Source organism: Eleutherodactylus coqui, chromosome 10, assembly GCF_035609145.1.
Source record: "Eleutherodactylus coqui strain aEleCoq1 chromosome 10, aEleCoq1.hap1, whole genome shotgun sequence".
In the NCBI taxonomy this organism is placed as follows: Eukaryota; Metazoa; Chordata; class Amphibia; order Anura; family Eleutherodactylidae; genus Eleutherodactylus; species Eleutherodactylus coqui.
In genome coordinates, this window is record NC_089846.1 from 6,807,134 (window position 1) to 6,951,312 (window position 144,179).

Sequence of the window (144,179 nt, forward strand, 5' to 3'; positions counted from 1 at the left end):
CAGTGTTGGGGTGAAGTCTGGGTTATCCAAGGCCCATTTTCCGATCCCCAGGTCTATGTCATCTTGCTCTCTCATGTTTCTTATTGCCCTATACAGCTTGGAGATAATGCCCCGCGGCCTGTTTTTTTAGTTATCCATGTGTCTCCTGTCTGTGTCCAATCGAATTATCGGAGTTTTGGTATAAGTTCCATGATCTAGTGTCTAACTTGTAGGTATGAGAACAGCGGAATTTGGAGTTCAGGGTATTTTTGTTTCATTTCATCGTATGTCATTATACGTCGTTCCCTTATGTGTAGTAGTTTTTCTAGTGAATCTATTCCCTGGGCCTCCCATTCGGCAAAGATGTTGTGAGGGTTACCATTAGAGATGAGCGAGCGTACTCGTCCGAGCTTGATACTCGTTCGAGTATTAGCGCGTTCGAGATGCTCGTTACTCGAGGCGAGCACCACGCGGTGTTCGGGTTACTTTCACTTTCATCTCTGAGACGTTATCGCGCTTTTCTGGCCAATTGAAAGACAGGGAAGGCATTACAACTTCCCCCTGCGACGTTCAAGCCCTATACCACCCCCCTGCAGTGAGTGGCTGGCGAGATCAGGTGTCACCCGAGTATAAAAATCGGCCCCTCCCGCGGCTCGCCACAGATGTGTTCTGACAGAGATCAGGGACAGTGCTATCTTGTTGGAGCTGCTATAGGGAGAGCGTTAGGAGTATTTTAGGCTTCAAGAACCCCAACGGTCCTTCTTAGGGCCACATCTAACCGTGTGCAGTAGTGTGGAGGCTGCTTTTTGCAGTGTTGCACTTTTTTTTTTTTTTTTGTATATCGGCCGTGCAGAGCATTGCGCTCTGCAGTAATACTCCAGGGCCAGAAGCGCTTAGGCAGGGACAGAAGACATATTGATTGAATATAGGCAGTGGGCCTTTGCAAAAAAATTTGGGGAAAAAAATATATTTGGGCTGCCTGTGAGTGTCCTCAGTGTTCTGGGTCTGTGCTGGGTGTAGTAGTTCTCCAAATTCATACGCAGCCAGCTAAGTGTTACAGCAGGCTTGCGCAAAATTATTTCCTGGCGTTCCGTAAGCGAAGTCAGCCTCCAACCACAGGCCAATAAGCGGCACATTTAATTACAGCGTTCTGTTTCTGCACTACTGGTAATACACCATGCTGAGGGGTAGGGGTAGGCCTAGAGGACGTGGACACGGGCGAGGACGCGGAGGCCCAAGTCAGGGTGTGGGCACAGGCCGAGCCAGTGCGGTGGCCAGGGGTAGAGGCAGGACCAGACCGAATAATCCACCAACTGTTTCCCAAAGTGGCCCCTCGCGCCATGCCACCCTGCAGAGGTCAAGGTGCTCTACGGTGTGGCAGTTTTTCACAGAGACGCCTGACGACCGACGAACAGTGGTGTGCAACCTTTGTCGCGCCAAGATCAGCTGGGGAGGCACCACCACCAGCATGCGCAGGCATATGATGACCAAGCACCCCACAAGGTGGGACGAAGGCCGTTCACCGCCTCCGGTTTGCACCACAGCCTCTCCCCCTGTGCCCCAACCTGCCACTGAGATCCAACCCCCCTCTGAGGACACAGGCACTACCGTCTCCCGGCCTGCACCCACACCCTCACCTCCGCTGTCCTCGGCCCCATCCAGCAATGTCTCTCAGCGCAGTGTCCAGACGTCGCTAGCGCCACTGTTTGAGCACGAGCGCAAGTACGCCGCCACGCACCCGCACGCTCAAGCGTTAAACGTGCAGATTGCCAAATTGATCAGCCTGGAGATGCTGCCGTATAGGCTTGTGGAAACGGAGGCTTTCAAAAGCATGATGGCGGCGGCGGCCCCGCGCTACTCGGTTCTCAGTCGCCACTATTTTTCCCGATGTGCCGTCCCAGGCCTGCACGACCACGTCTCCCGCAACATTGTACGCGCCCTCACCAACGCGGTTACTGCCAAGGTCCACTTAACAACAGACACGTGGACAAGCACAGGCGGGCAGGGCCACTATATCTCCCTGACGGCACATTGGGTGAATTTAGTGCAGGCTGGGACAGAGTCAGAGCCTGGGACCGCTCACGTCCTACCCACCCCCAGAATTGCAGGCCCCAGCTCGGTGGTGGTATCTTCGGCGGTGTATGCTTCCTCCACTAAACCACCCTCCTCCTCCTCCTCCTCCTCCTACGCAACCTCTGTCTCGCAATCAAGATGTGTCAGCAGCAGCACGTCGCCAGCAGTCGGTGTCGCGCGGCGTGGCAGCACAGCGGTGGGCAAGCGTCAGCAGGCCGTGCTGAAACTACTCGGCTTAGGAGAGAAGAGTCAGACGGCCCACGAACTGCTGCAGGGTCTGACAGAGCAGACCGACCGCTGGCTTGCGCCGCTGAGCCTCCAACCGGGCATGGTCGTGTGTGACAACGGCCGTAACCTGGTGGCGGCTCTGCAGCTCGGCAGCCTCACGCACGTGCCATGCCTGGCCCATGTCTTTAATTTGGTGGTTCAGCGCTTTCTGAAAAGCTACCCACACTTGTCATACCTGCTCGGAAAGGTGCGCCAGCTCTGCGCACATTTCTGCAACTCCAAGACGGACGCTGCCACCCTGCGGACCCTGCAACATCGGTTTCATCTGCCAGTGCACCGATTGCTGTGCGACGTGCCCACACAGTGGAACTCTACGCTCCACATGTTGGCCAGACTCTATGAGCAGCGTAGAGCTATAGTGGAATACCAACTCCAACATGGGCGGCGTAGTGGGAGTCAGCCTCCTCAATTATTTACAGAAGAGTGGGCCTGGTTGGCAGACATCTGCCAGGTCCTTGGAAACTTTGAGGAGTCTACCCAGATGCTGAGCGGGGATGCTGCAATCATTAGCGTCACCATTCCTCTGCTATGCCTCTTGAGAAGTTCCCTGCTAAGCATAAAGGCAGACGCTTTGCAATCGGAAACGGAGCGGGGGAAGACAGTATGTCGCTGGATAGTCAGAGCACCCTCATGTCTATATCTCAGCACGTTGAGGAGGAGGAGGGGGAGGAGCATGAGGAGGATAAGGAGGAGGGGAAGAGACAGCTTGGCCCACTGCTGAGGGTACAGATGCTGCTTGCCTGTCATCCTTTCAGCGTGTATGGCCAGAGGAGGAGGAGGGGGAGGAGCATGAGGAGGAGGGGGAAGAGACAGCTTGGCCCACTGCTGAGGGTACAGATGCTGCTTGCCTGTCATCCTTTCAGCGTGTATGGCCAGAGGAGGAGGAGGAGGATCCTGAAAGTGATCTTCCGAGTGAGGACAGCCATGTGTTGTGTACAGGTACCCTGGCACACATGGCTGACTTCATGTTAGGATGCCTTTCTCGTGACCCTCGCGTTACACGCATTCTGGCCACTACGGATTACTGGGTGTACACACTGCTCGACCCACGGTATAAGGAGAGCCTTTCCACTCTCATTCCTGAAGAGGAAAGGGGTTCGAGAATGATGCTATACCACAGGGCGCTGGTGGACAAACTGATGGTAAACTTCCCATCCGACAGCGCTAGTGGCCGAAGGCGCATTTCCGCGGCCCAGGTAGCAGGGGAGGCGCAGAGATCAGGCAGCATGTACAGCGCAGGGGAACATTATCCAAGGCCTTTGCCAGCTTTATGGCTCCCCAGCAAGACTGTGTCACCGGTCCCCAGTCAAGGCTGAGTCGGCGGGAGCACTGTAAAAGGATGGTGAGGGAGTACGTAGCCGATCGCACGAACGTCCTCGGTGACGCCTCTGCCCCCTACAACTACTGGGTGTCGAAGATGGACACGTGGCCTGAGCTAGCACTGTATGCCCTGGAGGTGCTTGCTTGTCCTGCGGCTAGCGTCTTGTCAGAGACTGTGTTTAGTGTGGCTGGGGGAATCATCACGGACAAGCGTACCCGCCTGTCAACCGACAGTGCCGACAGGCTTACACTCATCAAGATGAACAAAGCCTGGATTTCCCCAGACTTCTCTTCTCCACCAGCGGACAGCAGCGATACCTAAACAATACGTAGGCTGCACCCGCGGATGGAAGCATCGTTCTCTATCACCATCCAAAACGGGGACCTTTTTGCTTCATCAATCTGTGTCTAATATTCCTCCTCCTCCTCCTGCTCCTCCTCCTGAAACCTCACATAATCACGCCGAACGGGCAATTTTTCTTAGGCCCACAAGGCTCAGTCATATAATTTTTCTAAACAATTTTTAGACGTTTCAATGCTCATTAAAGCGTTGAAACTTTCACCTGAACCAATTTTTATTTTTACTGGGCTGCCTCCAGGCCTAGTTACCAATTAAGCCACATTAACCAAAGCGATTAATGGGTTTCACCTGCCCTCTTGGTTGGGCATGGGCAATTTTTCTCAGGTACATTAGTACTGTTGGTACACCAATTTTTGTGGGCCCTCGCCTACAGTGTAATCCAATTAATTTTTAGCCCACCTGCATTACAGCTGACGTTACATCAGCTGTGATGGGCAATGCAATGGGATATATTTATGTACCGCCGGTGGGTTCCAGGGAGCCACCCATGCTGTGGGTCCACAGGGAGTTGTAACTGCATGTGTCCACTTCTAAAGAACCCCAGTCTGACTGGGGCATGCAGTGTGGGCCGAAGCCCACCTGCATTAAACATGACATTATTACCTCAGCTGTGATGGGCAATGCAATGGGATATATTTATGTACCGCCGGTGGCTTCCTGGCACCCACCCATGCTGTGGGTCCACAGGGAGTTGTAACTGCATGTGTCCACTTCTAAAGAACCCCAGTCTGACTGGGGCATGCAGTGTGGGCCGAAGCCCACCTGCATTAAACATGACATTATTACCTCAGCTGTGATGGGCAATGCAATGGGATACATTTATGTACAGCCGGTGGGTTCCAGGGAGCCACCCATGCTGTGGGTGTACACGGAATTCCCATTGCGGAGTTGTACCTGCCTGTGACTATTTATAAAAAACCGCGGTCTGACTGGGGCATGCAGAAACCTTGACAGAATGAATCGTGTGTGGCACATAGGTTCCCCATTGCTATGCCCACGTGTGCAGCTCCAGATGGAGGTGGCACAGGATTGGGTTTCTCATTGCTTATGTACAGCATTGTGGACTATCGCCCCGCCCCTTTTAAAGAGGGTCGCTGCCTAGCCGTGCCAACCCTCTGCAGTGTGTGCCTGTGGTTCCTCCTCATGGCAGACGCACATATATATAGACATGAGGGTGGCGTGGCATAAGGGCAGCTGAAGGCTGGGCAGGGACAGTTTGGTGTGCGCTGTGGACACTGTCGTGCGGGGGGGGGGGAGCTTGGGCAGCATGTAACCCAGGAGAAGTGGCAGCGGAGTGTCATGCAGGCAGTGATTGTGCTTTGTTGGAGGTAGTGTGGTGCTTAGCTAAGGTATGCATTGCTAATGAGGGCTTTTCAGAAGTAAAAGTTGTTGGGAGGGGGGGGCACTCTTGCCGCTATTGTGGCTTAATAGTGGGACCTGGGAACTTGAGATGCAGCCCAACATATAGCCCCTCGCCTGCCCTATCCGTTGCTGTGTCGTTCCCATCACTTTCTTGAATTGCCCAGATTTTCACAAGCGAAAACCTTAGCGGGCATCGGCGAAATACAAAAATGCTCGGGTCGCCCATTGACTTCAATGGGGTTCGTTATTCGAACCCTGGAGCATCGTGAAAAGTTCGTCTCGAGTAACGAGCACCCGAGCATTTTGGTGCTCGCTCATCTCTAGTTACCATCTTGAAAGTTGGGGTTATTTATTAGTGACAGGTGTAATGATACTTGTGGTGAGGCTTGACTGTCTTTACGTAGCTTGTTCCATGACTTCCAGGCCGTTAATATCAGGGGGTTCTTTTTGATTTTTCCTGAGAGTTCTGTATATGGGCTATGGAGTATATTCTGGAGTCTTATTGGGCCGGCCATTTCCTGCTCGAGAGATTTGTTTGTGAAATATGACTTGGAGTGAATCCAGTCATGTATGATTCGAGCCTGTGCTGCTAGGTTATAGTCTCGGATGTTGGGTAGGTTGATTCCTCTGTTTTCTCTCTGTTTGTTCAGTGTTTAGAATGCGATACGCGGTCTTCCTCCCCCCCCCCCCCCTTCCCAGATGAATTTCCTATATAGATGGTTTATTCTTTTTACGTCTTTTAGCTTTAGCAGTATGGGTAGTGAGTGTAATATATATAATAGGCGTGGGAATTCTATCATTTTTATTAGGCTCGCCCTCCCCAGAAAAGAGATCGTGAAGTTTTTCCACGTATTCAGGGTTGTCTCTAGCTTTTTAATGTGGGGTTCTATGTTCGTGTTATATAGTTTGGAAGGGTTTCTTGTTATTGGTATTCCCAGGTATTGTATGGCATGTTTTTCCCATTTGAATGGATATTTGGTCGCCCATGAGGGTTTGGCCGGTCCTCTGAGGAGTAGGGCTTCTGTTTTGTCTAGGTTTATAGTGTATCCCAAGAGTTTGCCAATTCTCTCGATCCTTTGTATTAAAGGTGTTAGTGTTTCCCTGGGGTTGTTTACCACCAAGAGCAGATCGTCTGCAAGTGCTTCTGTCTTTATTTTTATGTCTCCGCAGTTTGCTCCTATGAAGAGTGATGTCTGTGCTAAGTATCTAAGTAATGGGTCTATCGATAAATTAAATAATAGCGGAGAGAGCGGGCAGCCCTGTCTGGCCCCTCTAAATAAATCTATTCTGGGGGTATTGAGTCCATTTATTGTGAGGGTCGTGGTAGCGTTTGTGTGTGTTGTGTCTATGTAGTTCATAAATGTCTGTCCGAAGACCTGTCTTTCTAGCAGTATATTTAAGAATGGCCAGGCCATTTTGTCAAAAGCTTTTTCTGCGTCCAGACTCGGCAACATCGTCGTTTGGCTTTCAGGGTTTTGTGCTGCGACCATCGCCGCTATGGCGGCTCTGATGTTTTTTATGGCGCTTCGCCCTTGTGTAAAGCCTTTCTGTGTTGGGTCTAGTATGGACGGAAGAATTTGCTGAAGTCTGTCTGCTAGTATCTAGGATAGGAATTTGTAGTCGCAGTTCAGTAGCGCTATTGGCCTGTAGGACTTTGGGTCTGTTGTGTCCTTGTTTGGTTTGGGGAGCAGGATCGTTCTGGAGTTTCCATAGTCTTCTGTTTGTGTATATTGTGTTGTAGAGTTGAGTCAGTATTGGCACGATGTCTGTCGTTAATATTTTGTAATATTCTGTCAAGAATCCGTCGGGCCCGGTGTTTTTCCCCCCGGTGCCTTCGCTATTGCCTCCCCTACTTCTTCTTCCTGTATGTCGGCGTCTAGTAAGGATTTTTGTTCTTCACTTTAATTTTGGTAAGTTTACGGAGTCTAGGAAGTTGTTTATGTCTTGTATGTCTGTTGGCTCTGCTCTATATAGGTCTTCGAAATACTCTTGTAATATTTGGGCTATCTCGTACTGTCTCGTTGTGAGGTTGTCTCCATTGTTGTGTCTTAAAGTCAGTATCGGTTTATGCGGTTGTCTTTCTTTTGTCAGGTTGGCTAGCAGGCGTCCTGTCTTGTTTCCCCATCTGTAAAATTTGTTTTTTGTTAATTGGGTTTGCCAGTGCACCTGGGTATGCACAAACGTGTTTAGTAAGTGTTTTGCTGTGATGAAAGTTTGATACGAGTTATCGTTTCGTGAGTTCATATGTTCTTTTTCTGCTGTCAGAAGGGAGTGGTGTAGTGTATCGAATTCGGTTTGGAATTTTTTCCTTCTGTGAGATAAGTAACTTATGATGTGTCCTCTCATTACTGCCTTTGAGGCTTGCCAAAATAGGTTTATATTGTCTGTGTGCCCTATTGTCATCTACATAGTTGTTCCAGTTAATTTTTATGTATGTTCTAAAATCTTCTGACTCCCGTAGATATGAGGGGAAGCGCCATATTTTGGTTAGTCTTCGCGGTGCGATCAGTTGCAGTCTCATTGCTATTGGCGCATGATCACTAAGGGATATTGGATGTATTACCGATTGGTGGTGATATTGAAAGATGTTGTTTGAGATTAAAAAGAAATCTATGCGTGAGAATGAGTGATAGGTGTTGGAGCAGCATGTGTATTCCTTTATCGGTGGGGTTCAGGAGACGTCATGGGTCACATACGCGGAGTTGTTCTTTTAGTGTTGATAATGCGTGTGTGGTTGATAGTGTTTGGGTGGATGGCCCTGTTCTGTCCAATGCTTCATCTTGTGTACTATTGAAATCTCCTCCCATGATTATTCTGTCATTTAGATATGGTTGCAGCTGCTCTATTAATGTGGTGTAGAATGTTGATTGATTTGTGTTGGGGGCGTAGATGTTCACCAAGGCATACATTTGCTCGTCCGGGTTTATTCTTGTTATCAGATATCTGCCCTGCGGATCGGCTATGTTTTGTAGTATTGTGTGTGGCATATTTTTCCTGATCAGGGTGGCTACTCCTCGTGACGCCGATGTGTGTGAGGCCGTGTAGCATGCTTCTATCCATGGTGCTCTTAGTTCGCCCCTCCCCTCCTTTTTCCAGGGTGTTTCTTGTATAAACACTATGTCGGGTTTGTATCGTTTCAGATGCGTAAGTACTATTTTTCATTTAATTGGCATGTTTAGTCCATCTACATTCCAATATAGTGTTTGTATCGTGGTGGGTGTTTGATAGTCGGTTGTTTCTGTGTCTATAGGCATGCTGGTGTGTTTGTGTTGGTTATAATTACCGTTACTTTTGCCTCTTTATCGTTGTCACATCCCTCGGTCCCAGCGAGCCGCGGATGTGACTGAGTGCTGGTCGTGCCGTGCCTGCGGGGTGCTCCGATTTTCCTATTGGTCCTTTTTCTAGAGGTCAAATGGGTCCAAAAAAAAAACATCATGGGAAACATGTGAAACTTGATAATAAACATATAAGCATTTAACATTAAATTCGCCAGCATGTAACCCAGGAGAAGAGGCAGTGGTGTAACCCGCAGGCAGTGATTGTCCTTGGCTGCAGGTAGTGTGGTGCTTAGCTAAGATGTGATGTGCCAGCGCGTGTGCCTTGCTAATGATGGTTTGTCCCAAGTAAATTGTTAGGGGGGTGACCGCCAGACTCTTGCCCCCATTTTGGCTTAATAGTGGGTCCTGGGAGCCTCAGATGCTGCCAGGCATGCTGCCCCTGCCCTTCCCTATCCATTTCTGTGGTGTTTCCACCACTGATGTTTTCTGGTGTTTTACAAGTCCTCACCTATGCTAAAGTCCCCCATTGACTTCAATGGGGTTCGTTACCCGAAACGAGCTTTCGAGCATTACGAAATGTTCGACTTGAGCAATAAGCACCCGAGCATTTTGGTGCCCGTTCATCTCTAGCTAGGACCTTCACACAACCAATAATCTTTATAAAAAGATTTTTTTCCCTAATTTAAATGTCTAGGGGCCCAGCTTCTAGGTAATGATTTTCCTTAGACTTCATCAGTAAGTAAATGGTCACACAATTGGGTTTCCTCATACTAATTCTACTCCTTCTGCTGGGGCAGCTGCTAGTTACCTGGTTCGGTCCAAAAGCCAGGCTGGTTGGTTAGCCCAGTGGGTCCACATTCCTAAATCCGTAACAGCCCAACAGTCTCTTAATCACGGGTGGGGGGTGCCAATTTTTTTGGGTGCCATCTAAGCTAAGGCTGGCCATGCTGATAAATAATCATATTAACTATATAGTCCTCTTCATTGTGAGTGCATGCTAGACCACTGTATATACACAATGGTTTTAAAGACAACGGGGAGACGGCGAGTATAAGAATGACAGCACCAGACTCAGCATTGCAGCTCCTATAAGAACCATAATTTGTCAGCTCTTATGAGCCACAGAAAATCAGTCTCTTTAAGAAAGCTGCATCCATCAGTAACAACTTGCTGACAGTTTCCACATTTGCCCTTTTTGTATGAATAAGCCACAAAATGCCCACTTACTTTTCTTTTTCCTAGGAGAACTGATGTCCTGCTGGTGACGCCTTGGCTCGCACCAATTGTGTGGGATGGCAGCTTCAATATCGACATATTGAATGCACAATTTCACCAGAGACACGTTCGCATCGGCCTCACTGTGTTTGCTATCAAAAAGTAAGTAAAAAAATTACATAGCACCAGGCTCAAACTGTCCCAGCGGGGAGCCGGTGAGTCTCCTGGTTGGCTCTGGGATGCTCTTGAATGTTGTAGTTTTGCAGGATTTTGTGCAGTAAAACTACAATTAGTAAAGTTGCTTCAGGACCTTTTGTGACATCATAGTCACATGACAGGAGGTCCTAGACAGCAGAACAGGGGAGGAGGAGAAAGAGACCAGGCTGCTGTGAACTGCACAGTGAAACTTCTCTGATAGATGCTAATGAGAGGGGTCTTGTTCTGGAGTTATAGATATGCAATGAACTTTGCTCAGGTACTATATATGTAACAAGCTTGGTTCTAGTGCCGTAGATATGTAATGAGATTGATTCTAGTACATAAAGTAGTTATACTCATCTTATACAATTCTGGTTGAGATGGGAATATACAACTGAATGCAGTGGCCAGCTTGGTTGTTTCCGTACCTCTGGCCACCACATATAGACAGGTATTCCCATCTTAGTTAGAATTGTCTGAGATGAGGATAACCCTACTGGTGGGCCCTAGGCACCCCAGTACACTATTGCATAGCACATTGTTACACAGCAAAAAGCTAAGTGAGACCCCACATCCTGGAGTTGACTCATGGCACTATATGCCACTCAGAGAAGCTCAATTGCCAGCTTTGCTGTATGACAGGGACATATTCTGCAGAGCTACCTCATTATTATTAGAGGGTGGAGGCAAAAATCGTAATAGTTGCCTCAGTAGCAATAGTGTCCCCCTCAGTGGTCCCATTATTATATAGTGACCCCCCATAGTGGCCCCAGTAGTAAGTGTCCCCGTTTGTGGTCAAAGGTATTAATAGTGCGCCTGTTAGTGACCCAATAGTAATAATGCCCCCCATAGGGTCCTCAGTAGTAATAGTTCCCCTCCATATTTTCTCCCTTAGTATTGTTGCCCTTAGTCAACCTCTAGCCGACAGCTACGTGATTCCATCTGCACGGTTTACAGGACAGGGTTTTCATGCAAGAACACAGATGCTGGGTGAAGAAGTCAAGGGTTACAGACTGATTACAGCAGCAGCCATTGGACTGTAGATACAAATGGAGTGAATGAACTGTTTCATGGTGTTGGATTGCTACCTGGTCAGTTGGCAGCTGACAATTGTTTTTACTAGTCATATTAATATGGCCGGTAAAAAATAAATACCAGCACCGAACGTTCGACTTAACTACTTGCTGGGTCAGTGACCTACAAGAGGAATGGTAACCCTAACTCTGCCCCTCTGAGGTCCTGCAGACGTCTGCCTTAGGTGACAGGCTCAGGTTGCCTCATGATATGGGCACCTCTGCATTAGATTAATGGTGGCTGGACCAGCTGCCCATCTAATGTATATGAGAGCCTTCCTGACTTATCCCTGATAGGTGACACTGGTTAATTGTGAAAAAAGTTTCTTCTCAAAAGTACTGACTGTCATCCTTCATTATTTCAGGTACACAGTCTTTATGAAGCCACTTCTCGAAACTGCTGAAAAGTTCTTTATGGTGGGACATAAGGTCAACTACTACGTGTTCACAGACCGCGTCAAGGAAATGCCGAATATCACCCTTGCAGATGGTAGACAACTGGTGGTCTTAGAGGTCCCCAGCTACAAAAGATGGCAGGATGTGTCTATGAGACGCATGGAGATGATCCGAGATCATTCCCGGAAAAGATTTATAAATGAAGTAGACTACTTGGTGTGCGTTGATGCGGACATGAAGTTCATGGATGAGGTCGGGGTGGAGATCCTTAGTGATGTTTTTGGTACTTTACATCGTGCTTTCTGGGGAGCTTCCCGTACACAATTCCCAAATGAGCGCAGGAAAGCGTCTGCCGCCTACATTCCACCTGATGAGGGAGACTTTTATTACTCGGGGTCAATTTTTGGTGGCACTGTAGAAGGGGTTTACAAGTTGACAAATTTTTGCCACCATGAGATGTTGACTGATAAGGAGAACAATATTGAGGCCATCTGGCATGACGAGAGCTACTTAAACAAATATTTCCTCTATCACAAGCCAACTAAAGTTTTGTCTGCTGAGTATCATTGGGAAGATTATCCGGGGGTTGGAACAATCATTAAGAAAAAAAGATTTGTTCTCATTCGAAAAAATGACACCGCCATTCGGAACAAATGAGCTTCGAACAACTATGCAAGTCTGAGAGAGAAGTGTCATAGCTGATGGGTATTTGGGATGTTCTCAGAAACTCTGAAACTAGAGCTTCTAAAAAATGCTGTTTCGGATGAAAAGGACGGTGATTTTTGGTTTTTCGTAATAATCTTTATTTATGTCCCCTGACTCCCATTTGTGTAACCCCTTAATGATCGCCCATACGTCTTTTGACAGCGGCCGTTAACGGCCTTTATTCTGCAGCACCGTCTTTTAATGGCGGCTGCAAGAAAAGTCTGGCCAGGTTTCCCAAACAAGGAAAGCTCAGCTTTCGGACTGAAGAAACCACAGATCCTCAATGTTTAACGTTTAGCGGCAACAAAGGAGAAAAGCCGGCTACTTGATAACACTTGTATTCTTCTTGTATTACAAAAGCTGAATAAAATGATAAATGGTCGATACGTTGTGACACTGTTTGCACGCTACGCGTTTAACCTTATACACTATGAGAGGAGCCATACTTTCTATCCTCCATTTTGTCTTGTAATCCGCTCTTCTCCATTTCTCTGTCTCTCCTTAGCACATATGCAAGTATTATGAGAGCAGTCTCAGTAGTGCAGGGCCGTTTTCCAAGACCATTTACAGAGGTCTCATGAGAAACCGTTTCAGTCGGCCTGAGAGAAGTCCTGTCTTCAGAGGGGCGTCACTGCACTTGCTGAGATTCTATTAACCAATGAATGAATTCTAATTAGAGATGAGCGAGTATACTCGCTAAAGGCAATTGCTCGAGCGAGCATTGCCTTTAGCGAGTATCTCCCCCGCTTGAGACAGAAGGTTCGGGTGCCGGCGCAGGGGAGCGGTGAGTAGCGGCAGTCAGCTGGAGGGAGTGGGGGAGAGAGAGGGAGAGAGAGATCTGTCCGCTGCCGGCACCCGAACCTTCAGTCTCGAGCGGGGGAGATACTCGCTAAAGGCAATGCTCACTTGAGCAATTGCCTTTAGCGAGTATACTCGCTCATCTTTAATTCTAATAAATTAGGCATTTTCACAAGTGAGGCGTCTTCTAGCCTCCTTTCAAATGTCTTTGTATAAATACTTCTGCTGATCAACTAACAAATCAGACAACTTCCTGTCACGTTCAATGCTGTGTGGGGTTTGTAAACTTCCTCGAGCATTAACTCTTTGAATTTGGCCGCTTGAAAACATATTACCTAGTGAATATTGTGCTAAGAACATGCTTAGGTATGTGCGACCATGGCATGTAAAAAGCTGACGGAAGAAGAGGGCTCCCTTTGTCACACATGGTTAATAATGTGTATATATAAAACGTGTAAAATTATGTTTACACTACTGTAAATGGTTAATAAGGGGTTAATGTTTAGTGCTGCTACCACCTAACACTGTATGAGTATGCAAAATTCACCCTAACCTGCTGCAATACTTGTCAGTCATCCCTGGCTACCCTGGGATTGGGAAGAGAGTTTTCCCTTAGTTCAGAATTGGTTAGTGGGGAGAGTATAAAAGACAGAGAGTGGGCGGAGTTAGCCAGTCTAGTCCTGGAGTTCATAGAGAGAAAACAGCCAGCGATAGAGACCGGGGAGTTACATGGAGAACATTGACAAAGTCTTCTAAAGCGGGTCTAGTACAGGCCTGGAGAGAGTCTAGTCCAGGAGAACCTGAGATAGAGACTGGGGAGAAACAAGGCGAACATCTAGCATAGCCAATGCGGTGAGAGGAAACATCTAAAGTGTGACTACAAAACCAAGTTTTTTCTGGAGAGACAGAGTTTATGGAGAAAAGAGAAAGAGAGCGTTAACAGAGAAGAGCGAGAGCAGAAGAGGAAAAGGAATAAGAGAGAGGAGCAATTCACCAGGTAACCCTTTCCAATTCCCGTCACTAAGTCCATAGTGAAAGTTATACATAAAGGTCCAATATTTACCCACGGGGATGTCACTATAGAGTTTGGTGACACATTCACAATGTTAAATTTACATGTTGTGCCGCTCTCGGTTGCATTACATTCTGATCTAACATATATCATTAGACGTTGATGTTATGCACACTGTTGGGAAGACAGAATAATTTGCACAAGGAATAAAGTGAACGACCAAAGTGTGTAAAACAAGCGTTTGTTGGTTAGACAAACTTTGTGTTGAAGGCTTCAGCCATGGGCTGCTATTTTGTTTTGCGGTTATGTGTGAAAATGGTAAGAGACCAGAAGAAAGGCTAGCTGACTGCCAGATTGATTTAACTGGAATCTGGGATTCCAAACTAACAGGTTAAGGTCTTATCCAGAATGTCTCTTAGTTGTTGTTCCGGGCATGACCATGCCGCCCATCTAGGATGAGCCATCAAGACAGTAACTGTTCTGGGAACATAGGAATGACTGCAATAGAGGTCATGGGTCTGGAAAAGAGGCACTCAGGGAGTTCCAAAAAGTATTTTAAAAAGTGGGTGTGCCTAAAACTGGTTGTCTCGATGTTAATATATAGAAAAAGTTTAAAAGTGAGTGTGGAGGCTGGATAAGTGATCATGGATTCACAAGGAAGGGCTTTGTATAGAATTTAATGACTGTACCTCTAAAGAAGCTCTAGTAATGAAAGATCTCATAGACCTAGAGAAGGAAGGCATGAGTGAATTAATTACTACGGGCAACATCAACAAGATCGATTTCCATGTCCCTAACCCGGGATTTTACCCTTTGAGTGCCAGAACGAAGTATATGGATGAATTCCAATGGGTTATGGAGAAAGAATTAATTAAAATAAAGGAGACTAACGAAATAAAAAGAAAAAAGTAAAAGAAAGAATAGGCTTAAAAAATCTTATGGAAAATAAAAATGTGGTTATACGCAAGTCAGATAAGGGAGGCAATGTGGTGTTATTAGATCCTGACCTGTATGCAGCACTTGTTAAAAAAATCCTTTATAATACAGAAAGCTATAGACTAATTTATGTAAATTCATTACAAGATTGCCTAAAGGAACTTGACAAATTGCTGCTTATCGGTATAGAATTGGGTGTATTGGATGGCAAGGAGATTTTATATTTGCTTCCTGCAAGTCCATCCATGGCTATATTTCATGGTCTCCCTAAAATTCACAAGGGGCTGTTTCCACCCCGTTGCGACCAATACCGTGTTTCCCCAAAAATAGGGCACCCCCTGAAAATAAGGCACCCCTGAAATTGGCAGAAGTCCCAAATATAAGGCACCCCCCCGAGAGTAAAGCATAGTAAAGTGTGCAGGCAAGACAAGAGGCCTGTCCCCTGCTGCCATCCCCGTTGTCTCCTACCTCCAGATGTATAGGTAGATCTGCAGACAGTCTGCTGTTATCCTGTCCCTGCTGTGCTGTACGATTGTGCTGTTGTGAGCTCCCCTTGCTGGCTGGAAAAGTCCATACTGTACGTTCTGTTCCTGCTGTACACGTCTGCTGTGATGAGCTCCCCCTGGTGGCCGGAAGCTGCAATACCATCCCTGCTTACAAGTGGTACAGGAACTTCTGTCTGCAGCCAGGTACGTTACTTTACGGCCCTTATTTTTTTATGGCTCTGTGTGTGAGTCAGGCAACCTGTGTGTGATTCTTAAGGCTGGGTTCTCGCAGAGCGTATTTCCAGCGGAAATCTCGCAGTTTGGCCACAGCGATAAACAGCGAGATTTCCGCCGGGAAAGCGCTGCTTCAAAACCCACGGCACTCAGCCGCTTGTTTTGAAGCGACCTGGCTGCACGCTTTTCCGTTTCTGTGGCCGGTGAATCCGCACCACAGCACCGGCTTCTCCCAGCTTTGCCGTGACAGATTTGCTGTCCCATGTGGACGAGATTTCTGAGAAATTTCATCCACAAAGCTGGCCAATTGAGGGATTAGCGGACGCAGACGGATTTGCCGCGGTGAAATAAGACACCCCCTGAAAATAAGACGTAGCGCATATTTGGGAGCAAAAGTTAATATAAGACGCGTCTTATTTTCGGGGAAACAGGGTAGTTGCAGGGATTGGCTCACCCTGTGAACGTTTAAGTTCGTGGGTGGACCGATCCCTGCACCCGCTAATGCACAGAACCCCAGGGTTTCTGAGGGACAGTAAGCATGCCATACAGAAACTCCAGCATATGGAATGGAAAAGTAGTTTCCATTGGATCTTGTGTGACGTTAAGGATCTTTATTCTAGCATACCCCACCATGCGGCCATAGAGGCAGTTCAGTTTCATTTACAAAACTTTAGCAATTCTAGTAGTGAATTCAAGGAATTTATCCTCTTATCTACAGAGTTTTTGTTAATTTTTTCTCATTTGATCAGGAACTTTTTTTACAGGTCTCTGGAGCCCCGATGGGCTCCAAATTTTCTCCGTCGATAGCCAATCTTTTTATGATTTGGTGGGAGGATTGCTTTATTTTCAATCATGGCAATCCTTTCGTTGGTCGCATGGTGTGGTATGCTAGGTATATTGATGATGTCATAATAATTTGGGGCGAAGGACCAGAACGAGAAAAATGTTATGAAGAAATTAATGAGTTTGGTAGATATATTAAAACCAATTCTGTCAATTTACAATTTACTGTCCCTCACAATAAGGCTGCATTCCCACGAACGTATATCGGCTCGGTTTTCACGCCGAGCCGATATACGTTGTCCTCATCTGCGGGGGGGGAGGAAGGAAGAGCCAGGAGCAGGAAGTGAGCTCCCACCTCCTCTCCACCCCTCTGCACTATTTGCAATGAAAGGAGGTGGGATGGGGGGGTGGGGATAAGTGGCCCGAATTAGCCCCGCCCCTGTCCCACCTCTCCCCATTGCAAATAGTTCAGAGGGGCGGAGAGGAGGCAGAGAGGGGGCGGGAGCTCAGTTCCTGCTCCTGGCTCTTCCATCCCCCCCCTGCAGATGAGGACGACATATATCGACTTGGCGTAAAAACCGAGCCGATATACGTTTGTGTGAATGCAGCCTCAGGAAGAGGTACCATTCTTAGATTTGACTTTGAAAGGCAATACTGTCACCGGTATTGAAACTATTCTTTATAGAAAAGAAACAGCTGGCAATACCGTGTTACACGCAAGTAGCGGCCACCCCAAACATACTATAAAGGCCGTCCCTATGGGAGAATCTATTTGTGCTCAGAGATCGTGCTCTGACTGCTCTGTGTTTGATACAACAAAAATGGATATTAAATATAGATTACATCAGAAAGGTTACAAAAAAACAATATTGGACGGGCCGAAAACGGAAGCATTGAATAGAGATGAACTACTCATGGACAGATTGAAAGAAAAAGAAAAAAGAGGAATAAAGGCCGAGTATTTTCAGCAGGAATTTTTATAGTATTAGGAAAACCTTTTTCACATTTTTGCCAATCCTTAGACCGGACGATATGGATGATGGAATATTAAATGAAGGAGTTAAATTTGTTCCTCACAGTTAGGATTAGTTTAAAACATGCAAAATTTATTAGGTAATTTAAAATTGAAGACCCTAATGGGCAACAAATATGAATTATTTTCCAATATTCCACTGGATAGGAAAAGTACGAGGAGTATTTTAACACAGGACACCAATGGGGGTGATATCATGATAATAGACTGGTCATGGTATACATCTTTGCGTAAACAATCCAGTCCTACTACCCAACGAACCAACCTGTCATAAACTTTATACTCCTGATGAACCGCTGCCATCTTGCGGAGAAACGCGTTGAGTTAAGAGTAGAGATGAGCGAGCGTACTCGGAAAAGCACTACTCGCTCAAGTAATGTGCTTTATCCGAGTATCGCTGTGCTCGTCCCTGAAGATTCGGGTGCCGCTGCGGCTGACAGGTGAGTCGCAGCGGGGAGCAGGGGAGAGCGGGCGGGAGAGAGGAAGAGAAAGATCTCCCCTCCGTTCCTCCCCGCTCTCCCCTGCAGCTCCCCGCTCCGTGCCGGCACCCGAATCTTCAGGGACGAGCACAGCGATACTCGGATAAAGCCAATTACTCGAGCGAGTAGTGCTTTTCCGAGTACGCTCGCTCATCTCTAGTTAAGAGTTAAAATAAATACACAAATAATTTTGTGAATCAAACACATCTAAGTGTCTCAAAATCGGATATAAACTTTATAAGAGTTTTCGCTCCGAGGAGGAAACTCAGTCCTGATAATTGATTTAACAGTATACCATATCAGACAAGCATATGCATCTCGGTCAAAAAGCTATCGTGCCGTTCTCTAGAGCTTGCATAAATAACTAGCTCTATAAGGAACTTGAGACATCAATGCATCTACACCAGCTATCCTACGTCTGATGGTGAACTGTTCATCTAGAAACATATTTCCTTTGGAACTATAGTGCTGAGTGACTACTAACACACACGACCATAAGCTGTTTAGCAACACGTGGTGCCCTGTGTTCAAATACTCCTCGTACTTTTCCTATCCAGTGGGATATTGGAAAATAATTCAGATTTGTTGCCCATTAGTGTCTTCAATTTTCAATTACCTAATAAATTTTGCATGTTTTAAACCTAACTGTGAAGGGCATTTTAGTAAAGAAAATTTGGGATTTTTCCTGTCTCCGTGAACAAAAAAAGGAGTTGAATTTGTTGCAAGAAAAAATAAAAACTCGGGGGATTTATTATCTTCAAGTAATTTTTCTTCTAACCTCGAAAAAACCTCATTGGTTAAAATGTCAGGGTCTTTATTGCTGTGGTAATTCACGTTGTGGTGGTTGTCATCTAGACATCAAGAAAGAGCGCTTTACTGACAGTAATGACAGGAGAGAATACAAAATACTAAGCTACATCAATTGTAACAGCACTAATGGAATTTACATGATCCGATGCAATGACTGTAATATGAGCTATATAGGGTGCGCTATACGCAAACCAGGGGCGTAACTAAAGGCTATGGGGCCCTGATGCAAAACATGAGCTGCCCCCCCCCCCCTCTATTTGTATCTGTACCCGTACCCATACCTAAACCATGCTACATAGAGAAGTAACTTGAAGCTTCTGGGTCCCAATACAAAACCTGTAACAGGGCCCCCAACTATAATGCTTTATTCATAGTACTGGGCTTCCTATATGGAGAAGAGAGACCTTATGGGCCCCCTAAGGCTCCTGGGCCCGGGTGCAACCGCATCCCCTGCACCCTCTATAGTTACGCCCCTGTTCTGAGCACGATCTCACATCTTTCCAAGCAGGGGCTTCTATACTGAGCCTTTAGTTACGCCCCTGGCTCAGAACATGTAGAAATTAGAAAAAAAAACCATTGAAATCTCTTACACAATTCCGTTACTTGCTTAACAGTTAATTCTTTTCCATTTTCTTCCAGAGAGAGGGTGCATCCTAGAGCGAGGGGTGCCCGCACATTGACAAATTGTGTGTTGTGAAATGTGGGAGTTGGTATTTGATGGGAAATCTCTCAGACAAGCAAGGATCAAAAAAGCAAAACCCTGCTAAAGATTAAAATCCCATGCATGTTGTACTGTTGCCATATTTTTGTCCACCTGCTGTATTTCAATACTATTGAATTTTGATGCTAAAACAGTAATGAAACAATTGTGTACTTTGCCAGCCTGATAAGTACATTATAACCAGAATCAAATGAACAACACGGGTTTATTTTAAGTATTTTACATTTTCCATCTGGGGAACAAACTTGAAAGTTTAAAAAGATTATATTGAATACATGTGCAGCGAGCAGGCCCTGGGCCGAGGAGACAGCAGGGCAGAGATGGTAACCTTGTCACGAGGCTCTACCGTCTCCTTCCCATAATGAAGCTAAGGAGTGCTACCTTGTTGCTGCTGGGGGTGCTTTGCAAATAGTAACCAGGGGTTACCTTAAGTTTAGTTGTCACCCGTGACGCCACCGTTCCTTCTCGTGGAATGGATCTTGTAGATGAATTAAATAGTCCAACACCAGAAGAGTACATTTTGAAACGAAACCGGGAACGGTTGATCTTGTCCATTTACTTAAACGTCTGAATAAAGTCAATAGCAGTTGCAGAAATCCCAGCATACCAGAATTACATCTCGGCGGAGCTCACAGGGTATTTGTACAATCCACAGGCCAAGGTATCTGCAGGTTCTTTCACTCCCAGCAATCACTTTCTCCAACGGCAAAATACTCAAACTTGCTATCTTCCCTTCTTGCTAATAAACGATTCTTTTCTCTGAGTACTCAGCAGTAACACCGAGGATTTCTGGGTTGATGGGCCGAGGCGGAGCAGTAGGCAATCGCTTGGCCTCCTCCATGCTCCAGACACAAGACTGAAAGACTGCCTTGCATTGCATTCTTGCACATACACACATCAAGCACATGGCCACAAACGATACACATAAAATGATACATTTTCCAGACAGGACTAGACATACCAGACATTAACCCTTTCACTCCTGCAAATAGTAATACACATAAATCTGATGCACTCTACAAACGAGACACTGACAAGACAATGACACGAGACAGCCATAGACCATTCTGGAGTGGCCCCCATTAACTCTGGGCCCCTACACATGCCAATAGGGATATTTATATGTACTGCAGTAACTAACACTGCATGCTTGGATTGAATCTCTGATAACAAATAAGGACTTATGTCATCTTTTCCAAGTATGATGTCTACACTCAAATGCATGACTATTTAGAGTTATTGGAAAACAAGACCAGATTTTCCATTTTTCATAGATGGCTCCAGATATACAATGAAAATGAACAAGCAAAAATAGGCTATGCATTGGTAACCAATGGGAAGTCTGCTCAGGGGGCTGAGCTAATGATACCAAGGGAATTGGTTAATAACTCCTATATGTAGGTAAACTCCAGTAAATTTAGAAGGGAAGAATATTTTCTCCTAGTAGCCACCCCAGAGGAGGACGCTTGGTTGGTCCTTAACTGATCGTTGTAGACCCTCACCTTTCAGCCTGCAGGGCATAACCTCAATAATGTGCTTTCCCTCTGGGATCAATAGTTCATGTGTTCAGATCAGGAGTGGTAATACAGGCAACCTGCTGTTTCCACATAATCCGAATAAGTCTTGATCAGGAGAAGCAACACCCGGCACTCAGTGTATAAGGGGGAGGACCATAAATAAAAGTGGTTACACCTCTGCTGTAAGCAGTGCAAGTGCTGGCCTCTGCCCCATCAACAGCGGAGAGGTTAGAGATCACAGTGATTGGGGGGGTCTGTTGCTTAAGTTAACAGGGTAATGTCGGCTTTAGCTGTTGGTTTCAAAATGCGGGGGTTACATGATGTCACTGAATCACCCCTGGTGAGACCGGCCCTAAAGGGTTTTAAAAAGGGAAGAAGACTAAATGAAAGCGAAGACGGATTTTTTTTCATTGTTGATTCAGTTGGGTAATGAATTGGTAAATGCGTGTACTTCGAGTTATGAGGTGAGGTTGTTTAGACTGGCATTCTCTTTGGCATTTTTTGGGGCATTCCGTGTTAGTGAGTTGGTATCCTCACATAAAAAATTGAGGGGTGGCTGATGGGGATTGGATGTGTTGATGGTTGACAATCATCTGGAAATCTGGGTGAGGCGGTCAAAAAACAGACCAGTCTGGAAGAGGGAAGCGCATCGTTTTAGGATTAGTAGAGGGGTCAACGATGTGTCCGGTGCATTGTTTTGAGGTATACAGGACCGGGATCATGATCAGTGATGGCCCATAATTACAGCATTTAGATGGATCTTTTTTTTTATCAAAATTCCTATTTTTGGCGGTCCTTGAGATAGTTTTGGAATTAGGGGCATTGCAGAATGCAGGCTACTCTTCGCATTCATTTAGAATTGGAGCAGTAACAGAGGCTGCTGCATGGGGTTTAAGCCTGGCTGTAGTTCAGAGGATAGGGAAATGGGAATCTAGCCGTTTCAGGTTATATATATATATATATATATATATAAATAGGCTGGAGGGGTGGTTCAGGGGTAGGAATTGAGTCAATAGAATTATATAAAGGGGGGGAGTTTAAGAATAGTGGAGTCGCTGGGGGGGATGATTAGTTTTAATTTTTGTTTGTTTCCTAAACAGGTAATGTTCCAGCGTTGATGTGGATCCTGGGAAATTATTTTGTTTTTTGGGCGGCGCAGTGTGCAAAGATCTGACTGGCGGGCCATCAGATTGGTATTTCCAGAAGTGAGGCAATGATACATTGGTTGGGTTTCAGAGGCATGGAATGGGGGAGGGTTATCCCTGAGGTGCTTCATTTTTTAGAGTTAGATAGGGCCCCTGACATATTAGTGCTACATGTGGGGGGCAATGACCTGGGTAGTCGGCCAGCTAGAGAATTATGCAGGGTCATCCAACATGATTTTCTGCGGTTGAGAAGGATGTTCCCCAGGATGATGATTGTATGGTCAGAGACGCTCCCCATAAAATCGTGAAGGATGGCCAGGTCAGTGGAAAAAATAAATAAAGAAAGGGTGAAGATAAACCGGCACATATCAGCAATTGTAGTGAGAAATGGGGGAATTCGTGTCAGACATCGTGATTTGGAGGGGGACGTTGGGGGTTATTGGTTAGTGGATGGGGTTCATTCAAATGTGGTTGGCTGATATTTGGACATTGACATTGCAGGAAGGCATATAAAGAGCTTTTGGTGTGGGGGGCTGTGCAGACTTAGGGAGCAAGTCGTGCTGGCTGTGGTGGGTGGGGGAGTCTTTGGAGGCGGTGGTATTGTAGTTGAGGGGAGGGAGTTTTGGTGAGTACAGCCTCACCTTTAAGACTTCCCTATGCCCCCCATTTTTATTTCCTGATTGTTGGGTCTGGTGCTGTGGGAAGGCCAGGGAAGGGTTCCCGGGTGGCCTGGATCAATTTTGACTTTCTAGCCTTCCAGCCAGGTTACGGTTGGAGACCAGGTTCGGTTTTTATGTTGCAAGCACCAGACCTTGTTTTTTGGTGGCCTCAAGGACCTCCTTTCCATATAGATAGAGAGAGATATATTGTGAGACACTAAAGGGGTTACTTCTGGACGGTCGCTATATTTCGCCTGGCTTCAGATATTATGCCCATTAGGTGAAGGGAGTTCGTGTCTCACTACGTGAGGGGAAAGCCAGGGATTGTAATGTGATCTCCAGCAAAGGTAGTAGTTGGAGATGTTTTGGTAAAACGTGTTCGGGGCCGCCTGCAGCTAAGTACGCCGGGGGCTGCGGCCTCAGGGGAGGTTTTATTCCGGACAAAAGGAAATAACTGGACTTTGTGCCAAGGTCCTCTGTTCGTTCGGCTGCAGCTAACAGTAGTCGTTCAGTCAGGGAGAGACTGTTTAGTCAGTGCGGGAGAAGCAGGATTGTGTTTGTGCCTAAAGCTAAGGCTGTGTTTTCTTTACTTTTGAACTTCTTATTAAACGCAGGCCAAGCCGGTGTTCGGGCTATACCTGGTGTCTGGGTCTCTGACTGCCGCTCACATAACAATCCTGTACTCTACCTGAGCTGACTCTCCCACAAATTATATATATATTACAGAGAGATACTGGCTGCTGTGGCCAAAATATCCAAAGATATAAAGGTCTCCGTGCGTTATTGGGAAGGTCTCCATAAGGGTTGGGAGGGGTGACTCGAATGTGACTCTAACATACCCCGGTCATGTTACTGAATATCACACAATGTCAGAACAGGTTAATTATAGGTTAAGCAGATCCATACAGTACAGGAGCAGAAAAGGCAGTTGTTAGGGCCGCATAATACAAGTACCATAACCGGAGAGGGAGAGTAAATAGAGAAAGAAGAAAAGAGTCACACTTTAGCGGCCAAGGCGGGAGTTAATTGGGATCCAGATAAATGGGATGGAGATATTTGGGACTCTTCCTCGGATGTATCTGAGCATTTCTTGGACTCCACTGAGGAAGATGGACAGTTTAATGAACATAGAGAAATGGATCCAGCAGATCCAGTCATGAGGAGCAAAACAGTGAGAAGTCCACAAGGGCCGGTGAGCAGGGATATAATAGAAGGTTTCCTTAACAAGAAATAACTGATCTTATCAGTAGATTGAAAGTTTAATGCTGTTGGATTATGGACGTACTGCGAGTATATATTTTCAACTGCTTTATTGGAAGGTTGGGCTCATAAAACAAAGAAGGACGCGTTTGGATTCAGTCGAATCTTGTTCACCTCTAACATAAACGTCATCTCATTAAAACTCATTAAAAACAGACGTTCATTAACCCCTTAAAATTTAACTTGATATATGCTAATCCCGTCCTCATAGGAAAAGCATCACAAACTCCTATAATCATATAAGTCGGACTCTATAAATATACATAATTCACCAATGAATCTATTACTCATATACAAATATCCCTAAACATAAAGTCAAGTTAATATATTAATTCCAAAAACAACAGATGTGGATATCTTATAGTAAATGCAAGAAATATAAAAAAGGAACAAAATTTATCAATACCCTTATTAGATACAAAGAAAGCAGCAAAATGCAATAAATACAAAGAAACCATCAGATCTTAAAAAATATAAATACTCTACAAATATGACATAAATAATTAATATAGATATCATGATATACTACACCATATAAATATCAAATACCATACAAATAACACGACCCGAATACCATCATATAATATAGCAATGAGCGATAAATAAATGAAAAAATAATCAAAACATAAAATAATCAAAATCCATAATTACCAGTTATTGCCAAATAATCTATAGAATTCATAAACAAAAAAAGAAAACCTATAAATATATAACAAATCATTTTTTACCTTCATACCCCTAGGAGATCGTGTATCCAGTGCCATAATCCAGTAACTGACCGATCCACATGTAACCTCCGTCTATTAGCAATTCTGTCTATACCATAATAACCCAGACTATCTATCCTACCTGCATGCTTCTCCAAGAAATGTCTTGTTACTCCTGAATGATTAACATTCTTGTTGCTAATATGTCTAAGATATATATGTGCCCATCCAAATCAGTTTCATTAAAGCCCCATTTAGACTGGACCAATGTAGGGCAAACGATCCCCGACACTCGTCCCCACAAATAATTCCTCTCATGCTGCTGCAAGGGAGCTAGTATTGCTAGCTCACAGCGGGGTGGCTGGAGATTTCTCTCCTTGGGCTCCCCCCCACCCCTCTCCACTGACATAACACAGCGGCTGTTCAGTACTGACCGACTGCTATTTACACTGAACGATCAGCGATCTGCTCTATGATGCATAAACAATCATGATGAGGAGCTGATTGCTTATCGTTCAGTGTAAACAGCAGACGTTCAGTATTGAACAGCCGCTATGTTAAGGCAATGGAGAGGGGTGGGGGAGCTCAAGAAGTGAAATCTCCTGCAGCCTTCCTGCCCCCCTGCGGGCTGCCCTGTGGGTAAGCCAATGCTACTAGCTCCTGTGCAACAGCACAGGAGCGAGTGTATGCGGGCACGAGTGTTTAGCATCGTTTGCCCAATATCCGTTCCGTCTAAATGGATCCTAACACTTTCCAATCCAATTTGTAGCTCGGTTTCCAAGGGGGCTTACTCTTTTTCTGCAATTATAAAATGGCGCTATCTGCTGGCTAAAGCCAGTATTGCATAAAGTGACACGTTGGATAGGCTCCGACAGCAGAGAGGCTGGCAATATACAGTAAGAGAACCCCGACGGACGTCTTCCAACATCGGAGCTGTACAGCCTTAAAACATAATGTCTTCAGAGGTCAGACAGTGGATTGGAAAGGGTTAATAAAGATGAAGGGTCCATAGAAGATCCAAAAACTCCCAATAACATCACGTATTTTTGTTAGCTATGAAAAGGTCTCATATCTACAAGGTTACTTGGTTTTGTCTTACTGAGAACAATCACACTTTGCTCTACTACCTAAAGCACTACCAAACTTTTTTTGATGTAAGTATATCCATGTGTCATGTGAATGTATTCATGTATATCCCTTGGTGATAGCCGTACCTAACCTTTGCCTAAGAAATATTGTGAAAGTGTATGCCATATCACCGATTTCATGTAACTTATAGAGATGAGCGAGCACACTCATCCGAGCATTAGGGTGTTCGAGATGCTCGTTACTGGAGACGAGCACCACGCGGTACTCAAGTCAATTCCATTTCCTTCCCTGCATGTTTAGCACCATTTTCTGGCCAATAGACATGCAGGGAAGGTATTACCACTTCCTCCTGTGATGTTCCAGCCCTATCCCACCCCCCTGCAGTGAGTGGCTGGTGAGATCAAGTGACCGCCGAGTACTTAAAGCAGTCCCGCCCGCGGCTCGCCTCAGACGCACACTGGCAGAGGTTAGGGAAAGTGCTGCTGCTATAGGGAGAGTGTTAGTGTAGGATCCTGTCTACAAGAACCCCAACGGTCCTTCTTAGGGCCACATCTGACCGTGTGCATTACTGTTGTGGCTGCTGGGAGCAGTTTTGCACCCCCAATTTTTTTTTTCATCTCGGGCTGTGCAGGCTATTACAGCTATAGCGTTTTAAGTCTGCAGTCTGTAATACAGAGTATAGGGAAAGTGGTGCTGAGACATGGACAGGGGTAGTGTAGGATCCTGTCTACAAGAACCCCAATGGTCCTTCTTAGGGCTACCTCTGACCGTGTGCAATTTACAGGGTGTCTGGTGGGAGTTGTAGTGCATCACTATTACACAGCTAGGCCTGTTTGCAGCCTTCCGTATTCTTTATTTCAGGCTGGAGTTTGCGTTACAATACCGCTGTCAGCCTCCAACTGTACACCAATAATTCCATAATTTCTTACACCGGTCTGTGTGTGCCGTGAACTTCACACACAGTGTACCGCGAACTTCACACACAGTGTACCGCCACAGCCACTGATAGAGGGAAAGTCATATACATGCTATATAGCCTGTATTCTTTTTCCAAAAATTTTTTAAAAAGCTCCTTCATTGCGCTACCTCTGACTGTCTGCATTTTACAAGTTGTCTGGTGGGAGTTGTAGTGCATCACTATTGCACAGCTAGGCATGTTTGCAGCCTTCCATATAATTTTTTTTCTGCATGCAGTTTGCGTTACATTACCACTCTCAGCCTCAAACTGTACGCCAATAATTCCATAATTTTTTACACCGCTCGGTGTCTGCAGTGAACTTAACGCAAAGCGTACGGCGACAGCCACTGATAGAAGGAAAGTCATATACACGCTATATAGCCTGTATTCTTTTAAAAAAAATTAAAATAAAAGCTCCTTCGTTGGGCTACCTCTGACCATCTGCAATTTACTGGGTGTCTGGTGGTCGTTGCAGTGCATCACTATTGCACAACTAGACAGTTGTCTGTCAGTGAGGTAGTAGTAGGGGCAGTAAGTCCGAAGGGAGGAGCGCACAGAGGATTCGGAGGAAGAGCCGCTGGACAATGAGGTGAATCACCCCACCTGGTTTGCTAAGCCAATTGAGGACAGGTCTTCAGAGGGGGAGGCAAGTGCAGCAGCAGGACAGGTTGGAAGAGGCAGTGGGGTGGCCAGGGGTAGGGGCAGGGCCAGAGCGAAGAACCCCCCAACTGTTTCCCAAAGCACCCACTCGCGCCAAGCCACCGTGCAGAGGCCTAGGTCTTCAAAGGTGTGGATGTTTTTCAGTGAGCGGGAACAACCGACGAACAGTGGTGTGCAACCTTTGTCACGCCAAGATCAGCCGGGGAGCCACCACCACCAGCATGCGCAGGCATATGATGGCCAAGCACCCCATAAGGTAGGACGAAGGCCGTTCACCGCCTCCGGGTCGCACCAGCACAGCGTCCAGCTGTCACTAGCGCAAGCGTTGGAGCAAAAGAGCAAATACACCGCCACGCACCCGCACGCTCAAGCTTTAAACGTGCACATTGCAAATTGATCAGCCTGGAGATGCTGCCGTACAGGCTTGTGGAAACGGAGGCTTTCAAAAACATGATGGCGGCGGCGGTCCCACGCTACTCGGTCCCAAGTCGCCACTATTTTTCCCGGTGTGCCGTCCCAGCCCTGCACGACCACGTCTCCCGCAACATCAATCGTGCCCTCACTAACGCGGTTACTGGGAAGGTCCACTTAACCACGGACACGTGGACAAGTACTGGTGGGCAGGGCCACTATATCTCCCTGACAGCACATTGGGTGAATTTGGTGGAGGCTGGGACTGAGTCAGAGCCTGGGACCGCTCACGTCCTACCCACACCCAGAATAGCGGGTCCTTCCTCGGTGCTGGTATCTGCGGCGGTTTATGCTACCTCCTCTAAACCCCCCCCCCTCCTCCTACGCAACCTTTACCTCTTAATTAAGAAGTGTGAGCAGCACGTCGCCAGCAGTTGGTGTGGCGCGGCGCGGCAGCACAGCGGTGGGCAAGCTTCAGCAGGCCGTGCTGAAACTACTCAGATTAGGTGAGAAGAGGCACATGGCCCCCGAAATGTTGCAGGGTCTGACAGAGCAGACCGACCTCTGGCTTTCGCCGCTGAGCCTCCAACCGGGCATGGTCGTGTGTGACAATGGCCGTAACCTGGTGGCGGCTCTGCAGCTCGGCAGCCTCACACACGTGCCATGCCTGGCCCACGTCTTCAATCTGGTGGTTCAGCGGTTTCTTAAAAACTACCCTCACTTGTCTGACCTGCTCGGTGCGCCGTGTCTGCGCAGATTTCCGCAAGTCCACCACGGATGCTGCCACCCTGAGGACCCTGCAACATCGGTTTAAGCTGCCAGAGCACCGACTGCTGTGCGACGTGCCCACACGGTGGAATTCTACGCTGCACATGTTGGCCAGGCTCTATGAGCAGTGTAGAGCAATAGTGGGATACCAACTCCAACATGGGCTGCGTAGTGGTAGTCAGCTGCCAGGTCCTCGGAAACTTTGAGGAGTCTACCCAGATGGTGAGCGGCGATGCTGCAATCATTAGCGTTACCATCCAGCTGCTATGCCTGCTGAGAAGTTCGCTGCAAAGCATAAAGGCCAACGCTTTGTGGTTGGAACAGGAGACGGGGGATGACAGTATGTCGCTCGATAGCCAGACCACCCTCATGTCTATATCTCAGCGCGTTTTGGAGGAGGAGAAGGAGGGGGAGGGGGAAGAGACAGCTGGGCACACTACAGAGGGTACCCATGCTGCTTGCCTCTCATCTGTTCAGCGTGTATGGCCTGTGGAGGAGGAGGATCTTGAAAGTCATCTTCCTAGTGAGGACTGCCATGTCTTGCATACTGGTACCCTGGCACGAATTACTGAGTGTACACCCTTCTCGACCCACGGTACAAGGAGAACCTTTCCACTCTCATTCCCGAAAAGAAAAGGGGTACGAGAGTGATGCAATACCACAGGGCCCTGGTGGAAAAAGTGATGCTAAACTTCCCATCTGACAGCGCTAGCGGCAGAAGGCGCAGTTCCAGGGGCCAAGTAGCAGGGGAGCTGCAGAGATAGACAGCATGTACAGCGCAGGCAGGGGAATACTCTCCAAGGCCAGCTTTATGGCTCCCCAGCAAGACTGTGTCACCACTCTTAGTCGGCTGAGTCGGAGGGAGCACTGTAAAAAAGATGGTGAGGGAGTACGTAGCCGATCGTACCACCATCCTACGTGATGCCTCTGCTCCATACAACTACTGGGTGTCAAAGCTGGACACATGGCACGAACTTGCACTGTACGCCCTAGAGGTGCTGGCTTGCCCTGCTGCTAGCGTCTTGTCAGAGAGGGTGTTTAGTGCAGCTGGGGGAATCATAACGGATAAGCGTACCCGCCTGTCAACTGCCAGTGCCGACATGCTTACACTCATAAAGATGAACAAAGCCTGGATTTCCCCAGACTTCTCTTTTCCACTGGCGGAAAGCAGCAGTACCTAAAGATTCTTTTCGCTGCAACTGGATAAATAAGCATTCTCTATCACCGGAAAAAAAAGGTGGAATTAGCTCTGCCAATCACTCTCGGATATTAGTCCTCCCCCTCCTACTCCGCCTCCTGAAACAACATGTCATCACGCTGAACTGCCAATTTTTCGGCGGCCCAAAAGGCTCTGCTTACAATTTTTCAAAAGCATTGATACTTTACCAGAAACCAATTTTTTTCACTGGGCTGCCTCCAGGCTCTGTTACAAATTAAGCAACAGCGAGCTGTATCTTTAAAAAATATTTCTGGGTTTCACCTGCCCTCTCAGTTGATAAAATTTTCAGAGGTACACTTGTACTCTTGGCACACTAATTTTTCTGGCCCTTGCCTATAATGTTATCTAACTAATTTTTCCAAACTTCGCCTACACTAATAGTACACCAATGTTTCAGGGGTTCGCCTATACTCTTGCTACAGAAATGTTACTGGGGTCTGCCTTACTGCTGCTACAAAAATGTTACAGGGGTCTGCCTATACTTCTGCTACAGAAATGTTACAGGGGTCTGCCTATATTTCTGCTACAGAAATGTTACAGGGGTCTGCCTATACTTCTGCTACAGAAATGTTACAGGGGTCTGCCTATATTTCTGCTACAGAAATGTTACAGGGGTCTGCCTATATTTCTGCTACAGAAATGTTACAGGGGTCTGCCAATACTGTTACTACAGAAATGTTACTGGGGTCTGCTTATACTTCTACTACAGAAATAGTACTGGGGTCTGCCTATACTGCTGCTACAGATATGTTACAGGGGTCTGCCTATACTTCTACTCCAGAAATGGTACTAGGGTCTGCCTATACTTCTGCTACAGAAATGTTACAGGGGTCTGCCAATACTGTTACTACAGAAATGTTACAGGGGTCTGCCAATACTGTTACTAGAGAAATGTTACAGGGGTCTGTCAATACTGTTACTACAGAAATGTTACTGGGGTCTGCCTATACTTCTACTACAGAAATCGTACTGGGGTCTGCCTATACTGCTGCTACAGAAATGTTACAGGGGTCTGCCTATACTTCTGCTACAGAAATGGTACTAGGGTCTGCCTATACTTCTGCTACAGAAATGATACTGGAGTCTGCCTATAATGCAGCTACAGAAATGTTATAGGGGGTCTGCCTATACTTCTACTACAGAAATAGTACTGGGGTCTGCCTATACTGCTGCTACAGAAATGTTACAGGGGTCTGCCTATACTTCTACTACAGAAATGGTACTGGGGTCTGCCTATAATTCTTCTACAGAAATGGTACTGAGGTCTGCCTATAATTCTTCTACAGAAATGGTACTGAGGTCTGCCTATAATGCAGCTACAGAAATGTTACTGGGGTCTGCCTATACTGCTACTACAGAAATGGTACTGGAATCTGCCTATACTTCTACTACAGAAATGGTACTGGGGTCTGCCTAAACTTCTACGTCAGAAATGGTACTGGGGTCTGCCTAAACTTCTACGTCAGAAATGGTACTGGGGTCTGCCTATACTTCTACTACAGAAATGGTACTGGGGTCTGCCTATACTGCTACTACAGCAATGGTACTGGTGTCTGCCTATACTTCTACTACAGAAATGTTACAGGGGTCTGCCTATACTTCTGCTACAGAAATGTTACAGGGGTCTGCCTATACTTCTGCTACAGAAATGGTACAGGGGTCTGCCTATACTTCTGCTACAGAAATGTTACAGGGGTCTGCCAATACTGTTACTACAGAAATGTTACAGGGGTCTGCCAATACTGTTACTAGAGAAATGTTACAGGGGTCTGTCAATACTGTTACTACAGAAATGTTACTGGGGTCTGCCTATACTTCTACTACAGAAATCGTACTGGGGTCTGCCTATACTGCTGCTACAGAAATGTTACAGGGGTCTGCCTATACTTCTACTACAGAAATGGTACTAGGGTCTGCCTATACTTCTGCTACAGAAATGATACTGGGGTCTGCCTATAATGCAGCTACAGAAATGTTATAGGGGGTCTGCCTATACTTCTACTACAGAAATAGTACTGGGGTCTGCCTATACTGCTGCTACAGAAATGTTACAGGGGTCTGCCTATATTTCTACTACAGAAATGGTACTGAGGTCTGCCTATAATGCAGCTACAGAAATGTTACTGGGGTCTGCCTATACTGCTACTACAGAAATGGTACTGGAGTCTGCCTATACTTCTACTACAGAAATGGTACTGGGGTCTGCCTAAACTTCTACGTCAGAAATGGTACTGGGGTCTGCCTAAACTTCTACGTCAGAAATGGTACTGGGGTCTGCCTATACTTCTACTACAGAAATGGTACTGGGGTCTGCCTATACTGCTACTACAGCAATGGTACTGGTGTCTGCCTATACTTCTACTACAGAAATGTTACAGGGGTCTGCCTATACTTCTGCTACAGAAATGGTACAGGGGTCTGCCTATACTTCTGCTACAGAAATGGTACAGGGGTCTGCCTATACTTCTGCTACAGAAATGGTACAGGGGTCTGCCTATACTTCTGCTACAGAAATGGTACAGGGGTCTGCCTATACTTCTGCTACAGAAATGGTACTGGGGTCTGCCTATACTTCTGCTACAGAAATGGTACTGGGGTCTGCCTATACTTCTGCTACAGAAATGGTACTGGGGTCTGCCTATACTTCTGCTACAGAAATGGTACTGGGGTCTGCCTATACTTCTGCTACAGAAATGGTACAGGGGTCTGCCTATACTTCTGCTACAGAAATGGTACTGGGGTCTGCCTATACTTCTGCTACAGAAATGGTACTGGGGTCTGCCTATACTTCTGCTACAGAAATGGTACTGGGGTCTGCCTATACTTCTGCTACAGAAATGGTACTGGGGTCTGCCTATACTTCTGCTACAGAAATGGTACTGGGGTCTGCCTATACTTCTGCTACAGAAATGTTACAGGGGTCTGCCTATACTTCTGCTACAGAAATGTTACAGGGGTCTGCCTATACTTCTGCTACAGAAATGGTACAGGGGTCTGCCTATACTTCTGCTACAGAAATGGTACTGGGGGCTGCCTATACTTCTGCTACAGAAATGGTACTGGGGGCTGCCTATACTTCTGCTACAGAAATGGTACTGGGGTCTGCCTATACTTCTGCTACAGAAATGGTACTGGGGTCTGCCTATACTTCTGCTACAGAAATGGTACTGGGGTCTGCCTATACTTCTGCTACAGAAATGGTACTGGGGTCTGCCTATACTTCTGCTACAGAAATGGTACTGGGGTCTGCCTATACTGCTGCTACAGAAATGTTACATGGGTCTGCCTATACTTCTACTACAGAAAGGGTACTGGGGTCTGCCTATACTGCTGCTACAGAAATGTTACAGGGGTCTGCCTATACTTCTGCTACAGAAAGGTTACTGGGGTCTGCCTATACTGTTACTACAGAAGTGTTACTGGGGTCTGCCTATACTTCTACTACAAATAGAGGTGAAGGCAGCAGTAGCGGTGCAAATAAGGAAATCCTTTTATTCCTCCAACACAAACAGACCACTTTTCGGCTCAGTGAGCCTTTGTCAAGTGTACAAAATACTTCAACAATAGACCTACATATAGTGTATTGTTGAAGTATTTTGTACACTTGACAAAGGCTCACTGAGCCGAAACGTCGTCTGTTTGTGTTGGGAGAAATAAAAGGATTTCCTTATTTGCACCGCTACTGCTGCCTTTACCTCTATTTGTTGGACTGTTTGTACTTTTGGTCTGCTTTGGATCCAAACTATATTGGGCGTTGCAGGATTCCTGTCCAGCCCTGTTTGGGCATAAGAAGTGCTGCTGACAACTCTATTGTATATGGTATACTTCTACTACAGAAATGGTACTGGGGTCTGCCTATACTGCCGCTACAAAAATGTTACAGGGGTCTGCCTATACTGCCGCTACAAAAATGTTACAGGGGTCTGCCTATACTTCTACTACAGTAATGTTACCGGGGTCTGCCTATATGTTTGCTACAGAAATGTTACAGGGTTCTGCCTCTACTTCTGCTACAGAAATGTTACTAGGGTCTGCCTATATGACTGACTTGGGTAGGGTGCAGAGTGCAGATGGCTTGCCCCTTGCTCTTGTATCGATCATGCATAATTTTGTATCATCTGCAAATATCAATATTTTACTATGCAGTCCCTCTATCAGGACATTGATAAATATATTGAATAGAATGGGGCCTAATACTGAACCCTGTGGCCCCCCACTAGCAACGGCGGCCCAATCAGAGTATGAACCATTTGTTACCACCCTCTGCTTTCTATCTCTGAGCCAGTTCTTTACCCAGATACACACGTTTTTGCCCAGTCAGAGCTGCCTCATTTTATAGGTCAACCTATTATACGGCACGGTGTCAAATTCTTTAGAGAAATCCAAATATACGAGATCAATAGACTCTCCCAGGTCCAGCTTAGAACTTACTTTATCGTAGAAGCTGATCAAATTGGTCTGACATGATTGACCCCTCACGAACCTATGCTGAGGAGGCGTTATACTGGTGTTTTCCTTGAGGTATTCCAGGATGGCATCTCTCAGAAGCCCCTCAAATAGGTTTCCAATGATTAAAGTGAGACTTACCAGCCTGTAGTTACCAGGCTCTCTTCTTGACCTCTCTTTGTATATTGGAACCACATTGGAAATGCGCCAATCCAGTGGTACAACCCCGGTTTCAATAGAGTCCCTAAATATAAGAAATAGCAGTCTATCACATCTCTTTGTTCCCTTAGAACCCTTGGGTGTATTTCATCTTGGCCCGGTGATTTGTCGATTTTAATCTTTTTTAGCAGACTTTACACCTCCTCCTAGATTAGGCAGGTGATATTTAGTGGGGCTTCATTTTATCCCCCTGCATCTCGTGTGACATTTCTATTTCTCTCGTGAATATACTTAAGAAAAAACGATTTAATAGATTTGCCTTTCCCCCATCGTCTTCTATGGTTTCTCCTTCGTTATTTGTTAAAAGGCCAGCGCTCTCAGTGCAAATCCTTTTACTGTTTATATAATTGAAAAATAGTTTAGGGTTATTTTTGCTCTCTTTGGCAATCAGTCTCTCTACCTTACATATTTTGTTTATTTCCCTGTATGTTTTCAGTGCTTTTTCACTGCCTTGTTTTAGTAATTTTCACTTATTGCCCCCCTTACAATCTTGTTGAGCCACATTGGTTTCCTTTTATTCATAGTTCTTTTATTTTGTAGGGTATGAACTTCTCACATGAGGTATTTAGGATGTTTTTGAACTTCTCCCATTTGTTGCCTGTACTGTTATTTTTGAGGACATTGTCCCATTTAACGTCACCAAGAGTAATTCTAAGCTGATCAAAGTTTGCTTTAATAAAGTTTTGTTTATTTGTCGCTCCCTGATCAGGCTTTCTATTGAATGACAACTGGAAATTAATTATATTGTGGTTGCTATTTCCCAAATGTCCCATGATTCTGTCTGGTTTGTTAGTTAATAATATGTCTAGAATGGTCCTCCCTCTAGTTGGCTCCCGCACAAATTAGGTAAGATCTTTAATTGTTCTCAAGAACTTATCGCCATATTCTTGTTATTTGTGTAAATGTAAGTTATGTGATTGTTTGAAGTATATAGGATTGTCACATGGTGGAGTGCAGAAAGCGGCCATATACTTACTGATAGCAGAGGGCAGGCATGAACCCCACATCCCTCAACATGGAGGCAGCCAGACTGCTAATTGGAGGAGCCACCGCACATATAAAGGCACTCATGAACAGCCACTCACACCTCTTCCTGATATGGAGGGGGTGGCTGCTTAGCACTACTCTTGCACTAAAAAAATCCTATCCAGGTTCCCAGGCCACATGATACGTGTCGTGCACCACGCAGGCTTACAACCTATTAACGGAACCATATGTCAAAGCGCTGTCCTTAAAGGATATCACATGTCCAATGTGGGTAGACTTATGTCAGTCAACATATTAGGGCAGACATGCTTACAGCAATACAAGTAGTAATTGAATATACCCCAAATGGCAGGAGGCCCTAAATGAATTTGCACAGTTGTTACAGTTGCACATTATAATGACAATTATTTCTCCTATTTGCAACAAGTTTTTGCACAGCTTCCAAAGTTGTGGTGGGCCCCCTTACTGTCACGGTCCCTCATGTGGTCATGAAAATATTGCATGGAGCACAAACTAAAAACCCTTCAGCCATCAGATTCAGCAAGTATCAGACCGCCCTGCTAGCACCCTCACATCACAATAGTTCTAAATCCAGCTTCTTGCTGAATTTGGAAAGGGAGGCGGTGGGGGAGAATGGGAGCTGTAGGGCAGCAGGGCAAATCATGACATTGAATTTCAAGCAAATAATTGTCTGGCAACAGGGCATCTTGAAAATGTTGTTGAACCCCCATTGCTAATGCAGATTTTGAGTTTTTCATTGATAGCTCAAGGTACCATGAAAATGGGCAAAATAAATAGTCAAGGTAATTCTAGAAAAACCACTTTCTCCCTGGGAAGCCTGCTCAAGAGGCAGAGTTGATGGTGCTTGCCTCAGTGTGTGGACTGGCTGAAAGTAAGACCTTCCATTTCTGCACTAATTAGATGTACACTTTTGGAATCGCACACGATTTTGCACCCTTGTTGTGCAGTAGAAATTTTGTTGGATCATCAAGTAAACCAATCTAGAAGGCAGAAGTAATGTCTCTGTTGTACAATGCTTTAGCTCTTCCTAAACAGGTAGCCGTCTTCAAGGTCCAGGCTCACACCAAGGAAGTCACTCCGGAGGTCCTAGGGAATCGAAGGGCGGATGCAGTAGCCCTACTCCCCCTGAATATATCAGACATGCCTATGGTTGCAACTGAATCAGGTTTGGATGTCTCTTTGTTGTCCCTTTTGCAGGAACTAGTCCCAAGGGGTGAAAAGGAGGAGTGGCACCTGAGAGGGGAGGAAGGGTACACACCTGTGCCTCCCCCAAACGCTCTACTCTATGATGTCACCTTTGAGCCATGGACCAACTCAGAAGTCAAAGAAGGTAGTGTGCGGTGTAGTGACTACTGCTTGGATGGCTCCAGGGTTCAAAAATGCTGTGACCAGGTTTGCGCAGGGATGCATGGCTTGTCCCCGACAAACCCAGGCAAAGCTGCCAAAGTGCCTCCGCGCTGTTCCCTGGGGGCTAGACTACTTAGACGGACTACATACAGTTACCAAAGGTAGCTGTTTTGTAGTTTGCGTTGGTTTGCATAGACCTAATCTCATGTTAGAGGCGTGGCTTATAGAGATGGGCGAGCACGCTCGGTAAGGCAGTTACTCGAGCAAGCATCGCTCTTCTCGAGTAACTGCATTCTTGTCCGCGCATGCTTGGGGGAAGGCAGGGGTGAGTGGAGAGCGGCGGAGGGTAGCAGGGGGGAGAGAGAGCTCTCTCCATCCCCCCCCCCCCCCCGAGCCTGCTCGGACGAGAATGCAGTTACTCAAGAAGAGCGTGCTCGCTCATCTCTAGTGGCTTGTAAAATAGGTTTCCGCAGTATTGGGGTCTGGTTAATCAAACTAACGCAGTTGAAGCCCTATTGATGGCAGTGATTGACTGAATGGAATCCGCTGCACAATACTGTTGTTTTCTGCGACCGAGCGCGCTGCAGATTTGAAAAGTGAAACATGACTTTGTTCACACAGCAGATTTTTGACACAGAATTCACTGCAGAACCCACATCGATTCCGCAGCCGACCCACATTTAGTGGAGATTCAAGCCGCAGTCCATACAATGTGGATTGTTTTTTCATGCAAGTATTTGAAATCCACATGCGGAGAAACAGGATGGTTACATGTAACGTCTTAGCGCGGGTTCACACAGGATCGGTCAGGAATTCCGTGCACAGATCTGCCCATTGAAAAGGGCTAAATCCACATGTGGAGCCGCCGGCGATTATTTACAGATATAAAGGCTGAATCCTGCGTTGGACTCCGTCATCTAAACGTACGCTGACTCTTTTCCGGATTTCTTCTACTGTGATTGAATGGGGTTCGTTTACAACTCATTCACACGGGCATGTTGGTCCCTAAAATACGCAGCGTCTATATGCGTTGCATCTGTATGTACAGCATCTTTTACGTGTCTTCTAGCACATAAATAATATGCGGGTAATACGGACCCCAAATCCGCCGGTGTGAACGAGCCCTAACATTGTTGTCCTGCTGCAGCCATAATCCCGCCGTGCCCCGCCTCGCTGTTAGGAAGCTGCTAACGTTTTCATTATACATAAATTCAGCGTACGGACTGGGAGGGGGCTTCACTACCGCAGCAGGTGGTCTCCTGACAAGGACCTCTGTTTGCTCTGGTCTGCTTGTCCCTGGTTCTAATGAAGTTCTAGCGCCACTTAGTGGTAGATACAGTTATTACACCTGCAAGGAAAAAAAAATAAAAATCACAGGACAGCGGGACCTCACATTGGCCTCATGAACCAGCTTTAATGGGCTACAGCCCCAACATCAGAAGAAAACAAGGTATGGACATAAAAGAGCAGGAAAAACAAAGATAATACACGGGTTAAATCCCTTAAAGCAAGTTGTCAACTATTGATGGCCTGTCCTTAGATAGGCCATCAATAGCAGATCGGCGGGGGTCCGCCGGACCCACGCTGATCAGCTGTTCTCTGATCCAGTACACCAAACTGATTTCTGCAGGAAGCAGACAGCTCCGTTCCCACTGCAGTGGCCAGGCTTAGTATAACACTCATGTACTCTAGTGGGAACTTAGCCTGCAATACCAAGCCTGGCCACTGCAGTGGGAACGGAGCTTTATACTTCCTCAGCTTAGTGAGAGCACCAACCTGCTAATTAGTAAACCAGTGGAGGTCTATGACCCGGGACCTGCACTAATCAGCTATTGATAACCTGTCCTTTGGTTCAATTGGACAACCCCTTTAATTCTGGTGTTAGACTCCCTCCAGGAATCCTGTCACCCAACACACTGTTCTGTGTGCGCCGTCATTAGGAGCCCAGCGTTCACGTTATTTTTTGCCAAAGTGTCTTCTATGCAAAGATATTGGCCAGTAAGTTTCTCGCATGCCGTATGCTAATGAGCCCCGGACCCTCCCGGGCCGCCTCTGCCAGCGGTGCGTCTCTCTCAGCCTTTTCTACTAAAAACCGTCACCTCTTCCTGCTGGAGACGTCATGTACTCCACCTCCAATGCACTTGCACCGCACCGACAGCGCATGCGCGTGACATCAGCCAGGCTTGAGAAGGAGTTACGCCCAGTGCTGCACAGGCGCACTGGAGGTGGAACACATGACGACTCCAGCGGGAGGAGCCAGAGACATCGCTCAACAAGAAAGTGGGCGGTGTTTAGTAGAGGAGTCTGGAAGAGAGTCGGACTGCAGGCAGAGGTGGACCGCCCATCGGACGGACCGGGCTCATTAGCATATGGAGCGGGAGAAACTTTTCGCACAATTTTCTCACATGGTGGATACTTTGGTGTAAGATAAAGGTGACGCTGCGCTCCTTATGACGGCGCGTACAGAACAGTAGGTTGGGTTACCGGGCCACATTCAGGTGGCAGACTTCCTTTCAGGATGCCTATAAAGGGCAGCAAAGGACATGGCACAATTATAAAATCCCCCCCCCCCCCCCATTCCTGATATGTTCTTACAAGATGGAATTAAGGCACTGATATAAGGTGGAACGTACCACAGAGGGGTATAGGGGGCAACACAAAGTAGCCACGTCCTCTTATAGTCAATGTGATGGCGGCAATAAGGGACTCTTACTGCCCTCCATTCCTACAAGGACTAGGAAAGTGCCAAGAAGGGTCAATATTGCCAGTGTGACAGTGGTGCAACCCAGCCCTGGGCGACCGCTGCTACCCGCCATCCGGGGTAATAATCGCCCCCCAACGTCACATTCAGAATTCATGCGAGTTATAAGACAGCATTTATTATTTATAGTTACTCCTCCTCCGACTCTGATGTCCGCCATCACCGGGTCATGTGACCGCGCAGCCGGGAATCTTCAACAAAGTTGTTTTTTCTTCCAACATACAAAACGGCTCAATAAATACATCTGTGGCGGAATTATTTATATCGTCCTGAAGTCCGACTGTACAATTATATACATCCCGCACGCGGGGTCCTCAGGAGTCCGGCAGGTCTGTCGGGGGCTCCAGCGATTCCGCCACGTCCTCCAGTTTATCCAGAATCTCGCAGAATGACGGTCGCTTAAACGCTTCCAGCTGGAAGAGAGAAAATCCTATAACATACAGGTGCGGGGGCGTCACAGTGTGTCAGGTGCGGGGGCGTCACAGTGTGTCAGGTGCGGGGGCGTCACAGTGTGTCAGGTGCGGGGGCGTCACAGTGTGTCAGGTGCGGGGGCGTCACAGTGTGTCAGGTGCGGGGGCGTCACAGTGTGTCAGGTGCGGGGGCGTCACAGTGTGTCAGGTGCGGGGGCGTCACAGTGTGTCAGGTGCGGGAGCGTCACAGTGTGTCAGGTGCGGGGGTGTCTCCAACTCACTGACAACAAGCAGAGATCCTACAGCCAACGAGCGCTGAAACAAAGTCAAATCCCAGCATAGAACCCAAAGAGGAAGCTGCAGACCACTCACCCCTGGAAACAGCCGTCTACCCACAGCTGCCTCAGCGCTTCTTTCCAGGGAAGCTTGGATTGGACCCTGAGGGACTGTGCCTGCGCAGCATTATATGTAGCACAGCAGCAGTGGGCAGAGCAAAAAGTCATCACTTAAAGGGGTCTTCACATTAACCCCTTAGCGACGTGGCCTACTTTGGTCCTATGGACACATCAATTTGCATATCCGTTGACACGGCCGGATGGGGGTTGTGTTTTGCGCAGTGAACTGTAGTTTTTATTGGTGCCATTTTGAATGCATAGAATGTGTGGCAGAACTTTTATTAAAGAAAAACCATCAATTCTGGGTTTTGTTTTATTTACATTTCAGCATAAATGACCAGCTGAAGTTTTTTTGGTACAATACCGTTATGAATATTTTTTAGGTTTTTCCACTTCAGCAAGAAGAAAAAAATTTAAGTTTAAAAAATATATAATTTTTTTTGCATCTCTGCATTCAAAGTCCCAGAACTTTATTGTTCCGTGGACAGAGCGCTGGAAGGGCTTGTGTTTTTACGAGACGATCTGTAGTTTTTATTGGTATTATCTTTGGGGTTCGTACGACGAAGCAAAACGACAAAAAAAAAAAAGCATTCTGGCTACGTTTTTACCTTATTTTTTTCATAGTGTTTGCTGTGCAGTTAATTGTACGAGTCATTACGGATGTGACAATCCCAAAACACGGGTAAAAGGTCTTATTTTTTTTAACCACTTCTTAGGTGTTTTTTTTTTACATCTTATGTCCCTGTAGGGGACTTAAAACTGTGATCATCCTCATAATACACTGCAGTACTTCTATACTGCAACGCATTATCTCTAAACATAGTGATCACACCATTGTGTGGCGTTCGGTTGTCATGGCAACCCATCGACCTTCTATGATTACATGGCAGAGGGCTGACGACGTCACAGAGGAAGCTCCCTCACCTCGGAGAACCCTTTACATGCTACAATCATGGATCGCGGCATATAACGGGTTAACAGAAGGGATTGGTGTTCTTGCTGTAACCTGTGGTTGCAGGAGGTGGTCAGCTGTCAGTCCCAGCTGGCTCCCCCTGCGGTTGGCACAGACTGCGCTTCTGAGCCTGCGCCATCCAGAGGGCGTAAGGGTACTTCCATTCACGGGAACTCCTTTCCAGCCAAGACGTACATTTACATCCTGGGGCAGGAAGGGGTTAAAGACATTTATCCGATATTCACAGGAAAGAGGATAGATGTCTGATCGCTGGGGGTCCGACCACTGCGATCCCAAGACAGGCCCCCCAGAACGTCCCACATGACTGGTGTGGGAGGGCACATCTGTGACCAACACGTCTATGGGACGGATGAAGATTATGGAGAGTGTGCACCAGGGGACCGTTCACATGGGACAGTCACAGGTGCCAGTTTTGGGATCACTGGTGGTCCTAGCAGCCGGATTCCCCCGTGATAAGACATCTATCCTGTAGCGGGAATGAACGCCTTCAACCCCATTTTTGTTTCCCCCCCCCCCACTATATGAAGTTTATGAACTTGTAATCATTTGATCGCTCATACAGTATGATGCAGTACCACAGTATTACGTTATACTGCGCTGTGACAGGCAGACACGCCACAGGCATAGCTGGATAGTCAATCCCCCATGGCAGCTCTGGGGGCCTTCAGAAGCCCCCAAGCTGCCATGACTACCGAACACCACTGTGATGTCATTGTGGGAGGCCGTTTGAGACCCCTGAACACCAATCAGGGCATTTAAATGCCGCTGTCAGCATTTATACGGCTGTTGTGGGTCGGTGTCAGCTGTCAAATATAGCAGTCACCTGCTGTACATCGAGCGGGATCAGTAAATTGTCCTGATCCATATAAACACGCACAACCCCGACTTAACTGTACACCCTGGGGTGTGAAGGGCTTAAATAGAATATCCCTTTAAGGCTTGTTTTTGCACCATGGAAAAAGGAGAAAAGTGGGGGTAGTAGTGCTATTACTCCAGGCAGTTTTTAACTCCGCATGTGATACATCTGGGGTTATACCTAGTGTAGGGCTGAGGGGGCGGAGCATGACACAGGGATTCCGAGACCACCCATGAAATGTGCCATGCTCCACCCCCTGTGCATCAGTCATTACAGCAGTGTTACTTTATGGCATTCCCTCTAGGCACCATGCACAGCCACCCCAGGCCAAGGCAAATGCGCCATCATGACCACGGGGTAACGTAAGCCACATGTACCACTACCAGCCCTCCCATGCAGAACAACGCAGAGAGAGGGGGGAGATACCTACCCGACAGCAACCGGCAGCAACATCCAGCACCGAAGGGGGGCAATCCCTCACCAACGCTTGAAACGCAACCACATCAAGACCAAAGTCCTAAAGATGGAGGAACAGTAAGAGGAGATGTTATACCGGGGAGGTGCAGTACGGCCTGCTAGCGTACTACAGCCCTGATCTCAGCGGATAATCCTACATACCCCTGTTCTGGGCAAAATTTCAGGGTCGGCAGGAATTCGACCAAGTATTTCACAGAGTACAATTCCAAAGGAGAAGACATCAACCTGAAAGTGAGGAGAAAATATCACAGCAGATCCATAAGAGGCAGTATTATAGTAGTTATATTCTTGTACATAGGAGGCAGTATTATAGTGGTTATATTCTTGTACATAGGGGCAGTATTATAGTAGTTATATTCTTGTACATAGGAGGCAGTATTATAGTAGTTATATTCTTGTACATAGGGGGCAGTATTATAGTAGTTATATTCTTGTACATAGGAGGCAGTATTATAGTAGTTATATTCTTGTACATAGGGAGCAGTATTATAGTAGTTATATTCTTGTACATAGGAGGCAGTATTATAGTAGTTATATTCTTGTACATAGGAGGCAGTATTATAGTAGTTATATTCTTGTACATAGGGAGCAGTATTATAGTAGTTATATTCTTGTACATAGGGGGCAGTATTATAGTAGTTATATTCTTGTACATAGGGGCAGTATTATAGTAGTTATATTCTTGTACATAGGGGCAGTATTAGAGTAGTTATATTCTTGTACATAGGGGGCAGTATTATAGTAGTTATATTCTTGTAATAGGGGGCAGTATTATAGTAGTTATATTCTTGTACATAGGGGGCAGTATTATAGTAGTTATATTCTTGTACATAGGAGGCAGTATTATAGTAGTTATATTCTTGTACATAGGAGGCAGTATTATAGTAGTTATATTCTTGTACATAGGAGCAGTATTATAGTAGTTATATTCTTGTACATAGGGGGCAGTATTATAGTAGTCATATTCTTGTACATAGGAGGCAGTATTATAGTAGTTATATTCTTGTACATAGGGGGCAGTATTATAGTAGTTATATTCTTGTACATAGGGGGCAGTATTATAGTAGTCATATTCTTGTACATAGGGGGCAGTATTATAGTAGTTATATTCTTGTAATAGGGAGCAGTATTATAGTAGTTATATTCTTGTACATAGGGGGCAGTATTATAGTAGTCATATTCTTGTACATAGGGGGCAGTATTATAGTAGTTATATTCTTGTACATAGGGGGCAGTATTATAGTAGTTATATTCTTGTACATAGGGAGCAGTATTATAGTAGTTATATTCTTGTACATAGGAGGCAGTATTATAGTAGTTATATTCTTGTACATAGGAGGCAGTATTATAGTAGTTATATTCTTGTACATAGGAGCAGTATTATAGTAGTTATATTCTTGTATATAGGGGGCAGTATTATAGTAGTTATATTCTTGTACATAGGGGGCAGTATTATAGTAGTTATATTCTTGTACATAGGGAGCAGTATTATAGTAGCCATATTCTTGTACATAGGGAGCATTATTATAGTAGTTATATTCTTGTACATAGGGGGCAGTATTATAGTAGTTATATTCTTGTACATAGGGAGCAGTATTATACCAGTTATATTCTTGAACATAGGAGGCAGTATTATAGTAGTTATATTCTTGTACATAGGCACAGTATTATAGTAGTTATATTCTTGTACATAGGGGGCAGTATTATAGTAGTTATATTCTTGTACATCGGGGGCAGTATTATACTAGTTATATTCTTGTACATAGGAGGCAGTATTATAGCAGTTATATTCTTGTACATGGGGAGCAGTATTATAGTAGTTATATTCTTGTACAGAGGGGGCTGTATTATAGTAGTTTTATTCTTGTACATAGGGGCAGTATTATAGTAGATGTATTCTTGTACATAGGGGGCAGTATTATAGTAGTTATATTCTTGTACATAGGGGGCAGTATTATAGTAGTTATATTCTTGTACATAGGAGGCAGTATTATAGTAGTTATATTCTTGTACATAGGGAGCAGTATTATAGTAGTTATATTCTTGTACATAGAGGGCAGTATTATAGTAGTTATATTCTTGTACATAGAGGGCAGTATTATAGTAGTTATATTCTTGTACATAGGGGGCAGTATTATAGTAGTTATATTCTTGTACATCGGAGCAGTATTATAGTAGTTATATTCTTGTACATCGGAGGCAGTATTATAGTAGTTATATTCTTGTACATAGGAGGCAGTATTATAGTAGTTATATTCTTGTACATAGGAGGCAGTATTATAGTAGTTATATTCCTGTACAGAGGGAGCAGTATTATAGTAGTTATATTCTTGTACATAGGGGGCAGTATTATAGTAGTTATATTCTTGTACATAGGGGGCAGTATTATAGTAGTTATATTCTTGTACATAGGGGCAGTATTATAGTAGTTATATTCTTGTACATAGGGGGCAGTATTATAGTAGTTATATCCTTGTACATAGGGGGCAGTATTATAGTAGTTATATCCTTGTACATAGGGGGCAGTATTATAGTAGTTATATCCTTGTACATAGGGGGCAGTATTATAGTAGTTATATCCTTGTACATAGGGGGCAGTATTATAGTAGTTATATCCTTGTACATAGGGGGCAGTATTATAGTAGTTATATTCTTGTACATAGGGACAATATTATAGTAGTTATATCCTTGTACATAGGGGGCAGTATTATAGTAGTTATATTCTTGTACATAGGGGGCAGTATTATAGTAGTTATATTCTTGTACATAGGGGGCAGTATTATAGTAGTTATATTCTTGTACATAGGGGGCAGTATTATAGTAGTTATATTCTTGTACATAGGGGGAAGTATTATAGTAGTTATATTCTTGTACATAGCGGGCAGTATTATAGTAGTTATATTCTTGTACATAGGGGGCAGTATTATAGTAGTTATATTCTTGTACATAGGGGGCAGTATTATAGTGGTTATATTCTTGTACATAGGGGGCAGTATTATACCAGTTATATTCTTGAACATAGGAGGCAGTATTATAGTAGTTATATTCTTGTACATAGGCGCAGTATTATAGTAGTTATATTCTTGTACATAGGGGGCAGTATTATAGTAGTTATATTCTTGTACATCGGGGGCAGTATTATACTAGTTATATTCTTGTACATAGGAGGCAGTATTATAGCAGTTATATTCTTGTACATGGGGAGCAGTATTATAGTAGTTATATTCTTGTACAGAGGGGGCAGTATTATAGTAGTTATATTCTTGTACATAGGGGAGCAGTATTATAGTAGTTTTATTCTTGTACATAGGGGCAGTATTATAGTAGATGTATTCTTGTACATAGGGGGCAGTATTATAGTAGTTATATTCTTGTACATAGGGGGCAGTATTATAGTAGTTATATTCTTGTACATAGGAGGCAGTATTATAGTAGTTATATTCTTGTACATAGGGAGCAGTATTATAGTAGTTATATTCTTGTACATAGAGGGCAGTATTATAGTAGTTATATTCTTGTACATAGAGGGCAGTATTATAGTAGTTATATTCTTGTACATAGGGGGCAGTATTATAGTAGTTATATTCTTGTACATCGGAGCAGTATTATAGTAGTTATATTCTTGTACATAGAGGGCAGTATTATAGTAGTTATATTCTTGTACATAGAGGGCAGTATTATAGTAGTTTTATTCTTGTACATAGGAGGCAGTATTATAGTAGTTATATTCTTGTACATAGGGGGCAGTATTATAGTAGTTATATTCTTGTACATAGAGGGCAGTATTATAGTAGTTATATTCTTGTTCATAGGGGGCAGTATTATAGTAGTTATATTCTTGTACATAGGGGGCAGTATTATAGTAGTTATATTCTTGTACATAGGGGGCAGTATTATAGTAGTTATATTCTTGTATATAGGGGGCAGTATTATAGTAGTTATATTCGTGTACATAGGGGGCAGTATTATAGTGGTTATATTCTTGTACATAGGGGGAAGTATTATAGTGGTTATATTCTTGTACATAGGGGGAAGTATTATAGTAGTTATATTCTTGTACATAGGAGCAGTATTATAGTAGTTATATTCTTGTACATAGGAGGCAGTATTATAGTAGTTATATTCTTGTACATAGGAGGCAGTATTATAGTAGTTATATTCTTGTACATAGGGGGCAGTATTATAGTAGTTATATTCTTGTACACAGGGGGGCAGTATTATAGTAGTTATATTCTTGTTCATAGGTGGCAGTATTATAGTAGTTATATTCTTGTTCATAGGGGGCAGTATTATAGTAGTTATATTCTTGTACATAGGGGGCAGTATTATAGTAGTTATATTCTTGTACATTGGAGCAGTATTATAGTAGTTATATTCTTGTACATAAGGGGCAGTATTATAGCAGTTGTATTCTTGTACATAGGGGACAGTATTATAGTAGTTATATTCTTGTACATTGGAGCAGTATTATAGTAGTTATATTCTTGTACATAGAGGGCAGAATTATAGTAGTTCTATACTTGGACATAATGTAGAGGGCAGTATTCACGAGCCTGAGACTGTGCAGATAGGATCTCTACAGTATTCGAGACCATTCAGCCCATCACCAACGATCTGATCGTTGATGAGTAACATACCTTGCGGTCGTATGGTTCTCCTCGTAACATTTCTGGTGCCATCCAGAAGGCAGAACCCACAAGAGACAATTTCCGTTCTCCATTCTTCAGTGGCAGCTCCACTACTTCCCGGGCCAGACCAAAGTCAGTCACAAGTGCCTCTCGGCCTCGTGGGGTGACTCTTATGAGACAGTTCTATTAAAAACAGAAAAGGCAATGAAGCGGCTACCTGTGTAAAGCAAAGCTAGCTCTGTGCATAGAACTCCAAAACAACAGTGAAGACTGACACACAGCTAGAACAGGTTATGGGGATTGAGTTATAATATGGCCTTTTAAATCTACATGTGTAACGTTACCTTAGAGTTCAGGTCACGATGATAGATATTTTTGGAGTGCAGATAGACCATTCCCCGACTGATGTCACATGACAGGTCAACCTTCTCTTTCCAACTCAGGTGGACTTCTTTACAGGCCAACAGCTCCTCCAGGCAGCCTCCATTCACATACTGGGGGGAGGAGAGAGACCGCTATAAATTATATCACACGGCTGAGGGGGTTACACATAGCCACCAATCGGATTGCAGCTTTTATCTTAGTGCTTGTAAGGGGTGGAGCTAAGGTCAGCAAACGTCTGCTGTGACTGGATTAATGTTCTGCCCTACTAGAGCCCACTCCAGTCACAACCAGAGCTGCATTCACAATTCTGCTACATTACATTATGACAACTTTTTTATTTTGCCTCATTCGGTTACTGTACAGCACCTGTTTTTTACACTACAACTTGGGGGGCTCCAAGCCTCCATGCTGCCATTGGAAACCATCAGCTTCACATACATGCGTTTTGTAGCGTTAATTTTGTGTGAGAGAGGCCTAATAGTGACCCCTTCTCCCCGTTAGTAGCCCCAGTAGTAACAGTAATCCCCCCCTTAGGAGCCCCAATAGTAATAGTGATCCTCCCCCCGCCTTTTAGGAGCTCCAATAGTTACAGTGAATTCCCCCCCCCCCCTCCCCGTTAGGAGCCCGCGCTAGTCCTAGTGATTCCCCCCACCGCCATTAGGAGCCCACGCTAGACCTAGTGATCGACCCCGTCGGGGGGGGGGGGGGGGGGGGGTCACCGCTTCATCAGGACAGTTTTAACTATCTCACACCAATACTAGATAAAGAGTTAGTGTTTATAACAGAGCTCAAAAGTATCGCACAACCTAAGGCCCGATAGAAACTGACAGACCCGTTAGTGGCCCCAGTAGTAACAGTGACCCCCATTAATAGCCCTAGTAGTAATTGTGACCCCTGTTAATAGCCTCAGTAGTAATCGTGACCCCCTTCCAGGCAGCAACCAGACAAGCTTTAAGGTACTTGCTGTGTAGTTGCAGTCTGTCGGCATTAACTGCTGTAATGATGTGACTCCCAAGCTCTCCACCCGGTATTTGCGTTCGAGGCCGGCTGACAGTGCAGGAACGCAGATGCCAGGGGGGACATCAGGGGCCACACGCTATTACAATGGCAGTGGTCTCAGCGGCCGCCGGTCAGGACTTACAGAGCAAGTGAGTTAAATGCTCGTCGAGTTGCGGCCGGCCGGCTTACAGGTAAGAAAATAACGGCCGGTCAGCAACTCGCTGCCCCTCTGAGGTTCTGCAGACTGCCGCCTCCTGGCAGGGACACCCCTGACCAAAACCCCCATGTATATTGGCAAGTCCAGAGTAATGCTGCGTTTAGACTTCATGATGATCTTCAAACACGAATCGGCTTGTGTATAAGTGGCCTTGGTCTTCCACTGCTTCAGCACCAATCAGGGAGTGATGAACTACATCTTTAACGATGCAGTACACCAGATGTCCTAACTTGCTTTGTTTTTACACTGAACCAGGAGATGGCAGCAGTGAGAGGTGACCTTCTGAAAGACCAGCTGAAATAGGAGTGCAGCTCTGGCTGTGACTACAGTATAATACATGATCAGTCCTGTACAATGCTTGGAAACCGTCCAGGGTGCAACCGTTACATAAATTAATCATTCTGGCGCCACCCCGAGGACAGGACGTCCGGGCCAGTGCTGCAGGTTACATGGAAACCATGGAGTGATTTAACACCGTACGTGCTGTCCCAGAATCCGTCTCCGGGAATTACAGTCAACAAAGGGTTAAGATAATAGCAGAGAAGGAAACAATGTCTGCTGAGGTCCGAGTGGCTGATTGCTACAGGAGCCCCGATATAGTGGCACCATTCAGAGAGCAATAACTTTTCTTTTTGTAACACTTTCCGTTGATGTAGCTTACGAGGACGCGGCGCCGCCATGGCGCATTTTATCATAATTGGTGCTTGGTGGGGACCAGCTGTCTATGACAGGCGACACTGGCCGCCGTCTGCAGCAATGAACCCTTTAGATAGCACTGAATGGCATCACCTGCGATGCCAGCCTGAGGCTTTGTGAAGACCCTGCGCTGCCATGGCTGTTGGCCTATTAAGCCGTGTCTGTGGCCTGTAGCAGGACTTAATAGGATGCCGGCAGAACATACTGCAATATAATGTATAAGTGAAAACTAGTCCCAAATTCAAGTCCCTTGGGCCTCCAACACACTCGGCGTGTACCCAAATTTTTAAGTTGAGTAAAGTGGAAAAAAAAAAAAACCACCGTTACACCAACGTTGGGTGTTTTTATGGCGCACACACTGCGGTAAAAGTGACAACTTTATTCTGTGGGTTGATGCGATTACTACGATAACAAAATTATATCGTTTTTTTCTGCTGCACTACTTTTAAAAAATAAAATCTTTGGAAAAAATATACCTTTTTTCCCTTTCCCAGTTGCGCGAGGCTCATTTTTTGCGCGAGGCTCATTTTTTGCGCGACGACCTGCATTTCCTATTGGTACCATTTTGAAGAACATGAGACTTTTTGATCCGTTTTTTATTGCGTTGGGACAGGGTGACCAATAAAAGCTTCATTCTGGGGTTGTGTTTTTATCGGACGCCGTTCTCCGCGCGGGATAGATAATGCGTTACTCTGACAGATCAGACTTATGGTGCAGCGACAGCAAATATACTTTGGGGTTTGTTTGGATTTTTTGATCATAAATATGGGAAAATGGAGGTTTTAAAACTTTTACTACCTTTTATTTTTCCCGATCATTAATCAACCTTCTTTTTACTCATTTTTACATGTTTTTTAGTTCCCCTAGGTGACCTGAACTTGCAATCGTTTGATCGCTCATACAATATAATGCAATGGCACAAGATTTCGTTATACCGCGTTCTGCCAGGCCACATTACAATCAAATCGCGATGGGGGATGGTGGGCTCCAAAGGCCGATTCATGCATTTACAGGGTTAAGAGCCACAATCCGCCTTCATGCTGACCACAGCTGTTGCAGACGGGTGTCAGCTGGAAAACCTTGTAGGGAGCAGGATTGGTTACTGATCGGACTCCATACGAACCCCACATGCCCAGGATGTAAACCGTGCGCCCCGGCGTGTGAAGGTGTGATTTACACACGAAAAAAAACACATCGCCATTATAGTAGATTCAGGGGGGGGGGGGACAAAAAACATTTGTGTTGGTTGGAAAAGCAGTTTTGTTTACCACTTTCTGTATAGAGATGGGCACTCATGTCCATAATATATAACTCATACGTGACACGCGCCGTTTACCTCCAGGATCGGGTACAGCTTCTCGTCTTTCACGCATATCCCAAGATACCTAAAAAGGAAGAAGATGGTTGCAAAAAGTTACATGAGCTCTATGGGTTCCTGGTGGCGATACAGTGCAATACAGGTGAGAAGGCGATGGGGCCGCGCTGACCCCGCATGGAATGGCGATGGGGCCGCGCTGACCCCGCATGGAATGGCGATGGGGCCGCGCTGACCCCGCATGGAATGGCGATGGGGCCGCGCTGACCCCGCATGGAATGGCGATGGGGCCGCGCTGACCCCGCATGGAATGGCGATGGGGCCGCGCTGACCCCGCATGGAATGGCGAAGGGGCCGCGCTGACCCCGCATGGAATGGCGATGGGGCCGCGCTGACCCCGCATGGAATGGCGATGGGGCCGCGCTGACCCCACATGGAATGGCGATGGGGCCGCGCTGACCCCGCATGGAATGGCGATGGGGCCGCGCTGACCAGTCACTCAGATGTTCCAGCCAACAGTAATAATTATATATATTTACGGGGTTGTCCATATGGAGGTTACAGGGGACAGTCCCTCCTCAGGACAATGCCCTATCAACTATAATGGCTTTTCCCCTGAAGGACTTGGAGCCTCCTACAATGGATGCGTTAAGTCTTCAGACCTTCGCACTTCTTTACACTTTATGTTGTGGCCTTGTGTCCCCATCATTCTGCACTCAGTACCCCATAATGACAAACTGAGAACAGAACGGGAGAAATCTTTACAAATTTTTTAAAAATGTACAACTCCCATTCCGCAGTGACATCAGTATTCCCACCCCGTACTCAGTACTTAGTTGAAGCCTCTTTGGCAGTGATTCTAGCCGCCAGTCTTCTTGGGGATGATGCCACAAGGTTCACACCCCTGGATTTGGGGTTTTTCTGCCCTCTGTCAGGTTGGATGGAGACCGTCTGTGGACAGTCATTGTCGGGTCTCTCCAGAGATGTCCCATTGGGTTCAGGGCTCTGGCCGGCCACTCAAGGACATTTACAGAGTTGTCCCCACTCTTGCGTTGTCTCGGACAGAGTCTTTGGGTTATTGTCTCGTGGGAGGGTGACCCTACTGCCCAGTCTGAGGTCCCTGGCGCTCTGGATCAGGTGGTCATTATCTCTGTACTTCGCTCTATTCAGCTTTCCATCCACCCTGACCGGTCTCCCCTCCTCCCAGCATGATGCTCCACCACCACGCTTCACTGTAGGGATGGTATTGGGCAGGTGATGAGCGGCGTCTGGTTTCCATCCTCCCTGACCGGTCTCCCTTCCCCCAGCATGATGCCCCACCGCCAGGCTTCACTGTAGGGATGGTATTGGGCAGGTGATGAGTGGCGCCCGGTTTCCATCCACCCTGACCGGTCTCCCCTCCCCCAAGCATGATGCTCCACCACCAGGCTTCACTGGAGGGATGGTATTGGGCCGGTGATGAGCGGCACCCGGTTTCCTGCATACAGAATACTTACAGGCCAGAAAGTTGCATCTTGGTGTCATCAGAACAAAGAATCTTGTTCCTCACAGTATGAGGGTCCTTTAGGGTCTTTTTGGTAACTCCAGGGGGCTTTCATGTGTCTTACTGAGGGGGCTTCTTTCTGGACCCTCCGCCATAAAGCCCAGATTGGGTACAGTGATAGTTGACCTTTGGAAGTTTCTCCCATCTGCACACAGGATTTTTGGGCGCAGCCAGAGTGACCATGGGGCTCTTGGTCACCATTCTTACAAGACCCTTCTCCCCCTTTAGTTTGGTGGGTCAGCGGCTCTAGGAAGAGTCCTGGTTTTTCTCCCATGTAAGTATTATGGGGGCCGCTGGGTTCTAGGTCTCCTCTCTTACAGGACCCTTCTCCCCTTAGTTTGGGGGTCGGCGGCTCTAGGAAGGGTCCTGGTTGTTCTTCCATGTAAGTATTATGGAGGCCGCTGGGCTCTCGGGAACTTTCAGGGCAGCAGAGATGTTTTTGTAGCTCCTCCAGATCTGAGCCTCCACACAATCCTGTCTCTGAGCTCTGCAGGCAGATCTTTACTCATGGCTTAGTTTTGGCTCCGATATGCATTGTCAGCGGTGAGACCTTCTATAGACAGTGCGGTCTTATGTCCAATCAGCTGAATTTCCCACAGGTGACTCCAATCAAGGTGAAGAAATATCTCACAGATGATCAAGAGAAATGGGAGCCCCAGAGCTACAAGTGTCAGACCAAGGGGTGTGAATACTTATGTCCATGCAAAATTGTAGTTTTTCAGTTTTAAAAAGTTCACAAAGGCCTCTAACATTCTGTTCTCACTTTGTCACAATAGGGAACTGAGTGCAGAATGGTAGGGAACACAAGGCAACAACATTAAATGTTAAAAAGTGAGAGGGTCTAAAGGCTATCCGAATACAATGTATATATTATATGGTTTTCTGCTGCTTTAATGGCTTCCGAGGACGATTCTCCAGCCAGCACAGCGAGATGCCACCAGAGGGTGATTTAGCGGCACTTGTACTGTACTGCCTCCCTCATCTCAATCCATCACCCAGCCCGCACCCTCCGCTCTCCTAACAAAACCAGACTGAGCGCCCCTTTAATTCGAACTTCTCATTCCCGCCTCCAAGACTTCTCCAGAGCAGCACCGGTCCTCTGGAACGCACTACCAAAGGCTACCCGGCCAATCCAGGACTCGCAGAACTTCAGGTGTGCTCTAAAAACGCACCTCTTAAGGGAGGCATACCACATCCCCTAAACCAAACCCCTCTGTAATGCTGCCTGATAACATGCTCCCTGACCTACTGGCTGCAATTCCTGCTAGCCTCCATCAACCGCCCCCGGCAGTCACACCGATCCTGCCATCACACGGCTGAACATCTGACCATTGTCTGTGTGTATAGCATCCTTCACTCTCCACCTCGCCATGCCGGGCACATCTCCAGCCCCTTTACCTTCTGTATCTCCCCATTATCTGTAGTATGTAAGCTCGTTAGAGCAGGACCCTCACCCCTATTGTTTCCATCAACTGATTACTATGTAGCCGCGGTTCTGTAATTTTTGTACTTTTGTCTCTCTGTATCCCCGTCTATGTAAGCGCTGCGGGATATGTTGGCGCTATACAAATAATTGTTGTAGTCAAGTGTGTATGCATGGCTGTGAATGAATGCTGCACCACCGTCTGCCACTAGAGGGCGCCAACCCCATGCAATAAATATTGCAGGCAAGGAAGGAAAACACTCTCTTTTCAATGGGTGAATATGGAGCAACCTCCAGCCAAAAAAATAATCTATACGGTACTCGACAAAAGATCTAAGTTTATTGGTAAACAGTAAATGCGTTTCGAGGTATAGGGACCTCTTCCTCCGTACTCGCTGGGGAAATACGCCCCCGACGGTGTATCTCAGCAGTTGTTCTTTTGGCACTGAGGCTCAAATGAAGTTTATACAGTTTAATGTTTGGCTATTTTTGTACACAAAAAAAAAATATTAAAAAAAAACAAAACATAAATATTTTTGTGCCGCTGCATTTTACTGTCCCTCGACGGAGCTTAGGGGGGCTTGTTGTTTGCAGGATGAACTCTAGTCTTCATTTATCCACTTTTTGGGAACCCAGAACATTTTGATTGCTTTTTTCTTTAGTTTATTTCTCAGAAGCAAAATTAACAAAATCTGCAATCCGACGCTCTTTACTTTAAATGGCGTTCGCCGTGCGGAATAAATTCATATAGGTTTTGGTTTTAAAACTTTTTATTTAAAAAATGTATTTAATTGCTGCATTCAGAGACCCCCGACATATTTCAACGGCCCTGTGAAAGGTTTTTGGGTTGTTTTTATTCATTTTGAATTGGTACCATTTGTTGATTTATGTGAGGTTTTGATCATCGATATACAAAAACATGGCGATAATAGCGCATGGACGTGCGCTGCGGGGGTTAAATAACGTGCTAACCTTTGGGTCATTACGAACGCAGCGATAGTAAAGGGGAAAAGGTGGGCTGTTGACATTTTTAAGTTTTTTGGTTTTTTTTACTTTGTAACTTTTTATTTTTGTCCCACTGGGGGACTTGAATATCAGCATCTTTTACATTCTTCTAATACACTACAATACCTCGGTATGGCAGTGTTTCAGGAGGCTCATAGGCCACCGTAGACAGCAGACCCAAGGACCATATTCAAGCCTCCGGTTGCCACAGCGTTCTACATGGCACGGTCGCATTTAAACAAAAACATTTAAAAATTGGGGATCCGTGGTTTCTTAGGTCCATGCTCTTAGTGTCATCCGGCAGCCAAACATCAGCTCACCGTATATATCAAAATGATATAACGACTGCCGCCGCCATCCTCCCTTCCCCGGCGCTCACCTGACAATGTTGGGATGGGACAGTTTCTGCAGCAGGGAGATTTCTCGCACAATCCCCCCCTCATCCACATCGTTCTTGTAGATCTTCACCACCATGCTCTTGGAGCCGGCGCCGTGCGACACCTGCAACGGGAAGAGAAGATATCAGCGGCGACGATACGCCATGCTAGTCTGTACTATCCTTTTAAGAAGAGCCCATCTACCACTACCTGCAGGCACACTGACTTAGTGGTACGGTGGGTGACATCTGTGCCTGGGCATCTACTGCTGCTCAGAAGAGGCAGAGAAAGCTGGGTGACCACCATACAACTACCCCAGGATCAGCTGTAAGGGAGCAGTGCATGATGGGACATATCACAGACCCCGCGTCGCGGCCGCTCCGTAATAATACAGACTCTGTTCTCGGTTGAACGAAAGCCACAACAAACAGAAACGGAAACGACGTAACCGAAATATTATCCACTGCATAACAATGGGCCGAGTGTGTGACGGAGAGGACACCGTCTGTCCATCCCCCATACTTTACACTGCAGCCCTGCTTGTTCGGAGTGGCTGTCGTCTATAAAAACAAGTTCATCAGGAAGTCTGTGTGTCAGCTCTCTACTCCCTCTCCATTGTCATGTATTGCTTCATTTTCATTCTGGGAGGCAAGAGGAAAAAAAATGTGTGTCTACCTGGAGACCATCAGCAAGCAGGCTGCTCTTAGCACTTCATTTTCATACTGGAAAGCCCGGCTGAAGGCCCATTTAGACAATGATTATCAGTCATAATTTGCTCCAAATCCGTCTTTTAGTGATGATCGTTGTGTCTGGCTGCGCTGACATCCGGCAGTTTTCGTTATCCCGTCGCTCATCGTTGTCTTTCAGCGTGCTGACGATGAGCCTTATCAGGGATTCACAGCGGGATACAGCGGATACTATTGTTTCATCCCGCTCCCTGATGATAGGATGAGTATGAAGAACAGAGCGGTCCAGCTGTGTTCTCCATACCTCGCTTGGAGCGCTCGGCTGTATAACAGCCTGGCGTTCCGTGGAGAAAACAGCTGGATATGGCTGCCTGCACACGGGCGGATCCGCCGCTCAAAGCCTGCATAGGAGTGCATTACAATACGCACTCCTATGCAGACGGCCGCGGCAAACAAACTGCGGCATGTCCTATTTCTGTGTGGGGCTCGCAGAGCCTCGCACAGAAACGTCACTCACCCGGCCGCCAGCTCCGGTCTGCGCATGCGCCGGCGGCCCGGCAGCCGGCACATGAAAGAGCCAGGGCCGCCGGGCGTGGGAGAGTACACGCTCGTCTCTGCAGGCGCTCGGGTCGGGTCCCGCGGCGAGAATTCTCGCCACCGGATCCGACCCGCTCATCTGCAGGCGGCCTATAGAAGATAAGCGGGGACACCACACTTGTTCTCTGCATCCTCCACTCGGATCGCTCGGCTGTATGACAGCTGGGCGCTCGGAGCGGAGAACAGGTGGCCCCCCGCTTGTCTTCTGCATCCTTCAGAGCGCAAGGTGATCGCTCAACGTTTGAGCGATCATCTTGCGATGTTAATAACACAATGATTACAAAAGACATCTTTTGAGCTATAACCGTTTAAATGGGCCTTTATAAATACACTCTGTCACAAACCCTCCGGCGCCCCCAGAAGAGGTTGTCGTTTTGCTGCAGACCCCGTCCTGCGGTTCCATCTCAGGCCGATATACAAATGATGAGAGTTGTGGTGATTAGATGGACGGTCTTCTCACCGGAGACCCTATAAGTGATTCCCCCCTTGGCCTATAAGAGGCTCTCGGAGGCTCCTTGTGTGTAGTGACCTCTTCTTCCGCTTGTAGAGCTTGTTGGCCACTAGACGCCTCTACGACGCAGAGAAGAGATTTCACCCCGTTACCAGAGAGGGGCGCATTATTGGGATGGGAGAAGCTGGATGGCCGTATCGAAGAATTGTCCCCCAGTGGTCGTTTGGACCAGACTGTTAGGAGGTGTTGGGACCAGTGGATGGGGGCACACAAGGTGACCGGGCTCAGGACGCCCCCTACAGACCACCAGTAGAGAGGAGCGTCTGACCAGACTGTTAGGAGGTGTTGAGATCAGTGGATGGGGGTACACAAGGTTACCGGGCTCAGGACGCCCCCTACAGACCACCAGTAGAGAGGAGTGTCTGATCGTCCGATAAGCACCAGCAGCTCCAATTGTTTCATTGTCTGCCATTGTACACCCGTGTCTGTTGGAACCATTTCCAGGCACTTGGCTGAAGGACATTTGGTCTCTCAGCCCCCATTACATGTACGGCCTCTGACCCCCACCGTCGCCCCCATTACATGTACGGCCTCTGACCCCCACCGTCGCCCCCATTACATGTACAGCCTCTGACCCGCACTGTCGCCCCCATTACATGTACGGCCTCTGACCCCCACCGTCGCCCCCATTACATGTACAGCCTCTGACCCCCACCGTCGCCCCCATTACATGTACGGCCTCTGACCCCCACCGTCGCCCCCATTACATGTACAGCCTCTGACCCCCACCGTCGCCCCCATTACATGTACGGCCTCTGACCCCCACCGTCGCCCCCATTACATGTACGGCCTCTGACCCCCACCGTTGCCCCCATTACATGTACGGCCTCTGACCCCCACCGTTGCCCCCATTACATGTACGGCCTCTGACACCCACCGTTGCCCCCATTACATGTACGGCCTCTGACACCCACTGTTGCCCCCATTACATGTACGGCCTCTGACACCCACTGTTGCCCCCATTACATGTACGGCCTCTGACACCCACTGTTGCCCCCATTACATGTACGGCCTCTGACCCCCACCGTCGCCCCCATTACATGTACAGCCTCTGACCCCCACCGTCGCCCCCATTACATGTACGGCCTCTGACCCCCACCGTTGCCCCCATTACATGTACGGCCTCTGACCCCCACCGTCACTCCACATTACATGTACGGCCTCTGACACCCACTGTTGCCCCCATTACATGTACGGCCTCTGACACCCACTGTTGCCCCCATTACATGTACGGCCTCTGACCCCCACCGTCGCCCCCATTACATGTACGGCCTCTGACCCCCACCGTCGCCCCCATTACATGTACAGCCTCTGACCCCCACCGTCGCCCCCATTACATGTACGGCCTCTGACCCCCACCGTTGCCCCCATTACATGTACGGCCTCTGACACCCACCGTTGCCTCCCTCTGCACAGGTGTCGTGAACTATGAAACTGAGCGCTACGGGTGGTACCGGGTGTCTTCAGTGATGAATCCAGGTTTAGGCCTCCCTCACACAGGGCGTTTGCAAAATGCTGCCTTTTCAGCCGAGTTTTCAGCCCAGCTGAAGAGGCTGCCCATTCATTTCAATGGGAGACACTCAGCTGAAAACGCCCAAGAATAGAACATGCAGCGTTTTCAGCCCAGTGTGAGCAGCCCCATTGAAATGAATGGGAGTGTTGTACAGCGTTTAGCACAGGGCTGAAAACGCCCTGTGTGAGGGAGGCCTTAGTTTGGGTGCTGACGACGGCCGTGTTCGTCTCTGGAGACCTCGGGGTGAGCGCCCCAGTCCTGACTCTGCTGTGTAGTGGCACACTGCCCCCTGCTGGTGTGATGGTCTGGGGGGCCATCGCATCCAGTCGGTCCTCCCTAGTAGTGGTACGAGGGACAATGACAGCTCAGCGATATGTTCAGGACATCCTGCAGCCACGTGTGTTCCTCTCATGGTGGCTTCCAGCAGGATAATGCTCGGCCGCACACAAGGGGGTCCCAGGAGCCCCCACAACATTGTCACACTTCTGTGACTGCCCGGTTACCAGATTCATCACCAATGGAACATGTATGGGACCATCCGAGACGCCAACTTCCACGGCCTACAAGTTTACACGATCTAGAGGCTCAGATACAGCAAATGTGGAGGGATATGCTGCAGGATACCATACAGAACCTGTATACCTCCAAGTCCACCCGTATCACATCTTGTATCCAAGCTACAGTTGGTACAACAGGGTACTAGAGCCTCCATGCCCGCCAGTATCACATCCTGTATCCAAGCTAGAGGCAGTACAACAGGGTACTAGAGCCTCCATGCCCGCCCGTATCACATCTTGTATCCAGGCTAGAGGTGGTACAACAGGGTACTAGAGCCTCCTTGCCCACGGTATCACATCTTGTATCCAAGCTAGAGGCAGTACAACAGGGCACTAGAGCCTCCATGCCCACGGTATCACATCCTGTATCCAAGCTAGAGGCGGTACAACAGGGTACTAGAGCCTCCATGCCTCCCATATCACATCTTGTATCCAAGCTGGAGGCAGTACAACAGGGTACTAGAGCCTTCATGCCCTCAGTATCACATCTTGTATCCAAGCTACAGGCGGTACAACAGGGTACTAGAGCCTCCATGACTCCCCGTATCACATCTTGTATCCAAGCTAGAGGAAGTACAACAGGGTACTAGAGCCTCCATGCCCATCTGTATCACCTCTTGTATCCAAGCTACAGGTGGTACAACAGGGTACTAGAGTCCCCATGCCCACCCATATCACATCTTGTATCCAAGCTAGAGGCAGTACAACAGGGTACTAGAACCTCCATGCCCCCCGTATCACATCTTGTATCCAAGCTGGAGGCGGTACAACAGGGTACTAGAGCCTCCATGGCTCCCCGTATCACATCCTGTATCCAAGCTAGAGTTGGTACAACAGGGTACTAGAGCCTCCATGCCCGCCAGTATCACATCCTGTATCCAAGCTAGAGGCAGTACAACAGGGTACTAGAGCCTCCATGCCTCCCATATCACACCTTGTATCCAAGCTAGAGGCGGTACAACAGGGTACTAGAGCCTCCATGGCTCCCCGTATCACATCCTGTATCCAAGCTAGAGGAGGTACAACAGGGTACTAGAACCGCCATGCCCTCCTGTATCACATCTTTGCTATATGTGTTGAGGAAACCAATATGGCCGCCATTCCAAGCCCCATGAGATACCACTCAGCTTTCCCAGCCCCTGAAAAGATTACTTTGCTTGGACCTCACATTACGGTGCGTTCCACCGATGCTAACGGCAGACTGATCCGGTCGTCCCCCCTTTACCTGCTGTGCTGCCTGTCAGTCTTCACCGCAGTTCTGGCATTCATGATGGCGGCTCAATTCCTTTCACACCTGGGAGTAGAAGCTGAATATCGGGAGGAGTGGAGGGATGAACCAGCGTCCCGGAGGAAGCCACAACGCCACGTCTTATAACACTCTCTGTATCTAATCCTGCCGTGTGCGATACAGCCTGCTGTATCTAATCCTGCTTGTTGTATCTAATCTCACTATGTGCGATACAGCCTGCGGTATCTAATCCTACAGAGTGCGATACATTCTGCTGTATCGAATCCCACCGAGTGTGATACACCCTGCTGTATCTAATCCTGCCACGTGTGATACAGCCTGCTGAGCTGTTGTATATAATCCTTCAGTGTGAGATACAGCCTGCTGAGCTTCTGTATCTAATCCTTCAGTGTGAGATACAGCCTGCAGAGCTGCTGTATCTAATCCTTCAGTGTGAGATACAGCCTGCAGAGCTGCTGTATCTAATCCAACTGACTGCGATACACCAGTAGGCTGTATCGTGCAGAATAGAATTGGATACAGCAGTTTAGCAGGCTGTATCACACACTGTAGGATTAGATACAGCAAAGTGTATCGCACACAGTATACAGCCTGCTGTATTCAATCCCACCATGTGCAATACAGCCTGCTAAACTGCTGTATCTAATCCTGCCATGTGATACACTCCCCAGGTACGCTACTGTAAACTCCGCCTCTAAAGACGCCATGTGCTTCCAGTAATAATCCGATCGGGTCGCTTCAGAGCAGCAATAAAAGCGTCAGTGAGACGCAGGAAGCGCGGTCATCCGCCGTGATCAGGGACTACACTGCAATATGGGAATCGTTTGCGGTAACGCTGCGCTAACCGCCATCTTCTCCTCTATGGGCCAGAACTGGTAAGCAATGCCCATGGCAGCCAGGGGGCGCCCCAGACAGACATCACCCTCCAGACCTCATTCCCATCCCTGCAGCATCACCTCCATGCTGCCCCGCCAGCTCACGGCGCATTGGTTTTGTGTAGGGTAAGGGGCGCCGGGCTGTAGTGGAAGCTCAGGGCGCAGTAATGGCGGCAATCTCGCCGTCAGCCAGCTTTTACAGAAGGAGCTACAAATAATGGGGGTTTATTCCGCTACGAGCAGCAGGTGTCCGTGGCGCTCACAGCGCACCTTCATTCATGACCCGCCATTGTTCGGGCCACTATGTCCGGCTTGTGTTACAACCTTTTAACCCCGAGCAGAGAACACAATGCTGCGGGCAGCGCGGCCTGAAAGAACAGGAGACCATTAATATTTAAGCAGCGGCAGGTCTCCGATGTCACCGCCGCCTCACCCGGCGAGTATCACAACTGATGCCTGCCCGCCCCAACTGCGGGCGCAGATTAAATATTAAAGGCGACACTTGTCGGGAAAAACAAAGAGACTTCCATCCAGAACCAGCTGCCTGGCGTGGGTGACAGGCAACCATAGCCGCCATCGCAGCCCCCCCACCCCGGAGGATGGTACACAACATTTATCGCACAGTACCCGGGCAAATTCCTATTCAGAGCTCTGGGAAAGCTGGGTAACAAAGAATGTGGGGTCTATAGTAGTAGCCATAGTTCACCTATAGGGGAAGTGCCTGTAGCCTGTCATTGTGAGCCATCTAGTACATGAATAGAGTGCCAAGACTGTGACAAAACTAAATACGTGAGTTTTAAAACATTTTCTAAACAAAAAGGGTAAAATGTGCTAAAAAGGATCGTTTTTTTCTTTACTTCTTTTAATGTTTTTTTTTTTTTGCCTTTTTTTGGTTACATTTTTCTGTCCCCCTGCAGGGGACTTGAACCTGTGATGCTACCGTGTTTCCCCGAAAATAAGGCAGTGTCATATTAATTTTTGTTCAAAAGGGTTTACCTTTTTTACATGTATAGCTGCCTGGACACTATTTAAATTGATTTTTTTAATTAACTGTTAGCAGGGCTTAATTTTGGAGTAGGGCTTATATTTCAAGCATCCTCAAAAAGCCTAAAAATCATTTTGCATCCTCAAAAATTCTGGAAAATCATGCTATGTCTTATTTTCAGGATATGTTTTATTTTAAGGGAAACAGGGTATGATGGCTCTGATAATACACTGCAGTACTTGTGTACTGTAATGCATTAATGCTTCTCATACTGATGACAAGCCATGGTAGACCAAGATACTCTGATTGCACTGTGAAGGGCCAAGGATGTCACAGAGGGAGCACCGACCCTCTGTGAATACTTTACATGCTGTGATCAACATTGACCATGGCATGTGAGGAGATAACAGCAGGGATCAGTGTTCTCTGTGATTCCCACTGCAGCAGCAGGAAGCTGGCTGTCAGTCACAGCTAGCTCCTGCTGCGGATGGCGCCCACACCAGCCATAGAATGTAAGTTTACGTCCACTTGCCAGAAGGGAATAAAAAGGTAATTTTGATGTCCCACAAGATGGCGAGAAAAATACGGTATCTGTCAACCAAAATTTAAAAAATGAAAAAAGGTATCACGTGGTCAGTACAAACTCCAGGAAAGGCAGGAAAACATGCACATCCGTGGAATTAAAGGGGAATTACATGGAGAAGATGACACCTCTCAGGGCTTAAAAACCTCTGATCTGACTGGTTTGTTACCGAGGATAAGAGAGATGCGAGAAGTCTTCTATTACACATATGATGGCTCCTCATGGGAGGGGCTGGGACCGCCCCTGAAGAACAATCAATACTACAAGATTACTGAGGAACATCACAAATCACCGAAGTTAGTAATTGACTTAAATGCAAATAAACTCCACATGGATCATAACAGAAAAAGGGGTCACTTACTTTATAAACTTTGGAGAAGAATCCACTTCCTATTGGCTCAGCACTGAAACTCTCCCAAAACTCCAACTTCCTGACAGCTGTTCGCAGTTTCTGCCACCGATCCTCTTGGTAGTAGGTATCCGAGCACTCACCATAATATGGGCCGGGACTCACTGTCTCAGGAGAGAAAAGCCCTGACTCACACATGGTGGGAACGGCCACTGAAAAAGAAGGACAGGAGCTATAATACAACTCGTAGACTATTATAATGAGCAGCATTTAGGGTTAAAATCCTAAAGCTCCAACTACACTGCTCAAGCAGCATCCCCTAGCTGCAGGTAGGTGAGGGAGAAACTCATGATCCATGTTGTCCTACATAGATGAGGCAGTATTACACTAGATATTTTCTGGTACATAAGGGCGCAGTACTATAGTAGTTATAACTTCTATAATAGTGCTCCCATATGTACAAGAATATAACTACTATAATACTGCCCCCTCTGTACAAGAATATAACTACTATAATACTGCCCCCTATGTACAAGAATAAAACCACTATAATACTGTCTCCTATGTACAAGAATATAACCAGTATAATACTGTCCCCTATGTACAAGAATATAACTACTATAATACCGTCTCCAATGTACAAGAATATAACTACTATAATACTGCTCCCATATGTACAAGAATATAACTACTATAATACTGCCCCCTATGTACAAGAATATAACTACTATAATACTGCCTCCTATGTACAAGAATATAACTACTATAATACGGCCCCCTATGTACAAGAATATAACTACTATAATACTGCCCCCTATGTACAAGAATATAACTACTATAATACTGCCCCCTATGTACAAGAATATAACTACTATAATACTGCTCCCTATGTACAAGAATATAACTACTATAATACTGCTCCCTATGTACAAGAATACAACTACTATAATACTGCCCCCTATGTACAAGAATATAACTACTATAATACTGCCCCCTATGAACAAGAATATAACTACTATAATACTGCCCCCTATGTACAAGAATATAACTACTATAATACTGCCCCCTATGAACAAGAATATAACTACTATAATACTGCCCCCTAAGTACAAGAATATAACTACTATAATACTGCCTCCTGTGTACAAGAATATAACTACTATAATACTGCCCCCTATGTACAAGAATATAACTACTATAATACTGCCCCCTATGAACAAGAATATAACTACTATAATACTGCTCCCTATGTACAAGAATATAACTACTATAATACTGCTCCCTATGTACAAGAATACAACTACTATAATACCGCTCCCTATGTACAAGAATATAACTACTATAATACTGCCCCCTATATATAACTACTATAATACTGTCCCCTATGTACAAGAATATAACTACTATAATACCGCACCCTATGTACAAGAATATAACTACTATAATACTGCCTCCTATGTACAAGAATATAACTACTATAATACTGCCCCCTATGTATAAGAATATAACTACTATAATACTGCCCCCTATATACAAGAATATAACTACTATAATACTGCCCCCTATGTACAAGAATATAACTACTATAATACTGCCCCCTATGTACAAGAATATAACTACTATAATACTGCTCCCTATGTACAACAATATAACTACTATAATACTGCTCCTATGTACAAGAATATAACTACTATAATACTGCCCCCTATGTACAGGAATATAACTACTATAAAACTGCCTCCTGTGTACAAGAATATAACTACTATAATACTGCCCCCTATGTACAAGAATATAACTACTATAATACTGCCCCCTATGTACAAGAATATAACTACTATAATACTGCTCCCTATGTACAAGAATACAACTACTATAATACCGCTCCCTATGTACAAGAATATAACTACTATAATACTGCCCCCTATATATAACTACTATAATACTGTCCCCTATGTACAAGAATATAACTACTATAATACCGCACCCTATGTACAAGAATATAACTACTATAATACTGCCCCCTATGTACAAGAATATAACTACTATAATACTGCTCCCTATGTACAACAATATAACTACTATAATACTGCTCCTATGTACAAGAATATAACTACTATAATACTGCCCCCTATGTACAGGAATATAACTACTATAATACTGCCCCCTATGTACAAGAATATAACTACTATAATACTGCCCCCTATGTACAAGAATATAACTACTATAATACTGCCCCCTATGTACAAGAATATAACTACTATAATACTGCCCCCTATGTACAAGAATATAACTACTATAATACTGCTCCCTATGTACAACAATATAACTACTATAATACTGCTCCTATGTACAAGAATATAACTACTATAATACTGCCCCCTATGTACAGGAATATAACTACTATAATACTGCCCCCTATGTACAAGAATATAACTACTATAATACTGCCCCCTATGTACAAGAATATAACTACTATAATACTGCCCCCTATGTACAAGAATATAACTACTATAATACTGCCTCCTATGAACAAGAATATAACTACTGTAATACTGCCCCCTATGTACAAGAATATAACTACTATAATACTGCTCCTATGAACAAGAATATAACTACTATAATACCGCCCCCTATGTTCAAGAGTACGTCACAGTAGGAGAAATATAAAACAAAATCACTGAAAGCAGCCACTCACACAACCTCCTAATGGTCAGTAGTATAGTAGTTATATTCTTGTACATAGGGGGCAGTATTATAGTAGTTATATTCTTGTACTTAGATAGCATTATTATAGTAGTTATATTCTTGTACAAAGGGGGCAGTATTATAGTAGTTATATTCTTGTACTTAGATAGCATTATTATAGTAGTTATATTCTTGTACAAAGGGGGCAGTATTATAGTAGTTATATTCTTGTACATAGGGGGCGGTATTATAGTAGTTATATTCTTGTACATAGGGGGCAGTATTACAGTAGTTATATTCTTGTACATAGGGGGCAGTATTACAGTAGTTAAATTCTTGCACATAGGGGGCAGTATTACAGTAGTTATATTCTTGTACATAGGGGGCAGTATTATAGTAGTTATATTCTTGAACATGGGAGGCAGTATTATAGTAGTTATATTCTTGAACATGGGAGGCAGTATTATAGTAGTTATATTCTTGAACATGGGAGGCAGTATTATAGTAGTTATATTCTTGTACATAGGGGGCAGTATTATAGTAGTTATATTCTTGTACATAGGGGCAGTATTATAGTAGTTATATTCTTGTACATAGGAGCAGTATTATAGTAGTTATATTCTTGTACATAGGAGGTAGTATTATAGTAGTTATATTCTTGTACATAGGGGCAGTATTATAGTAGTTATATTCTTGTACATAGGGGGCAGTATTATAGTAGGTATATTCTTGTACATAGGGGCAGTATTATATTAGTTATATTCTTGTACATAGGGGGCAGTATTATAGTAGTTATATTCTTGTACATAGGGGGCAGTATTATAGTAGTTATATTCTTGTACATATGAGCAGTATTATAGTAGTTATATTCTTGTACATAGGAGGCAGTATTATAGTAGTTATATTCTTGTACATAGGGGGCAGTATTATAGTAGTTATATTCTTGTACATAGGGGGCAGTATTATAGTAGTTATATTCCTGTACATAGGAGGCAGTATTATAGTAGTTATATTCTTGTACATAGGGGCAGTATTATAGTAGTTATATTCTTGTACATAGGGGGCAGTATTATAGTAGTTATATTCCTGTACATAGGAGGCAGTATTATAATAGTTATATTCTTGTACATAGGGGCAGTATTATAGTAGTTATATTCTTGTACATAGGAGGCAGTATTATAGTAGTTATATTCTTGTACATAGGAGGCAGTATTATAGTAGTTATATTCTTGTACATAGGGGGCAGTATTATAGTAGTTATATTCTTGTACATAGGGGCAGTATTATAGTAGTTATATTCTTGTACATAGGGGGCAGTATTATAGTAGTTATATTCTTGTACATAGGAGGCAGTATTATAGTAGTTATATTCTTGTACATAGGGGGCAGTATTATAGTAGTTATATTCTTGTACATAGGAGGCAGTATTATAGTAGTTATATTCTTGTACATAGGGGGCAGTATTATAGTAGTTATATTCTTGTACATAGGGGCAGTATTATAGTAGTTATATTCTTGTACATAGGGGCAGTATTATAGTAGTTATATTCTTGTACATAGGGGGCAGTATTATAGTAGTTATATTCTTGTACATAGGGGCAGTATTATAGTAGTTATATTCTTGTACATAGGGGGCAGTATTATAGTAGTTATATTCTTGTACATAGGAGGCAGTATTATAGTAGTTATATTCTTGTACATAGGAGGCAGTATTATAGTAGTTATATTCTTGTACATAGGAGGCAGTATTATAGTAGTTATATTCTTGTACATAGGGGGCAGTATTATAGTAGTTATATTCTTGTACATAGGGGCAGTATTATAGTAGTTATATTCTTGTACATAGGAGGCAGTATTATAGTAGTTATATTCTTGTACATAGGGGCAGTATTATAGTAGTTATATTCTTGTACATAGGGGGCAGTATTATAGTAGTTATATTCTTGTACATAGGGGCAGTATTATAGTAGTTATATTCTTGTACATAGGAGGCAGTATTATAGTAGTTATATTCTTGTACATAGGAGGCAGTATTATAGTAGTTATATTCTTGTACATAGGAGGCAGTATTATAGTAGTTATATTCTTGTACATAGGAGGCAGTATTATAGTAGTTATATTCTTGTACATAGGGGGCAGTATTATAGTAGTTATATTCTTGTACATAGGAGGCAGTATTATAGTAGTTATATTCTTGTACATAGGGGGCAGTATTATAGTAGTTATATTCTTGTACATAGGAGGCAGTATTATAGTAGTTATATTCTTGTACATAGGGGGCAGTATTATAGTAGTTATATTCTTGTACATAGGGGGCAGTATTATAGTAGTTATATTCTTGTACATAGGAGGCAGTGTTACAGTAGTTATATTCTTGTACATAGGGGGCAGTATTATAGTAGTTATATTCTTGTACATAGGGGGCAGTATTATAGTAGTTATTTTCTTGTACATAGGGGCAGTATTATAGTAGTCATTTTTATTGTACATCTGCACTCGTACAACAAGTTTTACTCAGCAGGGGGTGACAGTGAGCACAGCAGGAGTATATCTGCACTCCACCCTGTGGCATTCTGGGATGTATACAGTTATTGCTCTCATGATGAGGCAGGATGGGTAACAGATTCTCTGTATGCTGGAAGTGATTTGACAGCTGAAAGTTCCAAAAATATTCTAAGAAATGTGAGAGATCAGAATCTGCCGTTTTCTAAGAAAAGAGCCGGAACAAAAAGTAATTGCAGTTAAATATATAAAAAAAAATTCCGCTCATCTATTAGTTGTTCGCCATTCGAGCTTCTAGACAGCTTGGTGAACCCCCCCCCCAGTGGGAGCGGTACTGGCAGCCATATTGTATCTGTGGTATCTCATCTCACCAGCTGCATGCAGACATCAATAAGAGCCTTGTTGCGCTGTAGTGGGCAGTGTGCTGGCATTCGCAGCCTCCTCTCGCTGTCTTGCTACCAGGGCGGCTGTGTCACAATGTCATTGTACAGAAGCGTGCCCCTCCCCCTCCCATTCAAATTTGCCCGCAGGCTAAAAACAAGACTCTCACAAAAGTTCAGCGACATCTGCAAAGCGTCACTGATCCCTTTACACAATTGGATGGCGCGTAATTCCTTTATCAGGGGCCGTGTTTTTGGCACTGACAGATCAGGGGCCCGGGCGATGCCAGGAAGCCATGCCAGCAAAAAGCACAATAGTACGGGAGAGGCAGAATCCGTGGCGACTACTAACAAACATGTTGTGTGTCAACAGAACCCCTCACAACGCGAGCCTCGTGGTAACGGAGCACGATAATCTGCGCAGCGCTGAGACGATCCGCGGCATCCGCTGATACCGGGCGCAGACGGATTCTTGAGGGCTTGCTGCACGGCCCGATAATCGGGCAAAATTCATTCGCCCAACCGTTCTTTTGCCGATCATTGGGCCGTAAAAAAGTAGATCACCTTAGCAGCGCTGTCAGCTCTGCTGCATCTTCTCCCCGTTACTGGTCTTTAGCATCTCTTCTGGCCGGGAATTAGAAAAATCCCCGCCTCCAGGAATCCCTGCCTCTGATTGGCTGAGGGCTGCGACTCAGGCAATCAGAGTCAGCGCTCGATGAACCAATCACAGCCATTCACTGAAGATGCAGCGGAGCTGACAGCGCTTCTTAGGTGATGGATGTTTCTTTTTTTCCTGCAGCTAGGGCTTATTTTAGGGCTTTGACAGTAGGATTTCCTACTGTCAAAGTTGCATCACCCTGCAGCAAAACACGGTGCAACCGAGAGGAAGGCTCCATAGGAAAACATGGACTACATAACCTCACAATTGGCGTGCTTATCGCGGGACCCGCGAGGTTTTTGACTCGCAATGTGGCATGCTACAAAACATCGCTAATGTGAAGGAACCCATAGGAGAGCGCGGGCTTCACGTATATGCGATTTGTAGCATTGTCACAACGCAAGGAAATCGCGCAACTGTCGCCCGTGTGAACGAGGCCTTACACTGAGGTTTTTTGTCCAGTATACCAGAGATGAGCAAGGAGATTAGCACTCATCTAACGGGTCTCTACATGGGCTGTCCAGGACTTTACTATTGATGGCCACAAGTGCCACAATTATGAGTTTCCCCCTTAGTGGCCCCAATAGTAAAAATGGTCTCAGGAGTAATAGTGACCCCCCCATAGTGGCTCTAGTATTAACAGTGACCTCCTTAAAGGCCCCAGTGGTAATTTTGACCCAGTTAGGGGCTCCAGTAGTAATGACGGCCCTCCTAGTAATAATACCGACCTCTCCCCCCATTGTGGCCCCAGTAGTAATACCGACCTCTCCCCGCCATTGTGGCTCCAGTAGTAATACTGCCCACCCACCCCATTCGTGGGCCCCTAGTAGTAATACCGCCCACCCACCCCATTCGTGGCCCCTAGTAGTAATACCGCCCACCCACCCCATTCGTGGCCCCTAGTAGTAATACCGCCCACCACCCCCCATCGTGGCCCCTAGTAGTAATACCGCCCACCACCCCCCCCATCGTGGCCCCAGTAGTAATACTGACCCCCCCATCGTGGCCCCAGTAGTAATACTGACCCCCCATCGTGGCCCCAGTAGTAATACTGACCCCCCCCATCGTGGCCCCAGTAGTAATACTGACCCCCCCCATCGTGGCCCCAGTAGTAATACTGACCCCCCCCCCCCATCGTGGCCCCAGTAGTAATACTGACCCCCCCCCCCCATCGTGGCCCCAGTAGTAATACTGACCCCCCCCCCATCGTGGCCCCAGTAGTAATACTGCCCCCCCCCCATCGTGGCCCCAGTAGTAATACTGCCCCCCCCCCATCGTGGCCCCAGTAGTAATACTGACCCCCCCCATCGTGGCCCCAGTAGTAATACTGACCCCCCCCATCGTGGCCCCAGTAGTAATACTGACCCCCCCCATCGTGGCCCCAGTAGTAATACTGACCCCCCCCATCGTGGCCCCAGTAGTAATACTGACCCCCCCCATCGTGGCCCCAGTAGTAATACTGACCCCCCCCATCGTGGCCCCAGTAGTAATACTGACCATCCCCCATCGTGGCCCCAGTAGTAATACTGACTCCAGTAGTAATACTGACCCCTCCCATCGTGGCCCCAGTAGTAATACCGACCCCCCCCAAGTTGTGGCCGCAGTAGTATTACCAATCACACACACCATAGCCCCAGTAGTAGTAGCGACCCCCCCCCCCCATTGTGGCCCCAGCAGTAACGGCGCCGCCATCGTGGCCCCAGCAGTAAGGCGCCGCCATCGTGGCCCCAGCAGTAACGGCGCCGCCATCGTGGCCCCAGCAGTAACGGCGCCGCCATCGTGGCCCCAGCAGTAACGGCGCCGCCATCGTGGCCCCAGCAGTAACGGCGCCGCCATCGTGGCCCCAGCAGTAACGGCGCCGCCATCGTGGCCCCAGCAGTAACGGCGCCGCCATCGTGGCCCCAGCAGTAACGGCGCCGCCATCGTGGCCCCAGCAGTAACGGCGCCGCCATCGTGGCCCCAGCAGTAACGGCGCCGCCATCGTGGCCCCAGCAGTAACGGCGCCGCCATCGTGGCCCCAGCAGTAACGGCGCCGCCATCGTGGCCCCAGCAGTAACGGCGCCGCCATCGTGGCCCCAGCAGTAACGGCGCCGCCATCGTGGCCCCAGCAGTAAAGGCGCCGCCATCGTGGCCCCAGCAGTAAAGGCGCCCCGCAGCGGACCTCCAACCAGGCAGCAATTCAGCAGAAGTATTTCACTAAGGAAGCTTCTACACGGAGCGATTATCGTTCGATTTCCTGCGAGAATCTGAATAAAATCAGTGTAAACGCTGCAGCAACTGAACGACAAGCGAGGAGCCGCTCCTTTCTGGATCGTCATTCAGTTAGGCCACATAGCAGCCTGCTGCTGTCACTGCGAGGTCCTGCAGCCTCCCGCCTGAGGTTCAGGGCGCCTGGTGGTACGGGCTCCTCGGGATAGATCATCAGTGGGTGAATGGTTGTACATTTGTGCCCTACGGATGGTGCAGGCTCAGTGTGGATCGTGGCATATAAATGGTTCAGAGGGGCGGAGCTCCCTAGCTGACATTATTGGCCCTCACACCAAAGAATCGTTGAGGGCCAATGGATTACTATGGCAACCGGACGCCAGGCGTCTAGCTAGGTCTGCCATGGCCTATTATCACTAGGATTACATAAATGTAAGAAAGAAAAAATTGCATAAACAGTAAAAGAAATCCCTTTAATTCCGCACTTTAACATTTGTTTAGAAGTTTTTTTCCGTGTTTGGTATCGCCGCACCGTAACGTCCCGTACAATATGGCTGCCAGCGAAGACAAGCGAGCGTTTTGCTTCCTACATTTTCACGTCTCTCAGACTATTAGTGGGCAAAGTCAGGTTTGGTGAAGCTCCGCCCAGCGGCGCACAATTCGTAAGTAGTAATGCGATTTTAAGGGAAAGGTTTTATGTTTAAGTGAAAGTAATCCAGCCGTTCTCAGAAATCCAGTGTAGAGCGAGCAGAGAATTAGTCGTCCTGCAGCCGACCGCGAGGAGATTCTGCGCAGATGTTTGCGATGTGATCCCTGCCGATTGTAATTATTACCGACCGAGAAACCGGATGACAAACCGCGGCGACGTTCCTTCTGCGAAAATATGTAAACTGTAACGGACGGCGACGGTTTCATGGAGTCTTCGGTGTTTAGTGATGAAGTCGTCTTCCACTTTCCAGACAACAAATGTCAGAATGTGGGGGAGGGGAACCCACCAGCATACGCGGAGCGTACGGGCGACTCCCCCGCCGTCAATGCTTTCTGTAATATAGCCTGCAGGAAGCATCCGGCCCCTTCTTCCTCCTTGAGGAAACCATCCCGGGAATTTCATACCAGGACGCTACAGATATGGCGTCTGCCGCAGCTGAACAGAAAATCCCACCAGGACCCTTCCCCCCCCCCCCCCCCCTCCATTGTCACAATGATGTCAGAAGTGAGCGGCGACCACCAAAGAGACGGATCGGACGTGCGGGGGATGGGGGGGTGTAGTGATGATAACGACCTTCCTTCTCATCCTCCACGTTCCCCGGACCTTACGCCTTGTGGTTAGAGTCTACATGCCCCCCACCGCACACCATGATCTGCGGTATCCCAGAAGGCATTGCATCCGTCCATTGTGATCCGCTCTAACATCTGACAGGAACGTGACTACGGGCTCCATGTGTGTCCGGTGACTAAGGGGGCGCACCGACACCGCTAGGGAAGAAGACGTTTTTGAGTTTCCGATTCCATTGAGGTTCTTAGATGGGAGTTCTGAGGGCTTCACATCGGGAAGGTCAATAGTAACCCTTAGTCGTTAGCCAATAGCCTTCTTGCTGATGGTTTCCAAGGAGCAGCTAAAGATTTTTCTGGGGATCGGCCAGTTGTACTCAGGTTACCGAAGAAAAAGGAACAAAGGTTCCATCAACAGCAAGTTGCTGACGGTTTCCGACACAATTAATTGTTCTGCATTAGACACAGCAAATAGAATTATGAAAATGGTAACCAAAAGTAGTGGGCAATGGAAGAAGAGAGGAAGATGGCGGGGCGGCTCCTACTGACCGTCTGCAGGACCCGGCCCATGTCTCGTACAGAGGTGACGGATCCCCCCGTCCTGCATCTTTTATGACGTAAGGAATGATCTCTATATAATAGTCCTTTGATGAGAGGGGATTGTGTCTTCTGGCTGCGGGCTCGGGACGATGGGAACCGGGTGGCGGCTTTATGTGCCGCGTTATCCAAGCCACAAGCCTTCCGCTGCGAGTGACAGATGGGGAAAGGACCGCCGCAAGCCTGGAAAGTGATGTTGCAGGTGAGGAAGAAGGACTGAGCTGATGGAACAGCGGCCAGAAGCTACGGCAACAAACCCCGCCATCACACTCCGCGGTATTGGCACCTAGTTTGAGGCGGATCCGCAGCCGACTGCGCCACTTCAACTGTAAGAGTGACATCTGCTGCAGATACACGTCACATGTGCCCCGTGGCGCTTATTTAAACACAGACTTGGTGTGGATCCATTCCTGAATCCACCGCGTATGAACATACCCCGAGGCCGCCTGCACACTGGCAAACTGGCACTGCGGAATCCAGAGTGAGCGCCCGCCTCCGCAGTAAATACCGCCCATATGCTATGGCAAAACGCGATTTCCTCTACACCAGCAAAAATGCTGCGATCTGTGCGGATTTCACACTGAAGTACATGGAAGACGTCCGATCCGCGGCCCTGCCGCAATAATCATTATGGAGGGGTCGCTAGATCCGTGCCATCGCCTAGAGGCGCTGTGGCATAATCTGTACTGTACCGGCTGGTAACGGGCAGGAACGCGGGGTCACTGGACGGGCGCCACGCTGCTCCCGGAAGAGACTGCATGAATGACATGCCATTGACCGCTCATTGGTCTCAGCGGTCACGCCAGTGCGGAACGGCACATGACCGCTGTCATCTCCTCGGAGTCGCTCTGGCAGATCTGCATCAGGGGGGCGACTAGAAGGACGCGCAGGTTTTTCGCTTCGGTTACTCCGCCATCTTTCCCGGTGAATTTTCTGTCCACTCTTATATCCTTTAAATCCATCCTGTCGAGCGCAGAAAATCCCTGCTGGCATCAAAGCTTTATGGTTATTAAAGAGTTAATAGGATTAGAGGCAAATCTCCGCTTCACTTCAGAACTTCGTCGCCACAATAAGCGGTCGTCTGTGGCTCCGGAACGTTCTTCACCTTTTTACGGATTCTTGGAGAAGTGGTGGCATTTATGAATGGAAATTTCCTGGAGGGACTAATGAGTGATAATTACAGAAGAGCCGCCGCACACCCGCAGGACCATAATGACTTGAGCGGATTAGTCAGCAGGCAGGGGCGGGCGGGCCTCACCAATCTACTCAAGACAAGCATGAGCGCCAGGTAACTGAGCCGAGAGAAACATGGCAGCCGTGACGCCAACCGCAACCAATCAGAAACAACATTCCCGATTCTGCCACAAGAAGCTGCATAAAGCCAGACAAATCGGCTGCAGCATCACCTGCAGGTGAAGTGTGGTATGACATGGCGCCATTCTGATAGCTGAAGTCCACCAGCACAGCTGTATGAGGCCCCTCAGAGGAACACGCCGGAACCTTCCAGAACCCCCAAACAGAACTCGAATAGGAATCCTGGATAATGGAGCTCTCCACGGAGCCGCAGCGTGACCTGCTTGTTGATATAAAAACACCTTGGGTGTGAGAGTGCTGCTCGCCGAGCGGAACGTGCGCCGCACGCGTCACGCCTTGTGTCATCAGACGAGGCACGAAGCACAGATAAGGGTCAGATAATGAGAGCAGCGAAGTCACATGTATTGTGACTAAAGAACCGCCAAGGGCACAGAGGAGGAGACGTATATACACCAGTCTATATGTACACATGCACGGCGGACTACAGGACCGGCTGCACCCTGAAAGTAACAGCTGAAGATATCTAACCACTGTAATACCAAACCCCAATGAGCAAGACTAGAAACTACTATAATACCGCCCCCCCCCCCCCGCTATGTGAAAGACTACAATTACTATAATACCGCCCCCCCCCATTATGCGCAAGACTACACATTACTATAATACTGCCCCCTATGTACAATAATATAACTGCTATAATACTGCCCATGTTGTGTTACTATTTACCCCCTCATATGCGGTACAGCAGGGCGGTTTTGGGTGGTAACCTTGTGGAAGCCAAAATGCCATCCTTACTGCTCGTCTCCCAGGTTTCTCAAACAATTCATGACAGATCAGCAAGAAGTTTTTGGCCAGAATTCCCGTTTTTGCAATTAATGATTTTTATATGACACTTTCCTGATTCCGGCCGCCCGCGGGGCTCGGCGTGATTTATGTCCTGTTCATATTAGTAGTAGAGAAGCGACACACCCAAACAATAAAAAGTGGCGGCGTCTGCAGAAATGACTGGGAAGGAAATGTAGAACTTCTTTTGTACTTCGGTTACATAGTGCTTTATACTCTAGTTACATCCAAAGCTGCATTCACAACTCTGCCGCTCTTGGCAAAAAATTGTTTTTTAGAGGTTCTTTGAGACCTTCCTGTTACTCATAAGAAACTCCAGAAAGGAAGGGGTTAAAATCTGGCAGATAAAATTTTTTCCATTAATAAATGAATCATCATCTGCAGCAGAAGCAGCGGAGTCTCGCAGTGATCAGCCAACCGCCCACCTCTCCTACAATGTGCAACATCAGACATGTGGGAAATAAGGCTGCCCGAGACCACCGCCATCCGCTGTTATCTGACGACACGTAACTGCGCCATCACTGTCCGTGAGACCCGCGTAGAGCAAACTACAGTGTCATCTATTACTGAGAGGCAGTCACAGCCCCCATACTGACAAGCAGCCCCTAAATCCTGTCTGAGAGGTAGTCTCAGCCCCGCCCCCATACTGCAGACAGCCAACCCCCTATATCCTGTCTGCAAGGTAGTCACAGCCCCGCCCCCATACTGCAGACAGCCCCGCCCCAATACTACTGACAACCAGCCCCTATATCCTGTCTGCAAGGTAGGCACAGCCCCACCCCCATACTGCAGACAGCCAACCCCCTATATCCTGTCTGCAAGGTAGGCACAGCCCCGCCCCCATACTGCAGACAGCCAGCCCCTATATCCTGTCTGAGAGGTACTCACAGCCCCGCCCCTAAACTGCTGAGAACCAGCCCCTATATCCTGTCTGAGAGGTAGTCAGAGCCCCGCCACTATACTGCTGAGAACCAAGCCCTATATTCTGTCTGTGAGGTAGTCACAGCCCTGCCCCCCATACAGCTGACAACCAGCCCCTATTTCCTGTCTGTGAGGTAGTCACAGCCCCGCCCCCATACTGCAGACAACCAGCCCCTACATCTTGTCTGAGGGGGAGTCCCAGCCCCGCCCCCATACTGCAGACAGCCAGCCCCTATTTCCTGTCTGAGGGGGAGTCCCAGCCCCGCCCCCATACTGCAGACAACCAGCCCCTACATCCTGTCTCCGAGGTAGTCACAGCCCCACCCCCATACTGCAGACAACCAGCCCCTACATCCTGTCTGAGAGGTACTCACAGCCTCGCCCCCATACTGCAGACAGCCAGCCCCTATATCCTGTCTGAGGGGGAGTCCCAGCCCCGCCCCCATACTGCAGACAGCCAGCCCCTACATCCTGTCTGAGGGGGAGTCCCAGCCCTGCCCCCATACTGCAGACAACCAGCCCCTACATCCTGTCTGTGAGGTACTCACAGCCCCGCCCCCATACTGCAGACAACCAGCTCCTACATCCTGTCTGAGGGGGAGTCCCAGCCCCGCCCCCATACTGCAGACAACCAGCCCCTACATCCTGTCTGTGAGGTACTCACAGCCCCGCCCCCATACTGCAGACAACCAGCTCCTACATCCTGTCTGAGGGGGAGTCCCAGCCCCGCCCCCATACTGCAGACAACCAGCCCCTACATCCTGTCTGAGGGGGGAGTCCCAGCCCCGCCCCCATACTGCAGACAACCAGCTCCTACATCCTGTCTGAGGGAGAGTCCCAGCCCCGCCCCCATACTGCAGACAACCAGCCCCTATATCCTGTCTGAGAGGTACTCACAGCCCCGCCCCTAAACTGCTGAGAACCAGCCCCTATATCCTGTCTGAGAGGTAGTCAGAGCCCCGCCACTATACTGCTGAGAACCAAGCCCTATATTCTGTCTGTGAGGTAGTCACGGCCCTGCCCCCCATACAGCTGACAACCAGCCCCTATTTCCTGTCTGTGAGGTAGTCACAGCCCCGCCCCCATACTGCAGACAACCAGCCCCTACATCCTGTCTGCGAGGTAGTCACAGCCCCGCCCCCATACTGCAGACAACCAGCCCCTATATCCTGTCTGTGAGGTAGTCACAGCCTCGCCCCCATACTGCAGACAGCCAGCCCCTACATCCTGTCTGAGGGGGAGTCCCAGCCCCGCCCCCATACTGCAGCCAGCCAGCCCCTACATCCTGTCTGAGGGGGAGTCCCAGCCCCGCCCCCATACTGCAGACAACCAGCCCCTACATCCTGTCTGCGAGGTAGTCACAGCCTCGCCCCCATACTGCAGCCAGCCCCTATATCCTGTCTGAGGGGGAGTCCCAGCCCCGCCCCCATACTGCAGACAGCCAGCCCCTACATCCTGTCTGAGGGGGAGTCCCAGCCCTGCCCCCATACTGCAGACAACCAGCCCCTACATCCTGTCTGAGGGGGAGTCCCAGCCCTGCCCCCATACTGCAGACAACCAGCCCCTACATCCTGTCTGAGGGGGAGTCCCAGCCCTGCCCCCATACTGCAGACAACCAGCCCCTACATCCTGTCTGAGGGGGAGTCCCAACCCCGCCCCCATACTGCAGACAACCAGCCCCTACATCCTGTCTGTGAGGTACTCACAGCCCCGCCCCCATACTGCAGACAACCAGCTCCTACATCCTGTCTGAGGGGGAGTCCCAGCCCCGCCCCCATACTGCAGACAACCAGCCCCTACATCCTGTCCGAGGGGGAGTCCCAGCCCCGCCCCCATACTGCAGACAACCAGCCCCTACATCCTGTCTGTGAGGTAGTCACAGCCCCGCCCCCATACTGCAGACAACCAGCCCATACATCCTCTCTGAGGGGGAGTCCCAGCCTCGCCCCCATACTGCAGACAGCCAGCCCCTACATCCTGTCTGTGAGGTAGTCACAGCCCCGCCCCCATACTGCAGACAGCCAGCCCCTACATCCTGTCTGTGAGGTAGTCACAGCCTCGCCCCCATACTGCAGCCAGCCAGCCCCTATATCCTGTCTGAGGGGGAGTCCCAGCCCCGCCCCCATACTGCAGACAACCAGCTCCTACATCCTGTCTGAGGGGGAGTACCAGCCTCGCCCCCATACTGCAGACAACCAGCTCCTACATCCTGTCTGAGGGGGGAGTCCCAGCCTCGCCCCCATACTGCACACAGCCAGCCCCTACATCCTGTCTGAGGCGGAGTCCCAGCCCCGCCCCCATACTGCAGACAACCAGCCCCTACATCCTGTCTCCGAGGTAGTCACAGCCCCACCCCCATACTGCAGACAACCAGCCCCTATATCCTGTCTGAGGGGGAGTCCCAGCCCCGCCCCCATACTGCAGACAGCCAGCCCCTATATCCTGTCTGTGAGGTAGTCACAGCCCCGCCCCCATACTGCAGACAACCAGCCCCTACATCCTGTCTGAGGGGGAGTCCCAGCCCCGCCCCCATACTGCAGACAACCAGCCCCTATATCCTGTCTGTGAGGTAGTCACAGCCCCACCCCCATACTGCAGACAACCAGCTCCTACATCCTGTCTGAGGGGGAGTCCCAGCCCCGCCCCCATACTGCAGACAACCAGCCCCTACATCCTGTCTGAGGGGGAGTCCCAGCCCCGCCCCCATACTGCAGACAACCAGCCCCTACATCCTGTCTGTGAGGTAGTCACAGCCCCGCCCCCATACTGCAGACAACCAGCCCATACATCCTCTCTGAGGGGGAGTCCCAGCCTCGCCCCCATACTGCAGACAGCCAGCCCCTACATCCTGTCTGTGAGGTAGTCACAGCCCCGCCCCCATACTGCAGACAGCCAGCCCCTACATCCTGTCTGTGAGGTAGTCACAGCCTCGCCCCCATACTGCAGCCAGCCAGCCCCTATATCCTGTCTGAGGGGGAGTCCCAGCCCCGCCCCCATACTGCAGACAACCAGCTCCTACATCCTGTCTGAGGGGGAGTACCAGCCTCACCCCCATACTGCAGACAACCAGCTCCTACATCCTGTCTGAGGGGGGAGTCCCAGCCTCGCCCCCATACTGCACACAGCCAGCCCCTACATCCTGTCTGAGGCGGAGTCCCAGCCCCGCCCCCATACTGCAGACAACCAGCCCCTACATCCTGTCTGAGGGGGAGTCCCAACCCCGCCCCCATACTGCAGACAACCAGCCCCTACATCCTGTCTGTGAGGTACTCACAGCCCCGCCCCCATACTGCAGACAACCAGCTCCTACATCCTGTCTGAGGGGGAGTCCCAGCCCCGCCCCCATACTGCAGACAACCAGCCCCTACATCCTGTCCGAGGGGGAGTCCCAGCCCCGCCCCCATACTGCAGACAACCAGCCCCTACATCCTTTCTGTGAGGTAGTCACAGCCCCGCCCCCATACTGCAGACAACCAGCCCATACATCCTCTCTGAGGGGGAGTCCCAGCCTCGCCCCCATACTGCAGACAGCCAGCCCCTATATCCTGTCTGTGAGGTAGTCACAGCCCCGCCCCCATACTGCAGACAACCAGCCCCTACATCCTGTCTGAGGGGGAGTCCCAGCCCCGCCCCCATACTGCAGACAACCAGCCCCTATATCCTGTCTGTGAGGTAGTCACAGCCCCACCCCCATACTGCAGACAACCAGCTCCTACATCCTGTCTGCGAGGTAGTCACAGCCCCGCCCCCATACTGCAGACAGCCAGCCCCTATATCCTGTCTGTGAGGTAGTCCCAGCCCCGCCCCCATACTGCAGACAACCAGCTCCTACATCCTGTCTGAGGGGGGAGTCCCAGCCTCGCCCCCATACTGCAGACAGCCAGCCCCTACATCCTGTTTGAGGGGGAGTCCCAGCCCCGCCCCCATACTGCAGACAGCCAGCCCCTATATCCTGTCCGAGGGGGAGTCCCAGCCCCGCCCCCATACTGCAGACAACCAGCCCCTACATCCTGTCTGTGAGGTAGTCACAGCCCCGCCCCCATACTGCAGACAACCAGCCCATACATCCTCTCTGAGGGGGAGTCCCAGCCTCGCCCCCATACTGCAGACAACCAGCCCCTATATCCTGTCTGTGAGGTAGTCACAGCCCCACCCCCATACTGCAGACAACCAGCTCCTACATCCTGTCTGCAAGGTAGTCACAGCCCCGCCCCCATACTGCAGACAGCCAGCCCCTATATCCTGTCTGTGAGGTAGTCCCAGCCCCGCCCCCATACTGCAGACAACCAGCTCCTACATCCTGTCTGAGGGGGGAGTCCCAGCCTCGCCCCCATACTGCAGACAGCCAGCCCCTACATCCTGTTTGAGGGGGAGTCCCAGCCCCGCCCCCATACTGCAGACAGCCAGCCCCTATATCCTGTCTGTGAGGTAGTCCCAGCCCCGCCCCCATACTGCAGACAACCAGCTCCTACATCCTGTCTGAGGGGGAGTCCCAGCCTCGCCCCCATACTGCAGACAGACAGCCCCTACATCCTGTCTGAGGGGGGAGTCCCAGCCCCGCCCCCATACTGCAGACAACCAGCCCCTACATCCTGTCTGAGGGGGAGTCCCAGCCCCGCCCCCCGCTGATGACATCACTGAACACTACCAAGCTCTTCTTTATGTCTCTGACCTATAATGATTCCTGTGTAATAACAGACGAGCGCCACACAGCAGGAGTAATCCATCCCTTTAAGGGTTGTTTGGGGTTAGTAGAACATGACTTTTTCCCAGAAATAGCGCACATTTGTCCGTGGGCGTGTCGGGTAGATTACAGCGCGGTGAAGTGAATGAGGCAGAGCTGTAATACCTCACACAACCTGGGGACAGGTGGGGCGCTGTTTCTCTTCTAATCTCGGATCACCCTTTAAAATTAACAAACGTGTTTAAAGGCATTTTACATTTAGGAATTGCGCTGTGCACAGAACGCGGTATTAACCCATCGTGTCCAGCGCGTTCATTTACATGCGCAATACTGTGAGCTGCAAAAACTGAAGCCTGTGCTATTTTTTTAGTGAGATCGCCAAAAACACGCCCGGCATTCGCTATGGGCAAGTGAAAAAATAAAAGGCGCGGCACTGTGGTATACGGCGAGGGCGGTTTAAGGTTTTCTCCTATTGACGCGTGCGATTTTGTTGCAGGTTTCGGAAGGCGATATTGGTCTGCAAAACTCGGATTGACATCGCAGTCGCTCGGGTAAGTCCGGCCGTAATCGCGATAGAGCCGATACCACAAGCAGGATGCTGCAGCAACGACTCCTGCGGGCCGGCGGCCATATTGGTTGTCACCCAACCTTTCCAGAAACAAGAGGAGGTTGGCCCTGAGGGGCGGCCATCTTCTGACTAGTGGTATGCGGCGTCACACCTCTGCCAGCGCGCTCCCTGCACAGACGTGTCGCCTCCTGCGCCCGGCTCACGGCCATTTGTGTAAGCGCCACTTTATCCCTCATGTGAAGAGACGAACGTCTGCAGGACGCCGAGATGAGAGCCGGTCATTCGGTCTGCGAGGCCATATTGGTTGTCACTCAGCTGAGGCCATAGCAGGCCTGGTTGCCCATAGCAACCAATCCCAGTGCAGCCGATGCTGAGTGGTTGCCATGGGTAACGGCCGCTGTTCCCGTACCGCCTTCTTCACACCAAGTATTTGCTCACCGATTCGCGTTCCATTTCTTCCTCTGAGAATCTGCGCCATTGTTCACACGACACGGCTTTTTCACTGTCCGTTATGAAAGCAGCGGCGTAGAAAAAAAACGGCGCCACATTTTTTTGATGCAGATTTCGCAACAGAACAGAAATCTGTACGTTAGGCCACTCGCACACACAGCGTCTGCGGAACGTCGCAATTCAGATCGCAGCGTTTTGCTGTGATTTTGCCGCCATTTTCAGTGGTTTCTAAGGCAACCCATCATTACAGTGGGTGATGAGATGCGGGAAAAAGCGCAAAAACGCGGTAAAATAGAGCAGACGGGGCTCGGCAGTTGCAATGATGAAAAAAATGCCACGTTCAAGCGCGTCTGCGAGGCCCCATTCTAAACACCGCGGTAAAAAGCGCGTGTGTGGGCGTGGCCTTGGGGTTCTTTCACACGGGTGTAAATACGCAGCATATCGCGTGCGCGGTTTTTAAGCCCATAATACGCAGTGAAACCATTGATCCCAATTTTTGACTGTATGAAAAAATACGCGATGTGCCCCGAAATACGCCATAGAAGTGACTGGGCCCGCGCGAATACGCAAAAAGACTCGTATTCATGCATCAAGGCCAGGAGCCTTTGGCGCATTCTTCTACTTGTAGCGAATCTGCATTTTTTGGTCTGTAAATAAGCTGCGTATTCATGGACTGACGTCCGCCCCCGTGCGAATGAGCCCGAAAATCAGACATGCGCCCCCAAAACACGTACATGAGCGAGTGTGATATCACACTTAAACCCGCGATTTCTATGCAGGCGCGGTGCGTTTTTGCGCTGCGGTACGAGCGTTCTTCACGTGAGTTTCGTGCGAGAGCGATGCGATTTTTAAATATCACGTGTGTGAAAATTGCGCGCGCCGGGATGTGATTTTCTCACATTAAAAAAAAAATGCAGATTTAAATGCGTCCGTGGGCCGCGGTTACACCAGCGAGTTTCCTACTCGTGCGTTTTGCAAGAAGCACGGAAATACAATCCCCTGTTTTCAAGTACCTTTTTTCTCTCGGAGCGATGCTGCGCGGGGGGAGGGAGCGCAGCGCGGGCGGAGGGAGCGCAGCGCGGGGGGAGGGAGCGCAGCGCGGGGGGAGGGAGCGCAGCGCGGGGGGAGGGAGCGCAGCGCCGCGGGTTCTCCTGTGAGGGCAGAGAAAATGCGGACATTATTTGCGGCAGGAGAGTTTTAAATACAAATCGCGTCGCATTCGCGTACAGACAAGTTCCGTGCGAATTTTTAAAAATTGTATTGAAAAAACGTGCGTTTTTTAAGTGCGGAAATGCGATTTACTCAGAAACCCCGCGGCGCTAGAATTAATAAATCGCATATTTACAAGCGCGATATCAGTCCGAGTTTCTGGGGCCAACACTCGCCCGAGTGAGTGCAGCCTTTAGGGCTTAAACGGACGGGCGCAAAAATCACGGCCACAAAACCGGACAAAACGACACAATTGATTTCAATGGTTTCGTTCTCAGGAGCGCGGCTCTTGGGGCGTTAATAGTGCGCCTGAGAACAGATAAGCCCCGCCCTCTCTTCACGCTTTTATTTTTGAGATGCGCACGCTTAGCGCAGTTTGTCAAAATAAAAAAACGGGTTCCTGCGCTCCGCAGCAGCGAGCGGATTACCGCATGCGGCCGTCTAAGCCTTTAAGGCAGCACAGTCTCAGGCGCCTGGACGTCCGTCCCGCGGATTTTTCATACGTGTAAAGTACTGAACAAACTCGCAGGCGCGGCCGCACAGCCTGTATTCTGCGGATCGCGCACCAATATACGAAGTGCTGAATTTTTTTTTTCCATGTTCGTGAAAAAACAAACGTAGGTGTGAATGGCGCAATATAAATCCGTAGGTTTTTCACACCGTATATTACGTGTATAATACGCGGGCGCCGTACGGTTGGGTGCGTGCGCCCGTAAATGCCGTCTCCTCCTTTTCATGTAATCCCAAGCACACTTTCGTATCCAAATCGCAGCTAGGGGTCGTTATCTTTTGCGCGGCTCCTACGGTTTCCCCAAACATTCCAGGCACCGTCCACCATAAACGGCGAGTCTCCCGTGTCCGCGCTCGCTCCGGCGGGATGTCCGCGATTGCACTATTATAGAAGGAACTGCTAATTAAGCCATTTTTAGCAGAGCGGCGATCGGCGCTGCCCGTAAACTTGCCACGTGTTTCATTACCGCGACGTATATTTAGTCCTAATTGCACACCGATGACCGCGGGTCCCGTAAGTTCTGGCGCGCGGCACGGAGGGCGAGGCCAGAAAACAGACACAAACCGTAATTAACGCGTCGCGGTGTCTAATGAGAGAGTGAACGCCAAACAATAACCTGCAATACCCGGACCGCACGCAGCGCAGGATTAACCCTCGGTGGACAAGTCAGCCGCCCGGACAGCCTCACGAGCCTCGACCTACGAGATCTGTAAATACCGACAGCTGTATACAGCTAGTGTTATCTGGTGTCGCCAGGGAGTCACGCTGGGAGTGCAGGCTGCTGCAGATGGGTACAAGATGCCAACCCTGTGCCACCCGAGACTGCGAAAGAGAAGGCGCCAGCAGCGCTCTGTATAATCTGGGTATGGATTCCGTCATTTCAGGATCTCTGCTTACTGTCAGTGAATGGAAAGCATCTTGTTTACCAAACATCTCACAGCTGAAGGTTTGTTACAGTTATATGGGGTCTGGGCCACACCGGGCTCACAGCAACGGGTATGCATTGCGAAATCCCTGGTCAGCGCCCGCACCGCGGAGCCGCAGCAAATGCCGTTCGTAGCGTGTTATGGAAAACTGTTTTTTCTTGCACGCTCACGGAATGGAATTGCGATTTCCACGAGCGGAGGGGGAAAAAGCGCAGCAAGCTCTATTTCTGCGCGGAGTCAATGGAAGCCATCCGGAGCGGCGCCCAATCATATTGGCAAGGCAAAAGGGCCGTGGATTCTGCGTCTTGGGCTAGCGATGACGGGGCCCCCGCATACGGAATCAGACCGGGAATGCGGGCTAAGGCTGCGTTCAAACACGCATCAGTGTCTCCGCCCCGCAGTCAACGCAAAATCCTGAAAGAATGGCGCAAGCTGCGGTCGTTTGTCTAGGAAGATGTCGGAGGGCAAAACGGACCCCAGTAAAGCCGCTCGTTTCCGTCTTCGGACGGATCCGGCACTACGTTTTTCTGCTCCCGCGACAGAGAAGGCAAGCAGAGCGCCGCTGTGAGCCGCACATCAGCAGTGGAGGCTGACAGCAAGCAGAGATCTTACAAACAGGGAACATCAGAACACAAGAAGTTCTCAGAAAGTTCCAGAACTCGTCGTTGTACAACTTGCTGACTTTCGCACCTTACAGTACATTTCGCTAACCCGTCCCTGTTGCGTCCGCTGCCCGTGATTCGGTCCTAGCAGTGGCGACTCCCATCACCCATATATTTCGGCGCTGCGCCTCAGGGGATCGGTGCGATTCGCTAACAGGTGACCGGAGGGACGAGGAATAATCCAGGGACATTTACATTATATCAATGAGATTCGCCGCATCCGAAATTAGCGCAAAAGCCAAATACTGGTGTGAAAGGGGCGGAGACAGTGACACTCACCTCCACCTGTGAGCCGCCAGCACTACAACCCCCAGCACACCCAACACTCCATCAGCGGGGACCCAGCAGGACCCCGCCGCTCACCCACCCAAACACAACCCGCCGCCGGTACTCACTGCTGCCGGTCAGGGCGCTGCGGGAGCCGCAGGATCGGAGCTCTCGGCGCGACGCTCACCTCTCATCGCTCCGCTGCGAGACCACTGCCGGCCGTGTACTGCTCCAGCGCCCCTGCCGGACACACTGCGGCACTCCACTCCCAGTACACTACACACACAGTTCGCATCCAGCTCCCCTGCCGGCCACACTTCGGCACTGCACTCCTGTACACTACACACACAGTGCGCATCCAGCGCCCCTGCCGGCCGCACTTCAGCAACTGCACCCCAGGTACACTACACACACCGTGTTGCTCCAGCGCCCCTGCGGGCCGCACTGCGGGGCTGTACCCCCTGTACACTACACACAAACCGCGCGGCTCCAGCGCCCCTGCCGGCTGCACTGCGGGGCTGCACCCCCTATACCCATACTACACACACTGTGCTGCTCCAGCGCCCCTGCCGGCCGCACTTCGGGGCTACACCCCTGTACACTGCACACACCGTTCGCATCCAGTGCCCCTGCCGGCCACACTGTGGTACTACAACCTGAAGAGAAACTGCACTAACAGGTGTCATCGATAGTCTCACCTCTACTCAATAGACCTGCTGTATCTAATCCTATCACCTGTGATACTGCCTGCTGAGCCGTGTATCTAATCCTATCCTTTGTGATACAGTCTGCTGGGCTGTGTATCTAATCCTATGTTGTGTGATCCTGTCTGCTGAGCCGTGTATTTAATCCTATCCTGTGTGATACTATCTGCTGAGCTGTATATCTAATCCTATCCTGTGTGATACGGTTTGCTGAGCCGTGTATCTAATCCTATCCTGTGTGATACGGTTTGCTGAGCCATGTATCTAATCTTCTCCTGTATGGTACTGTCTGCTGAGCCGTGTATCTAATCCTATCCTGTGTGATACGGTTTGCTGAACCATGTATCTAATCCTCTCCTGTATGATACTGTCTGCTGAGCCGTGTATCTAATCCTATCCTGTGTGATACGGTTTGCGGAGCCATGTATCTAATCCTATCCTGTGTGATATTCTCTGCTCAGTTGTGTATCTAATCCTATCCTGTGTGATACTGTCTGCTGAGCCGTATATCTAATCCTATCCTATGTGATACTGTCTGCTGAGCTGTGTATCTAATCCCATCCTGTGTGATGCTGTGTATCTAATCCTATCTTGTGTGATACTGTCTGCTGAGCCGTGTATCTAATCCTATTCTGTGTGATACTGTCTGCTGAGCCGTGTATCTAATCCTATCCTGTGTGGTACTGTCTGCTGTGCTGTGTATCTAATCCTATCCTGTGTGATACTGTTTGCTAAGCCATGTATCTAATCCTCTCCTGTATGATACTGTCTGCTGAGCCGTGTATCTAATCCTATCCTGTGTGATACTCTCTGCTCAGTCGTGTATCTAATCCTATCCTGTGTGATACTGTCTGCTGAGCCGTATATCTAATCCTATCCTATGTGATACTGCCTGCTGAGCTGTGTATCTAATCCTATCCTATGTGATACTGCCTGCTGAGCTGTGTATCTAATCCCATCCTGTGTGATACTGTCTGCTGAGCTGTGTATCTAATCCTATCTTGTGTGATACTGTGTGCTGAGCCATGTATCTAATCCTATTCTGTGTGATACTGTCTGCTGAGCTGTGTATCTAATCCAATCCTGGGTGATACTGTCTGCTGAGATATGTATCTAATCCTATTTTGCGATACTCTGCTGAACCGCTGTATCTAATCCCATTATGTGTGATACTGTTTGCTGATCTGTGTATTTAATCCTATTTTCTGTGATACTGTCTGCTGAGTCATGCATCTAAGCCTATCCTGTGTGATCCTGTCTGCTGAGCCGTGTATCTAATCCTATCTTGTGTGATACTGTGTGCTGAGCCATGTATCTAATCCTCTCCTGTGTGATACTGTCTGCTAAGCCATGTATCTAATCCTATCATGTGTGATACTGTCTGCTGAGCTGTGTATCTAATCATATCCTGTGTAATACTGTCTGCTGAGCTGTGTATCTAATCCTATCCTGTGTGATACTGTCTGCTGAGCCGTTTATCTAATCCTGTCCTGTGTGATACTGTGTGCTGAGCCGTGTATCTAATCCTATCCTGTGCGATACTGTCTGCTAAACCATGTATCTAATCCTATCCTGTGTGATACTGTCTGCTGAGCTGTGTATCTAATCCTATCCTGTGTGATATAGTCTGCTGAGCTGTGTATCTAATCCTCTCCAGTGTGATACTGCCTGCTGAGCTCTGTATCTAATCCTCTCCTGTGTGTTACTGTCTCCTGAGTCATGTATCTAATCCTATCCTGTGTGATACTGTCTGCTGAGCCGTGAAGCTAATCCCATCATGTGTGATACTGTCTGCTGAGCCGTGAAGCTAATCCCATCATGTGTGATATTGTCGGCTGAGCCGTGTATCTAATCCTATCCTGTGTGATAATCTCTGCTGAGCCATGTATCTAATCCTATACTGTGTGATACTGTCTGCTGAGCCGTGTATCTAATCCCACCCTGTGTGATACTGTCTGCTGAGCCATGTATCTAATCCTATCCTGTGTGATACTGTCTGCTGAGCCGTGTATCTAATCCTATCCTGTGTGATACTGTCTGCTGAGCCGTGTATCTAATCCTATCCTGTGTGATACTGTCTGCTGAGCTGTGTATTCAATCATATCCTCTGTGATAATGTCTGCTAAACTGTGTATCTAATCCTATTGTGTGATACTCTGCTGAACTACTGTATCTAATCCCATCATGTGTAATACTGTCTGCTGAGCCGTGTATCTAATCCTATCCTGTGTAATACTGTCTGCTGAGCCGTGTATCTAATCCTATCCCGTGTGATACTGTCTGCTGAGCAGTGTATCTAATCCTATCCCGTGTGATACTGTCTGCTGAGCTGTGTATCTAATCTTATCCTGTGTGTTAGTCTGTTGAGCCATGTATCTAATCCTCTCCTGTGTGATACTGTCTGCTGAGCCGTGTATCTAATCCTATCTTGTGTGATACTGTCTGCTGAGCCATGTATCTAATCTTATCCTGTGTGTTAGTCTGTTGAGCCATGTATCTAATCCTCTCCTGTGTGATACTGTCTGCTGAGCCGTGTATCTAATCCTATCTTGTGTGATACTGTCTGCTCAGCTGCTACATAATACTGATGACCTACTAGACATGTGTGACCTCATGGCTTTGGTGATGACTATGTTTGCCCCATCCCCCCACGTCTGAGGTAGTAGTACACAGATGTGACAGCAGGAGGATGAGGGTTGTAGTGGCCCCTCCCCCATGGTCCTCTGCTATCCCTATTAGAGGTAGATTACAGGGCCCCTCGGCCTGTAGATAATCCCAGGCCCGTCTCCCAGGGGGATTAGAGGCGCTGGATGCCGCCTGTCACTTCTGTGCGCGGATCTATCTGAGGATAAATTCTTCCTCTCACTAATGACTAAGAGCGAGTGGGAGAACGTGGTGTGACAGCGAGACGGGGGACTCATTACTGCGAGACGGCGCACACAAGAGGAGAGAGCGAGTCAGTTACTGAGTGCCATCCACAGTGCAGCGAGGAAAAATAAGTGAACCTCTGTGTTATTGACCTCTTCAAGAGCTCATTGGCATAAGATGTTTGCAACAAGGAGATGAGATTAGCAGTGTGGGTGTCACTGGCGCTTTACCCATTAAATAAAGGCATATAAAGCCTGGCTACTGCCACATCTATTATTCTTAGTGATTAGTGCAAGTCGCGCTTCCTGCCAGGCTCACACGACCATCTGCATAAAGCATTGCATGAGTCGCGCAGCATTTTACTGCTGTGGAGCCGGTGGTGTCCCGGCCTATCACAGTAATGGCAGCGATATTGTACTGCGCATGAAAGGTTATCTCACGCACGATGTCATAGAATCATAGTATGGTAGAGTTGGAAGGGACCTCCAGGGTCATCGGGTCTGCCCCCTGCTCAGTGCAGGATCACTAAATCATCACAGACAGATGTCTGTCCGGACTCTGTTTGAAGACTGCCATTCATGGAGAACTCCCCACTTCCTGTGGCAACCTGTTCCACTCATTGATCACCCTCACTGTCTAATATCTAATCTGTGTCTCCTCCCTTTCAGTTTCATCCCATTGCTTCTAGTCTTTCCTTGTACAGATGAGAATAGGGCTGATCCCTCTGCACTGTGACAGCCCTTCAGATATTTGTAGACCACTATTAAGTCTCCTCAGCCTTCTTTTTTGCAAGCTAAACATTCCCAGATCCTTTAACCGTTCCTCATAGGACATGATTTGCAGACCGCTCACCATATTGGTAACTCTTCTCTGAACTTGCTCCAGTTTGTCTATATCTTTTTTTAAAGTGAGGTGCCCAGAACTGGACACAGTATTCCAGATGAGGTCTGACTAAGGAAGAGTAGAGGGTGATAATGACCTCACGTGATCTAGACTCTATGCTTCTCTTTATACATCCCAGAATTGTGTTTGCCTTTTTGCTGCTGCATCACATTGTTGACTCATGTTCAGTCTGTGATCTATTAGTATACCCAAGTCTTTTTCACATGTGCTGCTGCTTATCCCAATTCCTCCCATTCTGTATGTGCTTTCTTCATTTTTCTTGCCCAGATGTAGGACTTTGCATTCCTCCTTGTTAAATACCATTCTGTTAGTCGCCGCCCGCTGTTGAAGCTTTTCTAGATCTTTTTGAATCCTCTCCCTCTCTTCCCTAGTGTTAGCTATCCCTCCTAGCTTTGTGTCGTCGGCACATTTGATCAGTTTCCCACAATTCCCTCCTCCAGATCATTTATAACAATGTTGACCAACACTGCTCCTAGGACAGAGCCTTGTGGTCCCACTTGATACATTCTTCCACTTGGATGTGCAGCCATTTATGACCACTCTGTGAGTACGATCACTCAGCCAGTTGTAGTATCCTGGATCCACCTTCTTCCCTTTTTTAAAGTTAGGGACATTTGCCCTTTTCCAATCTTCTGGGACTTCTCCTGTTCTCCAGGAATTTTCACAGATTATGGCGAGTGGTTCAGCAATTACCTCCGCTGCTTCCTTTAGTATCCTAGCATGTAATTCATCTGGACCTGGAGACTTGGATTCATGTTCTTTACCCGATGTTACATCTACTTTCAGAGAGAACATAGATACATTCTCAACATACTTTTTAACCAATTCACCATTTTCATCCTGTAAACATGCTATTGCATCTCTAACTTATCTTTTGCTTTTGACCACCAAAATCATTTTTTATTGCTTTTGGTGTGTAACTTCTGTGTTCATCCATCCTGGTCCCTTTAAATGCTTCCCATTCTTCCTTCTTTTAGGGATTGGTAACGATTGTGCTTAGAGAATCTCATTTCACAATATTTCCCAACCTTCTTGGACATTTCTGTCCTTAAGAACATCCAGCCATTGGATCCTTCCTCTCCTCTGAGTTCATTGAAATCTGCCTTTCTGAAATCCAACCTTGAGGTTTGAGTCTTCTCAGGTCTTCCTCACCTTTTTATCTAGCACCCAAGGATCTCATGATCACTGGCTCCTAAGGTCCCAGCCACCCTTACCTCCTCAATCATTCCCTCCCTGTTGGTAAGAATTAGGTCCAAGATAGTAGATCCCCTTGTTTTCTCTTCTACCTCTGGGCCTGGGTGCTTTGTGATCATTAAGGGAATGAATAATTCTAAGGTCGATCAGAGCATCTTATAAGAGGATGTAAGACCATCCAGGACCTCAAGCTGAAAAGACGTTGGGTGATGCAACAAGACAACAACCCAAAGCTTCCAAAAAATCAATTAAAGAGCAGTGGAAAAAGAAGATTTGTGATTTGGAATGAGGAAGTCAAAAAGTCCTAAACTTATTTCTATGGAGATGTTGTGGCATGACCTGTAAAGGCATCCCAGAAATAGTAAAGAACTGAAGCATCTTTGCTGGGAGGAAGACTCCAAAGGTCCTTCTTAATGCTGAATAAATCATATTTGCAGTAACAGGAGATGTTTGGAGGTGATTGCAGTTAAAGAGGGATGTATAGGTTATTAAATTCAAGGGTTCACTTACTTTTTCTTGCAAATGTATAACTTTATGTGATGCTCAGCAGGTCATGTCCCAGCTTTTTTTTAGGATGGAGTGCTCCTCGAGGCTCCTCATGTACAGTGCTGGGCAATGCTATGGAATATGTAGTGACATGGTGTCCGTACAACAAATGACAGAAGACAATATTGTGTTACACTATTGATATTCCTGCTATGCGATAAAGCTGAAAGCACCCACATCCGTCCGCATTCCTCACATAGCTCTGCCAGTAAACACTGCTGGCACCGTGAGGATCAGCGTAGGAACACGTGCCAGAGGGCAGACAAACCAGTCACCATGTGTTCATTACAGCATGTCATTATCCCGTCACCCAAGTGTCGCGGTGCCATTATCCCGCCCCCCGGGGGTCAGCGTGTCATTATCATATCCCCCAAGTATCAGCGTGTCATTATCCCGTCCCCCGGGTGTCAGCGTGTCATTATCCCGCCCCCCGGGTGTCAGCGTGTCATTATCCCGTCCCCCAAGTATCAGCGTGTCATTATCCCGTCCCCCAAGTTCAGCGTGTCATTATCCCATCCCCCAAGTATCAGCGTGTCATTATCCCGTCCCCCAAGTGTCAGCGTGTCATTATCCCGTCCCCCAAGTGTCAGCGTGTCATTATCCCATCCCGCAAGTGTCAGCGTGTCATTATCCCGTCCCCCAAATATCAGCGTGTCATTATCCCGTCCCCCAAATATCAGCGTGTCATTATCCCGTCCCCCAAATATCAGCGTGTCATTATCCCATCCCCCAAGTGTCAGCGTGTTATTATCCCGTCCCCCAAGTGTCAGCGCATCATTATCCCGTCCCCCAAGTATCAGCGTGTCATTATCCCGTCCCCCAAGTATCAGCGTGTCATTATCCCATCCCCCAAGAGTCAGCGTGTCATTATCCCGTCCCCCAAGTGTCAGCGTGTCATTATCCCGTCCCCCAAGTATCAGCGTGTCATTATCCCGTCCCCCCAAGTGTCAGCGTGTCATTATCCCGTCCCCCAAGTGTCAGCGTGTCATTATCCCGTCCCCCAAGTATCAGCGTGTCATTATCCCGTCCCCCAAGTATCAGCGTGTCATTATCCCGTCCCCCAAGTGTCAGCGTCTCAATATCCCGTCCCCCAAGTGTCAGCGTGTCATTATCCCGTCCCCCAAGTATCAGCGTGTCATTATCCCGTCCCCCCAAGTGTCAGCGTGTCATTATCCCGTCCCCCAAGTGTCAGCGTGTCATTATCCCGTCCCCCAAGTATCAGCGTGTCATTATCCCGTCTCCCAAGTGTCAGCGTGTCATTATCCCGTCCCCCAAGTGTCAGCGTCTCAATATCCCGTCCCCCAAGTGCCAGCGTGTCATTATCCCGTCCCCCAAGTATTAGCGTGTCATTATCCCGTCTCCCAAGTGTCAGCGTGTCATTATCCCGTCCCCCAAGTGTCAGCGTGTCATTATCCTGTCCCCCCAAGTGTCAGCGTGTCAATATCCCGTCCCCCAAGTGTCAGCGTGTCATTATTCCATCCCCCAAGTGTCAGCGTGTCATTATCCTGTCCCCCCAAGTGTCAGCGTGTTATTATCCTGTCCCCCCAAGTGTCAGCGTCTCATTATCCCGTCCCCCAAGTGTCAGCGTGTCTTTATCCCGTCCCCCAAGTATCAGCGTGTCATTATCCCGTCCCCCAAGTGTCAGCGTCTCATTATCCCGTCCCCCAAGTGTCAGCGTCTCATTATCCGTTCCCCCAAGTGTCAGCGTCTCATTATCCTGTCCCCCAATTGTCAGCCTGTCATTATCCCGTCCCCCAAGTGTCAGTGTGTCTTTATTCCATCCCCCAAGTGTCAGCGTGTCATTATCCCGTCCCCCAAGTGTCAGCGTGTCATTATCCCGTCCCCCAAGTGTCAGCGTGTCATTATCCCATCCCCCAAGTGTCAGCGTGTCATTATCCCATCCCCCAAGTGTCAGCGTGTCATTATCCCGTCCCCCAAGTGTCAGCGTGTCATTATCCCGTCCCCCAAGTGTCAGCGTGTCATTATCCCGTCCCCCAAGTGTCAGCGTGTCATTATCCTGTCCCCCAAGTGTCAGCGTGTCATTATCCTGTCCCCCAAGTGTCAGCGTGTCATTATCCCGTCCCCCAAGTGTCAGCGTGTCATTATCCCGTCCCCCAAGTGTCAGCGTGTCATTATCCCGTCCCCCAAGTGTCAGCGTCTCATTATTCCGTCCCCCAAGTGTCAGCGTGTCATTATCCTGTCCCACAAGTGTCAGCGTGTCATTATCCCGCCCCCCAAGTATCAGCTTGTCATTATCCTGTACCTACATCGGGCCCATTAAACCCTAAACTCATGTCAGTAATTTCCTAGTAGTCGGACCCCCACTGATGAGCTCGTTGTCTCCTCCTGTATGTATGGGGTATCTGCTCCTTTAACCCCATTCATATTTTATAGCTTATTATTGGTTTCCAAAGACTTGGCGCTCCTTCAATGGTCGCTCTGTCTTCCCTTCCTAGCAGCGCTGTCACATTCTGTCATTCGTTACGTGTTCTTGTTTCGGACCTGATATTCTTGTTTGGTTGATTCTGTAATTTTCCTGCGCAGGTTGTAGCAGAGTGCAGTACGGTGTAGTGGAGACGTGTATACATTAGAAAGGCATGGTAGACATCTGATATTATGCAATCAGCTGATACTGACGTTACTGTCAGAGATTACCCAGGGGCAAAATATCCGGAAACAGCAGTCTGTGGCTTACATTACCGCCATGTGAGATAAAGGTGGTGATGTCATCAGTGCATTCAGTACTAATTATCCCTGGAGTACTGTATTGGTGATGAGAATGCACATCACATGACCACCTTCCTTATAAATATATACCATCTATGCAAATTCTGTGACGCTGGGGTACTACACCTCCTAGTGGTCACCAGGAGTACTGCAGGATGGAGCAGGAATTTACGAACTATGGTCTATAAGTAATGTGACTCAGCAACAATAATTAAGAGCATTTGTCGCTTTCTTCCCCTAATTCCTTTTGGTTTGGTCCATTTACTATACAGTAGAGGGCGTCAATGAGCAAATGCTCCCCCGCTCGGGGACTATGATGACATCTGTTGTCCACCCTGATGCATACTGGGAGAAATCTTTGGAAAGTAACACCAGGATTTAGCACAGGACTGATGACAGCAGTGAGGACCTTAAGACCAACAATAACCAGAGTCTTCCTTTAAAGTGCCCCTCCGGTCGGACACAAAGATGGCTACACAGCCTCTCTGACTACCTGATGCACATTGCATATAGCAAGCATTGGTAGTCTAAGACAGTACCAGTTGCTGCTACGGCTCATGTGGCCAGCACTAGCCAATCAAAGAACATGCAGTGTCTTAGACTACCGCTGCATACCAGTGCACCATCTTTCTTTGTCCAGGACTGAAGGGCCATGCATAGAACGTGGAGTAGTCTCTAAAAGATGCCCCCTCTGCCTCCACATCCGTTTATTGCCTGCAGGCGGATGGTATTTTGTAGTCTCCTTGAAAGGTTGCAGTAAAATGTGTTTATGGATGAGCTCCAGCCGTTAATGTGATGTACAGGGACAAACCGGAATCAGTAATTGATGATAGGACTGACGCCCGGAGTAATGTATGTTCTCTATTCCCCAAGTTTATTGCTGTGCTGTTTATTGGATTTGTAGGCGGATAAACTTCATTGCTACACTGCATCTCATTAATAGAAAATGAGCACAGAAGATGTAGAAAGAAGGAGAGAGACAAATCAGACAAGCTCAAATCCCTGAAACAACCATGGGAAAACACTCAAATTACAACCATTATACAGGGATAAAACTACTATAAGGGCGAGCACCCACTGGCGTTTTTTACCTGCGTTTTGCGTTTTTCCTGCACAGGCATAGAGATAACATGTGTTCCTGTCCACTGGCGTTTTTTTTGCGTTGCGTTTGCGTTTTTAACATAGGAACTGTCAGTTGCATATGTGTCCTTATTTTTCTCCATGGAAATTAATGGAAAACGCGCGGAAAACGCAAGCGCCAGTGGGTGCTCGCCCTAATACTGCCCTCTATGTACAAGAATATAACTACTATAATACTGCCCCCCTATGTACAAGAATATAACTACTATAATACTGCCCCCTATGTACAAGAATATAACTACTATAATACTGCCCCTATGTACAAGAATATAACTACTATAATACTGCTCCCTATGTACAAGAATATAACTACTATAATACTGCTCCCTATGTACAAGAATATAACTACTATAATACTGCCCCCTATGTACAAGAATATAACTACTATAATACCGCTCCCTATGTACAAGAATATAACTACTATAATACTGCCCCCTATGTACAAGAATATAACTACTATAATACTGCCTCCTATGTACAAGAATATAACTACTATAATACTGCCTCCTATGTACAAGAATATAACTACTATAATACTGCCTCCTATGTACAAGAATATAACTACTATAATACTGCTCCCTATGTACAAGAACATAACTACTATAATACTGCCTCCTATGTACAAGAACATAACTACTATAATACTGCCTCCTATGTACAAGAATATAACTACTATAATACTGCTCCTATGTACAAGAATATAACTACTATAATACTGCCCCTATGTACAAGAATAGAACTACTATAATACTGCTCCTATGCACAATAATATAACTACTATAATACTGCCCCTATGTACAAGAATATAACTACTATAATACTGCCCCTATGTACAAGAATATAACTACTATAATATTGCCCCCATGTACAAGAATATAACTACTGTAATACTGCCCCCATGTACAAGAATATAACTACTATAGTACTGCTCCTATGTACAAGAATATAACTACTATAATACTGCCCCCTATGTACAAGAATATAACTACTATAATACTGCCCCCTATGTACAAGAATATAACTACTATAATACTGCTCCCTATGTACAAGAATATAACTACTATAATACTGCCCCCTATGTACAATAATATAACTACTATAATACTGCTCCCTATGTACAAGAATATAACTACTATAATACTGCCTCCTATGTACAAGAATATAACTACTATAATACTGCCTCCTATGTACAAGAATAGAACTACTATAATACTGCCCCCTATGTACAAGAATATAACTACTATAATACTGCCCCTATGTACAAGAATATAACTACTATAATACTGCTCCTATGCACAATAATATAACTACTATAATACTGCCCCTATGTACAAGAATATAACTACTATAATACTGCCCCTATGTACAAGAATATAACTACTATAATACTGCCCCCTATGTACAAGAATATAACTACTATAATACTGCCTCCTATGTACAAGAATATAACTACTATAATACTGCCTCCTATGTACAAGAACATAACTACTATAATACTGCCCCCTATGTACAAGAATATAACTACTATAATACTGCCTCCTGTGTACAAGAATATAACTACTATAATACTGCTCCCTATGTACAAGAATATAACTACTATAATACTGCTCCTATGTACAAGAATATAACTACTATAATACTGCCCCCTATGTACAAGAATATAACTACTATAATACTGCCCCCTATGTACAAGAATATAACTACTATAATACTGCCCCCTATGTACAAGAATATAACTACTATAATACTGCCCCCATGTACAAGAATATAACTAGTATAATACTGCTCCCTATGTACAGGTATATAACTACTATAATACTGCCCCCATGTACAAGAATATAACTACTATAATACTGCCCCCTATGTACAAGAATATAACTACTATAATACTGCCCCCTATGTACAAGAACATAACTACTATACTACTGCCCCCTATGTACAAGAATATAACTACTATAATACTGCCCCTATGTACAAGAATAGAACTACTATAATACTGCTCCTATGTACAATAATATAACTACTATAGTACTGCTCCCTATGTACAAGAATATACTATAATACTGCCCCCTATGTAGAAGAATATAACTACTATAATACTGCCCCCTATGTACAAGAATATAACTACTATAATACTGCTCCTATGTACAAGAATATAACTACTATAATACTGCTCCTACGTACAAGAATATAACTACTATAATACTGCTCCTATGTCCAAGAATATAACTACTATAATACTGTCCCCTATGTACAAGAATATAACTACTATAATACTGCCCCCTATGTACAAGAATATAACTACTATAATAATGCCCCCTATGTACAAGAATATAACTACTATAATACTGCTCCTATGTCCAAGAATATAACTACTATAATACTGCCCCCTATGTACAAGAATATAACTACTATAATACTGCTCCTATGTACAAGAATATAACTACTATAATACTGCTCCTATGTACAAGAATATAACTACTATAATACTGCTCCTATGTCCAAGAATATAACTACTATAATACTGTCCCCTATGTACAAGAATATAACTACTATAATACTGCCCCCTATGTACAAGAATATAACTACTATAATAGTGCTCCTATGTCCAAGAATATAACTACTATAATACTGCCCCCTATGTAGAAGAATATAACTACTATAATACTGCCCCCTATGTACAAGAATATAACTACTATAATACTGCTCCTATGTACAAGAATATAACTACTATAATACTGCTCCTACGTACAAGAATATAACTACTATAATACTGCCCCTATGTACAAGAATATAACTACTATAATACTGTCCCCTATGTACAAGAATATAACTACTATAATACTGCCCCCTATGTACAAGAATATAACTACTATAATAATGCCCCCTATGTACAAGAATATAACTACTATAATACTGCCCCCTATGTACAAGAATATAACTACTATAATACTGCTCCTATGTCCAAGAATATAACTACTATAATACTGCCCCCTATGTAGAAGAATATAACTACTATAATACTGCCCCCTATGTACAAGAATATAACTACTATAATACTGCTCCTATGTACAAGAATATAACTACTATAATACTGCTCCTACGTACAAGAATATAACTACTATAATACTGCCCCTATGTCCAAGAATATAACTACTATAATACTGTCCCCTATGTACAAGAATATAACTCCTATAATACTGCCTCCTATGTACAAGAATATAAGTACTATAATACTGCCCCCTATATACAAGAATATAACTACTATAATACTGCTCCTACGTACAAGAATATAACTACTATAATACTGCCCCCTATGTACAAGAATATAACTACTATAATACTGCCCCCTATGTACAAGAATATAACTACTATAATACTGCCCCCTCTGTACAAGAATATAACTACTATAATAATGCCCCCTATGTACAAGAATATAACTACTATAATACTGCCCCCTATGTACAAGAATATAACTACTATAATACTGCTCCTATGTACAAGAATATAACTACTATAATACTGCCCCCTATGTACAAGAATAGAACTACTATAATACTGCCTACTATGAACAAGAATATCTATAAGACCCCCTGTCCATGGGCGAGGCGGCATATCGCTAGCGATATTCCGCCACCGGGGAGCAGGGGAGAGAACTGTCAGTTCTCTGCATTGAGCCTATCTGACAGATAGAGCGCAGCATGCCACGATTCTCCGCAGTGAGCCCAAGTCCGGTAAGAGGAGAATCGCTATAATTCTCCGCTCGTGGACAGGGGGCTGCAATGCTATGCAAAGTGTGCACTGAGTTACTCACAGCCGGATTATCGCCGTGAGTAAAGCAATGCACAATCACCTGTGGACAGGAGCCCTAAAGGTGAAAGCCCTCACTGACTGACTCACTCACTCTCTCGCCCCTAATTCTCTAACTTCCCGATGTCGTATAAACATGAAATTTGGGATGCTCATTCTTTAGGTCCTAAATAAGAAAAGTAAAGGGGTCATAACTCGATTGTTCAATGCTCAGTGCAAAAGTATTGGCACCCGTATGTAATGTAACTTCCCGGTAGAAAACATGAAATTTGGCACGACCATTGTTTAGGTCCTAAATGAGGACAGTGGGAGGGGTGGCACATTCTGCAGAGGAACATCGGTACATGCAGCCTGAGGAGAATCTAATGCTCCTTTTTGTATATACATATTTTATTCCTTGGTTACTCTAAAGTAACCATGACTTCATAAAATTTTCCGTGCAAACAAGTAAACACCTGTATCAAATTAACACGGGCGAGGCCGGGTATAATACTTTTGCACTTAGCACTGAATTTTCGAGTTATGACCCCTCTCTACTCTTCTTATTTAGGACCTAAAGAATGCTCCTGCCAAATTTCATGTTTGTACGACCCTGGGAAGTTAGAGAATTAGTGGCAAGTCAGTGAGGGCTTTCAACTTTATATATATGGACAGAAAGGTCAATAAAATAAACCTTAGTTAGGGGTGGCCGTGTCTCTGCCTCGCCTGCTGTGTACAAAACTCAAAGAGGCAATGGTATAAAAACAAAAACAAAAAAAATCAGATTAGCAGTTATTTATGGAAACGATGAGGAACAATTGGGACAGTTAACCCTTTCCAGTCCAATTGTATCCTGCTTTTCCTAGGGAGCTTAATCTTTTTTCTGCCATTGTACAATGGCGCTATATGCTGGCTAAATCCAGTACTGCATGAGGTGACACGTTGGATAGGCTCTGACAGCAGAGAGGCTGGCAATATACAGTAAGAGAACCCCAACAGATGTCTACCAATATCGGAACTGTACAGCCTTAAATCATAATGTCTTCACAGGTCAGACAGTGGATTGGAAAGGGTTAATAATAGCAGAACTAGAATAACGCATTGATTGCAACCTCCGCAAACAGCCGATCCGCCAGCAAATGTCACAAGGTCTCTTATACGGGGCAATAAATCTCCGCCTTTTACCATCCGGTCATTTAGAGGTCCATCATTCTGGGCTGATTAATTATATACTATAGCTTTATAGAGGGGAAGGGGCTTCATTCTTTGATACAGAGCTCCAAATCTCCTGTATGGACAGATACATGAGAAAGCTTGGCCACATGCAGCCACCACTAGTGGGCGCTCACAGCACACAGCTCAATGTATAAACTGTATATAATAGTAAGCTCTGCAGCTCCCTCTAGTGGTGGCTGCAGGTAGTTATGACATCAGAACATTCTATGACATCAGAAGAAAACCTTGCAGAACTGAGAAGGACGGGCAGAAGGTGCCGCTGTCACTGCCCCGACTCTTGAGCTATGAAGTTTTCTGTGGTCGCCGCGCTCTTTGCACTCTGCTGCATCTATGTTGAAACATCTGGACAAACCAAGCTGGATGTGAAGAAATGCGAAACAGCAAATGTATCCGTTCAAGTGACCGTTGTAGAGCTGAACTACGCTGACGAGAACGGCACGGAACACGTCGCCATTGTGGGGGCACAGACAAGCAACTCCAGCCTACACAACAGCACCAGGGCGCACAAAGGGAAAGGTCTGCTGTGGCGCGCCCTCATGGCGCTGCGCAACCTGCTAGAGTCTAACTCAAAGAATTAAGACCTGCCCGGAAAAGATGGCAACAATGAAGCGGGTGGTGCCATCAGACAGGAGCGACAATGTAACGGAATAAATGTATAATGATCTAGAGCGGTGGAGACTTACTACTGTATAAGCCGGAAGGGATGATGGCGAGTGGAGCGCGGTGCGGTTTTCTAGGGGTGTACCACACATGATTTGATTAGATACCCCGGCAGCTCAGCAGACAGTATCACACATGATAAGATTAGATACACCAGCAGCTCACTGCCACGGGGTAATTTACTAAGACCGGCATTTCCATCGCTGCTCTTGGTAGAATTTCTGTCCCTGCATGGTGCGCTGAATACACGAAAAAGCGCACGCCTCTTCATGCATTAGGCGCATCCCGCCACCTCCGTGCGCCTTCTCAGAAATATGCGCCAGGTGCCAGCTAGTGTACATTATCGGCATAATTTACATCAGTGTCTGGTGTAAATTACACATAAATCAATCGGTCCAGGGCGCCAACGCCACGTCTCAAAATCTCCGCGCAGAAAGCTAAAAAGTCATTAATTTTTGCGCAGATACCAGCTTTTTGCAAAAATCTCTGACTTTTTTGACACCAGACTCTGTGTGTAAACACCAAGTGTGCTCATATGTTCTGTTCCAAGTAGACTCTACAGGGTTTGGGCGCTGGCGCTCTACTTTGGCGTTAGATGACTCACCACTGTACGGTGTGCAGCTGCGGCGGTTACGGCTCAGCGGTTCATGCGCCCGGACATCTTCGACAACTGTTTTCGACAGCCGTTTCCTCGGCTTCTCGTATACGTGAATGTTCGGCCCGGTGGAACGGTCCTGTGTTTAGGGAGGTAAGACGCAGCCAGACAGCGCGGAAAAAAAGGATTGGGAGCTGGAATTCAACGTCCCCGAACCTTCTCTCCCGCCCCGACATCACCGGTTGGCGGTAAGACCCCCCCATACACATGACAGTGTTGCCCGCCCCGCCGTTATCAGCAGGTTCAGAGGACTAATGTGTACGGGGGCCTTTACTAAATGTCCGCAGCCGTCCTCACACTCAGCGCGACTGTCCTCACTCATGGCGGCTTCTCAGAACCACAGCAGATGCTGCACATCGTTAACCATTTCCTAACAGGTTTGCCCCACTATGCAGCGTTACCAGGTGGGATGTATCACCTTGTAACCAGGCAGGTCAGTCAGGGCTGTAGAACAGCTGGGTGACAACACTGTGGGGGCTGTAGTGGAGGCCATGTTGGTTGTCCCAACCGTCCCCAGCTGCACAACATTACAGGGAAGCAATACTAACTAAGTACACCTTGCTAGGACAGCTGGGTGACAAGGCTGTGGGGGCTGTAGTGGCGGCCATGTTGGTTGTCGCACAACATTACAGGGAAGCAATACTAAGTAAGTACACCTTGCTAGGACAGCTGGGTGACAAGGCTGTGGGAGTGCTGATGGTGGCCATGTTGTAGTCACCCGGCTGTCCTGCATAGCAAATCTGCCCAGTTATAGAAGGAATGTATGACTAGGAAAACGGTTGCTAAGGCCCAGCGGGTGACAACCAATATGGCCGCCATCACCATTACCACAGCACTATCCCAGCATAACTAGTTCTACCTTTTCAGGAATCTAGGAAAGCCCAGTGACAGCGCACTAGCAGCTACAACAGTCAGCTTTCAGCTTTCCTATAGACCTGACCGGTATAAGGGACGGGTTAGGAATTTACGGCTCCCCTACCTGCAGCACATCAGGACGGGGTCCCTCAGCCGAGCACCCCTATTATAGTGCAGCTCTGACTCACAGGAGCCGCTCTGCCCATAGCAACCAATCAGATTCCAGCTCTCATTCTCCCAGGGCAGGTCACAGCATGAAAGCTGCCATCTGATTGGTTGCTATAGGCAACAGAGGCCTGTGCCAGAGCTGAACACACACTTGAGTTTTGTTTACAGGCTGGCTGGGGCAGAAGTCAGGCGTAACGTGACGTCCTATCGCCACCTATCATCGGACATTTATGAATTTATGAAGCCCATCATGTCAGGCGGCAGTCATAATCCCACTGGTGGAAAATGCGCCTGATGTATGAAGAGCCGCACACGTCATCATACAGTATTTTGCGCCATTTGTACGCCTACACAGACATCTATGCCAGCATAGATTGGTAGCACAACTAACATGAGTTTCTGTAAAATTATACCTAAATCTGTCAGACCGCGGCAGCTCCGCCCCTCTGAACCATGCACTGTTTTTACATTTTAAAAGTCGCAATTTTTTTGTACCAAAATTGCGACTTTTTATGGCAGATTTTGCATGATAAAATCCCCCGTGTCTTATTATATAGCGGAGCGCCTTTGGGCCCCTTCAGACGCTGGAGCCTGTTGTGGTTCCCATCTCTGTACGCCCCTGTGGCTGATACCGACTAGTCCCAGGAATAAGGTCATAGCGCCACCTAGTGTTTATGGTTGATAAGGAAATAAAATGTATACATTATGTACGTTCTCAGGCCTGCGGACGGCCATAGGCCCGAAGCTCTGGGGTCCGTCTTCATTGCGCTACCAGCTGGCGCCTGTGTAGATCAGGTAGATTAAAGTGAGGGGAGGCGATCACTGATGGAAGGTGATCAGGTTTATTATATAGGAAGAGATCAGATATAAAAACACACAGACCCCAGAAGCCCCTCCACCCGCTGGGAACGTGTCAGAACAATGGGAACCGCATGAATGTCATTATTACGGGCTGTGTCATATATTGTCCTATCAGTGCATACAGGAGGGTCCCTCAGTGAAGACCCCTCTACTATCAGAGCAGAGTGGATGTCCTGCGGGCGCCATGTATCTGATGAAAACAGCCTTTCGCACCACACCCCACTTGTCATTGGGGGTCCTAAAGTGTGACATGGACTAGACCCGCTCATACATGACGGGAGGCGTATTTCCATGTTTTGCGCAGACGGCACACGGACCCATTATAGCCAATAGGCCTATTCACATGAGCGCTTTTTCACGAAGACTGATAGTCCGCAGCAGGATGCTCCGAGCCTCTAGGGACCTTTCGCTGAGGACGGAATATTCCGCAAGAGCGTTACGGAATACGGCCTCCTGCAGAACACTCAGCATCAAAATCCGCACTGATAATGTGCCAATTTTGATGCAGAAATTGAAAATAGCAGAATTCTGCCCGCAATTCCGCATCAAAAACCGCAATTAGCAGTTTTAATTTTGGTGCAGAATTCCGGGACATTATATTCCAGAACGCTGCTGCGGGATATGTCATCCCGTGTGAACGGTCGCTTATGCCTGAGGCGAAGAGGGGAAAAAAAATATCACTCAGTTTACAGGTATTGAAAGCGCCGATACACAGGATACCCAACACATAGCTGAAGCCCTGAGACTTGTCTGAAGTGACAGAGTAATAATGGCCCAATATTGCCCCCCTGAATGGCCCCAGTATTAATAGTCACCCCCATTAGGGGCCCTAGTACTAATAGTGACCCCCATTACTGGCTCCAGTATTACTAGTGACCCTCCTATAGCAGCTCCAGTAGTAATAGTGTCCCTGGACAACCAGGCAGGCAGCAACCCGACAGGCACTCACCCAGCCCGCAGCTCCACTCTGCCCACTGGCACTGCTGCCGAGCCTGTGACCTGTTCCCTTGACACCTGCACCAAAGAATGTACGCAGACTATAGGGGAAAAGGGTCTAAGACTCGGAGTCAGCGGTTGGAGGGTTGCTGCGGACTGGGTGCGTGGTCTGGCAGGTTGTTGCCCGGCCAGCTCCCAGCTGCAGTTATCTTTTACTAGTCATTAATATGGCTGGTAAAGAAAAAAAATTAGTGGCTGGGTGGCAACCCACCGCCCCTCTGAGGTCCTGCAGTGCCACCTGAGGCAGCAGTCTCAGGTCACCTCATGGTTGGGCACATCTGGGACCGCATGAAAAGAAATACAGTTAAAAAAAAGCTACATATCCTATACCAGTCTATCATGAAAGATTAGGACAGGCAATGCCCACTGCCCCTGCCCTCATGGACATACATCTGTGTGCTGCTGATGCCAGTTGTGCCCTAGAATCTCTGGTGCAACTAGCATACGCCTGCCTGAATAGGCCCTAAGGGGCTATTCACATGGACAAGTTTCAGGTCAACATATGCAAGTTTGCAACTGACAGAACTGCCGACGTGAACGCAGTCACCCACACATGCCATGGTTTTAATAGGGCAGTGGTCCGTGTAAAAAATACATAAATTGTTCAACTTTGGTGCCTTTCGAGCACTAAAAATTACCTATTAAAGTCAATGGGTGTGTAAAAAACAGAATGCACTCACATGGCAGGGTCTTTTTATTTTTACCACCCATTGACTTCAATGGGAGTGTTAAATGACAACAATCGGGTCACCTTCCATTTTTGAGGCGTGTGAAAAACTGTTTACACTCAGGTTACACTTGCACGTTAAAAACGCAAAAACGGACCAAAAAGTGATGTGGGTCGGGAGGGGTATCAATACTCCTTAGGGAGAGCATCTGAAAGGTGAGTGAGGAGACTTATAAGAACACTCAGGCTCCTCTGGGTAATATATGCAAATAAGGAAGATAGAACAATGCCTCTGCAGCGCCACCTATTGGATGGCAGTGTTCCTGCAAATCAATGTCAGACCCTTTATACAGGTCTGACTGGGAACTGAAAACCATGTAACTGATGTAAACCGCACAAACGCTCGCAGTCAAATCAGTCAATTTTTCCATAACCATAATGGGACTTGCCCGTGTGAATAACGCCTAAAGAGCCTACGAGCTGCGCCCTACAAGGAGCGTGGGCGACGACCTCTACGATTATAGTTCCTTCTCGTGCTTCCCGGTGATAAACAGGTTGAGCGTTGACTTCTTCTTGTTCGGGACGGTCGGACCTTCTCCTTCTTTCTCCAGCTTCTCCATCATCCCGTGGGGCAATATAATAGTGCAGGATGCGTGGTCCACCAGCGGTCGCGGCAGGGATCCTGTCTTCTTCCAGGCTTTAGTCTCGGGGTCATACACAAAGACGCCATCTTCTTTATTCATACGTCTTAAGGAGCCGCCTCCGGTGATGAAGAGTTTGGAATTGTGGGTGGTGATACTGAACTGGCAGCAGTCGAAAGGGGAGAGCGTGAGGGCGCTCCACTGGTCGGTGGCCGGACAGTAATACTCCGTCTCATTCACGTGGATCCATTCCTCGGCCTATAGAGATAGAAGCGAAATACAGTTGCAGCGCCATTTATTGCAGCGTAATGAAAAAGTTGCAGTTCTTTCATTCAACGTTGGCCATTTTTTTGTGGCGCCAAAAACTCTCCTAATAACCGAAATTCTGATTTTCTCTTACTCACCGCGTTTAATGTTCGCCCACCAATGCAAAAGATTTTGTCTCCGATGGCTGCCATGCCGTGATCACAGCGGGCGAACATCATGGCACGATTCACCACCCAGCGCTTCAGTCTTGGCAAATAGCTGTATACTTCATTAAGGGTCTTACTTGTAGAATAGCCCCCTGCCAACAATAAAAGTTTAGATAGGTGGGAGGAGCCACAGCAGCACAGAGTATTTTAGGGGGTGCAGCCAATCCTGTTACAGTATCTGTATAAAAATTTAGATTCAGCGCCGTATTTACCAGAAATGTACACAATGCCTTTATGGGTCGTGCCGGCGTGATCTGCCACCGGGATAGGGAAGGGGGCGCTATATTCCCACTTGTTGTCAGCAGGGTAATACTCTTCCACGCTCTGGATGAGTTGACCCAACAGGGAGCCGCCCCCGACAGCGATTACACGATCACCGATCACTTCAGTGTGGAAACGTGTTCTTCTCTCCAACATGCCGGCGACTTGTAGCCATGAGTTGGAGCGCGGGTCAAACCGGAATACCTGCGGGTGATATTACAGAGTCAATAAGATTAGGTATAAAATGGCGCTGCATGTGCCATATGGGCAGGAAACATATACGCCGGGTGGGTGGTATGTTACTGTCCCTGGAACCTTACACACCAAGTTGTCACTTCATGGTAGCCAAAGATTAACCCACAACATGTAACTATTGTGACAACCAGCTCAGGTAGTCAGAGCCCCGCCCCGTATGTTAGGCCCAGGACAATAAAGTACAGCTGTGGTAACTAGATCATGCCTAAAGACGGCGGCAGAACATAAAACAACTCATAGACCATCAGTGATCTCTGACTGTTAAAGGGGTTGTCCAGATGCAAAGCATTGATAGCCTATCCACGGAATAAACCATTGGTGGCGGTCTGCCAGCTGGGACCCCTCCTGATGCACTGTCCACTGGGCCAGTGCGCTTCTGCACTGAGCCAATATCCAAAGGACGCAGACAGCTCTGTTCACTGTGTAGTGGCCAGACTTGGTGTTGCAGCCAAAGTTCCCAATGAAGTGAATGAAAACTTTGTCTGTAACCCTAAGCCTGGCCACTACAGAGAGAACAGTGCTGCCTGCTTCTTGCTGGTCTGTTCTAATAGTAGGCTGGGCAACCCCTTTAATAATTAAAGGGACCGTCCAGTTTTATGTAAATAAAGCATAATCATCGTATAGCAAAACGTTCAGCTACTTTCTAACACATCTTCCAATTCACTTTCTCACCAATTTCAAGATCTCTGTTTGCAGTCACTAAAAGAAGACATCCGGAGGCTGAAAACACGTTCTGATCATGTCCTACATTTACAGAGCTGCCGTTTCCTACTATGTATCAGCGTAGACAAGTCCCACACATCAACCGTGCTCAGCAACTTCCTGCTTGGATAGTTTGTTACAATACATCAGTTTGGAGTCCAGTGTGTTCAGCTCAGAGAATGATCTAGACTGGATGCCACTGTAACAAACATGTAATGTGTTTATCTGTGACATACATGTAATGTGTTTCCATTCACAGACTGCAAGCAGAGTTTTTAAAAATGGCAGAGGATTGGAACAAAGTATGTTAGAAAGTTGCAGAAATTTTCATTATACAATTATTAAAGTGTAACTAAAGTTTTAAAAAACTTCTGGCATAAGTTTAGATCAGCGAGTCGTTCGTGTACCGAGACCCCCAAGAGCCATAACTTAATTTTTTTCCACTGACATATCCGCATGGGGGGCTTGCTTTTTGCAGGACTAGTTGTATTCTTTTTAATGGTACCATTTCTTTCCAGGATGAGCTGGAGTTGTATCGCCACCATTTCTAGAAACATGTATTTTTGATCCCTTTTCAGTCACATTTTTTGGAAGCCCGGCTTAAACAAACAAGCAAAAGAACCCCCACAAATTTCTGATGTCACCTACAAGTCCTGCCATGGGGGTGGCTTGATAGACATCTGTGTGGGAGTGCCAGTAGGGTGCAGGAAGAGGCCGCCTCCCTTCCCGCAGACTGTTTGGATGTGCGGTCAGCTGTGACATCAATAACTGCCACAATCAGGTCAGAAACAGCTGATGGCCACTGGTTATGGAGCAGACTCGTTTCCTGAGACCTCTCTATACACACTGGTTATGGAGCAGACTCGTTTCCCGAGACCTCTCTATACACACTTCACGACCACAGGACGTTTATATATGTTCGGCGGTCCTGAAGTGGTTAAAAACTTTACCCATAGAAGCTTGGGGCAAGCCTTTAACATCGTGCATTGTTGGTAGTCAGCAAGTCGTTTTATACCCAATGCCAGTATCTCTCCATAAAGCCTAATAAAAACGTTACCTCATTCGATGGATGTTTGCCCAACGGGTCGAAGCTAGTTTGCCCTCCGATAACGTACAGGAAATCATTAATGACGGCCACACAGTGATTGTAGACGGCGGAGCACATCTCTCCAAGCTCGGACCACGAACTGCCGTCGTCACTTTGCACCCAAATACTGCCCAGGACTTGGTTATTATTTGTCCTCCCACCGAGGACTAGAAGCTTGTCAGAGCTGGAGCGTATGATGGCACCATCGCAGCGCAGCGTAGGCTGAGCAAACACCTGCGAGTGGTACTTCAGCGCCTCCTGCAGGTATCTAAAACAGCTGGAGTCCGTTTTCATGATGGGTGCCTCTCTCACATATTTCTGGAGATCTTCCAGAGAAATCAGCGGGAAGCGGATCCTCCTGAGAACATCTGCAGCTTCCTTCCACCTTGCATCGTCATGCTGCAACCAAGACAGCGCCATCCGGAAGAGATCCAGCTCGCTGCAGCCTGGGACGTCTTCCCTGTCCAGGATTTCACACAGTGTCCCCTTGTCTACTAGATTCAGATCTCCTAGATGACTTGGGACGTGTTGATAGTGGTGGCCGACGTAGCCCCTGGCCTTCTCCTTTAGCTCCTTTGGGCCATGGCTCTTGGCAATTTGCAGTACATTCAGACAAGTGTCTTGGTTCAACCCGTCTTCTAAAAACCGGAAGCAGAGTTTCACCGCTTCCCGGACAAGCAGGACCTCCGCCGCCTTCAAGGTGTCTTCAACATTGTTCCAGGATAGGTGAAGCCTGTTGGAGTAGATGAAGTCCAGGACGTTCTGCAGCCCTTTAGCGCTGACATTCTTCAGTCTTACCAAACCGCCAGCTTTAGGATCTGCAAACAGCAGCTGACAGTAAGAGCTGGCCGAGGCCAGTATTAACTTATGAGCCGGGAAGAGCTCTCCATCGGCTTCCAGAGTCACATCACACAGATCCTGCCGGGAACGGAACTGCCGGATCCTCTCCAGCAGTTTCTCTGGGTAGTTGTCAGATGTGAAGGTGCCGTTGATGGATCCGTTATACATATTGGCTCTGCTGAGCGGTGATTGGTATGGATAGAACGTATCAGTTGGCTACATAGCCCTCTTCTGAGGATCTCCTCCAGGTAGCTGCTGCCACCAGGTTCCTCACGTTGTGTACTTGGCGTTGTCAGCTACAACACTCCCTCCCCATCTATCCAGCACTTGGCAATGTCCCAGCTCTGTCCCTTGCATCAATAACACAAGTGACCCCTGGGCCACCTCGTTTCACGCCTGATTGGTTGATCCAGGTCAGGTAGGAATGAGAGCAAGTCCAGGCTTGTAGGACTTAGAAACAAAAAGCCTAAAGGAATGTAAAAGGTCAACCGTAGGAATACAGGTGCAATATATCTAGAGAGGAGCTAATGCAACACGGATCTAGTTCCTTCTCACACTGCCTTTTTATGGCAAGCTATTCAGGGCGCCCATAGACTGCAGCATTACCTCAATCTCAGTGCAGCAGAACCCCCCTACATGGCTCTGTTCATCCTGAGTCATGAATAGAATGCCAGAGCTACAGTGAAGACTGATACAAAGACAGATCAGCAGATACCGCCACGTGCACTCTGTAAAATTTGGTGGAGGTGTGCATGGAAGACCATGTAGCCGCCTTACGCACCTGCACAGCAAACGCCCCATGGTGCACTGCCCATGATGCTCCCACAGCCCTGGTCGTGAGTAGTCACTTGCAAGGTGGCAGTCTGGCCCTTGGCCCGATAGGCCTCGGCCACTGCTGAATAAACCCAGCATGAAAGCGCGTCCTTGGAGGCGGCTTGACCACAGGGCGTCATATTGCCGCAATGAGGCTGTCCGCGCCAAGTAAATTCTCAGAGCTCGAACGAGGATTGGCGGCCATCCACCTGCATGCGGAGGGTTTGCAAGAAGAGGGCTTTGCGGGGTAAGGACACTGCTGCTACGCAGGGAGCGGTTTGTAGGAGGGACGTTTTCTTTGCTCCTGTGAACCCGTAGTTCGGTCTGATCGCGGGCTAGAGCGATGAAACAAACAGACAAGTTGCCTTTGGGTGCGGGCCTAGTAGGTTTTGGCCTGTTTTGAGGTAACAGAGTGCTTTTGCCCCCTGTGGCCTCCAAAATAAACTTGTCTAGCTTGTCCCCAAACAAAAGGGAGACCAGGAAGGGAAGGTTAGCTAGCTTTTGCTCAAAAGCGGTGTCTGCATCCCACAGCTTCAGCCAGAGGATGTGCCATCTTATCACTGACGCCACTGAGGCATGTGCTAACAGTCATGTGGCATCTAGGGTGGACTCACAGGCGGAACCACCACCTACCTCTAGTTGCGCGAGAAGCATCTCCGCTTGTGGAGAGACATCGGCAGGGAGGACCTCTTGAGGTTGTTTGGCCCATGCGACAATACTGTGACATACCCATGTTGCTGCGAACACCGGTCGCAGAGCAGAACCCACAGATTCAAGAATCACCTTGTAGAGGGATTCCATCCTCTTATCCCGCGGGTCAGAGAATGACGCACCCTCCTACACTAGAATGGTGGTATGCTTGGATAAGCGGGCAATCGGTGGGTCCTCCATAGGGGGAACAGACCACTTCTGGATCAAATCCTGCGGAAAAGGGTATAAAACATCAAAATCTTTCAATTTAGCAGGATGTCTGTCAAGCTTTCTCCATTCCAGGGAAAGCGCTTCCCTAAACTCCTTGTGCCTGGGAAAGAATTCCAGAGACCAACTATGGTGTCTGAAGGAATGAGCCTCCTGATCGGCAGAAGAGCTCTCCTCAGATATACTAAAGTTATCCTTTATGGCGGTAATCAGGCTATTGCCTGTAGCCACCATCTTGGATGTGCGCTCTGCCTCCAACCCCGGTACGGAACGATCCTCTTAGAGTTGTGGTCTACCGCGAGAGGGCATGCCACGGTCAAACCTATCCACCATGAAAAGAACCGCCCGTGTCAGGGGTCTTAGCTAATCCAGTTCAGAGGTGGGTTGCGGTTGAGAAACCGCATCGGTAAAATCTGATTCTGAGCAAGGAGTCTAAGCTTGCATCCCTGCAATAATCTGGGGGGTGACCGGCTGGGTGCCCCTGTAGCCTCTATATCTTGAGCAATCGGTTCGCATTTGTTCAGGGGATGGATGCAGTGTGGCCTGGGGGGGGGGGGGGGTGGAATTAAAAATCGCAGCATGCTCTATTTTTAGGCAGACTCCGCGCGGACGGCTTCCATTGAAGTCAAAGCCGTACACCCTGCAGCCCTTTCACAATTCTTGTTGCAGAAAGGTTGCAGGATCCATGCCATAGTCTAGCGATAGTGTGGCATTATCTGTACTGCGCCGGCCGGCACATCTAAAATACATATAAGAAGAATACGGTCAGGTACGTGAGGATAACTGGCTGGGCTCCGGGTCGGAAACCGCTGTGGGATCCCGCAAACAAAATCAGACCCCGTCGTGTGCAGTTGGACTAAACGGGCAGTTGTTCATAGATGACCATCTGCTTACACGGGCCAATCGTGGTTTGATTTTTATGGCTGCAGGAAGTGAATGATGAACCTTAAGCAAAGTATCGTTCGTCGTTCAGTCACTGCCGGCATTTACACTGAACAATTATTTTACCAATTCCTGTGATCCATCGAGCACTGGGACAATTATGGTTCAGTGCAAAATGGCCCTTAGGGGATGTAGAAATCTGCATACAGTCCTTCAAGTCACAGCTGACAGTGGTGACAGATTGCTGGTTGTGGGGGATTCCCTACTGAGAGGAACAGAGGCCGCTGTCTGCAGACCTGACCCCTCACGAGAGGTGAGCTGTCCTCCAGGAGCACAAATCACAGATGTGTCTGATAGGCAGTCAAGACTCTTCCGTCCTACAGAACACCACCCATTGCTACTAATACATGTAGGGACAAATGACACTGCAAAAAAGGACCTTACAGCTATCCGCAGAGACTTTGAAGAACTCAGAAAGAAGGTGAAGGAACTAGGAGCACCGGTGGTCTTCTCATCCATCCTCCTAATGGATGGCCATGGAATAAGAAGATGGAACAGGATTCTGGAGGTGAACAACTGGCTACGCCGATGGTGCCGTCAGCAAAGATTTGGATTCCTAGACCATGGAGTGAATTACCTATATGATGGACTGGTTGCTAGAGACGGGTTGCACCTTACAAAAACAGGTAAGCATATGTTTGGTGGATGCCTTGCTTCACTCATTCGGAGAACTTTTGAGACCCTCGCTATTAGAAGTGGAAAGAAAGAACAAGACAGACAATTCAGAAGGCAAGTAGAAGAGCAGGAGACCCCGATCACAAACTAACATGTTTCTACACAAATGCCCAGAGCATCAGAAACAAACAAGGAGAATTGGAGCTCCTAACACAGGAATCACGGAAACATGGTGGAATGATACACATGATTGGAACACAAGGCTTGAAGGATGCAACTTATTTATAAGAAACAGACCTAATAAAAGGGGAGGAGGTGTTGGGTTGTATGTTAGGAAAACATTCCTCTCCACAGAGATTCAAGCTTCAGAGCTGAGAGTTCTGTAGAACACAGAACTTGTACACATGTTAAAAAGGAAGAAAAATATGTTTATCAAATGGAAAGAGGGGGGAAATATCTAAAGAAGAATATAATGTGGTCTGTAGAAACTGTAGGGCAAGTTACAGAAAAGCTAAAGCTAACAATGAATTGAGGCTTGTAACAGAGGCCAAAAGCAATAAAAAGGATTTGGGGGTATGTCAAAGGCAAAAGAAAAGTCAAAAATGCTATTTGATGCTTACAGGATGAAAATTGTGAATTGGTTAAAAATGATGTTGAGAAGGACAGACTTTTAAATTCCTATTTTGTATCTGTTTTCTCTCAGAAAGTAAATGGAACATCAACTGATCTTCCCTGTGCTATTGGGGGAATAAAAAAATGCAGGCTACCTATAAGCAGAGAGATGGTGAGGGAAAGCTTAGCTAACTTAAATGTTGTCCCTATCTTCAAAAAAAGGGAAGAAGGTGGATCCAGGAAACTACAGGCCTGTGAGCCTGACTTCTATACCAGGAAATATCTTTCAGCAAATTATTAAACAGCATGTATGCAAGTACTTGGATGAAACTGGAGTAATTAACCAGAGCCAGCATGGGTTTGTAACAAATAAGTCATGCCAGACTAGTCTAATTTCCTTCTATGACAGAATCACCGGCTGGGTTGATCAGGGAAATGCGGTGGATCTAGTTTTTGTTGACATTAGTAAAGCATTTGACAAAGTATCTCATATCATCCTTGTTGAAAAAAAAGGCCAAATCTGGGATTGACAAGGCAACTGTTAGGTGGATTTACAACTGGCTGAGTGATTGTACTCAAAGAGTAGTCAAATGGCTGCACATCCAAGTGGAAGAATGTATCAAGTGGGGACCGCAAGGCTCTGTCCTAGGCCCAGTGTTATAAATGATCTGGAGGAGGAAATTGATGGGAAACTGATCAAAGTTGCCGACAACACAAAGCTAGGAGGAATAACTAACAGTAGGGAAGAGAGTGGGGATTCAAAAAGATGTAGAAAAGCTAGCACAGTGGGCAGCGACTAACAGAATGGTATTTAACTAGGAGAAATGCAAAGTCCTACATCTGGGCAAAAATGGAAAAAAAACATACAGAATGGGAGGAATTGGGCTAAGCAGCAGCACATGTGAAAAAGACTTGGGTATACTAATAGATCATAGACTGAACATGAGTCAACAGTGTGATGCAGCAGCCAAAAAGGCAAACACAATTCTGGTATGTATTAAGAGAAGCATAGAGTCTAGATCACGTGAGGTCGTTATCCCCCTCTACTCTTCCTTAGTCAGACCTCATCTGGAATACTGGGTCCAGTTCTAGGCACCCCGCTTTAAAAAAGACTAAAGGCCCATTTACACACACAGATAATCTTTCATTGAAAGCTCATCGACCGTTTTGCATAAAGTACTAATATGCACTAATTGCTATTAGTACTTTATCAGCTTCATTTGCATGCAAATGAGTGTCTTGGAGCTGTTGCAGAACTCAGCAGGAGGTCTGAGCTCTGTAATTAGCTCCATTGTTCAGGCACAGGCTGCCAAGAGAAAACAATGTAATCTCTAGTTCCCCATGAATTCAGCACCATGGACAGCAGACACAGACTGTGGACCTGCTTATAAGCTGTTCTGCTGTGGGTCTGACAGTTGAGACAAAGCAACCAGCTGTAATTAGCTCTCCCCCGGGCAGAACACAGCGTACAGTCCTGCTTATTGGCTGTTCTGCCGAACAATGGTTTTCAAGCAGAACTGAAAACTGTTGTTCGGGAGAAAACTGAAAGATGGCCACAGCAATAGCCCATTTAGACGCAGCGATCATCTCTCAAAATTTGTTTAAAGAGTGTCGAAAGTGAGCGATAATTATTCTGTGTAAACGCGCGCCCATTGCGCACTTTTCGTTAGTAATTCGTTCATCGTTGTCTTTTAGTCCACCTAAAATCCATCGTTTGGCAGTTCACTGATTGTTTGGTTTAAATGAAAATCGTTCAGTTGTTTAACGATTTTTACCTCATTTTTTTACCTTCACTGATACACATGGCAAACAAACAAAGTATCGCTCAATTATCGTTTATCATCCATTTCCAATGATAATCATTACGTTTAACCGGTCAGCTTTAAAAGCAAAACCATCGCTCGCTTTCGACACTTAACGAATTTTGAGTGATGATTGTTGCGTCTAAATGGGCCTATAGACAAACTGGAGCAAGTTCAGAGAAGAGTTACCAAGATGGTGAGCGGTCTGCAAATCATGTCCTATGAGGAACGGTTAAAGGATCTGGGAATCTTTAGGTTGCAGAAGAGAAGGCTGAGAGGAGACTTAATAGCTGTCTACAAATATCTGAAGGGCTGTCACAGTGCAGAGGGATCAGCCCTATTCTCATCTGCACAAGGAAAGACTAGAAGCAATCGGATGAAACTGAAAGGGAGGAGACACAGATTAGATATTAGACAGTGAGGGGGATCAATGAGTGGAACAGGTTGCCACCGGAGGTGGGGAGTTCTCCTTTAATGGAAGTGTTCAGAGGCCGGACAGATATCTGGGATGATTTAGTGATCCTGCACTGAGCAGGGGGTTGGACCCGATGACCCCGGAGGTCACTTCCAACTCTACCATTCTATAAGAGAATATATTCATTTGATGAGGGAGTGCATGTTGTTACGAGAGGCGTGAAAACCACTTCCCACCCCTCCACAGGATAATCCGAAGATGCGCATGCGGTACGAAAACACTTTAGATTTTTATTTCAAATCACAAAGTAGGAAGGTTAAACTCCAAGTAAAGCGCAGGCGTCCCTGGACAGGTGTAGCTCTTCATAATTTAACAGGTGAGAAGGGGCGTATAGACATAATACACTGACCGGCCCCTTTATTAGACTCCATCTAGGTACGTTGGGCTCTTCTGGCCTTCAGAACAGCAGCAATTCTTTGTGGCATAGATTACAGTGATTAAATGGTTCTGCAGGAATATCGGCCCCTGCGGACAGGAAGCTTCTTGTAGTTGCTGCAGATTAGATGGCGGTGCTGACATGTTCTGACCAGCTGACAGGAAGGGGTCAGCGATTCATTCTGCATGCGCCAAATTCTGGCCTCCCATCAGCACAGAACAACAGAGATCTGGATCTGATACATGTTTTGTGCTCTTTTGCCCCCGGAGTCTTTCTGTTTCTCTTACACACAATGGTGTTCGTCCAACACCCCTATATACAATAGTTGGGCGCTGCCCACCCTCATGTCTATAAGAACCTTTACTAGGGTTCTGAATGGCAGAGCAGCCTTCGTATAAAGAGGCAGATATTCTATAGCAGAGAAGATCAAACTGCTGCGGCCGCCAGCAAATCCCCAGCATGGACAGTGTAACATGAAACAATTCTGTATGCATGCAGCCTCCAATAGGGGGAGCCAAGGAGCTCACTGCAGACTAGGATCAAAATGTATAGCATATGCAGTGAGCGCCGCCTTGTGGTGGCAAGCAGAACTGTATCATTTAACTTTCTATGACGGGAATTTAGAACACAGTATATATATACACACACAAACACAGCAATAACACTCGGCACACGACAGGTTCCTCAAAGTGATCTTTACTGAAGCCAATCCTTACATTGCAGAGGATGGGGGGGGGGGGGGGGGGGGGGGCTCGGACTTTGTACTGTTTGTAGTGAAAGTTATAAACAAGAAATAAAAACCTGTAACAGAAAGTTATTTCACAGTTTCAATGAAAGTCTGATGTGCTGCACGAGGCGACCGCAGTCCCCGACCACCGGGGGGCGCTCTCTATAATTAACCTGCCCTGGATTTGGTGTTTGTGTAAGTGGAATGACGGAATATGAACCTCCAGCAATGAGCGACTCCCTCATTTACACGGGGCTTGGGCATCCCTTCCGATGGAAGTAGGGCTGTTCGGATCCCACAATTCCCGGTGTTTCCTGCTTATATTAACCCTGTAGGGTACGGGCCCTTTTACACAACAATCATCATTCAGCTAATCACCGGATTGTATGAAACCGAATGACAATTGTTTAATGTGAACGCTGCCACCGACTGAACGGCCAACCATAATTCATCCATCGTCCCGTGTAAACAGGCAGCCGCTCATCTATATAGGACGGCCCGTTTACTGTAAATGCAGCGGTAGATCGCCGGCGCGCTCCGCCTCCATTCAGTGAGCGGTTATCACTCCTGTGCGAAAGCGGAGGCCTGATGATCATTGGGGCGACTGTTGGGCACTCGACAGTCATCCCATCTAAAAGTACCCCAAGTAGTCAGGCTTTGTACTAAATAGGCCAGCCTGCAGGACCTGCCTCCACCACCAGTGTCACTAGAGAGCAATCAGCACAGCCCTTTCTTATACCCCATCTACCTACCTTCACATCCGGAAGGGATAATTTCCATCATGTCACAACAAAGAGCTGCTGGAGATCGATGACATCCAATAGAAAGAAAAAAAATGGCGCCCATCATACCTTAAAGGGCAACTCCGCCTGCGTACACTCCAATCACATCCAGAGCAGAAATCAAATCTCGCTGCACCCCCTGTGTTACCAAGGGGCCACAGTCTAGGCTCTGCTGCAGTGCATTGTGGGAGATGTCGTGTTTAGATCAAGCACATCTTGCACCTCTGCAGTGTAATGCGGGGGTCACACTAGCCTGCTGGGGTTGTGACCGTGTCCAAGACGCACAACGAAGATTTGGAAGTGAAGGTAGAAGATGTAACCCAATATACCGTGGATATAATCGGATGCGGAGCTGCGCTTCAAGCAGAGCTGCACGAAGGATCCACGGGCGCCCTTAACCCCTTCGTGACCGGACTATTTTGCACCTTAAAAACCGCATGATTTTCATTGCAGAAGCCATAACGGTTGCTGACATGGGCGAAGGGGGGGATCGGTTTTTGGGAGGAGTTGTGTGTTTTACTGGCCGCACTCCGGGGTCCATATAACGTGTTGGAGACGTTACATCCAGATAGTCCGCCATTGTTTGGGGGTTTTGTTTTACCGCGTTCGCCATCCGGTATAAATAACCTGATCCCTTTGTCTGATCGGCGTGATTCCTGCGGCAGAGTTTAGAGATTCTTAATGTTTTACTATGAAAACACATTTTTAAAGAAGACCAACTGACTTTGCATCGCCGCATTGTAAGACCAGAACATTCTCCCTTCCCGCAGCGGGGCTCTGTGCGGCTCGTTGTTTGCGGGAGGAGTTGTAGTTTTTATTGGTACCATTTTGGGGTCCATCAGACTTCTGGATCGCTTTTAATTGCGTGTTTTGGAAGGTGAACAGAAGGAAAGCAGCGATTGTGGCGTTAGTTTTAAAAGTTTTTATGGCGTTGACCAAGTGAGATATACATTTTTATTACCTGGGTCGTTACAAACGCAGTAAAACGGATTATTTGTCGCGGTTTTTAAGTATTTTATCCATTTAAAATGTTTTTTTTTCCTTTACATTTTTTAGTCCCTGAAGGGGACCTCAACGATGCGATTGTACAATCTCTAGAATAATACACTGCATTACCTATCGAGTGCATTTTACTATGACAGCAGCCTATTAGACTCTGCCGGAGGCGGGGCTTAATGGGCTAAGTTACATGGCAGACATGGAGACCATTGTCAGGCTTCTGGCTGCTATGGAAACCCATTGGTACCTTGCAAATGCACTGCTGGGTGCCGATGGGTACAAAAAGAGCCCTCTCCCCGTTATCTGCAGCAGTTGCTATTGGTTGTACCATGTAAGGGGTTAAACTGCCAAGATCAGGAGGTTTCTCCATTCCTGATAGTTAGAGGAGGAGCCTGGCTGTCAGTAGTCCTCTTAGCCCCCCCCCCCGCCTTAAAAAAAATGTGTGGGTGTAAAGCCTATTAGAGAGGTCAGTAGAAAGGTGTACTGCGGTCACGAAGGGGTTAAAGTAGTTCTGCAACCCAAATGTGACACTTCCATGGTTTCACCAGCAGAGGGGAGCAGTGTTCTGTATTCTTGGCCTGAACCGAGGAGGTTAATATCTACATCTGCACTTATATACAAGTCACCTCCGCTCTTATAGAAACTCTATATATATAATAAGAGGAATATATTATATGACCCTTCTCATACATAACCCTGGAAGCCCCCCCATAAGACTAACAGGATGGTATATACAGCCCGGCGCAGCAGGTACCTTTACATCCTGAATTGCACTTTACCGGTAACGGCCACTTTGGTTAATGAGGAGCAGAGCGGAGCGATGATGTCACCCCGCTCCGTCGTGTATAGTCGCCCAGCCGCAATATATTGCATCAGCTAGGGGGCGCTGTATACACTGCGCTACAAGGTTACCGTATCCCATGATACATTGCAACACCTGATGCACCCCAGTATATGTTAGCATCGGCGCAATTACCTATACACATTGGTTCACATCCAGGGGCACCCGATTCTATACACCCCCACATGTTAACCCTTTACTCACCCAAAAAAGAAAAAAAAAAAGCTGCAGCTAACAGAGGGGGCTGCAATTGCACTTCCCTAATAGAACACGTGGAAAGGGGTGGTCTGAAGTGTGCAACTACCCCCAATGCAGAGACATTTTAGGACTGCTGTCCCTTTAAATCAGAGTGCCAAGCATAAAAGTAAAGGACTCCTGTTCGCCACCTCTCCACCGCCATCTCCAGCCCTCCGTATTTACAGACGGTCACAGCTATAGTGGATTTAGTCACAGTGTTCCCCAGTAAAACAAGCGGGACGGCTTCCTGCCTGACCAACGTCCGGTCCTGATTAATCTTCAGCTCAAACGGCGTCATTCCTGAGACATTAAAACGTTAAAAGTGCGACCTGCCGCGTAAAAAGGTCCAGAACGCTAAGGATCAGATCCCCCAAATTACCTTCACACAGCCATAGAGGTTCCCACCACTAGGGGCCGCTCACCACATGGGCTTGTACGACTGACACGGAAATCGTGAAGTGTGCGCCCCCTGGTGGCGGTTACAATAAGAGAATTTATTACATTTTCTGTAATGTTATTAAACTTTTATCAGGTTTTTTTGGTGTCTTGTTTTACAAAAAAACGGAAAGGACTGAAATCTCTCTTCTAATTTTTTTGGCAGATCCATCAAATGGATCCCTCAAAAATTGGGAAGTACACTTTCTGTTCATTTGAGTTTTTTCAGTATTTTAAAATGGACACGAAGGCGACATTCGCATCTGCGTTGGAGGCGGCGTCCAGAGCCTCAGGCAGAAAAGCAGAGACAATTTAGCGCAACAATCTGCATTATTTCCTCTGTGAAGATGCTGCAGGGTATAACGGGAGCGGGCAGACCCCTCTATATAGTCTATGGGGTCCGTGCCGCACAGTTTGGTCTCATTATAGGAGGGATCCGTTCAGACAGGGAGATCTGCTCCCAATCAGATCCTGAATATAAACGCAAATGTGAAAGTGGCATTAAAGCAACCCGCAGCTCCTGGACAAACAAAGATGGGCGCTCCGCTTCTGCCTACCCGAGGAACGCTGTATTAGTATGCCTCGGTAGTCTAAGACGTCACATGCCGGTCACGTGGGCAGCACCGGCCAATCAGAGCAGCATGTAACGTCTTAGACCAATGATGCATACCAACACAGTGTGCCTCAGGTAGTCAGAGAAGAGGTGCGGCCATCTTTGTTTGTCCAGGATCGGCGCTCACAACTGGCCAATTTCCTTCCAGTGCAAGAACACCATAAGGGCTCGTTCACACAGTCCGACGGACATATTCAGTTCTGGTCTGCAAATATCCTGCGTATTCACAGCCTGAAACGCTCATGTTCAATGCATATTTTTCGCCCTTCATGCAAAAAAAAAAAAAAAAAAAAAGGAAGGAAGGAAGGAAGGAAGGAGGTCCCATTGATTTTATGCGCAAATACGCTGAGAATGCGCTGAGAATACGCTGAGAATACGCTGAGAATGCGCTGCGGATCTGCGTCATCCCATTGACTTCAATGGGCTATTTCGGTCTGTAATATGGAACAAAATAGGACACGCTGCATTTTTTTTTTAATGCGTGCGAACGCCACAGATCTGAATGCCCCAATGAAAGTCAATAGAGATTCTGCACTGCGAATCCCGTAGCTACGCCATGTCTGAAGGAGTCCGGAGGCCGGTGCACATGGCAATTTGCCACGGATTTTACATGGACTTTGCATCAATTCCACGCGTTCCGTTCATTTGCAAGGAAAGCCAAGGCACAGCAGAAGGGACGGCTTTTTTCCCCCTGATACAGAATCTGCATGGGGTTTTGCGCACGTAGATCAGCCCTAGTGAACGAGACTCGCGCAGATCCATGGCAGCTCTGATGCAGATTCACAGCAGAAATCTACACTTACACGCTACGGACGGCCGCTGAGAACCGCTACAAACCTTTCCAACACGGACCATTACCGTGTGCTTCTACCCTAAAAAATAGGTCACAGCGGCTCACGCAGGATGATAAATTTGGCGCATTCATAGAGACACTTGTGTCCAACTTTGCACCACCAAGCGCTCGCTTTAGTTTGCACTAAAATTTTGTTGCATGGCGTTTATTGACATCTAGGACAAAACCCCTCGCCAGAGGCGGGCATCACATAGTTAATGTGAACCAAGTCATGGATGCCATTTTAGGATTAAAAAAACAGGCAGAATTCTGGTACTTGGGCATAAGAATAGTGTGCCATGCCCTGTGCAGGGAGGGGTAGGAGGTTAGCTGCACACATCACCTATTGCCAATGGTGGATTTAATGTTATCTGCCGGCTGCTTTAGGCCGGTCCCACATGACCGGATTTGGATTGCGGAATCCGCAATCACCACCGGCACGGACGATCCACGGTATTCTGCATCCATTAACAGGAGTAGAGCATAGACATATGGCTGCTCAGATGGGCGGACGGAGATTCAGATTTCCACTTGCGGAAATAAAATTGCAGCATGCTCCATTCCTCTGCAGATTTCGCACCGACGGCTTCCATTGAAGTCAATAGAAGCCACCCAACCCACAGCTCATACCCAATTGACATAGTGGACAGGTCACGGGTACCCACGTCCTCACCTAGCGATGGCAAGAAAATAAGATTTGAAAAAAATAAAAAATCTCTACTGCCCATGTCTGAAGGCAAGCCGTCCGGACCAGCGGCAATACAGACACATCTCCACGCCGACGCCATGGTCAGAGCTGGATCCCCTGCAGGCTCCTCTGCATGCAGAATCCGACCCGCCCGTGTGAGATCGGCCTTATAATAAAGGTGCGGAGATAACTGCAGACCCCACCAACAGCGCAAAAAAGAAAATCCCCCACCCCCAAAAAGTAAAATTATTTTTTAACCCTATGACTGCATGAGGGGAATTAGGGGCTCGTCCACACTACCTTTTACAGCGTCCATTCTATGGTGCTACGAGTTCGGCTCCAGAGACCGGCGGTCAGGCCGTTGCAGACTTCCAAGGTCCGTACGTAAAACAAACGCTGCAAAATAGTGCGGTTAGCCCCTTTTAGAATTTTGGACCCATTTAGACGCATGGCCGATCAGTACATCACCTCCTTCACCGGACGCTTCCCTGCCAGTCACTATCAGAAGGTCCAGGCTTCTAGTCCTGAGTTGGGTTTTGGCAGCGTCTACACTCGCCCTTCACACGTCCCTGACGCCAGACACCTCATGTATAAAAGGAAAGATAAAGCAGCGATCACACAGACGAGCGCCCGTTTCTTCTATCGGAGACCCCACAGTTCACCATGGTGGGTTATAGACCTTCAGCAGCCGTCACCAGGCGCCGCGTTATCTCCACGCTAGGTGGTCCAGATCGGGAGCGCGTGCGCCTCGGTGTTGAAGACATACTTGTCCAGGTTCAGCAGTTCGACGTCTTCAGAAAAAAGCAGAAATAGGTATTTGAGGGTCTCCCCCAGGAAGAAGCTCTCCATCTTGTCGCGCGGCTCGGGGCTGCTGGCGCTCTGGACGTTGTTGATGGACGTGTAGCCGCCGGATGGGACCTGATACGATGGAGAGTGTTAGTCTGGTGTCCTCGCTACACAGAGAGGTCCTCATATAATCACATCAGTCTCTCTGAGGGTTTGTTACAATGTATCAGTGTAGGTAACATGTATCAGTCTGGAGACTGTGTATACTAGATACAAATGTAACTACCCCTCAGCTGTGAGAAATATACCAACATGCCAAAAGTCATGGGATAGGAATGAATGTCAAGCAATTACCCTTCTTGTCCGGCGAAAAGCAGCAATTCAATGTGGCATTGATTTCACAAGTGGATGGAAGACGTCTGGAGGGATGTTGAGCCGCCTAGAAGCCCCCCCACCCACAGCTCCGGGGTATTTGTAGGTGCAGGATCTCGGGGTGAATGTATACACTCCTTAAATACTGGATTTGGCTCACGTTGGGTGACCGTGCCGGCCGCGCCATTCACAGAACCAGTTCTGGACAGCTTGGGCCCACTGGCACGGAGCATTATCCTGCTGGAATATCCATCATTGTGGGGGTTCTATGAAGTCCATGAAGGGCTGCAAATGGTCACCAAGCAGTGATACGTAGCGGGCAGCGGTCACTGATGTGACGGATCAGGGGACCCAACCCATGCCATAAGAACCCCCCAAAACCGGTATGGAGCCCCCCACTGGTGCCTTTGTTGACGACTGGGGTCCGTACCACACACAAACTCTACCATCAGCCCAAAATAATTGGTACCGTAACCCATCAGACCGCGTCACATGTTGCCAGTCCTCTAGTGTCCAGTTGGGGCGCTGTGTCCGAGGTCGGGGTGATAATAGAGGCTCACTGGTGTCTTCTGCTTCCAGATCCCATGGAAGGTAAAGAACGCTGCGCTGACCTGTGGGATGTACGTGTGGGGAGGCCTCCTGTGCTGAATATGACTTGTCCACATGGACAATTCTAGTCAGACACTACCGGTCGTGACCATTAAGCATCCGTGGGCGGCCGCTGCAGGGTCCCCTGTGGGTGGCGACCCCTTCTATGACATTCCTCAAATGCAAAATAACGAAGTGTGTCAGCAGCACCAGAAAAACCCAATCTGGGTAGGGCCACCAAATGCAACAGCCAGACAAGAGTCCAAACCGCACTCCCACAGAAGTCCACGTAATGTAGAAGAAAATCCTGGCAGCATGTAGAGGGGCTACATAAAATACCCGCTTCATTCTCCCATCACACACAGACAGTTGCTTTCTCTGTGTGATGGGAGAATAAAGCGTGTATTATATAGCACCTCTACATGCTGCCAGGACTTTCCTCTACATTACGTGGACCTCTATGACATTGTGGAGAGATTGGTAAATGCTGGACAACCTCAAAAATGGAACGCCCCATCTGTCTGGCGCCCCCTATCAGGCCTCATCCGATAATTCATGTCGCCTCGCCATGCGCATGCTGGCAGGTGTTCAACCTCACAAGATATCACCTTACAGCTTAACCAGGTGGGGGCGCTCCGGAGCATCAGCATGCGCATACCGCTATCCTAAGACTTTTGGCACATCAGTGTATGAAGAGAGGTTTCTGTACAATCTGAACTTTAGAATGGGGTCCAGTCTGCAATGTATTGGCATTAGAAGCCCCCAACATGAATGGATACGATACCCGTGCGTGCTTGTTGAAGTTCTGGAGAATCTCCCAGCCCCAATCCTGATACTTTGTGTCGCCGGTGAAACGATACATATAGAAGAGGCTTTCCACGGTCTCCGGCCGCAGGAGGTTGTGTCTGTCCGCAGCCTGCAGGGGGACAAGGCAGAGTGATCTCAAGATGCTCAACATTAAAGACACAAGAATATATGCAGGGTGAGGCAAAAGTCTGTACACACCAAAGGCCTAATTCCCAAGAGCGTAATTTCATTGTGTATTATGTGCGCAATATACACTCGCATAATAAGCGGTGAATGGAGTCAATGTAAGTGCCCTGCTTTCACGGATTCATTCACACTTGTGTATATGCAAGGCATATAATAAGAGTGTAAAAAAAAAAAAATTACAACCCACCCCCCCAAAAACGCAGCATATTTTATTTTACCGCGTATTACATTGTGTATCTGCGGTGTATATACAACGTCACTAAGCAGCAGAGCAGAAAAATAAAAGGTCAGACTGCGCATGACAGCGTGTGCGAGATATGCCGCCGTGTGCAGTGAAAAGTCACTACCATAAGCGGAGGTACACCGGTTCACACAGCGGTAAAACGCTGCGCTATGCACGCAATATTTTACCACGCGGCCGGCCTAACTGGTGTCATAAGGAGAGAGATGGACTAGCAATGTGTGAAAGTATTAATTGGAAGGATAGCGGCATTGTTGGGAGGAGGAGACATTTTCGGTAGCCATTATGAACGGAACCGTATAGAATTCAGCTCAGGTGTTTGTCGGATCAATCGTGGGTAGAAGTTAAGGTGGTTTCACATCTGCGCTCGGAGAACAGGAAAGGAGAATCCCCGTGGGCGGAGGGCTGCGTCCTGACTATAATGGGGTCCGTTTGGTTTTTACTCAGCTGCCCGGCTTCTGGACCTAAGAGACAGCGCTGCATGCAGAACTTTTTCTTCCAGTATCTTAAGGCGTGACGCCCGACGGAAGGTTCAAAAGCAAATGTGAAGCCATACTTCCTCAAACACGCTGGGTGTGCCAGTTTTGCCCAATCTTTACTAGTTTCGGAGTTAGCTTGGCTTCACACGGACGTATCTGCGCAATATGCAGAGATTAGAACTCATTCATCTTAACCCTTTCCAATCCAATTTGTATCCTGGTTTTCCTAGGGGGCTTACTCTTTTTCTGCTGTTATACAACGGCGCTATATGCTGGCTAAAGCCAGTACTGCATGAGGTGACACGTTGGATAGGCTCCGACAGCAGAGAGGCTGGCAATACACAGTAAGAGAACCCTGACGGATGTTTTCCAACATCGGAGCTGTACAGCCTTAAATCATAATGTCTTCAGAAGTCAGACAGTGGATTGGAAAGGGTTAATGGGATGGTTCGCATGTCCGGATTTTGCTCTCTTTTCTGCACATTTACGCACTGAGTCCCTGAAGTCAATGGGGTTGGGCAAATGCGTACGCCATACACTAGGAGATCCTGCTGGAAAAAAGAATACATCTGGAACGCCGAGTAATTAGTCATATCTGTCAGCGCGTCTGTTCGCCGTGCACAAAGGAATGTGCTTTGCGGTCGGAAAAAAACTGCAAAATATGCCGATACGTGTGCAGAAAAGAGTCATTCCGTGCGCAAATATGTTGCACTGAGGCGCGTGCATATTCTCGTGTAAAGGGGACCTTAAACAAGGACACAGCTGGTAAATGGTGTCTGACATCCAGGGCCTCTTTTCCTTGATGGACCACTTAGCGGTGTGAAGTCCCTCCGGATGTTACAGCATACCATATTCCCATCTGTGCCCAACGAGAGCAGCGAGTTCCCATGTAACATTCCACAGGATGGCGCACCTCCGCACGTGGCAGGGGTTGTACACAGATGGCTGGATGTGCCATCCCCAGGGCACTGGATTGGGTGTAGAGGTCTGGTAGAATGGCAGCCAAGGTGGCCAGACTTAACGCCTTTGGACTTTTATCTTTGGGGCCATTTAATGTCCCTTATGTTGGCGGAAACAATACCAAACACGGGTCACATGAAACGGCGAATCCTACGGAAGAAATATCAGCGTGTTCACAAAGACTGGAGGAAAGCGGCCTGAACCCACGTTATCCCCTATGCGCAGAATATCGGATCACTTGCTGATCGGTGGGAGTCTCATCACAGAGAGAGTTCGCCAATCTTGCAAGCAGGACTCCCACGTCCCACTCTTGTCCCTGATGGGGTCGCTTTTCATTCTGCAGGGACGTCATGCTGAATGAAGCACTAGCCGCATATGAACAGTCAGCATTTCATTCATTTTAATGAGGCTGACCAAATACCTGAGCTCGGATATCTGGGCGGTCCCATTTAAAGAGAATGGAGGACTGGTGCGCTTGCACAGTGAGGAGGATGGGAGATATGGGACCCCCGTTCTTGAGATCAGTGGTTACTCAGCGCTGAGCCCCTCAGCTATCGGCAAGTTATTCACAGGATAGGGGATAACTTGAAATTCCGGTACAACTCCTTTAACGATGTGCGTCCGGTAGAATGGTGGGCACATCGAACACGTCATGTAAAGCACGTTGTGAAGCGGCCTTAACTTACCTCCTAAACAAGTAAAAGTAGGACAAATTGACACTTCCAGTGCGTTTCTGAGTAAATTCTAGCCAAGGCTGATGGAGTCATGTGATCCATTACCATTTGAAAACTCTGAGCAGAATTCAATAAGGTGCAGTTCAAAAATGGCCACTGAAAAAGTCTCCTCAACCAAAAAAAAATGTAAAAAAATTGCAGCCTCCCTCCCCATTAATACTTTCACACATTGGAAGTCAATTTATGCATTATTTCACCAGTCAAACGTGTGTGTCCATACTTTTGCCTCACTCTGTATTTGGGACTCATCTCTACCCCTCAGCGGTGGAACCTTAAAAGGCACCACGAGGCTAGACAGGACTCACCTTGACGTCTATGTCCTTACTCCCCTTTGCAGCGTGTAGGAAGAAGTGAGAGATCTCGGGGCTCAAACCGGTCTCCATCTGCTTGTACATCTGAAAGCAAGTCTCCATGAGGGCCACGGCAATGTCCATGTGATCGCTGGTGATGCCATTATGTGCCCCTAAGGCCAACGTCCCCGGGAGAAAGCAGACGAGGTGATCCTGAAAGCAGAGAGTAAGAGTCACAGTGAGCTGCAGGAACAATGGTGACAACTAGCCTTGGTCTGCAGGGTCAACTCTGATTTAAAGTGACCCTCTGATCCCGGACAAACAAAGATGGCCGCACCGCTGCTCTAACTGCCTGATCAACACTGTATTAGTACATCGGTAGTCTACACTACACTCTCATTGGCCAGCGCTGCGCATGTGAGCAGCATGTAGGGTCCACTGACTACTGATGCATACTAGTGCACAGCGGGCATCTGGTAGTCAGAGAAGCAGCCATCTTTGTCACACACCACTTCATGACCGCTTAGTGTAAATTTACATCCGATGGTCGTGAAGCGTGTATAGAGCCGAGTCCTCTCCACACCGGGTCGCTAGCAGCGGTTTCTGACAGTGCAGTCAGCGGGGAGGGGGTGGGGGCTTCAGATCTACTGTCCGTCACTGGATGTTAGAAGCCATGATGGCCTCTACACTGAAGAGAAAACATTAGGTTTGCTGGAGAGGAAGACACTATTAGTGACAACGTCGGTCGTGTGATTGCAGCAGGGATGCGAACGCTTTACTGTTGTTGGGCGATCGCTGCAAACAGTCCTAATGGAACCTGAAACTAAGAGCAGCAGGTGCCATTCGGGAATGTTGTCAGCGCCACCATGTGGCAGATCTGTGCTGTAACAACTCACCACAGTTAAACATTTGAAGAAGCGATAACACACAAGTCCTCACCATTTTGGGGCTGAAGTGCCCGTGAGAAAGTTCCCCAACGAAGGTCAGTCTGTTTGGCTCAGATTTCCGTAGCAGGTTTTTCTTGACGCCCTCGATGGCCTGCATGTAATCTTCCAAGAACCTGCGGGCAGATACCAAGATGCCATGATCATTACAAGCTACAAAAGACGAAGTGGCAGAACATAAGGGGCAGAAACCCTGTCAAACCCATCTCAAAAGGGGGCAGAAATTCCATCCCCCCTTAATGCGACAGGACGCAATTTAATGCCCTTGGTACATGGCACTTAACGCGACAGCATGTAAACGTAGGTCCTGCGGATGGCGCGGGCACAGAAGGGAGCGCTCACCATCTGGCAACGGGAGCCAACCGTGACTGCTAGCCGGACTCCGATTGCAACAGCGGGGATCGAGGAGAGCGTGATCTCTGCTGTTAACCCCCTACATGCTGTGATCAATGTACATTGATGTAAAAAGGTTCATAGAGGGAGCAGCTAATAAAAATGTAAAATGGCAATAGTTGTAATCGTACCATCCCGACAAAAAAGGTTTATTTATGCTGCATTGTTAACGCTGTAAAAAAACAAAATAAATAAAAAAGGTTTTTCAATACGTATGTACCAATCAGAACTATAGCTCGGCACGCAAAAAACAAGCCCTCATACGGCCACGTGGATGGAAAAAATAAAAACGCTGCATCCTTAGGACCAAAATAGGCCGTGTCCTTAAGGGGTTAACAGGGCGATTTGTGGAGGAACTTACGAGGTCTCCTTTTTGCCACTTTGAATCCACTGCTTAAGCAAATACTCATAGTAGCTGTCGGCTCTCGCGCCCAACGTGAAGACGCCAAGGTGGCTGAACTGGCCGCTGTTGGTATTGATGAACATGGGCACCAGGCCGTCACGCTTGCCAGGTAAGTTGTGGACGTGCTGGGTGACCTGATCCACCACCGTCTGAAGGAACAGAAAGTGAAAATATTACATATACACTTACAGGGGATGTAAGAAGTCTGCACCCCGGGCAAAATGCCAGGCTGTCGTCATGTTAAACAATCGGATTTCCCCTCCATGTGAGCCGTTACCTTACAAGGCCACCGAAAGACAAACGGAAATCATTTAGGGTGGAAAAACTAAAGAAAAACAAAAAAAACAACACTAAAATAATGTGGATGCATAAATCTGCACCCCTAAAACTAATGGTTTGTTGATGCCCCCTCTGACTTTACGACAGCATTCAGTCTTTTGGGTCGGTGTCTGCCAGCACGCCCCATCTTGACTTAGAAATCTTTGCCCGCTCTTCCTTGCAAAAGAGCTACAAGTCTGTTAGATGGCAAGGACATCTGATGTGTAGCGCCCCCATCAGGTCACCCACAGATCTTCAGGTCCTGGGCCTGGCTGGGCATTACTGATCTTCTACTGTTGAAGCCATTCTTTGGCTAATGTGGAGGTCCGCTTTGGGTTGCTGTCGTGTGAAATTCATCTTCAGCTTTTTAGCCGAGGCCTGAAGGTTCTGAGCCAGAATGGACTGATATTTGGAACGGTTCCTAACTCCCTCCCCCTTGACTAAAGCCCCAGTTCCAGCCGCAGAGCTGCCCCTCCCCCCTAGAAGAACTTTATATGGTGACCCCGAATCCCTGTAAATACTGGGGGCGGAGTGCTGACTACTACTTATCAGGAGGTTACATGTGATTGGCCAATTCTGAACACAACCACGCCCCCAAATATAAGAGGGCGTGAACACTTGTGCAACCACATTATTTTAGTTTTGTTATTTCTCCATCTAGATGATTTCAGTTTGTCTCCCAATGCGATTGTACCGACAACGGCGAATAAATCTGACAGGATCCATCTTTATTCTATTTTTTAATGTTGTTACAGCGAGCTTTCGGATCTTCTAAGGATCCTTCCTCCGGCGAATACACATACGTACATAAAACAATCACGCAACTGGAAGAAGTTGAGGTTTTGCTGCAGAACCCGTCCTGCGGCTCCATCTCAGGCAGATATGTAAATGATGAGAGTTGTGGTGATTAGATGGACGGTCACCGGAGGCCCCAAGTCCACTCTCACACAGACGTTGTTTTCTGCGATTACCGTGGCGTTTTGAACACTACGGTATAGCGCTCCCATTGATTTCAATGGAGCCTCGCAGACATATGATCGAGCGCCACAATTTTCGAGCGCTGCCAGACTATTTTTTTTGCGTTTAGCACACCTCATCAATGATGCGATGTGCTAAAGCCGCTGTCGGAGGCAGGAACGTTGCCCCCGAAAATGAAAGTAAAATCGTGGCAAAGCACCATGATTGAACTTCCAGCGCTTTGCTGCAGTCCTGTGTGAGTGTGGCCTAAAAGTGGATCCCCCTTTGGCCTTTGTATGCACCGAGCTGATGGGAGGTCAGAATATGGCGCACTGTCCCGTTGTGCAGACTTCTGCTGGAGTGCTCTGCGCTTTAACGTGTTGTCGCCCCGCACAATCGGTAGAGGTACCATTATTCCTATTTGCATTACGTATCTCTGTGCTCACTTGGTCCCTCTGCACTATGTAGGACTTTTTCTGTTTAATTTCATCAGAATTTGGCACAAGCAGCACAAATTGATGACCCCTTCCTGTCCGACAGGTGGAGGTGCAGTAATGGTGCGAAGAAAGTTTTCTGGCGCATTCTGGCTCCTCCGATATCTGCAGATGAACATCATGAGGAATTGCTATGGTTCTGAAGGCCAAGGGAGGTCCAACATACTGCTACATAGGGGTCTCTAAAAAAAGGGTACATTCAGTGTAGAAGGGACATTAAAACAAATGTAGGAGTACCTTAAACTGTTCGTCTCCCGTCAGTCTGAACAGCTCTCGGAATTCCAACTGGATGCTGGTCACTTCAGCCACGGTGCTGTCGGACGTCCAGCGTGGAGGATGGGCAGTACCCTTTCCTATGTTAACATCGGAGAAAGGCACTTTGGATGGGGTGTTGAAGGCTGGCAGCAGGCGAGTGCCAATGTCTTTCTGGAGGACAGAAGAAAAAGCAGACATTGTAGAAGACGCGGTTGGAGGAATCGTTACGGATGCGACGCCAACGTCACATTGTGTCATACACTGTAAAACGTACGCAAATGTAACGGAGCCACCAATCACGGAACATCTTGAGGTGCTTTCTCTATTCATCTCCGTATGAGGGGGATGGCAATTCCTCTGAATGCCCCCAAATGGCGATAGATTAGATGGCGCTATTTAACCCCTTAGGACGCGAAGATTATTGGGGGATTTTCACCTCCTAAGAGGCATAACATTTTTATTTTTCCATCAACTTACTCATAATTTTGCTTGCTTTTTGCGTTCTAGTTTTTATTGGTACCATTTTTGGGTTCCTACAATGTATTGTATAGCTTAGGCCAGCTTAACACGAACGAACTGGATTCCGGCTGTCAGCCCGGCCAGAGACCCTGCGTACCTGAGTTTTCTGTATTGCTTATGACCGCGGCGGCTCGCCACCAGTCATGCACAGTACAGTTTTTTTTTTATGTTTGTATATCCCACGCCGATGCTTGGCGCTCATACAGTTACCCGCGGCCCATACGCAATTCTTAATTACGTATGGGCTGTGGGTTGGACGGCCTCCATTGACTTCAAAGGGGGCTGTCCGAACAGAATCCGCGGCCAAATAGAGCAAGCTGCGATTTTTCCTCTGCTCGCGGAATATGCAGTTCGTATCAGCGAGTGTGAGAGAAAAAGCGATTTAACGTGCTTTTCAATGCCAGCGTTTTGCTGCGGATCCTCCGTGCGGATTTCGATCACAGATTCCACAATTGGAATCTGCCCGTTTGAAGCCGGCCTTATTGTTTTGTAGGGCAGGGAGAAAAAAAACCCAAAAAAAAAACCACCTCAATTCGGCTAGTTTTTTGTCAATTAAATGGCGGAGGCCGATGACATCAACAAGCAAGCGCACTCTCTCTGTGAGCCTTTTACATGCCGTAAGTCACATGGTTTGCAGCATGTTAGGGGTTTAACAGTGGGACTGTTTGTTCTCACCGATCCTCAGTGGCTGTCAGTCACAGCCGGCTCTTACTGATGATGGCGCATGTTCAGCTTCTGAGCCTGCGCCATCCAAAGGGTGCAGGTGTACATCTATTCGCGGGAACCCCTTCCCAGCCAGGACATCTATTTACATCCTGTGGCAGGAAGGGGTTAAGTAACCTGCCATTCCTCTGCAGTATGCACTGTCACTTTAGGAGGCTGGTCTTATTTTTCACAGCTCAGCTTCTGTGCTATTCATAAGACATAAGTCTACACCCATTTGCAGGAACCCCTTCCCTCCCAGGGCGTACATTTATACCTTGGGGTAGGAAGGGGTTAAAATGACCCTACAGTACTGGAGAAACAAAGATGGCTGAACCACTTCTCTGACTACCCGATGCACAATGTGCATTACTATGCATCAGTAGTCAACCACTAATGCCCACATGAGCAGTGTGTATCAGGTAATCAGAGAAGCGGTGCAGCCATCTTTGCTTGGCCAGGACCAGAGGGTCGCTTTAAGGTCCCATCCCCTCTTCCCTGTAATTGGGGACTATGAAGTAACTCGGCAGAATCTCGTCATCAGGATGAGTTTGCAGGGAGGTTAGAAAATTGCCTTTCTATTTACATTAGAAAAGAGATAATTCCTCTGCTCGCCACTAGATGGTGACATAACAGTTCTCATCCAGAAGGGATAGCGGCAATCACCCCGCTTCTTCCTGTAGACCAGGGCCCTGCAATCACCCCGCTACTTCCTGTAGACCAGGGCCCTGCAATCACCCCGCTTCTTCCTGTAGACCAGGGCCCTGCAATCACCCCGCTACTTCCTGTAGACCAGGGCCCTGCAATCACCCCGCTACTTCCTGTAGACCAGGGCCCTGCAATCACCCCGCTTCTTCCTGTAGACCAGGGCCCTGCAATCACCCCGCTTCTTCCTGTAGACCAGGGCCCTGCAATCACCCCGCTACTTCCTGTAGACCAGGGCCCTGCAATCACCCCGCTACTTCCTGTAGACCAGGGCCCTGCAATCACCCCGCTACTTCCTGTAGACCAGGGCCCTGCAATCACCCCGCTACTTCCTGTAGACCAGGGCCCTGCAATCACCCCGCTACTTCCTGTAGACCAGGGCCCTGCAATCACCCCGCTTCTTCCTGTAGACCAGGGCCCTGCAATCACCCCGCTTCTTCCTGTAGACCAGGGCCCTGCAATCACCCCGCTTCTTCCTGTAGACCAGGGCCCTGCAATCACCCCGCTACTTCCTGTAGACCAGGGCCCTGCAATCACCCCGCTACTTCCTGTAGACCAGGGCCCTGCAATCACCCCGCTACTTCCTGTAGACGAGGGCCCTGCAATCACCCCGCTTCTTCCTGTAGACCAGGGCCCTGCAATCACCCCGCTTCTTCCTGTAGACCAGGGCCCTGCAATCACCCTGCTTCTTCCTGTAGACCAGGGCCCTGCAATCACCCTGCTTCTTCCTGTAGACCAGGGCCCTGCAATAACCCTGCTTCTTCCTGTAGACCAGGGCCCTGCAATCACCCCGCTTCTTCCTGTAGACCAGGGTCCTGCAATCACCCCGCTTCTTCCTGTAGACCAGGGCCCTGCAATCACCCCGCTTCTTCCTGTAGACCAGGGCCCTGCAATCACCCCGCTTCTTCCTGTAGACCAGGGCCCTGCAATCATCCCGCTACTTCCTGTAGACCAGGGCCCTGCAATCACCCCGCTACTTCCTGTAGACCAGGGCCCTGCAATCACCCCGCTTCTTCCTGTAGACCAGGGCCCTGCAATCACCCCGCTTCTTCCTGTAGACCAGGGCCCTGCAATCACCCTGCTACTTCCTGTAGACCAGGGCTCTGCAACTTGCAGCGGTTGTGGAACTACAACTCCTAGCATGTCCTTGCTGACAGCTGCAGTTTCACAGGTTGAAGATCCGGCTACAGCTATGACCTGTTCTTCCTCCACGCCTCTTAGCGCCTGGCGCTGAACCTTATTACGCTCCACTGCTCACGAACAATCCCTTGCAGGTACGGGCGTTAAACAAACAACAAAGTGTGTAACAGAGCGTGACCTACCGCCTTCTTGAGGAACAGCGAGTCCTGGGTGAGGTGGTAGGTGCTCAGCAGTCCTCCCAGGATGCGGATGGTGCTCTCAAACAGGTTGACGTCAACATTCTTATCAAAGGTCAGCGTGGTGGCGACCCATTCCCGCGCCTCCTGGAACTCTGACAGGGGAGGGAAGAGATAGAGTTAAAAGGACAACATATTGAGTTTGGCTGGTTTCACACAAACTTATTATGGGCGCATTTATGTGTTTGTTACGGTCGAGCGCCGTACGGCGGGTCTACTGGCTCAGAACATTGTAGACCCCTGTGATGTTCTGAATTCAGGTCAGTAGAGCTGCGGTTGGGCCAGGCCACTTAATAATAATTATCTTTATTTGTATAGCGCCAGCTTATTCCGCAGCTCTTTCGTGGCACATGAGGAACACAAACAATACGAAAATTACAGAAATCACAAAAGTTGCATGGTAACAGTGGTATTTAATCATTTGGAAACAAAGGGGGTGGGGTGATGACAGAAGATACAGGGGCAGGCAGTGGAGCAAGGGGAACACAGCAATGCGACGATAACATGCGATATACAGGTGGTGCGGGGCAGGAAGGGTACATGACAGGCAAAAGTGGTGAGCCATATGGAGGGGCAGGGGGCAATATTGTGGGGGTGGAGGACTAGGTCAGGAGGTTTGGTATGTTTCTATAAAGAGGTGCGTCTGAGGTTCCGCTCATTGCGGATTGGCCGGATGTTTTGGGGTAGAGCGTTCCAGAGGATCGGTGCTCTCTAGAGAAGTATGGTGAGGAGGTGAGGTTGGACAGCGGACAGACAGTCGTTGATGTTTTGGAGTAAAGGTGCAGAGATGTCATAGGAAGAGGTGTATAGCTGGGTGTCGTCAGCATAGAGGTGGAGGCCGAATCTGCGAAAGGTTTGTTCGATTTGAGGTGTGTAGATGGTGAAGAGAACTGGACCGTGGACCAAGCCCTGGAGGCCCCCAAGAGCAAGAGGAAGAGGCCGAGGACCGAGTCCTGGGGGCCCCTAACAGCAAAAGGAAGAGAAGAGGATGGGGCAGAGGATCGAGCCCTGGGGGATCCCAACAGCAAAGGGAAGAGGAGGAGAGGTAGAGCCAGCAAAGGAGACGCTGAAAGAGCGGTCAGAGAGATAGGAGGAGAACCAGGAGAGAGCAGTGTCCTTTAGGCCGATGGAGCGAAGCATACTGAGGAGGAGCTTGTGGTCGACAGTGTCAAATGCTGCGGAGAGGTCGAGGAGGATCAGTAAGGAGTAATCGCCCCTCGATTTGGCTGTCATCAGGTCATTTGATTCTTTTGGGAGGGCGGTTTCGGTCGAATGTAGAGGGCAGAATGCATAAAGATATTAAAAGTTTGGGTTTTTATTTTTTCTTTTAACAAAAACTCTTTTCTGATATTAATAAAAAAAACTAAGAAAAGAAAAACAAAACGCGTATTTGGTATTTCCGCATCCATAAAAGTCCGATCTAACGAAGTAACACATAATTTATCCCACATGGTGAACGTTGTCAAAAATAACACGTCAGGATTGCGCGCTTTCACCCCCATCACCAAAAAAAAATAAAAAATTATTAAAAAGCAATCAAAACGTCACATGACCCCCAAAATAGTACTACGGTAATAGAAACCATAGGACGCTCCGATACCATAAAAACAAGACCACTCAAAGTTGGCGAAATTGCGGTTTTTTTCCATTGGACTCCACTTTTACATTTTTTTTTTAAGTTTTTCAGCGACGTCAATAGAAGAATAAAACCGGATTGATTTGTTTGAAAGTCCAAAAATAATAAAGCCGCATCATTAAGGGGTTAAGGGGCGTTCACACATAATCTTCATAAATATGCTGAGGAAAGTCCCACCCCTAAATCTGCATCAATATCCATCACCTAGGCTACCTACATACAGGCGAGCGCGATATTGGGCCGAGAAACACAGGCAGATATCGCTCCTGCCGAAATGTGATTTACCCGAGGATGCGAGACGATTTTCAGGCAAAAACGCATTGCGAGTTTCACGCGAGACGGAAGATTGGAAGTGATTCCTATTGGTTTTAATGGGAAACCTGGCATTGCACTTGCACACACATCACACGGCATGCAGGCATTAAAGGCCCCACAGAAATCAATAGGCAAAGCGTTCCAAGGAACGGGAAAAGATGGCGCATGGCACAGCGCGGGAGAACATCGCTCATCTATAGGACCAGACAAAGGAACGGGCTCAGATTTTCGCATCTCCCAACGCACACATTCTGACATAAGTTTGTAGCAGTTTTCACTTCTGCAATTGAAAGGGTGAAATCTGATGCAGATCCGAAGCAAAATCCGCCATGTGTGAACGCACCCCTCAGGACGTTATGCTCCTCACTGGACGGGGGATAACTATCTGATTATTGGGGTCCGACTGCCGGGGACCCCAGCGTTCCTGAGATCTGTGCGCCCCGCATGCCCCTGTGAATGAAGTAGTGGTGCACATGTGCGACTGCCGCTGCTTTCAGTTCTAGGATAGAGTGCATCCATCTCCCTCCATCCCGTAGAAATGAATGGAGCGGCAGCCACACGGGGCATTCAGGTGTGCCGCTCTGTGGAGCACTGGGGGTCCCGGCGGTTGGACCCCCAACTATCAGACATTATTCCCTATCCAGGAAAAAGAAAGAGAAATGTTAACGGGGGTCTGAGAGCGGAGACCTCCATAAAGCAACATCAAACCACAACTTGCTGTAAGTGAATGAATACATCAGTGTTTAAATCCAGGGGTTTAAAACCCTGTCCAGGCCTAATCCTTCTTACAGCTGAGGGTTTGTTGCAATTGCATCCTGCTTAGACAATCCTCTGTCAGGTAAACACATCAGCAGCACAAGTCTCTCTCCAGTTCTGATAGTTTGTTACATTGTCTCAGCCTGCAGCTCACAGAAGACTGTCCAGACTGGATACAATTGTAGCAAATGCTCAGCTGTGGTAGAACAAGACTGATTTTCAGCCTCTGGATAAACAAAATAAATTGTTTCCATTCACTGTCAGCTAGCAGAAGTCTTGACAGCAGTGAATGGAACCACAAAGCTCTTCTACAATCTTGTTCTGAGAGGTTGGGAGGATCTAATCACCGTCTTTCAGGCCCAGAATCCACATGGTGTCCAGCGCGTCTATGAGGGTGAGGCCGAGTCCGAACCATTCGCTGTAGGATTTGGAAATCGGCTTCAGTTCGTCGTGACCCCAAGCGAACTCCTTGTACCCGGCCCACGCGTGGCGGAAAGCCTCGATGACCGCCTCCTGCCGCTCATTGATCGGAACTAGGAGGTGAGAAGGAACAGATTACAGCGGAAGACCACAGCAGACAAATACATTACATACATACATTGTGCAAGTGTCTCACTTCATGAAGCGGTTCCACTCATGTCAAGCCCTTTGCTTGCTGTCAGTGAATGGTAACATTGACTGCTTAACATCCAGAAGCCGAAAACCACGTGGCTGCTGACAACAATTATTATAGAAAGCAGAGAGCTTGTGGTTGCCATAGAAACCCACTGGGGGTGACAGAGGGAGCCCCTCTCCCTCTAACTATGTAGATGGAGCAGTCATCATGTGCCGCAGCGTCTGAGGCATTGAACAGCCAGGATTAGAGTTCTCTCCAATCCCGGCTGTTAAAGCAGAGTGTCAACTGTATAATAAAGCAGACTCCTGCAATTAATGGCGCAGGCGCAGCTGCTTTGCTCACGTCATCACTGTCAACGCGCAGGGACTACCTGCTTACCATGACGCAATTGTAAGTCCCAGGGTAGGAAGGGGTTAAACACAAGGGGTTTTAGAAAGAAAGTTGCAGAACTTGTCATTAACTGCATGTTACACGCATTCACCCTACCTGGTTCCTTTTGCTCGGGGGCGTCCTGAGGGGCCCTTGAGGGCTCCTGGGCTTTGTTTGGAGACGGTGCCAATGTCTGGATGGGTTCTATCACGGCTCCTCGCCAGCTGCAACAACACAGACAATACACTGTGCCGAGATGTAGAAATATATGCAACACTTATGTTCAACATATCTGCTTGCTGTCAATGAACGCCAACATGCATTATTTACATGCAAAGATTGGAGATTACATCGTGATCGAGTCCGGCCGTCACAGGTCTCGCTACAACGTGTCACTGTAGGCAGGATCTCTGCTGCTGCGGTCAGCCCATAGTCTACACTGATACACTGTAGCAAACAGCAGACAATCTTCTTAAAGGGACAGTACATACTGTAGAGGAATGCCATATATATTTACATCCTAGAAAGGGAAGGGGTTAAGTTATGTCTTTGCTGGGAAGAAGTTCCTGCAAATGGACGTACAAATGTCCTATGGATGGACCATCTGCATTGGGAGCCTGGCTGTGACTGACAGTCGGCCTCCTGCTGCAACAGTGGGGATCGGTGAGAACTCAAATCCCTGCTGTTAACCCCTTAAATGCCTCAATCAATGTTGATCGCGGCACATAAAGGGTTCACAGAGGGAGGGTGCTCCCTCTATTATGTCACTAGCCCTCTGCCATGTAACTGTGGAGGGCCAATGGGTTTCTGCGGCAACTGGATGCCAGAATATGGCACCTGGGTCTGCCACGGCCGGTCATCGCTATGACAAGCAATAATACATTGCAGTACAGACGTACTGCAGTGTATTATCAGAGTGATGATAGCTTCACAGGTTCAAAATCCCTACAGGGACATAAAAATGTAAAGAAAGAAGGGGAGGGGGGAAAAAAAAAACATAAGAAAATAAAATTGTAAAAACAAATACTTCTGGGCACTTTTCCCTTCTTCGTTTAAAAAGAAGAAAAAAAAATTTAAAACTCACATTTGGTATTGCGAATATATAACGACCCGTAAAATAAGTTAATCACGCTCGTTCTGGGGCGCAGCAAACACGATTTTTAAAAAAACTGATTTTTTTGTTCATTTCGCCTCCTCAAAAAAAAAAGCATTGAAAGTGATAAACAACGCCTTCTGTACTCAAAACGACAGCTTGCCATGCAAAAAACAAGCCCCACAAAGCTCCGCCCACGGAGAAACACAACGGGACCGGGAGCGCAGGGATGTAAAAAAATAAAAGGCATTAAAAAACACAAAAAAATTGTGTGGGCTTTATTGTTCCAAACCCAAAATAATAAATAGGTCTATAGAATTTTGGTATTATCATAAGGACCCCCCGTCCAGGGCCACCGCGGGGGACGAGGGGGGGGGGGGCATAGGCTTCCCGCAGCAAATCGCGGAATGCTGCGATTTAGATCCCACGAGCGGAAAATCGCTCTGATTCTCCTCTCGTGGACGCTGGACATGCAGCCTAACCGTACCGACGCGCAGAAAACACTTAGCGCCCTTTATGCCGCCCGACTAACACAAAATAAAAACTGCTGAATTCTTTGCTTTTTTTTTTCCTGCCCCCCCCCCAAAAAACGTAATAGAAGTTCTACAATACATGAAATGTACCCAAAAACGGTACCAATGACCCTACAGCTGGTCACACAGACATCCCCCATCCGGCCGTGCGGACAGAAAGAGAAAGGTATAGCTTTTGAAAAGTGGAGATGAAAAGCCCCCATTGCGCCCTCGGGCCCGCCTCACGCAGGCGGCAGTTTACACGCGGCGTTCTGCAGTGTTTTTGAACGGCGTTTTCAAACACGGTCGACAGCAACAAGTGATGCGGCGCAAAACAAAAACACATACATTAAAAACAAACCCGCTGAAACGCACTAAAATAGAGCCGACAGCGGTCAAAAGTCGTGGCATTAGAAACGCCGCGCTCAAATGCTCGTCTGAGGAGCCCCGCTGGAATCAGCGGAGACGGTTTACAGCATTTTTAGCGGGTGTTTCACATGCGCCCTAAAACTCTGCAAAAACCGTCTGTGTGAGAACGACTTTAAGTCCGCAGTAAGCGGCGTCACTAAGGGGTTAAAGGGCGGCACCAGCAGACATCTGTGACAACAGGGATGGGGTTCGCACTAGCAGATGGTGCTGCAGCTACCTGATGACCGGCTGGTTGTTCTCCGCCTCGTCCGGCCGCTGCTCGTTATCTTCCAGCTTCTGGCCCTTGTCCGGCAGCGGCCGCGGGTTCGGTGGTCCGCGCTTATTTGGTCTTCTGGGCTTCTGCAAACACAACACAAAGTGAAAACATAGCCAACAAATCCCCCTGAAAAACCTTAAAAAACAACCTCTACCTGCTGCTGGGGGAGGGGCGGCGGCTGGGGTAACTTCAGATCCAGGTCTTCTGCTTCTTTAGGGGCCGGCAGGACAGCGGGGTGTGCGGGGTGAACGCCTGGCAGGTCCCAACCCTCGTTAGTCCCATCTGTCTGGCTCATCGGGCCTACGTGAAGTACCGGACAAGTAATGTACACAGCAGAATAGTGAGTGCAGCTCTGGGGTATAATACAGGATGTAACTCAGGATCAGTACAGGATAAGTAATGTATGTACACAGTGACTCCACCAGCAGAATAGTGAGTGCAGCTCTGGGGTATAATATAGGATGTAACTCAGGATCAGTTCAGGATAAGTAATGTATGTACACAGTGACTCCACCAGCAGAATAGTGAGTGCAGCTCTGGGGTATAATACAGGATGTAACTCAGGATCAGTACAGGATAAGTAATGTATGTACACAGTGACTCCACCAGCAGAATAGTGAGTGCAGCTCTGGAGTATAATACAGGATGTAACTCAGGATCAGTACAGGATAAGTAATGTATGTACACAGTGACTCCACCTGCAGAATAGTGAGTGCAGCTCTGGAGTATAATACAGGCTGTAACTCAGGATCAGTACAGGATAAGTAATGTATGTACACAGTGACTCCACCAGCAGAATAGTGAGTGCAGCTCTGGGGTATAATACAGGATGTAACTCAGGATCAGTACAGGATAAGTAATGTATGGACACAGTGACTCCACCAGCAGAATAGTGAGTGCAGCTCTGGGGTATAATACAGGATGTAACTCAGGATCAGTACAGGATAAGTAATGTATGTACACAGTGACTCCACCAGCAGAATAGTGAGTGCAGCTCTGGGGTATAATACAGGATGTAACTCAGGAGCAGTACAGTTGTATACAGTCTCTGTAAATGAACTATATCAAGAAGCCGTCCGTCCCCTATGTGGGGCAGTATAGCCCTGTGTGTTGGGTGTGTAATGCATAACAGGGTGACCCTACAGACGATACTTACTCTTCCAGTGCTCGCCCAGGTTGGAGAAGGAGACGACCCCGCAGAAGGCCAGCAAGGTGCACAGGAAGAGGATGATGCTGCGCTGCAACCTCGACAGCTGCTTCCATTTCTGCAAAACAAGACAGGATGTCGGGGGGAGCGGCGGCCATCACTGCGGACTACAGGCAGCTCGGAGTAACTCTGACAAGTCATGTATCAGCCCGTCTGTGATGGGCTCCCTAAGGCCCCCTGTCCACGGCCGAGGCGGAACATCACTAGCAATATTCTGCCGCAGTGGATGAGGGGGAAGAGCTGAGAGGCTCACTGCGGAGAATCGCGGCAATCGCAGCATGCCGCCATTTAAATCCAGCGAGCAGAGCACTGCTATGGAAAGCTTCACACAGCGAGATCATCGCCTGCGGACCGGCGGCCTGAGGCCCATTAATGCTGCATAACCGATTGGCGATGATCTGATCACTCAGTGTAAACAGCAGCCGCTCAGTACTGAACAGCCGCTATGTTAAGTCAATGTAGAGAGGAGGGGGAGCGAGGAGTGAAATCTCCTGCAGCCGCCCGCTGTGAGCAGTGATAGCAGTAAATGGGCCTTTACTCTGCACAAACACTGTCAATGGGGAGGAGCTACCGATATGTCGACAATGACCTTAAGTGGTAAGGGGCCATCCTGCTTATGTGTAACGGGGTGCGGTGGTGATGGCATAAGGTGGTAGATCCTCACCCTCAGGATAAAGTCTCTGCTCCATGCCCCACGCAGGCCGCTATCCCTCAGCTATATACATATATAGTCACGTGCAGTTAACCCCCTCCCTGCTGGTCTACTGTAGGATAGCGGGTAACACGAGAGCTGCAGCAGCATACAGGAGAGCGGGCGCAGTGTGAGGCGTCTGTACGTGTCCTGGGGTTGGCACTGCCCGCCGCTGTCTTGCCCCACACACAAGGCTGCAGGCATTTACTGCTCCCCCAGTGGAAGGGATCATAGAAACAGCGGCAGGCGGTGAAACATTTAGTGGCCGCCATATTGTAGCACTTAGGGACCACAGAGCGGCGGCGCCACCACGCGCGGACGACCACAGGGCGGCAGGGGGCGCCACCACGCGCGGACGACCACAGGGCGGCAGGGGGCGCCACCACGCGCGGACGACCACAGGGCGGCAGGGGGCGCCACCACGCGCGGACGACCACAGGGCGGCAGGGGGCGCCACCACGCGCGGACGACCACAGGGCGGCAGGGGGCGCCACCACGCGCGGACGACCACAGGGCGGCAGGGGGCGCCACCACGCGCGGACGACCACAGGGCGGCAGGGGGCGCCACCACGCGCGGACGACCACAGGGCGGCAGGGGGCGCCACCACGCGCGGACGACCACAGGGCGGCAGGGGGCGCCACCACGCGCGGACGACCACAGGGCGGCAGGGGGCGCCACCACGCGCGGACGACCACAGGGCGGTGGCACCCTAGGCCATGGGCCCCTGGCAGTTACCCTGCTAAATGGGGCCACAGTCAAAGAACCCCTGAGGGCCTCAGTAATTAGCACAGAGGCATGTCGGGGGTCATTAACCCTTCCCACTCACCCTCCAGCACGACCGCCGCCTCCAGACCTTGCCGTTGTTGTAGCCGCCGCCGTCCGGC

At 47.7% G+C, this 144,179-nt stretch overlaps 4 protein-coding genes across 7 annotated transcripts in view; 1 reads left to right on the forward strand and 3 right to left on the reverse strand.

Annotated features, from left to right (window-relative positions):
• Positions 1 to 12,630, forward strand: part of LOC136579983 (histo-blood group ABO system transferase-like) — a 13,291-nt gene extending 661 nt beyond the window's left edge. The window contains exons 2-3 of the mRNA XM_066580119.1: positions 9,904 to 10,038; positions 11,513 to 12,630. Coding sequence (XP_066436216.1) covers positions 9,904 to 10,038; positions 11,513 to 12,200 — 823 coding nt within the window. The 3' untranslated portion in view covers positions 12,201 to 12,630. The remainder of the gene's footprint in view (positions 1 to 9,903; positions 10,039 to 11,512) is intronic.
• A 25,711-nt stretch (positions 12,631 to 38,341) lies between these two features.
• Positions 38,342 to 92,289, reverse strand: LOC136579986 (dual specificity testis-specific protein kinase 1-like). Of its 4 annotated transcripts, none has more exons than XM_066580124.1 (9): positions 92,150 to 92,289; positions 63,329 to 63,528; positions 55,414 to 55,535; positions 51,085 to 51,133; positions 47,797 to 47,946; positions 47,462 to 47,635; positions 42,966 to 43,049; positions 42,778 to 42,864; positions 38,342 to 40,126 (listed from the first exon to the last, which is right to left on the reverse strand). In XM_066580124.1, coding segments are annotated over exons 1-9 (966 nt in total). In that variant the 5' UTR covers positions 92,151 to 92,289; the 3' UTR covers positions 38,342 to 40,027. The 4 variants fall into 4 exon arrangements, with proteins under 4 accessions (XP_066436221.1, XP_066436220.1, XP_066436219.1 ...); XM_066580123.1 differs by lacking the exon at positions 92,150 to 92,289 and adding an exon at positions 86,099 to 86,232; XM_066580122.1 differs by lacking the exon at positions 92,150 to 92,289 and adding an exon at positions 86,158 to 86,200.
• Positions 92,290 to 104,237: 11,948 nt separating this feature from the next.
• On the reverse strand, positions 104,238 to 110,584 carry LOC136579987 (kelch-like protein 9). The gene is made up of 4 exons (XM_066580126.1): positions 109,329 to 110,584; positions 107,266 to 107,518; positions 106,985 to 107,145; positions 104,238 to 106,838 (listed from the first exon to the last, which is right to left on the reverse strand). The coding sequence occupies exons 1-4, from the start codon at positions 110,364 to 110,366 to the stop codon at positions 106,458 to 106,460; spliced, it is 1,833 nt and encodes a 610-aa protein (XP_066436223.1). The 5' UTR covers positions 110,367 to 110,584; the 3' UTR covers positions 104,238 to 106,457.
• A 6,847-nt stretch (positions 110,585 to 117,431) lies between these two features.
• MAN1B1 (mannosidase alpha class 1B member 1) overlaps positions 117,432 to 144,179 on the reverse strand; it is a 26,929-nt gene continuing 181 nt past the window's right edge. Inside the window, exons 1-13 of the mRNA XM_066580127.1 lie at positions 144,122 to 144,179; positions 142,553 to 142,661; positions 141,551 to 141,696; positions 141,358 to 141,479; positions 139,224 to 139,330; positions 138,469 to 138,654; positions 135,361 to 135,509; positions 132,095 to 132,283; positions 130,047 to 130,237; positions 129,288 to 129,408; positions 128,364 to 128,561; positions 125,436 to 125,567; positions 117,432 to 123,823 (exon numbers count right to left, since the gene is read on the reverse strand). The exon at positions 144,122 to 144,179 is cut by the window's right edge and continues 181 nt beyond it. Of these exons, the coding sequence (XP_066436224.1) occupies positions 123,623 to 123,823; positions 125,436 to 125,567; positions 128,364 to 128,561; positions 129,288 to 129,408; positions 130,047 to 130,237; positions 132,095 to 132,283; positions 135,361 to 135,509; positions 138,469 to 138,654; positions 139,224 to 139,330; positions 141,358 to 141,479; positions 141,551 to 141,696; positions 142,553 to 142,661; positions 144,122 to 144,179 (1,909 nt within the window). The 3' untranslated portion in view covers positions 117,432 to 123,622. The remainder of the gene's footprint in view (positions 123,824 to 125,435; positions 125,568 to 128,363; positions 128,562 to 129,287; positions 129,409 to 130,046; positions 130,238 to 132,094; positions 132,284 to 135,360; positions 135,510 to 138,468; positions 138,655 to 139,223; positions 139,331 to 141,357; positions 141,480 to 141,550; positions 141,697 to 142,552; positions 142,662 to 144,121) is intronic.

What these genes read in the sequence shown, in the direction of transcription:
- LOC136579987 (XM_066580126.1), bottom strand. Translation starts at nt 110,366, where the DNA reads ATGTATAACGGATCCATCAACGGCACCTTCACATCTGACAACTACCCA. An exon ending in AGGCATTGTGTACATTTCTG is followed by an intron (nt 107,146 to 107,265) that starts GTAAATACGGCG and finishes TATTGTTGGCAG; the next exon opens with GGGGCTATTCTACAAGTAAG. An exon ending in GTGGGCGAACATTAAACGCG is followed by an intron (nt 106,839 to 106,984) that starts GTGAGTAAGAGA and finishes CTATCTCTATAG; the next exon opens with GCCGAGGAATGGATCCACGT.
- LOC136579986 (XM_066580121.1), bottom strand. Translation starts at nt 75,274, where the DNA reads ATGACACAAGGCGTGACGCGTGCGGCGCACGTTCCGCTCGGCGAGCAG. An exon ending in ATCGTGACCTGAACTCTAAG is followed by an intron (nt 47,636 to 47,796) that starts GTAACGTTACAC and finishes TGTTTTTAATAG; the next exon opens with AACTGTCTCATAAGAGTCAC. An exon ending in GAGAACCATACGACCGCAAG is followed by an intron (nt 43,050 to 47,461) that starts GTATGTTACTCA and finishes CCTCACTTTCAG; the next exon opens with GTTGATGTCTTCTCCTTTGG.